Raw genomic sequence first — 144,179 nt, 5'->3', positions numbered from 1 at the left:
AGAAGCACAATTGTAACCAATTTTATTCCTTTTTGCTTTGTAATAGATTATCTCTTAATATTTCTCTCGGTAGTGTATTGTAAAGACTGTTCACCTTCAGTGATAGCTGAGTCCACCTCTAACAGTAGTTACTTCCATCATTTATTTGTTATAGTTCTTCGGAGTATTTGCATTAGTCGTTGCATGCGTTGTATATATCTTTTTAAAGCGCCTACTTTGATGTGTAGCTGTAGTAATTTAGACAGGAGAATTTACGTGTTGCTCTGCAAAATGTGGCTAAACGCGTAAGTTGAGGCATCAGCCATTGATGTTATTTATCACAACCACTTACAAAGAACTAACTTATTCGCCATTGGTTCAAGATAGCGTATTTGAGGGAAGTTGAATCTCACAGTTGTTAAAGTACGCGACCTTTGTTTACATGCCACTTAATGTTATATTCTCATTCATTCATGTTTAGGTGCAAATTTATCTGGGTTTAACTGTTACTGGTAAGCAAAAGTACAGCACACTGAGTCATTATTTAACGAATTAGCTTTAGATTGTTTTACTGATTTCCACTATAGAAGGATTTTATTATCAGGATTTTAACAGGATTCGGAAACCCCTCACATAGAATTGTGCGTTTGAAGTTTGTGGAAGTTAAACGGGTTGGTAGCGTTTACACAATATTAATTTTCTACGTGCAGTTTTTCTTTAAACATTGTCTGATTACAAATTAACGGTCACAGTAAATCTCCAGGAACCGTTTTCTTCACAGCTTGAAGTTCTCTAAATATATAGATACAGCAGTAAGGGAATAGATTAGTCAGAAAGTACAAATACGCAAAGGACTGGGATACGGAAATACTACGGGATGAAAAGATACGCATGAAGTTCTCTAAGGCTACAGATAGAGCAATATGGAATCACTCAGTAGCCAGTACAGTTGAAGAGAAGTGGACATGTCTAAAAAGGCAATCACAGAAATTGGAATGCAAAACATAGGTACAAAGAAGGTAACTGCGGAGAATCCGTAGGTAACAGAAGAAATACTTCAGCTGATCGATGAAACAAGAAAGTATAGAAATGTTCAGGAAGATTCAGGAATACAGAAATGCAAATGGCTGAGGAACAAAATCATAGGAAAAGTCAGGTAAGCTAAGATGAAATGGCTGCTTGAAAAACGTGAAGAAATCGATAAAGAAATGATGGTCAGGAGGACTGACACAGAATACACAAAAGTCAAAAGAACCTTCGGTGAAACCAAAAGCAAGAGGGCAACGGGCATTCTACTGTTAAATGCTGAGGAGAGAGCGGATAGTTGGAAAGAGGATATTAAAGGCCTTTGTGTGTGTGCGTGTGTGTGTGTGTGTGTGTGTGTGTGTGAGAGAGAGAGAGAGAGAGAGAGAGAGAGAGAGAGGGAGGGAGGGAATGTGAGCGAGAAAGAGAGAGAGAGAGAGAGAGAGAGAGAATCAGTGAAAGCGGGATACAATTATGTGTTTAGTTCTACCCTGGAGTTGTCAGAGGAAAGCAGAGCATATGCTTCACGAAACAGGCGCAGCTGAGTGGAGGAAGCTTATCTTCAGAGACGGCACAGCTTTTTTCTCTGTCCTTTGTGGGAAGCTGTGTCTGCCAGAATGAGAACAAAGAGAACATAACGCAGAGACGGCGAATAGCACCACAATGGAAAACTGTTGTAGAGCTGTTGAAACGAAAGCGGAAGTTTTCTGTAAAGACTCTCCAGCTGAAATACATACCTAAAAAGGCGTCTAGCGCCTGAACATTTTCGGTTTTGAAAAATACGGGAAAAGCGGCAGTTACGAACTCTGCTGGTGGAAACTTTAGTTGTAACTGCAGACGACATTGACTTTTTAACCATGGGAATACATTGTATATATTACCTGCAAGAAATACTTAAACTGCACAGCATAATAATGTATGAGGTTCTCCTCGAGTTTGAGTCGTATCCAAAAAACAAGTTGTAGACGAAAATTTTCAGGGGTCCTCCTGGTCGCCATTTTGGGCTGACACCTATATATATCAAAGAGTTAGTTACATGTTCTAACGAAAATGTGACATATTATAAATACACGGTAACAGCTGATTTTTGTCAGTTTCTCACAGTTCATCACTAAGTTCAGGGAAAAACCAAAACATTGTGGCCGTTGCAAACGGTGAGACAGAACGCCGCCCGGTGACGTGGGGGGCACGTGACGCGTTACGGCAAATGTACGAAAGGAGCAGAGACTGTTGGAGAACGAGTGTGTTGTGGATATGGAGAGCAAGTGGAAAACATCACTCACCCAAGCGACGTTCAGTGAGGGGAGATTGTTACGATCATTCGCCTCGGAGCGTACATTCGGAAACGGCGAAGTTAGTCAGCTGTACGCTTGCTCGATCTACGTATACACCTACAGGGTCATTCTTACTAAAATTTGAAAAGCGACATAGATGAAGCCGAGGCAAGTAGTTTAATATTGGGCACATGGGGCACCAAATTTCTGGAAATATTCCAGAAATGGGTGAGAAATGATCAACATTTGACGTCACCAGACCATGTACATCGCGCACGTACAGCGGTTGGGTCTGGGGGTGAAGGGATGTTTGATCGATGTTAATACTTACATTCGAGCAAACGGCACCAATTTCGAACATCTTTTGTAAACATGAACTATAGTAAACATAGAAGTTACGAAATTATTTTCCTAGCTGCAGCCAAGTAAAATCGGCTTAGTAAAGAAAACACAGATCATTTACTGGTAACGACGGAATTCAGAAGCTTATCTACTTGTGACGCAGTACGGCAGGTTTTTGTTGTGCTGTACTTTACAATATTTCAGCGGAGACATCCAGAAAGGTACAAAAATAAAAATTAAATCTTATCTCAACATAAACATATAATTGTCTTGTAGGGTGTAGAAAAATTTCCGCTACCAGTCACAATAAAAGTTCATTTATTTGTCACACGACCGGTTTCAGTCTTTTGCCCATACTCAGGTGTTTATACATTCATGTACATGTTTATGTTGCTGGAGATCACTGTATAAATACAATAAAAAGTTATTAGCTAGTGACTTAACAGATACAAGTGGGGCAAATGTAAGTGACAAGGCACCTTTTGTCGAAAATATATCTGCCCTTACATGAAGACGAAGCATCATTATCATAATTACGCTATGGTGACTGCTTTTCCACTTAGTTGCACACTTGTGACCATTTTGACGTTCATATTTCAGTTTTATAAAGTATAGCTGCATATGTAACTATTACGACATGCACTCGTGAAATACACTGTGTTTACAGACAAATATGTGGGCTATGGTGAAACAACTTCGACGTAGCAGGTGTAAAGATATTGCTCATACGGGAACATGTAGCTTGTGGTCAAAGAACTTAGCCATAGGGTGTGCAAGGATGTTGTGCACTTCCTCGTGCACGTCGTAATAGTGACATATGCACCTACTGTATCGAACACGTTACGGATATAAAGGGACACGGCATGTATCTTGGCACCTGTACCTCCTGGTTACTTGGTCTCGTGGAAGAACTGATGGAGCTGGAGTTCACACGAACGTTGTATTCAGAATCTATGTTCATTCCTGCAGAGAAGATTTTCAATATTCCTAAGTTTCATAATGGGCGAGCATAAAACAAGTACCAAAGTACTGCAACAGAGCGTCTTGGGAGGTGTAGGCCTAGACTTTCATGGTCTTTTCGACGACCTTTGTTGGAAACGGAACAAACTTCACGTTCTTCCAATTAATAGCAAGGCTTCGCTCCTCCAGCGACCTATGGTAAGCTGGTGCTAGAAGACAAGCAAGCTCTTCCGCTTACTCTGTACAGAATCACATGTGTAGCCAAACAGTTATAATGAATGGTTCAAATGGCTCTGAGTACTATGGGACCTAACATCAGAGGTCATCAGTCCCGTAGAACTTAGAACTACGTAAAACGAACTAACCTAAGGACATCACACACACCCATGCCCGAGGCAGGATTCGAACCTGCGACCGTAGCAGTCGCGCGGTTCCGAACGGAAGCGCCTAGAACCGCTCGGCCACCGCGCCTGGCTAGTTACATTGAATGATTTAGGTTTATTTTCCATCTAATGGTCTCTTATTTTGATATCTGATATTTTGATCCTAATGCAACGATTTAAGGGACGAACCACACAGTAATTCTCATATGTTAATTCTTTTCCGGAAGAAAAGGTTTAGTAATGCAATTCTCTCATAATCCCTTTTGATACCCTTACGGTCTCAAAGTGGGTGGACAGATGGTTTCGATTCGTCCACTTATTTAACGCAACACCCAACCTTATTAGCATTATCCGTCAAGTCAGTAGCACGCTTCACGCATTGCACTCCTTGTAGAGTCATAGCTTATACATACTGCCGGATTCCTCTGGGCGCCGCAAGCTGTGTTTTGAACATCGCCGCCAGTGAAGTACCTCCAGTCTGTCAACCAAACAGGACTACCAGAATGGCGTTGTAAGTGGCGGCCATCTGAGCACCAGTATGCTAGTAAAAGATAACTTCTAGTTACTAGATGGTGCCCAATGCTACACCGAGGCGTTGATAGCTATACCGGCAAACGTTCAGTATACTTACAAGGCAATTCTCTGGTCTCTAGCAAGAATTCGTATTTAAACATGTGTACACAGACCCATCCCACATTTCTGACCATACCTACGACGACGTGTGATTGAGTTCCTCTTGGTTTTTGCACAACAATGCTTGCAGTCGTGGAGGGGGGAGGCGGAATTAACACGAGTACACGTGTATCAGTATTCTTATACAGATATAGCAAATATGAACGAAACTATTATTGTTTGGCACATTTTAAATATTGCGTTGAAAGTTATGTGCTGAGATTCGATCAGGATAGAGCCAGTGAAAAATGTCGGTAGTTCCCAACCGCAACGTTGGACGAGTAGTACATCTTCGAGTAGTAAGATCTTTGACAGCTAACAGACCTAGGTGCACGCGGTAAAAGTTTGAGTAGTGGTGAGGAGATGCGCAGAGACAGCAGACGTGTTTCGAGTCGGAGCTAGATGCCTGCAGGAGGCAGCCGGGTCGTGACAGCATCAAAGTAAGAATTGGCGCTACGCACATAATAAGCTATATATTGAGCGAAACTCGGCACATACCTGAGGAAACTAGAAAGAATAATTAATAAAATAGGTTTTCTTTGGTTAAATAATGTCCAAAAGCTAGACAGAAATCCCATTGTTGATGCAATAAGCGTTTTGTGAAACTTTCTCGTAAATCCGTGCTACAGAATTTTTTTTTACTTTACACATGTGCCTTAAAAGTTTGAACAATAAATATTTTTTAGATAAAATTAGAGTTTCATCTCACACCTTATGTCGTTCTCCGCATCCTGTGCTTGCATTGAACCAAAAGTTCCCATGAGTAAAGCTAATAATTTCATTTATCAGAGTAAAATAATCTTTATGTCATTGCACAGTTGACAAATTATTCAGATCTGGTCAGAATTTTTTTAAAGTAACAAACAGGGCCAAAATGAGTAAAGTTATCTAGAATGACAATTTTATGCTATTGCACTACGGCTGAGTTGAATATATTTTTTATTATAGGCCAATCGGGAAGGAGTGCACGAGTTAAGTCCACAGACGCAGTCAGATGCAGGTTGGTGACTTTCATTTATTTTTGCCACTAAACTTTCATACAGTCTGATGTGTATTTTGAGTATTAATTTTCCAACAATATTTTCATGCAGTCAGATAAAGTTCAGTTCAGTTAAATACGCAGTCATATGCAATTTTTATTAAAGACTAAAGCAGTCACATGCAGTTCAGTCTAGCTTAAATAGAGACGTTTTATTAACAACACTTTCAGCGTCATCCAAGATAAGAAGGCGTTATCCAACGGAAAACTGTTTAGGACTGTAGAGTGACATTTTCGTAACGTTTTTCGTGGATCTGATTATTCAGAAACATGAATATTCATTTGACTGCTCAACTGAAGTTACACTTGATAGGATAGTGGATGAAGGAAACGACTTTACAGACAACAACCCGATTAACAGTGTTCGAGATTACAGTGTTAGTGGCAGTGGCGGAAACAATACTCCTCAAAGAGGATCTAACATGTATGGTGACTATGAATCTTCACTAGAAAAGAAATACAGTACCGTTAATATTTGAACAAAAGTTTCGGAAGAACATCTTGATCATATTGTAACACACACCTTCACGTGAAGTCTTCAACGTACACTTCTATATTGAAGAGACACCAATCTATAAAAGGAAATCGTAGTAGTATGTGATTATGTGAAGCAAAAAACGACGTAATGAACATAAGTTTCGAATAAATAAGGCAGTCAAAGAACTCGACATAAAACAATACATTCTACATCTACATCTACACCCATACCCTGCAGGCCGTGGAGGAGGGCGCCTTGAGTACCTCTATCGGTTCTTCCTTCTATTCCAGTCTCGTATTGTTCGTGGAAAGAAAGATTGTCGGTATGCCTCTGTGTGGGCTCTAATCGCTTTGATTTTATCCTCATGGTCTCTTCGCGAGATATACGTAGGAAGGAACAATATACTGCTTGACGCCTCGGTGAAGGTATGTTCTGGAAACTTCAACAAAAGCCCGTACCGACCTACTGTGCGTCTCCCTTGCAGAGTCTTGCACTGGAGTTTATCTATCATGTCCGTGTTCCTACTGTTAATAGCAAGAATGAAGGAAAATGTGTCCATTACTGGTGCCTCAAATTTTCAGAAATACAAAAAACAACAGAAACTGGACACACAGAGTTTAAACGTTCCGCAGTTTTCACAGCACATCTCATGAAAGACTACAGAATGTGACGTAGACACATCACCGCTTTCATGACAGCCAGGGTCGTACGGAAGACCAAGACATTCGCCAATCATGGGCACATTTTGTCGAAGAAGTAAATCAGAAAACAGCACGTTTCCATATACAACCACAATACATGTGTAACTCTGGGCAAAGTGGGTTTAATTACGAACTAGCTTGTGGTGCGACACTATCTGAAAATGGGGGAAAATCAACAGTTACCTTGGTCCAGTCTGCAAACAATAGAACACATAATTATACAATAGATGTTTGACTTTCACTTAATGGAGTCCCAACAAGAAACTATAAGTCTTCAGGAATAAATTTTCGGCCCGGAAGTTAAAAAGGCTGTTAAACCCAACGCTCCACCGAACATAAATTTGTAGGCTAGAAAAAGTTAGAAAATGTCAAAAGATCGCTTAAAATCCTTTTCTTTGAATATTGTTAATGAGAATGTCGAAAATAACCAGAAGTGTATACTACTTTGTAATTCTTGGAATGCTCGTAAGGACGCAATAGTAGTAAATTATTCGTATGAGTGTAAGACACTAAATGCATGATCATTCCGTGAAAAACAACAAAACACGTATAGCCTTCTGATGTATACTTATAACGTACTTATAAAGTAAAGAACATCAAAAAATTTTCTTCAGATTATTCCACTTATGCTCAGCTTTTTCGGTCAGGTAAGTAATTTTTTCGTGTTCACTGCATAGGTAGTCTGAAATCCGATTTCTGTCATTCTTACCAATCAGAAATATCTTCCTAACTTCCTTTCCATTCTTATTTACATCCATATTCAGTGAAGCTATAACAGCCTTATGATCGTTTAAAAGTACAATTATAGAGCATATATAAGGGTAACACTCTGTAATAATAAAAACTTTGTTAAAATTTAGGGCGCAAATGTAAAATGGAAAATATTTTGTAAACTATACGTCATAAAACTTTGTTACGTTTTAGGACACAAATGGAAGACATGCAAAAAGTCAACGCCACAGTCTGACGATGGGCTCAGGCCCGAAACCACTCATGGTACAATAAAATCATTCTAAGAAAACTTATGGCTGGTTGCAGTATTTCTTACTGCGTAATTTACGAAAACAGCTGCGGTGTTCTCCAACCAAAAAAGATAAAATACAGCAATCAAGTTATGATCATTGACTGAACACTGAAAAGGAGAGAGCTATTATTGTGTTTGTGTTCAAAGATAGTTTGTGATTCATTCGAGATAGCTAAGGACGCTGAGCTTTTCCGAGAGCGCGACACAGTAATATACTGGAACTGAGTGTGATCTCTTGTAGCTGTGGCAACGAAGATAAACATCGTTACTACAACAGAGAGAACGGAAGTACTTTATTTGTCTGGCCTCCATACATATAAGGGCCCTCATTTTAACTACTAGTTAACATGAAGCTGATTTCGTTGATAAATATTTTTCGATAATGATAGAAGCTGAAGAAGTGACTTAAAATTTGTGCCACGGCCGGGTCATGAACTCGGCTCTCCTGTCCAGTAGGCTAATGTGCCAGCCGTTACTCAAATTTTAATGCATTTCTTTAGCTTCTGTCTTTATCGAAGATACAACTGAGACTCATATCTCTCAAGGAAAATTTAATTCCTTCAGATCAGATATCTTTTGGGTGTATGTGGCTTGCGATCTTCACAGGAGCATCGAGCAATGTAAGGAGAGGAAGTCACGCTGTATAAATACGTACTGCTTATCTCACGACGCAGCTAACCTAACTAGCGAGGTCGCCCCACAACCGCCAGTGATCGCCATTCAGCTTCAGTTAAGTGTCAACGGGTCAGGACTAGCGATTCAGAAGTTGCTGTAACTTTCGAGCTGACGTCATAAGAACCACAGAATTCGTTTCAGATGCGCCAGGCAGCCCAGGGAAGCAACCTGGCGCCTGTCGACCTTTGCCACCACAATTTCCAGCTGTTTACGGACAAGGGCCAATCAACCTGCATTCAAGCACAATATGTTCAACTCTCCGGCGCATTATTAATCAATGTTCGTCTTTAGTAGAAGGTATAAAACACTAGTCAAAGCAGACGCTGGATTCAACCTAAGCACTACTGCTTCGCTACATCTGGTTTTTACTACACTCTAAATTCAGCTCACACGGTACAGATGCACTAAAATTTACGCTAACACTTAGAATGTTTTAGTATATACTAGTCAACACAGAAAAATACACAGATATAATCAACTTCTATGGAGAACCACACGAGAACAAAAACTAAATTAAATTTTGTGTGCTAGTATAAATTGCTGCTGCTATTGGCGTGTGCGTACCACTCCCCAGCTGCGGCTATTGCGTCCTTCCAACAGATTCCAGGGATTCTCAAGACGGTAGCTAACGAACCGCCGACGAGTTGAGCCATTTCCGAGATGCTCGTTCATATGTACTGAACAATAACATCAGACCTCTGTCACAGTCGCTCATATCAGTGGCTTTCCCCAAACGGGCCGTATTACCGCGGAATGATTCCCCGTATATGTCCCGTCGATGTACTTTCCTTACCGCGTAACATGTCCCACATACTTGCAACGCGATCAGTGGGTGGAACGCAAGCTCATCATGCAAAAGTTCATGTAATAAAATGAGAATTGTTGCTTTTTAAAAACACATACATGGAAACCGGGAGCTGGCAACATCGTCACTTCGCACAGTATATGTACAGAAGAAAGTGTATCACCCCACTCTACCATACTAGTGGCCTCAGCTCACTGAGCATGCTGCTGGGACATCCAACCACATCCACCATGCGGCTATTCTTCAAATCCTCGTCAGGTTCCTTTTTCTAATATTTTAGAGGTCCATTCACTATTCTTGTCGTTTATGTGCAGGACATCATTTGGTCACAAGGCAATAATCTACAACATGACGCTGTGCTCCATTATACTGAAAGCTCGTATCTTCCTATTGCGCCGCGCACAAGCACAAGTGGGCCAATGGAGTTCGTGTAGGACGGCTTCCCGACAAGTACACAAATGATGAATACGTCGGTATGCTTTTGGTGCTGGGTGCAAGTGATAACCACGCTTTTGCTGCTGCTCCGATGTATGATGCCCAAACCCACAAAGGCGCCATCCCGATAAGTATGTTTCTCGTTGCCTGTTGCAACGTCTCCGATAATGGGGAATCTTCGTCCATGAATAATGGCCACAGGTCGTACTCCACAAACAGAGGATACAATACTTGAAACAGCTCACCAGTCACCTAGGTGAAGTACCGACGATATTGCAAGGTAGTTCCACATATCTCAAATACTGGTTGTTGAAGTGTTGCACTATGAAGAACTGCACTAAAATCATTACACATTAACTCAACACCAGCTACCAGAAGACTGCATTCGATGAGTACAGTTTTGTAAAAGGTTTTTGCACCAAGTCGAAGATAACATAGATTTTATAAATAACACGATATTTGGGGAGCAAAATAACTGATGATGGTTGAAGTAGAGAGGATATAAAATATAGACTGGCAATGGCAAGATGGACTGATGAATCTAGCTTCACACATGAAGGTATTTTAAACCTCCACAACAGCCGTAACTGGTCGGAACACAACCCACATGTCAGCCATTAATGAGTCTTTCCTACACGATTTGGCATACACCAATGGGTTGGAACCGTGGGAGGAATGCTTTTTGGCCCTTCCCAGTTGCCATACAAGATGAATGCACCTCTGGATCATACTTTTTTTTTTTGCAGTCTGACGCATAAAAAAATTTTCCACTTGATGTTCGGTGACAGTTACGTTTTCGAAATGATGGTGCACCACCACATTTTTAAATGAATGTGCGCGACTATTTAAATCAAGCGTTTCTAGAGAAATACATTGGTTGCAGGGATCCAAAGTTCTGGCCTCCATGTTCCCGGATCTTCATCCACGTTCTTATTTGTGGAGACACCTAAGTTTGTAGCCCTCCAGCCATGGACGTACACGACTTCATAGCTCGCGTGCAGGCTGCTTCAACAATGGTGGACGTAGTAGCGTTGGATAGATTTCAGGAAACTGTGGTCCAGAAAGTGGCCAAGTGTTTCACTTTGAACACTTTCTCTAAAGTTAACGTTGCTCGTATGTGTATCTGGTGTAGTCTACAACGTTACTGCAACCACTATTATTTCCCATCAGCTTTATTTGTTTCGTATACGAAACCAAGTGGCTTTTTAAGTCAGTAAGAAGTGCAAAATACTGGAAAAATTTGTAGAAGCCGACCTCGGGGAACATCAGTTAGGATATCGGAGAAATGTAGGAACATGCGAAGTAATAGTGACCCTACGATTACTCATAGAAGATACGTTAAGGAAAATCTAGCCTACGTTTATAGCATTAGTACATACAGAGAGACCTTTGGCTATGTTGACTGGATCCTATTCTTTTTCTCCTTTTTTTTTTTTTGTCAATAGTCTTCTGACTGGTTTGATGCGGCCTGCCACGAATTCCTCTCCTGTGCTAAAGTCTTCATCTCAGAGTAGCACTTGTAACCTACTTCCTCAATTTTTTTCTCTGTCTTCCTCTACAGTTTTTGCCCTGTACAGCTCCCTCCAGTACCATGGAAGTCATTCAAAAAGAAATGGTTCAAATGGCTCTGAGCACTATGGGACTTATCATCTGTGGACATCAGTCCTCTAGAACTTAGAACTACTTAAACCTAACTAACCTAAGGACATCACACAGCAGTCGGGCGGTTCCGCACTGAGCGCCTAGAACCGCGGCCGGCGAAGTCATTCCATCATGTATTTACGGATGTCCTTTCATCCTTACCCTTCTCGTTATCAGTGTTCTCTACATGTTCCGCCGGCCGGTGTGGCCGTGAGGTTCTAGGCGCTTTAGTCTGGAACCGCGTGACCGCTACGGTCACAGGTTTGAATCCTGCCTCGAACATGGATGTGTGTGCTGTCCTTAGGTTAGTTACGTTTAATTAGTTCTAAGTTCTAGGCGACTGATGACTTCAGAAGTTAAGTCGCATAGTCCTCAGAGCCATTTCTACATGTTCCTCCGATTCTGCGCAGAACCTCCTCATTCTTTACCTTATCAGTCCATCTATTTTTCAACATTCGTCTGTAGCATCACATCTCAAATGCTTCGATTATCTTCTGTTCCGGTTTTCCCACAGTCCATCTTACACTAACATACAATACTGTATTCCAGACGTACATTCTCAGAAATTTCTTCCTGAAATTAAAGCTGATTTTTGATATTACTTGAATTCTCTTGGCCAGGAATGCCCTTTTTACCATTGCTAGTCTGCTTTTGATGTCCTCCTTGCTCCGTCCATGATTGGTTGTTTTACTGCCTAGGCAGCAGAAATCCTTAACTTCACCTACTTCGTGACCGTCACCCCTGATGTTAAGTTTCTCGCTGTTCGCATTTCTACTACTTCTCATTACCTTCATCTTTCTTCGATTTACTCTCGATCCATTCTCTGTACTCACTAGACTGTTCATTCCATTCAAGTAACTCTTCTTCACTTTCACCGGGGATAGCAATGTCATCAGCGACATATCGAATTATAATTCCACTCCTGAAGCTTTCTCCCGTAACCTTTTCTTCTACTCCTTCCCCTAAGACTGTATTCCAGTCCACCATGGCTATTAGATTTTCATCCCCCTTTACATACTGCATTACCCTTTCAATATCCTCAAACGCTTTGTCTATCATCTTCATATTCAGCTTGCGACGTCGGCATGTATACCATAACTGTCGTTATCGGTGTTGATTTGCTGTCGATTCTGATAAGAACAACCCTGTCACTGAACTGTTCAGAGTAACATACTCTCTGCCCTACCTTCCTATTCATAACGAATCCAACTCCCATTACACCATTTTACGCTGCCGTTGATATTACCCTATGCTCGTCTGTCCAGAAATCCTTGTCTTCTTTGCACTTCACTTCACTGACCCCTACTATATCTAGATTGAGCCTTTGTATTTCGGTTTTGAGATATTCTAGTTTCTCTACCACGTTCAAGCTTCTGAGATTCCACGCCCAGACTCGTAGAAAGTTATCCTTTCGTTGATTATACAATATTTTTCTCATGGTAATCTCCCCCTTGTCAGTCTCCTCCCAGAACTCCGAATGGGGGACTATTCCTGAATCTTTTGACAATGGGGTGATCATCATGACACTTCTTCAATTATAGGTCACATGTCCTGTTTATACACGTTATGTTTCTTCAATGCAGTGGTTTCCATTACCTTCTCAATCCTCATGTTGTTGATCATTGGTGACTCTTAAGCCTTTAGGGGCAGTTTCCCACCCTCAGGACAAGAGAGTACCCTGAAACTCTGTTCGCTCTTCCGTCCTCTTTGACAAGGGCGTTGGCAAATGGGTCAAATGGCTCTGAGCACTATGGGACTTAACTTCTGAGGTCATCAGTCCCCTAGAACTTAGAACTTCCGTGCTCGAGGCAGGATTCGATCCTGCGACCGTAGCGGTGGCGCGGTTCCAGACTGTAGCGCCTAGAACCGCTCGGCCACTCCCGCCGGCAAGGGCGTTGGCAGAATGAGGGTGACGCTACCCTTTTTTTATCTCATTTTGTTCCATACTGTTCGTTGAATTTCTTCTTGGCGGACGTCCGATGAATCCAGTTCAGGTTGTTCGTTGATCCGATCACTCAGTTTTTTGTTACAGAGGGTAGCTAAACCCTCTGACCGAACACGCTGAGCAACTGTGCCAGCTCACTCCTAGACAACGGGTACACGGAGTACTCTCTTATAAATTTTAAAGATGGAAGCAGTAAAATACAGGAAGCGAAAGGCTATTTACAGTTTGTACAGGAACCAGATGGCAGTTATAAGAACCGAGGGGCACGAAGGTCGAGCCTATTTCCGATGTTACTCAATCTGTATATTGAGCAAGCAGTAAAGGAAACATTCTGTTCGGGTTTGCTGCCGGATCCTAAAATCAACTTGACTCGATATTTCGGCGATCCAACTCGTCGCCATCTTCAGGAATATGCTGCTTCTGCTGACGATTCCCGCTGAGAACTGACGCCAGGTTGCAAATCGACGTCCTATATAGGCCACCCTTCAGTGCACGGCGCATGCGCCGCCCATCACGGTTTCTGCCTTCCAAAACACTGTTGGCAACGATTTATCGTAATCAAGGCCGCACCGAAGAACGTTAAGTTTTGATAATATAGGATTCCACGTCTTGATAAGAGGAAACCCATTGTTTCTGTTTATTAAATTATCAGCCAACCTAATTCCAATCGCCTCTTTATAGACACTGCTCCAAAAACCGGAAACGTTGGCAACCACCACAGTTTCTCAAATTTCATATTGTGTCCCTCATTAAGGCAGTGTTCTGCTACCGTCTATTTTTCCGGCTGTTGTAGCCTTGTATGACGGCAATGTTCCACACACCTGCCATGCACTGTGCGAATCGGCCAATGTAAGTTTTCCCATATTGACACGGAATTTTGTACACCCCGGGTTTCCTAAGGCCCAAATCACCCTTCACAGAGCCGAACAGTGCCCTAATCTTAGAAGGTGGACGGAACACACTCTTAATGCTAAAATTCCTTAAAGTTCGTCCAATCTTAAACGATAAGCCTCCAACATAAGGAAGAAAGGCCACAGATCTATGTTCCTCTTCGTACACCTCCGGAGACAGTGTGTTGAAAGGAGGATATAAGATGCACATAAATAAAAGCCAAACGAAGATAATGGAACGTAGCCAAATTAAATCAGGCGATGGTGAGGGAAATAGACTACCAAATGTCACTCTTAAAATAGTAGATGAATTCTGCTATTTGGGAATCAAAATAACTCATGATGCCGGCCGGAGTGGCCGAGCGCTTCTAGGCGCTTCAGTCTGGTACCGTGCGACCGCTACGGTCGCAGGTTCGAATCCTGCTTCAGGCATGGGTGTGTGTGATGTCCTTAGGTTACTTAGGTTTAAGTAGTTCTAAGTTCTAGGTCACTGTTGATGTCAGATGTTGTCCCATAGTGCTCAGAGCCATTAACTCATGAACGTCGAAGTAGGGAGGATATAAAATGTAGACTGGCAATGGAAAAAAAGCGTTTCTGAAGAAGAGAAATTTGTTAACATCGAATATAAATTTAAGTGTGAGGAAGTCTTTTCTGACAGTATTTGTCTGGAGTGTAGACATGTGTCGAAGTGAAACGTGGACGATAAACAGTTTAGACAAAAATGGAATGGAAGCCTTTGAAATGTGGTGTTAGAAAAGAATGTTGAAGGTTAGGTGGTTAGGTTCTGTAACTAATGAGAAGGTACTGAATAGAACTGAGGAGAAGAGAAATTTGTATGACACATTCTGAGGCATCAATGTATTGGGGGTAAAAATCGTAGAGGGAGAACGAGAGATGAAGCACATTCAGAAGAATGTAGTTTGCACTGTATACTCGGAGATTAAAGTGCTTGCACAGGATAAAGTAGCATGGGGAGCTGCATCAATCCAGGCCCCTATAGCTTCGACACTCTATAGTCTTGTCAAAAGACGTTATATATATATATATATATATATATATATATATATATATATATATATGTGTGTGTGTGTGTGTGTGTGTGTGTGTGTGTGTGGAGTTAACACCAACTGGAGCTTTTCTAAAATTAAGTGCGGTTGCTTTACAAAGCCTAATGAACAACAAACTAGGCTACAGATGGCAATAGATAAAAGATTACATTTCGCCTATTTATTCAATGACAAATGGATCCTAATTTAATCTGTATTTTGTAAATAATCCGCTGAAAGATCTTTGGACAAGAAAAGTAACACGAGAAATGTTTTGGTTTACATAAAAACGTGTACTCCAATTCCCATTTACTCCACCCACAGTTTTGTCACAGGGATCGTAAATATAAGGTACTCACGCTGTGATATTCGCATACCCTTTGTGTCAACAGATCTCACTGACCTTGAGATGCGAAAAAACAAAAATTGCATTCGCAAAGTACACATCCAGATGCAGAGGCACTATTTTCTGTAGACCAGAACAGTCTGCACATTCCGACAAGATTCCTGGGCGGTCAGACAATTACGGGGGCAGGATTTCAGAAAAAGAATATTTTACACGCGGATGTACTGCACTATTTCAGTGACTGAACTTCTGTGTGTAGCGCATCAAACAAATAGAAAGAGAGCTATTCAGAAAACTGATATGCAGGAAAATCAACACATCCCACAGTGATGCTTCAAGTAAGAGACTGATTTTTTGTACTACTAACTGTTAACTGCGTGTGACATACTGAAGAACTATTACACATCCATTAGCTTGCAAGGAAGAATTCGCAGTAACAAAGTAAGAAGTTTTGAAAGTTCTCCTTTTTGGAGACTTCTCCTTTTCGGCAACATTGTTGTGTAACTGTGTTTTTTTCAGTTAATAACTTGGTTAAAGTTATAGCGTGTGAATGGTGAGTTGCGTAACTCGTGGAATAAGTCATCTGTAACACATTGGTGAGACACAGGAAATGTCGAACTGTTTCATTAGCTGATAGCGTTGAGGTAACAGCAGAATTTCTCCTGTTAAGTATTTCGTTTTCAGACTATTGCAAAAGACTGTCACAACAGTAGGTGCGTGAAATAATTTCTGCACTTGATGAGAATGTAGAGGGTTTATTTTATTAATTCGCGAAGTTACCAGTACATATACAGTTTGACACAGAGGTCACAATTAACTTTTCTTTTCAGGTTCTGTGGGATCGGGCGAACTATACTTAAAGAGTTATTGCAGAGTTTACTGAATGCTGATTCGAAAACCGATAAGCAAAAGAATAAAAGAAATTATGAAACTCGAACAAATTGTAGGAAAGTACACAGATATATAACAAAGTAAAGAGAAGAGTTCCGGAACACTGCGAAGATCTGCTGGACAGAAGAGGAATGTCCCAGAAGTTAACGTTTCACCTTGTATTTGAATATTCGTGGTTTATCACTCAATTTCTTTCGATTATGCTGGATCACTATCAAAAATGAAACCCGCTGAATAGTGCACACCTTTCTGTACACTGTGTAAGTAAATGTTATCGAAGCGCATATTGTTTTACCGTCTACTGTTCGTCAAATGAACATTGCAGTTCCTACTGAATTAGTCAACATTGTCAAGAACAAACCCCATGATGGAATGTAGGTACAGAGATGTCAGAGCTAGAAGTCCGAGACACCTGGACAACGTCGTTTACAAACTTCGCGAACTGGCGATGCAGATGAGTGTGAGTGCACGCTTATGGGCTGAAAACATTCTCAGTGAGCGCACAGAGTAATCCTGAAACGTAACACCACACAAATCAATGGTGTGAAAGGAAGCATAGTAAACTGGCCTTTGTGCCTCAGTGTCAGAGACAGCTGAGATCATCCCACAACCAACACGACAGCATTTGGTTCCTTCGCTAGGTCTTGAACGTCATACTTCCAAGAAAACTGACTTCACTCGTAAGAATTTAGAATAGTCGACTTCAGTGCCTGAACACCCTGGGACAGAAGAACCACAGTTTTACGAGAGTTCCCTCTGAGAAATAATATAATTACGTTTTGTTGCAGTTAAGAGTTAACCACTTTTCTGAAAGCCACATGTCGATGTTACCGACTACCCTACTAGTTACTTCACTGAATTTTTTCCACACTTTTCATGGCAACACTTGTGTCATCAGCAAAGAGGAAACCTTTTGAGTCATTTGACATGTTTTCTGGAAGACCATTGATATATAAACATGAAGAAAATCAGTCCAATCTGAATAGACCCCTGTGTGCTACCCACAGAGAAACATCGCTGAGCGTCTTCCCTAATTCCGTAGTGTTAAGACTTACGAAAAATTATTGCTTGGTTCACACTATTAAATATAATTAGGGTTACATCAAGTAATACACTGTTGTTCTAGTACTATGGGAGTAAGGAGGACATGTGATTGGGAAACCGGGGGAGCTATAGGCTTCTGAGAGGTGGTTGTAACTTTCGTTAATGCTTCTTGTATTTGAATCAAAACCTATGTTATAATCTCACTGCACAAAAAATTTGGTACGTCAGTGCGCAGTGGCTGATGAATCGTTATGCCTTTACACATGGCGCAGCAATCGAGTTATGTGCTCAACCGCGTGCGCACTGCCTCTACATAGGAATGTCAGTAGCGGTCAGTGAGACATTGGTTTTTCAAGCGCATATTGTACATAAAAATGAGTAAATGGAAGGATGGAAGGACGTGACAGAGTGGCAAAGAGTGGTACTCGTGTTTCGTCCTAATCGTTGCCAGACGATGTGTAATGTTGCTGGGTTTGCAAGTGTTTCCCGGAGGACTGTACAGTATGTCTACAATTGGTGGTGTTGTACATGTGAGGATGATATCAGGAGCTCAGGTGGGCATCTGGGGTATTTTACCTACAAGTAAAATACGAAACGCCAGGATTAGGAAAAATTGGGTTTCATTCCCAAGAACTACTACTAAGCGGTACAATATTTACAAAATCGCAGATGTTACGGAGAGAGCATTTCGCCACAATAAGAAGGATTGGCAGACATGTCCAAAGGGTAAGGAAGTTGGTAGGCAAGAGAGCGACCCGCTGTTGGGGCCGCTACGTCGAAAACCATCTTTCGTATGTGCGACGTTTCCCAATGCCCCCATTGGCGGGTTTGCGGCAAAATGTGGGCGTCAGTGTAATAGCGTGGGAGCCGGCCTGAAGCACTGTGGAGTAGTTTATATAATTGCACACCCCACTGCATGAGGCTAAGTCAAAATAATGGAAGTAGAATACAATAAAAAGGTTCAGAATTTTTACCCGTTACCATGTGCAGCACACATGGCCACGAAATACGACGTCAGAATGGTTCACACATGCACGTAAAGATGACAACAGCGAAGTTAATCCGGCTGTAATAATATGTGACTGGTTTTATGAACACTCCCCCCCCCCCCCCCCTTCATTACATCTTGACTGGCCAGCAAAATCCCTTGACTTGAGACACATAGTGAACCGTGGAATGTGTTGAGACAGCAGGTAAAATGCCAAAATCAACATCCATTCAATTTGGTGGTATAGCCCCATCAAATCCTCATCGAATGGCTAATCCTGGATGCGATCCACTTGAACAATCTTGTCGACTCACTTCCTAACCAAATACGGGTGGTTATCAAGTCTGTGGAGGGAAGCCGAGAATTACGCAGGATGAACGATGCCTGGAATAATTTCTGTAGGGGTGAAGGGGTGACTAAATTCTTGTCCAGTGACCTTAACATCTGCAAGGCCAAAGCAAAATTTATTTACGACAGAAAGGCGCTTTATATGTAGCCAGTTGGCACTCTCTGCTCCAGCTGTATTGGGGTAGTGTAAGCTGTACCAGAAACTCTCTCCACCTGGTAAGAGGCTGTGTGCCAACTGCCCTCCACTGCCGCTGCCTTCAAATTCCCCCGTTCTTCCTCATCTCTGGTTTTAGCGGATACACCACGAGGACTACAGCTTGCTATACTCATACCACAAGTCACATTAATCAGAGTTAAAATGCTTTTCCGACAACGCTGAAAGGTCACCGTCGATCTCCTGGAAGAGGCTAAGTTCAGAAATACAGGAATGACATGAATAGTAAAAGGTTCTTGCCATTTTCCCTACTGACGTATTAGTGAATGACATTGTTAGCTAAGATTCTAGTAGCAAGCTACAACAGTGAAGGAGTTAATCAAATAAAAGTAAACTGACGCAGTTAATTCTGTTGATTGAAATTCTGGTGTGTAGTGTTGCATGTAGATGTAAAGCTCGTCTACTTGCGATGTCTTTGTAGCACTGATGTCCGCGAGATGCTGCCAGGCTGCCCCTACCTACTCTGACATGGCTCCCCTCCAAATTCTGCAGAACAGGTTTTGCTTTATGCGCACAATCACTCATTAACACTGACTTAGAGAGATTGCAAATCACTACTTTAAACATTTTTTACAAATGATATAGTCCCAGAAAACATGGTAGCTTATATAAACGCATTACTGAACCGTTCCTACAGCGTTAAGGTAAGTTAAAAAATGTGCTTCCAGCAAGTCTTTGAAGCCACAGAGGTCGTTAAATAAGAATTCGGTTCCTTCCTTTATGTGGCGCAGCAAATGACAACTATCTTCACTTTCTAAACTAGTATCCGTCTAACTATGGCAACATAACCATGACCAGAGGAGTTATCCAGAAATTCTGTGTGGAATCGCAAAAACTGCTCCTCATATTCATATAGCTACTTCTCTTTTTTACAAAGGCGTCTTTAATTTTTCTGTAGGTCGTATCTATCTTTCCTCTAGTGATGTACACTTATAAATACTCGCATTGTTCTCTATCCATTCCTGCTTAACCATTTTGCGCTTCTTGTCAGTCCCATTTTTTTAGACGTTTGTGTTCTCTTTCGCCTGCTGTATTTACTGCATTTTTATATTTTCTCCTTTAATCAGTTACATTCAATATTTCCTGTGTTAACCAAGGATTTCTTTTTACCTATTACGTTCCCTGCTGCCTTTATTTTTTCAGCCGTCAAAGCTACTCGATTGTCTCCTACTATGTTCCTTTCCCTTGTGAGTCATTGGCTAATAATTTCTCTCAAACAATAAACAACCTTTTCTAAACTATGTGCTGAATTAAGGGCACTGCACCCCACGCGTTCTGCGGAGAACGCCAGTTTTGGCTCTCCTGATGACACACTCCTGAGTCGTCCTCGCCCAGAGATCTGAATGGGGGACTGTTTTACCTCCAGATTATTTTACCCAAGAGGATGCCATCATCATTTAACCAAATGGTAAAATTGCATGCCCCGGGAAAACTGAGGCTGCAGTTTCCTTTTGTTTCCTCCCGTTCTCAGTACCAGCACTCCAAATCCTTTTTGCCTGATATTACAAGGCCAGATTCAATAATCCAGACTGTTGCCTCTGCAACTACTGAAAAGGTTGCTGTCCCTCTCCAGCGACTACACATTTGTCTGTCATCTCAACAGGTACCCCTTATTCGTGGTTCCACCTGGTGTACAGCTATCTGTATCGCCGAGGCACGCAAGCCTCCCCACTTCCTTGGTTCATGCTAGGGGGCAATCACATTTAATTGGTAATTATTCTACTGTAAAAAAGCGGCCTCCATAAAGGAAGAATCTACCACTTGTACTGCCCCACATGCACCCATTAAAGGCCACCAATGCCTGATGTGCAAAACATAACATGAATGTACGGAGACACGTTGAGTCGATCTCTTTCCTCGCCCGTCACTGGATATGCTAGTTGTGGTCGGCAGAGGCTGCCAGTGTCCCGCTCAAGAGCAAGAACACTTAGCCCTCACGCCGTTTCATGTGTCAGTCACACTGCTTCCAGCCGGAAGTACTCGCTCTGCCTACCATACAGTCACTTCTGGAACATAGGCGACTCATGTAAACAAGTGCCCAGTGCCGCAGTCGAGAACGTCAACCATACCGTTCGACTGTCCAGAAGTAATCCATTTCCTACTCTCTATTCATTCACGTACACTCCTATCACATGACCCACCTCACAGCTCTACTTCAGCAGTGCTATTCAGTGATGGTGCTAACACGTGGCACAGTGGAGGTGGCTAAAAATATACAAGTCTTTAGAAAAATGAGAAAATAAAAATCTAATAGTATGTTATTATGATTTATAGCAAACGATTGTATTTGATCAGAATATGGCTAAACTTTAATTGGATTTTGTCTACTCAAAGTATTAGGGGAATCATCAATATGCTTTTATCACCAGCCAGGTTAGCTGAGAGCACTAATGTGTTGCTTCCTGGACTCGGGTAGGTGCGCTGGCACCGTATCGAATCCACCCAAAGGATTAACGACGAGGGCTGGTGTGCCAGCCAGCCTGGATGTGGTTTTTAGGTGGTCTTCCACATTCCACTAATTGAATACTGGGCTGGTCCAGATGTCCCGCCTCAGTTACCTGCAGACATTTGAGAACGTTCGCACTATTTCATGGCTTCCACAAGATGCAGGTAGCTGAGGTACATGAATTCTATCCTGAGGGCTAGGGGGCAGGGTTATGGGGTGGCAACAGGAGGGGCATCCGGCCACCCCCTGACACTAACATCGCCAAATCAATAGTAACAAGGCCGACAACGTGTTGAAGTGGGACAAAGACCCAAGAAAATGATGATGATCAATATGCCTTTATCAAGGGTTTGGTTGATATATAGTAATTAAAAATTCGTCTGAGAATAGAAACCAGTAATCAGAAGCGAGGTATTTTGATGTCCTACTTTGACTGAAATACATCAATTGCGCGAAAACGCTTTTCTAAAAAAAAAAGTAAGGCAAAATAAAGGTGAGCAGTGTTCTCGTAAAAGGCTCTGCAAGATTACTTGATCCTCCAAAGCCCTTTTATGTCAATCTCAATAAGAGATTGTTAATAAAAATGGAGATTATTTCCAGAAGAGAATCCAAATACTAAAATTTGAACCACACAAAGGCAAATTAGATACCAGTAGAAGATCGATATGTAAAGGAAAGAACAGTTACAAGCAGTTTCGCTTAGAGTTCTATAGTTGCTGTTGTGTTATAGTAGAATCAGATTTTACTGCCTGGAATATAAGTTATAACAAACAAAGCAGTCTTCATTCGATGGGAACGATTTATAATTGATCTATTGCTCAAAATCGATCTCTGATTCAAGCACGGAAACTTGAGTTGTGAATTGTCTTATTTCATGTTCCATGGATCCTTTGCACAATCAGTCCTAATGACGTGGAACAGGTATTTTACAGCCTAATTACTGATTCATATTTAACTATAGGTATATGTTGTTAATATACTTTTTTACTGCACTGTATATCTATAATTCCTACCATCATATTTTACACGGTGCAAAAATACACTCCTGGAAATGGAAAAAAGAACACATTGACACCGGTGTGTCAGATCCACCATACTTGCTCCGGACACTGCGAGAGGGCTGTACAAGCAATGATCACACGCACGGCACAGCGGACACACCAGGAACCGCGGTGTTGGATGTCGAATGGCGCTAGCTGCGCAGCGTTTGTGCACCGCCGCTGTCAGTGTCAGCCAGTTTGCCGTGGCATACGGAGCTCCATCGCAGTCTTTAACACTGGTAGCATGCCAGGACAGCGTGGACGTCAACCGTATGTGCAGTTGACGGACTTTGAGCGAGGGCGTATAGTGGGCATGCGGGAGGCCGTGTGGACGTACCGCCGAATTGCTCAACACGTGCGGCGTGAGGTCTCCACAGTACATCGATGTTGTCGCCAGTGGTCGGCGGAAGGTGCACGTGCCCGTCGACCTGGGACCGGACCGCAGCGACGCACGGATGCACGCCAAGACCGTAGGATCCTACGCAGTGCCGTAGGGGACCGCAACGCCACTTCCCAGCAAATTAGGAACACTGTTGCTCCTGGGGTATCGGCGAGGACCATTCGCAACCGTCTCCATGAAGCTAGGCTACGGTCCCGCACACCGTTAGGCCGTCTTCCGCTCACGCCCCAACATCGTGCAGCCCGCCTCCAGTGGTGTCGCGACAGGCGTGAATGGAGGGACGAATGGAGACGTGTCGTCTTCAGCGATGAGAGTCACTTCTCCGCCGTGCAGGTGAGCGCCACAATCAGGACTGCATACGACCAAGGCACACAGAGCCAACACCCGGCATCATGGTGTGGGGAGCGATCTCCTACACTGGCCATACACCTCTGGTGATCGTCGAGGGGACACTGAATAGTGCACGGTACATCCAAACCGTCATCGAACCCATCGTTCTACCATTCCTAGACCGGCAAGGGAACTTGATGTTCCAACAGGACAATGCACGTCCGCATGTATCCCGTGCCACCCAACGTGCTCTAGAAGGTGTAAGTCAACTACCCTGGCCAGCAAGATCTCCGGATCTGTCCCTCATTGAGCATGTTTGGGACTGGATGAAACGTCATCTCACGCGGTCTGCACGTCCAGCACGAACGCTGGTCCAACTGAGGCGCCAGGTGGAAATGGCATGGCAAGCCGTTCCACAGGACTACATCCAGCATCTCTACGATCGTCTCCATGGGAGAATAGCAGCCTGCATTGCTGCGAAAGGTGGATATACACTGTACTAGTGATGACATTGTGCATGCTCTGTTGCCTGTGTCTATGTGCCTGTGGTTCTGTCAGTGTGATCATGTGATGTATCTGACCCCAGGAATGTGTCAATAAAGTTTCCCCTTGCTGGGACAATGAATTCACGGTGTTCTTATTTCAATTTCCAGGAGTGTAGAAATTATTCTACGGAAGAAAATTAGTTGTTTTCAGATTTTACATTGCTGTCTGTCAGACATTTTATATCGTTGGGTAGGTGATAAAAATGTGTGGTGGCAGTATTGTACAACTTTTCTTGTGCTAAAGACTACCTTAATATGAAGTAAAGAATGTAATGATTTCCTTCTGATATTGTAATTATGTTCAGCATGCAGAATGGATAACTCCTTATACAGAAGGTTGTACCATGATCATTGGTGAGGATAACACGTTATTCTTACACGCAGTTGTTGGGCAATGAACACTATGTTTCCTAAGTTTAGTCACCCCAAATGTTATTTCATATGACACTCGTGAATGAAAACGTTCAAAATCTGTCTCTCCGAAATATTTCCAATTCTTCAGATTGCAAATGTGGCTCAACTAAGTTCTGTCACTAGTTCAAAAGTGCTTTTTCCAGTTTAAATTCTCATACGTATGGACCCTTTTTTTTTTACATTTCCGTTTATCATTAGTGTAGTAAATCTAGATGCGCGTAATTGAATATTTTGGGGTTTTTGAAACTGAGAGTGGGACTACTAGCATAAAACTCCTAAAAACTTTATTTACTATTTCTTCTTTTGCTGTATGTATGTTTGTATTGATTACAATACTAGTGCCATAACTTATTCCTTCTCAGACAAAGGAATGTGCCCTGTTTACGTTGGCTGAACTATTAAGCATAACCTTCTGCGTGCTTTTACTTATATATGACACTGGTTTGCTGTACTATCAACTCCAGCAGAGAATTGTGTTTCACACTGTGAAATGCTCTATACAAGTCGCTGAAAATACCAACTGGTTGTATTTTGTTATTAAGTATTTTTAACACTTGGCGTATGTGTAAATGGCATTCACAGTTGAGTAACTATTCTGAAATTGAAAGTGTGATGTAGAGAGGATATTACTCGTCTCCAGGTAGGATACTATTCTAGAACAGATAATCTTCTCAAGGATTTAGGAAAATGATGTCAGTATTGAAATGGGTTGCTAGTTGCTAACAGTTCTTCTATCGTCTTTCATACAGAGCTGTTTAAGTATGGTATATTTTAGTGCCTCTGGAAAAATGCCCTGATGCAGTGATGCGTTGCATATTTCAGAAAAGATTCTGCTTATTATACGGAAAGAAGTCTTTAGTACTGTTATGTAAAACCCACGGAGTTCAAATGACCTACATCAGAACTGACAGATGGACAAAGAAACAGACGTTGTTGACGGTTCGCTGCTGCCCGCAAGCCCAATACGGCCACGTCAAAACTGCCAGGCAATTCAACACTGAAATTCCTCGTACTTTACTCGTTAACCTGCGGCGCTGAGTTCGCATTCTAGTATCTAAATAGCATGATCGTTTTCTACCTGCTTTCTCGGTTACTTACAGACACTTCTATAAACAGTGAGCACAAATAAAGCATGTGACGAAAACTGTTCACAACAGGTACTTTGTAAGTGGTAATGGATGTCCACAGAGCGATATGTCAAACACGGAGAAAAGAGCTGCCGAGAATTCTTAGGGGTTTTAGGATGAAAGCCTTCATTGTATGACGAAGAAAAGAAGCGACTCGACGAATTTCTGTCTCCGGTTGGCTGTTGCTGTCTTGAAAAATAATTAGCTGTCAATCAGCTACTCTTATCCGGTTACAGCAGCTCGGTCGAAGTGGAACAGAACCCTGGATCTATGCCTACGTGCGCAGTTCCGCTTGTTTTAGACACACAGTTTCAAGCGAGTTACGTTGCGGCTTCACTAGCTCCAGTGACGAGACAGCATAATAGGATTTAAGAGAAGCAGGAAAACTGGGAGTTTCTTTCGTGTAGGGGCGTCGTGAGCCACGCCCCCTCATCTAGAGCCGTAGCTGCAGATTGCGGCACAACTTATGCCGGCCGGCGCCGTCGTAGGGAGCAGTTCGGGGCGGAAGGCGGATTTAATTTGCTTCGGCCTCAGGGAAGGGGCTCTGCTGTGGAGGGTTGATGCGGCCAGCTTGCCTCGACCCCTTTACTTTGTGGAACAGTTGCACAGATCGCTGCGTACGGTTTTCATCCTCCGTTATGTTACCTGATCCACAGACTGTCGACGAAGAGGATAATGATGATAGAAAATATTATGAACTAATAAGGGTCTCATCAGAAGCTACTCAGTGTTGCGTTAATAGTAGGCGAGTATTTTGGAAGTAATTCAAACCTTTAGACTTAACCGTAAGATCGACTGACAAAATTTCATTCTGGTCGCTTTGTAGCGCTGTCGATGGTATACAGCAGGACTGTTGACATTTTTAAACATATCGGGAATCCGATATAGAGATATTTAAAAAATATCATAACCGGCCGTCGATGTTTCGACAAAAATTGTCGATATGTCGACAGAGAAAATGGTGATATAGTCAGTCTCAAATACACTTGACAAAGTTGATGATGAATCATCGCCGCCAATACGTGAAAAATAATTTAGTTTGTTTCCGGCTCTTCTGGTTCAAATAGCTCCGAGCACTATCGGACTTCTGAGGTCATCAGTCCCCTAGAACTTTGAACTACTTAAACCTAACTAACCTAAGGACATCACACACATCCATGCCCGAGGCAGGATACGAATCTGTGCCCGTAGCGGTCGCTTGGTTCCAGATTGTAGCGCCTAGAACCGCTTGGCCACCCCGGCCGGTGGCTGTTCTGAAAAACTGGACCGTGGACGATGAGCTGGAGAAGATGACGAAGTTGACAGGAATCTGTTACAGCTGCTTGTGCGTTGGCTTCAAGTTCTGAAGTAATTTCACAATGACGTTTCGCTAGTAACTGAAGATACTTAACATATTAATCTGTGCACCAAGTTTTTTCATTTGGGCCAAGAGACTGGAGTGAGCATACAATTGGCAACGCGAAGCTGGCATCTCCATCTTTCGTTTAATATTTGCAATAACGCTTTGCCACCAACACCACGAGCCGGACAATTCTGTCCAAGACATTTTTTTTTGCGTCGAGAGTGCGGGAAGCCGTACAACTAAGAGCTCCATATTCGCTGTCACTGTGAGGATCATCGGTATCTTCGTCATTCTGACTGCATGCTGATGTTGTGTGGTATAGCACTTAGCAGCCCTATCAGTCAAACAAATCAGTAACAACTTGCACTGTACGTGCTTGAGCATTGTCCTGCAAAACGATGCTCAGGCCCCGCAGAAAGTGTCATCACTTCTGTCTCTGTGCAGTTCATTTTTGGACCGCAACCTACGACCAGCTTAGAGACAGAAATTATGACACTTTGTGCAGGATCTGATCATCATTTTGCAGGACAATGCTCAAGCACGTACAGTGCAAGCTGTTACTGACAATTGGCACTGCTAAGATTATCCTACGACCCCCACATTGCTGGCAATGGGTTCTACACAATGCTGGTGACTACTTTGAAGGTCATTAAAACTTTGAAACACGAATTGTATTGTACGAGCAGGAAATAAATAGTTGCTACTATTAAAGTTCTAATACTCGTATTTTCCTGCCCAGCTAACAAAACTCACCTGGTACTCTTAGTGCCTCGTTACCTGATGCAATTCCCACAGCATCACCTGCTTTAATTCGACTATATTTTGTTATTCATGTTTCGCTTATTTGAAGTTAATCTTTTCCTCCTTTCAGGAGACTCAACAAATACTCTACGATGCTCTTTTCTGTCTCTGAAGGAGTTACAGTCACCGGAAAACATCAGAGTTTTCGTTTCTCCACTCTGAATTTTAATTCCTGTTCCGAATTTTTCTTTGGTTTTCTTTTCAGATTGTTCAGTGTACAGATACAGTAACATCAGGGAAAGGTTACAACCCTGCCTCACTCCCTTCTCAACGACTGCTTCCCTTTCGTCCCATCTACTGTTATAACTGTGGTCTGGATTCTGTACAAGTTGTAGATAGCTTTTGCTCCCTTTATTGGACCCCTACTACAGTCATAATTTCAAAGTGAGTGTTCCAGTCAATGTTTTCAAGAGTTTTCTCCAAGTCTACAAATGCTGTAAACCTAGATTAGCGTAGATTTTTACTTAAACAAATCTTCTAAGAGAAATCGTATGGTATGTACTGTCTCGCGTGTTCCTACATTTCTCTGGAATCCAAACTGACCTTCCCCGAGGTCGGCTTCTATCACTTTTTGCATTCCTCCCTGAGAGATCTGTGTGTGTATTTTGACACCTTGACTTATTAAACTAATAGTTCGGTAATATCCACACCTGTCATAGAAGGCATGAAAAGGAAAGGTCTACCAAAATTTATGACAGCGCATAGTTTCCATGAACGGATTGTAAGTCGTACAAGAGAATTTCGTTTAAAAATTAGAAAGTTTTATTATTTTACCAGTGAGGTGATAGACACTTGCTGTTGTGATATTCACCGTAGAAAGAGGGACAGCACTAATTTCCTCGGCATCTTGCACGCTTTATAAACGCCTCATTTTCACATTTAAATTGTTCTTTTAATGTTTCTATGGAAATACAAGCTTTGTTTACATTCGTATAACGTTGTCTCTCAGCGCAAAATTTGACAGTAAACAACGCGTAATGCATTTGGTGAACAATTGTTGGCAAGGAAAGCTGGTAACGTACAGTGGTATGTATTTTGTAGCACTGTTCTCGAAATGTGATTTCTTCCTTTTACTGTCGGTGATGTAAGAGCAGTTATGTACATTTTTGATCAAATTCCTCAGCTTGCTTTGAAAACAGACATAGCAGGATAGCATTAGCGAGTGTGTTTGTGGGGGAACTACCTAAATACTGGATGATGACCATCATTCATTTACTTGAAAAATCTCGCCCTACAATTATGGATTTCTTTGACCCCTCCACGGGTTAGGTAACAGACGAAATTTCTTCTCTAATAATTCAGTCTTCATCACACCAGTCAAATGGGATTAGTATTAATTCTTCATGCTTTTCGGCGAGGCGTTGCCGTGTTAATCTGGTTTCTGCCGTTTATTTGCGTCTTTCCTGCACCATATTACAACATTGTGACTCGATTTGTTGTTCAGGTGCTGTCCGATACTAATTGCAATGTGGAACGAGTCCGGTATTTATGCCTTAGGCGTTCCCTCTGCGGTCCGCGCCGCGTCTGGCGCTCTGTCCGTGTTGTGCGCCGACCAAAAGCAACGGCTGTAGCACTTTCTTCTAGCGACTGCTGTTCCGAACTCCAGGGACGTACTTTGTGGCTATTATCTGTTGTCTGTATAGCTGAATTAGGTTCTGAATGGCATCCAAGCTCTGTTAGACATTTTATCTGCCGACTGTCATCATTTGAGTCCTTCAAGTGAATTGAGAAGTTCTGTTACCCTGGTTTGCCATGTTAGGCGTTCCGTCCGAAGTTCTTGTCCCCCAGGATTGACTGCAGTGTCATTTCAGGTGGATTCTGTTCCAGTTGTCGCCTACGTTGCGTCTTCAGAAGATCGAGTGCTGGACTCTAAGCCGAGCTCAGCTGAATGTCGGTGTCCTGGTTAATGAGATTCTCCGCGCTCTTAATCATAATTAGATTCTTTGATGATGCTGTCCCACTATCTCGATGTTTGCGTTAAAATATTTGCATCGTTATACTTCATAGAATGATTGGGTTCTAAATAATGCTCGGCAGCCGCTGGCTTAGTCACCTGTCTCAGTCTGGTGTGCCTTTGGTGCTGTCTGCACCTGATGTCAACTGTCCTGGTCGTCTGGCCGATGTATGCCATCCCACATTCTCATGGTACGTCGAAAACGCCCGGTTTCTGTGGACGCAGGTCATCCTTCACACCCCCTTACAGACCTTTAATCTTGGTGTACGGATGGAACACGCTTTCAATATTATGTTTGAAGAGAATTCTGATGATTTTGGCAGATATCGTCCCAACATATGGCAAATGTGAAACCTTCTGTGTTTCTTCTTCTACCTCTTCAGGAAACTCTGGTGGCGAAAGAGGGCGCAGCGACTTTTGAAAATGTCGAGAGGAGTATTCATTTTTTTAGAACACGTTGAAGGACTCGAATGATGACAATCGTGAGATAAAACGTCTAGTGCAGCTTGGACACCATTCAGAACTTAATTCAGCTATATTGGCAAAGGATGATAGTCACAAGGTACGCGCACAGCGTCCGGAACAGCCGCGGCTAGAAGAAAACGCTATAGCCATTGCTATTGGTCGGCGCACACTAAGGACAGAGCGCAAGACGCGGCGCGGACTGCAGAGGGAACGCCTAACGCATAAATACCGGACTCGTTCCACGCTGGAATCAGAGTAGCACCGACGCACGACACAGTCGCTGAGATGTGCAGCCGAGAGAAGGACGTACCTGCGCTTGCTAGCGACGCGAAGGGTGTGGCAGATCGCCGTTCGGCCGCGCTTGCGCCGTCGGCGGCCCCATCTGGCCCCCCACTTATGATAACCAGTGCTATGGCTATGGATTTGATGGACACAGCTCCAGAAACTTTGAAGACAGCGCTGTCTGCTCCGCTCCCCGATTCTGAAGATGAGAGCTCCACGGCCCCTCACCCACGCGGACGAAGCGGGAAACAGAAGAGGAGGCCAACAGCCGCGACGTCCGATCGAGAAGAGGGCCAAGCAAGATTTCGCCCCTGACGCTGATGGTTTTGTCCCGGCCCGGCGCACTGCAAGACGCATGCAGTCATCGACGACGCTTCCACCTGCCGTTGCTAACTCATTCGACGCGCTCGCTGACGCGTCGGACCAGCTGCCACGCGATCCTGCGCCGAAGAAAAACTCCCATCTTCCGCCGGTGGTCCTCCAGTTTCGGCCGCGCTATGGGAAACTGCAGAAGTTGTTGCGCAGCTGGACAATGGTCGTGTATACCGTGAAGCCTGCCGGACGAGACCTGTACAGGGTCACACTCCGCACTGCTGACGACTATCGCCGGGTCACTCAGGAGGCGTCTGAGCGTGGTATCCCGTTTTATACCCTCGCTTCCGCACCTGTCAAGGTCTTGAAGATTATAATCCGGGACCTCCCATTCCACATGGAAGCCGATCAGGTGCATCTCGAACTCGCTGACCTGGGCTTCTACATACGGGCAGTCGTGAAGATGAAGTCGCCTAAATCACGCGATGATATGCCGCTCTTCCTGGTCGTCTGCTCCGACACCGTGGTGAACCGCAAACTCTACCAATTGACGCGGGTCGCCGACGTCCCGGTTCAGACCGAAGATCTTCGCTCCAGGAGAGGCCCTGTGAGTGTTTTCGCTGCCAGGGGATCAATCACGTGGCGCGCCACTGCTCTATGCCGGACAGATGTGTTAAATGCTCCGGCGTCCACGCAGGAAGTGCGTGCCCCCGTCCGCCCACCGAGAAGCCGACATGTGCACTCTGTGGCGGTGCTCACGTGGGCAGCTATCGTGGGTGTGAGGTGTGGAAGCGTGCCATCGCTCGCCAACGTGGCGAAACACCAGCGCCGCGTCCGAAGAAGCCAGCGACGAGACGGCCCGGCGTCTCCTTCGCGGCGGCAACGTCAGGGGCGCCCTCCGCCGTCCCGGCTGCGTCGGCTGCTCCTGCTCCTGCCGCGTCCGAGGCCGTGCCGACACCTGAGGCTCCTGCGCCTCCACCACAGCTGCCGGTGGCGGACCCGGGTACTGCCTCTCCCGGGACGTCGGCCGAACCGCGCCCCGCCAATCGGCGGAGCGGGGGTCAACGCCTCGTGGGTACCCAGCGCTCAGCACCCTCAGTCGGGCAGCCCCATGTGCACTCTCACAGTGACTCAGCCACGCCTCCCCCTTCCAGCGACGGGGCCGTGCCGGCTGCCTCCACTGCTGACCTGGCCAACCTCGTCGCGCAGCTCACTGCCTTGGTGACCTGTGCTACGAAGTTGATTGAAGTCCTGTCGCAGCAACTCACCGCTGCAGTGCTGATGGCCTCTCCGGCGCCGACCGCTGTCAGCACTCACCAGCTGCACCATGGGCAGCGTTAGAGGGCTCACGGTCGTCGCGTGGAATGCCAACGGCGTCCGCACTCAAGCTGGCGAACTTCGCCAATTTCTTCGAGATGAAGCTGTCGATGTCTGCCTTATCAACGAAACCCACCTGAAGCCTGGGGTCGACGTCAGTTCGGCCAACTACACCAGCTATCGCACCGATCGACTGACGGCGGCTGGTGGGACAGCCGTTTAGGTCCGCAATGGCATTCGTCATCACGTGATACAACTTCCATCACTGGCAATCCTGGAGGGCACTGGTGTCGTCGTTCCCACCTCGGCGGGCGCCATCATGTTCGTCGCTGCCTATCGACCGCCGTCTCGTCCACTGAACCCTGCTGACATCTATGGTCTGCTCTCCTTGAGGGGGCAGGTATTCGTCGCCGGGGACTTCAATAGTAAACATGTCTCCTGGAACACCAATGCCGCAGGCCGCTGCCTGCTCCGGTTAGCGGAACGCCACCATGCGCTTGTGGTGAGGCCGTACGACCCGACAATCTTCCCTGCCCGTGGCCTCCCGGATATAATCGACATCGCGGTCGTCAAGGGCATCCCTCATCAGATCACCGCCACGACGAGGACGGCACTGTCTTCTGATCATGTCCCAGTAGTTTTTGATGTCGACTTAGACGCCCTCCAACAGCCCAGGCGAGGCATCTCACTCGCTGGCATCGACTGGGGCAGGTTTCAAGCAGCTGTGACGGACTCACTCGCCGCCGCGCCGCCCCCTGCGGAAGCTGGAGCGGACGCAGCACTTCTGTACTTTGCGGCAACCACGATCGCGGTGCCACTATAGCAACGCCGCCCCGACCTCGCGCTCCGCCTTACTACTCCCGCCAGCTGCCGCCGGACATCCTTGCGGTCATCACTGAGAAGAACCGGGTCTACCGGGAGTGGCAGCGGACAAGAAATGCCGACACCAAGCGCCTCCTCAACATGATGCGTGGGGACATCCGCGTCGCTATTGACAACCATCGCAATCGCGACTGGTATAACAAGGTCGCCACCCTCTGTGTTGACGATGGCACGGCCTAGCAGAAGACGAAGCGTTTCCTACGCCGCACGCAACGTATCCCTCCGCTACTGGTCAATGGTCAGGCTGTCTGCGAACCAGCTGCAAAGGCTGATGCCCTCGCAGACGTCTTTGAGGCCGCGTTTACGCCGATCGAAGACCCGACCGACGCTGTCCACGACGACCTGGTTGCTGACCGGTTCCCACGCTACTTGGAGGCACGCGACGACGATGACGTCATTGAAGAGACGACGGCGGAGGAGTTATCGTCCATCCTGCGTGCCCTGAACCCCAGGAAAGCTGCGGGCCCAGACGAGGTTTCCAATGCCCTACTCCAGAAGTTGCCGCCGGTGGCTGTCACTCATCTCGCGGCTGTCTCTAATGTAATCCTACGGTCCTGCAGTTTTCCTCAGTCCTGGAAGCAGGCATAAATCGTGGCGATTCCGAAGATGGGGAAGGATCTGCGTCAGCCCGCGAACTACAGACCTATTAGTTTACTGCCAGCCGTCTCCAAGGTCTTTGAAAGGGTGTACATCAGGCGGCTGCAGCGCCACGTTGACGAGGAAGGCGTCCTGCCCGAAGAGCAGTTCGGCTTTCTCAGGGGCCACTCGGCAGTTCACCAACTCCTACAGCTAGTGGAAGATGCGTTCGTCGCCCTCGAGCAGCGCGAGTTCTTCGGTGCGGTGTTACTGGACGTGTCGCGTGCTTTCGACAGTGTGTGGCACCGCGGCCTCTTGTTCAAACTTTTGGAACTTGGGGTCCCGACGTCGTACGTACGTCTCATCCATTCCTATCTTGCCGATAGGATCTTCCATGTGGGGGCCACGCATGGCTTGTCCTCCGTCCGCCGCATCAACGCCAGTGTGCCACAGGGCTCGGTCTTGGGACCACTCCTGTACTCGCTGTACACTTCTGATGCGCCGAAGATCGATCGTGTGCGGCTCGCCCTGTACGCGGATGACACGGTTCTATACACGAGGAGCCTCAATGCCGCCGTCATGCGCCACCGTCTGCTGCTCGCCGTTGACACCCTGGCAGCCTTGGCCGTCAAGTGGCGTCTACAATTCAATGGGACCAAGACGCAGTTCCTGATCGTCACCAGGCGACTCGTTCCTGCAGATCTGCAACCGCTCACTGTCGGTGGCAGCCCTGTCCCGTGGCGTCCCACGGCGCATTACCTCGGCGTCACCCTCGACCGCCGACTCACGTGGGTTCCGCACATCCGCGAAGTGAAGGCCAAAGTGCGGAACCGGCTCCGCATCCTGTACCCGGTGATGAACGCCCGCTCCCGACTACCACCGCGGCTGGGCATCACTCTCTACAAGGCGCTGTTCCGCCCTGTACTTCAATACGTCATCGTCGTCTGGGGTAACGCCGCCGACACGAACCTGAAAAAGCTGGAGACACTGCAGAATCGCATCCTTCGGCTGGCCTTGTACCTGCCTTACGATTTCCCCACCGCTCATTTTTTACGAATTTGCTGGCCGGTGACACAACGCCCAGATCTGGACGCTGGGCCGCAAACTGCCGCGCAGCATCACCACCCGCTGGCCACACCTGCTCGCTGCATAGCTAGCACTGCAGAACTGTGCTGAGGAGACACCCGAGAAGACATTCTACATGTGTTCTACATATGAAGACGCATTAAATCGGCATGCATGGGAGGCAAAGCACTAAGTGCTGCGAACTCCATCACACATCGGAGCACAAGTTATCTCAGTGCAGATCCACGCGAGATCGAGGACCAGTCTCAGGTCGCTGAAATTAGTATCGGACAGCCCCAGAAGAAGAGTGCGTGTCACGCAGTTGAAATATGGTGTAGGAAAGACGCAAATAACCGGCAGAAACCCGATTAATCAACAGATTTGTATTAGTTTGTTGTAAGTTTGCCAAATTCTGATGAAGGAACGACAACATCACTGGGTTAGCTATGTGCTCATCCACCAAATTTTCGTTTGCCTTTCATGTTCTCACATTATTTGAAAAGATTAATAAATACAGAATAGTGGCTATTGTTTAAGTTTATTGGTAGTGTACGTAACGTAAATATTAAAAAGAGACATTTTGGGCGTAAGGCTCTAAAACACCCACGACCTTCGCATTACGTTTCCACATCCTTTCCGCTGCGCCAACCGCTGCCTATAAACTACGCTACCAGAAAAGGCTCATGCCTCGCCCCAGATGAGCGAGAAATTATATTTTTTCTAAATTCTTTTCCATCTGCAGCTCCGTCATTTCCAACACGAAATAACAGCGCATGTGTTAGTATGAAGTATGATGAAATGTTTCTTCGTACATGCATGTATCATACTTCTGACTAACACATGCGCTTTTATTTCGCACCTATATGCCAGTAGCAGGTCCTTGATTCTCAACAAAAACGTCCTTCCTTCACGGGGATATACGCAACGTAGGAGTGCAGGTTGTGACACGTGATTCACGACATACGGAAGTCTGCGTCTGGCTGTCGTTCATACTCGGATAGTCGAAGCGGTCGCGATGACTATAGCTGCAATTACTAGGAGAGTGGGTGTTTATTTTCTTCCTATCGGAGGGCGGAGCTCCCTTTCTTCATGCCATAATGTGACGTCGTATGTATAGAGGCAAAAATAAAATAAATAAATAAAAATATAAAATAAAATCCTGCTTCAGGACAGCCGAACCCTCGCCCCTCTCCTTTTTCACGTAGCTGCGATGGGGAAACCGCGGCCAAGCCTCGATAGACGACCCCTGTTCAGTGTGCCCCGCGACCCAATGCCTTAAAAATTGTTCGTAATTTTTGGGTCACTGGATAGAGTCCCACTCCTCTTTTGCAAAGGAAAAGAGATAAGAGGAAACTGTTACGGCGACCGCCCGCGTAAAGCGGGGATATCCCGATTACAGTCCTGGTCCGGCAGAAATCAGCATTGTCGTCATTCCAATAAACAGCCGGAGATGGTTCATATTCATAGCTGCGAATACATTTCATTTTCTGTCTCTTCCATTTGTGGCCGACCCTGGATGAAATCGGTGGTGACGAGTAGGCAAAGTCCCTTTGTGAGTACACCGCTGTGACTGTTCCACCAGGTCTTCCATATACGACAGAACAATATTCCGTTTTTCCACTGTCTGAAGACAGAATGAAGTCACATTAATAATGAGGCATGCAGTGTCTTCTCTTATTTAGTCAGCAGAGTATCACATCGTGAAGTTCTCCCTTCAAGTCTCTTGAAAATGCGAGTTTTGAGCACTCTTAAATGTTTTCATCTTACTTCCAATGTCGTGGTTGCTGACACATGTCAGGGTCGCCTAGCATTCGGTGGACGGCGTTTCTAATTCTTGCGCTTCAGAAATTTGCTATTGCCGGTGTTTGGCGGGTGAAGTCAGGATCTGCCCATGTAGTATAGTCCACTCCACTGTGGCTCTAAGAGTGACTGCGTTCTCTTAATCACATGGTGGGGGGGGAGGGGGAGAGAGGAGGGGCGTACACTTCTGTGATCCGTTCTCTACCTCTACGTATCCTTAGAAACATCGAGAACCGCAGTACAGTGCACGGAACAGGGTACTATGGTCCTATCATACACTCCTGGAAATGGAAAAAAGAACACATTGACACCGGTGTGTCAGACACACCATACTTGCTCCGGACACTGCGAGAGGGCTGTACAAGCAATGATCACACGCACGGCACAGCGGACACACCAGGAACCGCGGTGTTGGCCGTCGAATGGCGCTAGCTGCGCAGCATTTGTGCACCGCCGCCGTCAGTGTCAGCCAGTTTGCCGTGGCATACGGAGCTCCATCGCAGTCTTTAACACTGGTAGCATGCCGCGACAGCGTGGACGTGAACCGTATGTGCAGTTGACGGACTTTGAGCGAGGGCGTATAGTGGGCATGCGGGAGGCCGGGTGGACGTACCGCCGAATTGCTCAACACGTGGGGCGTGAGGTCTCCACAGTACATCGATGTTGTCACCAGTGGTCGGCGGAAGGTGCACGTGCCCGTCGACCTGGGACCGGACCGCAGCGACGCACGGATGCACGCCAAGACCGTAGGATCCTACGCAGTGCCGTAGGGGACCGCACCGCCACTTCCCAGCAAATTAGGGACACTGTTGCTCCTGGGGTATCGGCGAGGACCATTCGCAACCGTCTCGATGAAGCTGGGCTACGGTCCCGCACACCGTTAGGCCGTCTTCCGATCACGCCCCAACATCGTGCAGCCCGCCTCCAGTGGTGTCGCGACAGGCGTGAATGGAGGGACGAATGGAGACGTGTCGTCTTCAGCGATGAGAGTCGCTTCTGCCTTGGTGCCAATGATGGTCGTATGCGTGTTTGGCGCCGTCCAGGTGAGCGCCACAATCAGGACTGCATACGACCGAGGCACACAGGGCCAACACCCGGCATCATGGTGTGGGGAGCGATCTCCTACACTGGCCGTACACCTCTGGTGATCGTCGAGGGGACACTGAATAGTGCACGGTACATCCAAACCGTCATCGAACCCATCGTTCTACCATTCCTAGACCGGCAAGGGAACTTGCTGTTCCAACAGGACAATGCACGTCCGCATGTATCCCGTGCCACCCAACGTGCTCTAGAAGGTGTAAGTCAACTACCCTGGCCAGCAAGATCTCCGGATCTGTCCCCCATTGAGCATGTTTGGGATTGGATGAAGCGTCGTCTCACGCGGTCTCCACGTCCAGCTCGAACGCTGGTCCAACTGAGGCACCAGGTGGAAATGGCATGGCAAGCCGTTCCACAGGACTACATCCAGCATCTCTACGATCGTCTCCATGGGAGAATAGCAGCCTACATTGCTGCGAAAGGTGGATATACACTGTACTAGTGCCGACATTGTGCATGCTCTGTTGCCTGTGTCTATGTGCCTGTGGTTCTATCAGTGTGATCATGTGATGTATCTGACCCCAGGAATGTGTCAATAAAGTTTCCCCTTCCTGGGACAATAAATTCACGGTGTTCTTATTTCAATTTCCAGGAGTGTATGTTAGAATTTCTTCCAGTCACAATCTAGTATTGAACTTGTGAAGAAAGGCATCTTAAATGTACGCGCTGTCTTTTGTCTAATGTTGCCTTCACGACCATCACGGGAACGAAATGTAGGGGAATGAAGAACATTTCTAGTTTCGTCAAGTATTTCTGGATCTTCAAACTTTGTAAGTAGACCTTAGTAGGACAACTGGTGGCTATCTTCAAGTGGCTATCTTCAAGAGTCTGCCGATCCTTGAGTCAAGCAAATCTGACGGTTCATGCCATCACTCTTTGTCGACTTCCATTATATCCCCCGTTATGCCCATTTGCCTCGGGTCCCACACACTTAGCAATTTTATGGTGGTACGTACAAGAGCTTTGCAGTCAGTATGCGAAAGACAGATTCTCCCAGTATCCTTATAGAGAACGGAGGTCTGCCGCCCGCTTTACCTACAGTTCAGCCCCTGTGATCGTTCCGCTTAATATCCCTGCAAATGTCTACACGCAGTACACTAAGTGACAGCTCTGTGTTGGACTTCCTCAAGTTATTGCCAGCCTGGTCCACAATACCACCAATGTAACACCAAACTCCACTAGCACCAACCACAATTTTCCAACTTCTCACGCTGCATCTGATGCAAACCATGTCAGAGAGCAATGTGCGCGTTCCAAGTAATCGGGGTCAGGGATTTAAACTGCCTAGTGATGACTAGGTGTTATGTGTTCATCATTATTTCATGATCATTGACTCGCAAGTCGCCGAAGTGGCTTCAATTAAAAGGACTTGCAATACAGAGGCCGAACTTCCCCGCGATGGCCTCCCGGCAATCAATGCCATACGATCATTTCATTTCATTACCACAATGGGTAGCCTCTACAAAAATAGGTCAGTTAGTCAATGCAGAATATACACTGGAAGACGTGCTCCTGATTTATCTGTTTACATACATAGTCATTTCGAAGAACTGTAAATTATAGTTAATTTTCTAAACCTGTATAGTCTTGCATGACTTGGTCACTGTGGTATTGAGACAAGGGAATATAGTACCTCATTTATGATTTATTAGTTCACTTTTCTTGTCACAGTAATTACATTTCATTGTTTAACATTTTTCTTGGAAAAATGACATGTAATTCGTAATCTCGTTTACACACGTCTGAAAACTAAACACTAAAACCTTCTGCGTCCCATTCAGGATCTGGTCACGGCGTACAAGGTATCAAAGGAAAAAACCGCCGCATTCAGGACGCTGCGTGCAAGTTATGAATGGAGGAACGTCGCATCTGCATTTGACGCAGCCATCAGTGCCAACTAGTAGCTCGTCGCCGATGTTCAGTTTGTGCTCTCCGAAAGAGCACTGGCCACCTGCAATGGAACGGAGAGGAGAGGGTATTATTGTTTACCATTCATACGTGCATAGTTGTTCCAATCACACACACACGCTTACGCATGCACGCACGCATGCACAAATAAAGACAGCACTTCAGACATCATCAAGAAAACAAAATACTTAATACTAACGCATAATGGGGGATGAACGTGTCTACACTGGTGATGGAGGTGCGACTGATATTCAGTTGTTTTTGCAAATTAGTGACTTTCTTCTGTGTTGGTCGCAACGGTATGAAAGAAATCGCTTCTGTCTAGTGCGTCTGCTCCTGCAAAACCTGCAAAACTCAAACTGATTTTCGTCACTGAATGCAATAAAATTTAAACGTAAGATTTCTTACCAAGAGGTAAGAATCAGTGAAATCGTCTGGGACAGTTTCTGCGACAGCTTTCCACATACTAATAGACGTAAAAAGTGCCCAAGGGACGTTCAGTATCTAAAGAAACATGTAAAAGGTACCACTGCACTGCCTCTAATTATTATCCATTTGTTATAAATCCATGTAATGTGAATAACATTCCTAATGCAGCTTGTATGCAATACTTACAAGGGACGCCTTTATCATAGTACGATCGGAATCCCACAAAACCGTGCTTATGCTAACTCTCAATCATAAAAACAACAGGAGTGTGCGGGTTACTGTGCAAATTGTGTCCAGGGGTATCATGAAGAGAATTAATCCTATGAATGCGGTCCAAATATTAGAGAAAAACTTTGGCCGTGGTGAATGTGAAATTGAAATCGAGATCGTGTATAACTTAATAAAGCAGGTATTATAATGGGAACGCCACAGAAATAAATCACGTTACACTGAATAGATATACGGATTTCGAAGAACAGGAAGAACCTGAACCTGAAGCGAGCTGTTCAAACAGTACACGACGTACATCTCCAGAGTGGAAGGAACAGTCCAGTCGAATTGAGTACGAGCTGTCTCCACCCAAATAGTTGAGGCCTAGTCTATTACGAGATATAGATGATAGAGTACTAGAGAACATTTATGAAGACTATTAGAATCGTGCCTTCAATTCCAACAGCAAACAAAGCAGGCGCTATGAGTACATTAAAAGTAAATCAAATAGTGGATCAATTCTAAATTACATGCCTAGCAAAATGCGAGCAGCAGCTAGTTTCGAAGGAAACAGACTGCCACTATTATAAACTATAAAACAGAATGAAACATCGCAGTTTGATAGTGCGAGGTCGTATCGATCTGCAGTTCACTATAGGCATCTGCAAATGTGGGCACTACGACTGTCTAAAATTGATGATTCAGATATTTTCAAACCTCCGATTTCTTTTATCGACTGTCTTAAGGCTGTATATGACATTTCATCCAGACACATAGCTGCATTTGTCAGGCCTAAGAGCATAGAAGACGACAATAGTGTACGTTAGAAGGCACAACAGTTTGTGGACGCAGAATAGGGTGTTGAGAAAGGAAATGTTGGGAAAAATGACCAGAGTCAATTCTAGATGAAATGTCTTCATGACCAACATCGTCTCACAGAGGACGGAAAAATACTGGTAGTGTGTTGCAGTCTGTACGTAGCTCTACCCACAGCTACACAATTAACATGGCTTTAACACTGACAGGCAGACTAGCAAACAAGCTCTAAATTGGTTTTCAAGAGGTACAATAGGCGTCGGGCCCATATATTTCAAACAAACTCGAAACAACCTGCCCACGAAACATTCATGGGGAGGCAAGCAAAAGTGTAAAAATGAATAATGAACACATGAAACGTTTTCTAACTTCAATCCTTGCGGAACATGTAACAAGTTAAAAGAATTTATTGGTGTGTGATTTCGACCACGCCATTCAGATCACACATTTCTAGATGCAAGGTTTCCAAACACAAATGTTATGCTGAATATATTTTGCCACCGAAAACAACAAAATATTGCCAACCCTTGATGTATACTTCTTTCGGCAATAAATGATCTGTATAAACTGAGTGCTGATTTTGCAACACTACAATGTAGCTAATCACAAGTGGAAACACTTGATTGTTATTTCATCAACTCCACTCTGTGATTTACGATCAATGTTGTGCGCCAAAATATACGCCTATGTTTCACTATGCTTGGCGAAAGGCAGGTTATGACACTGACATTCCCATACCATTGTTTGAAAATATAATTAGTGTGGCTTTTGATATTGGATTCGAAAGCAGCTCTGAATTTCAAATCGTGGCTTTAGTGAAGTGTGCACGATGTTCTCTTCCACTTGGTTTTATCCACTTCGCCAAAATTCCACAACACCGCTATGGTGACCAATATAACCACTACCAGGCATGTGGGATATGTCTCGTTTGCTCCTATTATATATAATTGCCTTAAACAGAGAATTTTTGACGCGGTGTATTGAAAATGTAATCATACACTGACGTCACTGAATCACGTATAATTTCCGTCTACGATATTGTTGTCGTGTTACTTTGTGTCTCTCTATTAATTTGTCACTCGTGCTCGAATGCAACTTTTGCATGGACATGACGTAGATCATTGTATTCTTATGATCGAGTGTTATTCATGGCATGGTTTCGTGCGGTTCAGAGCGTTCGAGCTCAAAGGTATCCTTTGTTAGCACAAAGAACTTCCGTGGTGAACGAAAGTCTTTTCCGAAGAGGGAGGCTCTCTGAGTTTTCTAAATCTACACATGTTCTCACAAGCTTGCACCAAGCAAATAGGACCAACATTTTACTGTGACCACAAATATCAGCCCTCCACTGCCTACTTCACTAATTGTTTTACGTTACGTGCTGTTTTAGTCAGGGCTACACAACATGAAACATTCGTTGAGAATAAATTATAGGAGCGAATGAAGGGGCAAAATTTTATCTTCTTCATTGATTAGGAGGTCATTAGCGACGGAGCATATGCTCGTATTGTGGAAGGACGAAGAAGAAAATGGGCCACGCCCTTTCAATGGAACCATCCCTGCATTTGTCTAAAGGGATACAGAGCAATCGCGGCTCACCTTCATCTTGATGGCTAGGCGGGTATTTGTGCCTCAGTCCAAAACGGTACGAGTTCCCTGTCTTACGAATGTGCCAACTTCTTCCATAAACTGCAAGGTATCAATATGGTACCAGAACATTCAGATAGGGTAATGAGTGGTGTAATTAGGTAATTTTGGAGAAGCTATAATGGAGAGTGGTTAGTCTGGTCAGAGGATAACCCCAATTTTGTTTGCGGGGGTAAATAACCACTATACGTAAGTACTCAGAACCTGACGCACATCTATTATGACGCCATCACGAGAGGTAACTGCGTAATATTCAAATGTGATTACATGCCGTCACTACACACAAAGCTGCTTCATGTGCATCTTCATATTTTCTAGGCGCAATGGTTCTTCCACAAAATTTCGGGCGAGCAGCCGCATAAATTTCACCTCTTCTCGTAATATTCCGGCTGTATACCATTCAACCATCTTCAGAGTGAGCCGAGCCCTGGTACACAGAGCACACTTCATTGCTGACGAGAGCAACCTGGAGGACGAGCTTCTACACTTGAGAAGGGTTTTTCAAGCCAATAGATATCCTCCACAGGAGATACGTAAGACACTACAAAAGAAACAAACAGCGGACGTAAGGACTGCAGAAGTCACGGGAAGTTCTACATCCATGGCTTTTGTGCCATACATCGGAAGTCTATCGTCAAAAATAGGCCGGATCCTCAGCAAACCCAAGTGAAAGTAACTTTCACCCTCCACCGAAGACAAAAGGGCTCCTGGGTTCCAATAAGCATGTTTTACAAGATCCTCTGTGAGTGTGGCGGTTCATACATCAGACACACGACGCATACAGTTCATGACAGCTGCACAGAGCACTGCAGGTACACCCGTCCCTTGCTACCTAATAAATTGGCGGTGGTAGAGCATTGTATTGACACTGGGCACTCTACGGTGTACAACAGCGTAGAAATTTTAGCCTCGACTTCAGCATTCTGCGACTCAGTAGTGAAAGAAGCAATTGTAATTCCGTTGGCGTCGAATTTAATTAATTGAGACAGCGGCTTCAGCTTGAAAATAATCATGAAATCCGGCACTTACTGTAATAAATTCACAAAGATGACGCAACAGCGCAGCTCGCAGTGAAACATCGATGTAACCGTGTGGATTGACCATACAGCTATAGATACATACATAGATAGATTTCATACATCTGTTGTACCTCTTTCCCGTCAATCAACGTCTCTGGCGCCCTGCAACTGCTGTGTTCGGATGCAGGCTGAGTTGGCATCCCTTCGCTCCCAGCTTCAGGCAGTGTTGGCTTTGGGGCCCCTTAGGGATATGGCAGCAAGAGAGGGGAATAAAACCAATGTGCACTCCGTGTACATTCCGGGTGGAGACATTCCTGATGTGGAAAGGGTCCTTCCAGATGCCATGAAGGGTACAGGGTGCACCCATCTGCAGGTGGTCGCTCATGTCGGCACCAATGATGTGTGTCGCTACGGATCGGAGGAAATCCTCTCTGGCTTCCGGCGGCTATCTGATTTGGTGAACACTGCCAGTCTCGCTAGAGGGATGAAAGCAGAGCTCACCATCTGCAGCATCGTCGACAGGACTGACTGCGGACCTTTCGTACAGAGTCGAGTGGAGGGTCTAAATCAGAGGGTGAGACGGTTCTGCGACTGTGTGGGCTGCAGATTCCTCGACTTGCACCATAGGGTGGTGCAGACCACTACACGCAGCAAGCGGCTACACGGGTAGCAGGGGTTGTGTGGCGTGGACTGGCCGGTTTTTTAAGTTAGATGGACTCGGGCAAGTACAGAAAAGGCAGCAGCCTCAAAGCGTGCGGGGCAAATTCAGGACATGTGGGGAGCAAGCAGCAATCGGTATTGTAATTGTAAACTGTCGAAGCTGCATTGGTAAGGTACCGGAACTTGAAGCGCTGGTAGAAAGTACCGAAGCTGAAATCGTTATAGGTACAGAAAGCTGGCTGAAGCCAGAGATAAATTCTGCCGAAATTTTTACATAGGGACAGACGGTGTATAGAAAGGACAGATTGCATGCAACCGGTGGGGACGTGTTTGTCGCTGTTAGTAGTAGTTTATCCTGTAGTGAAGTAGAAGTGGATAGTTCCTGTGAATTGTTATGGTTGGAGGTTACACCCAACAACCGAGCTAGGTTAATAGTTGGCTCCTTTTACCGACCTCCCGACTCAGCAGCATTAGTGGCAGAACAACTAAGAGAAAATTTGGAACACACAAATTTTCTTAGCATGTTATAGTCTCAGGTGGAGATTTCAATTTACCAGATATGGACTGGGATACTCAGATGTTTAGGACGGGTGGTAGGGACAGAGCATCGAGTGACATTATACTGAGTACTCTATCCTAAAATTATCTCGAGCAATTAAATAGAGAACCGTCTCGTGGAGATAACATCTTGGAACTATTGATGATAAATAGACCCGAACTTTTCGACTCTGTCATTGCAGAACAGGGAATCAGTGATTATAAGGCCGTTGCAGCATCCCTGAATATGGAAGTTAATAGATTATAAAAAAAATGGAGGAAGGTTTATCTGTTTAGCAAGATTAATAGAAGGCAAATTTCGAACTACCTAACAGATCAAAACGAAACTTTCTGTTCCGACACTGACAATGTTGAGTGTTTATGGAAAAAGTTCAAGGCAATTGTAAAATGCGTTTTAGACAGGTACGTGCCGAGTAAAACTGTGAGGGACGGAAAAAACCCACCGTAGTTCAACAAGAAAGTTAGGAAACTACTGCGAAAGCAAAGAGAGCTTCACTCCTAGTATAAACGCAGCCAAAACCTCTCAGACAAACAGAGGCTAAACGATGTCAAAGTTAGCGTAAGGAGGGGTATGCGTGAAGCGTTCATTGAATTCGAAAGTAAAATTCTATGTACCGACTTGACAGAAAATCCTAGGAAGTTCTGGTCTTAAGTTAAATCAGTAAGTGGCTCGAAACAGCATATCCAGACACTCCGGGATGATGATGGCATTGAAACAGAGGATGACACGCGTGAAGCTGAAATACTAAACAGCTTTTTCCAAAGCTGTTTCACAGAGGAAGACCGCACTGCAGTTCCTTCTCTAAATCCTCGCACAAACGAAAAAATTGCTGACATGGAAATAAATGTCCAAGGAATAGAAAAGCAACTCGAATCACTCAACAGAGGAAAGTCCACTGGACCTGATGGGATACCAATTCGATTCTACACACAGTACGCGAAAGAACTTGCCCCCCTTCTAACAGCCGTGTACCGCAAGTCTCTAGAGGAACGGAAGGTTCTAAATGATTGGAAAAGAGCACAGGTAGTCCCAGTCTTCAAGAAGAGTCGTCGAGCAGATGCACAAAACTATAGACCTGTATCTCTGACGTCGATCAGTTGTAGAATTTTACATGTTTTTTGCTCGCGTATCATGTCGTGTTTCGAAACCCAGAATCTAGTCTGTAGGAATCAACAAGTATTCAGGAAACAGCGATCGTGTTCGACTCAACTCGCTTTATTTGTTCAAGAGACCCAGAAAATATTAGATACGTGCTCGCAGGTAGATGCCATTTTCCTTGACTTCCGGAAGGCGTCAAAGTAAGAGCCTACGGAATATCAGACCAGCTGTGTGGCTGGATTTAAGAGTTTTTAGCAAACAGAACACAGCATGTTGTTATCAATGGAGAGACGTCTACAGACGTTAAAGTAACCTCTGGCGTGCCACAGGGGAGTGTTATGGGACCATTGCTTTTCACAATATATATAAATGACCTAGTAGATAGTGTCGGAAGTTCCATGCGGCTTTTCGCGGATGATGCTGTAGTATACAGAGAAGTTGCAGCATTAGAAAATTGTAGTGAAATGCAGGAAGAACTGCAGCGGATAGGCCTTAACATAGAGAAATGTAATGTATTGCGAATACATAGAAAGAAGGATCCTTTACTGTATGATTATATGATAGCGGAACAAACACTTGTAGCAGTTACTTCTGTAAAATATCTGGGATTATGCGTGCGGAACGATTTGAAGTGGAATGATCACATAAAATTAATTGTTGGTAAGGCGGGTACCAGGTTGAGATTCATCGGGAGAGTCCTTAGAAAATATAGTCCATCAACAAAGGAGGTGGCTTACAAAACACTCGTTCGACCTATACTTGAGTATTGCTCATCAGTGCGGGATCCGTACCAGATCGGGTTGACGGAGGAGACAGAGAAGATCCAAAGAAGAGCGGCGCGTTTCGTCACAGGGTTATTTGGTAACCGTGATAGCGTTACGGAGACGTTTAGCAAACTCAAGGGGCAGACTCTGCACGAGAGGCGCTCCGCATCGCGGTGTAACTTGCTCGCCAGGTTTCGAGAGGGTGCGTTTCTGGATGAGGTATCGAATATATTGCTTCCCCCTACTTATACCTCCCGAGGAGATCACGAATGTAAATTAGAGAGATTCGAGCGCGCACGGAGGCTTTCAGACAGTCGTTCTTCCCGCGAACCATACGCGACTGGAACAGAAAAGGTAGGTAATGACAGTGGCACGTAAAGTGCCCTCCGCCACACACCGTTGGGTGGCTTGCGGAATATAAAGGTAGATGTAGATGTAGATGTATCTGTGGCAGCATACGCAGTGGCCCGGTTCTCGGGTTTAAAAGGATGGAGCTAGTGCTCCAGCGTTAGTCACATCGGTTCACTGTGAAGATGGCTGGACAGTATAAGGCCAAAATATTAGAAGAAGAAGTGAAATTTATGCTACTGCACGTCAGAAATTTTATGAAACACTCAGTTGCCTATCAGTAAGGCGTCTGAATGAATTACGTGTGTCGACTGTATAATAACGGAGGTTAAGATGCTGCATTTGCTTTCTGGAGGACGCCATTTAAAATCCCCCGTCCAGACATTCAGATACAGGTTTCGCGCGAACGTCCTCTAAGCCGCTTAAGGCTAACGATGTTCGGTTGGTTACATAGGAGGCCGCTTTTCCCATTCTTCCGCGATCCCATCTTGTACTGCGTCTCTTTGATGGCGTCGTCATCGTCTCTCATTCACGTCATGTACTCCTCAACAGATGGTAGCGTCTATTACCCAGTTATCTTGCGTACATGTTTAAACAGTGTATGTCACTAAAAAGGGAATGCTCAGAAATCTTTCTGCGCCTCAGGTTCTAGAACAATACTGTACCCCCTTTTGTACGGTCCATGGAGGAACTATTTATCATTTAATATTCTTACGAAGACTCAGTATGTCCTTAGAGACATGAAGAGCGTCAAAATAAAAACCGAAAATTTCAGCAGGAGGACGGATTATTAGTGCAACCTAATTAACCGCTAAACCCTCAATTGGTTTACAGAATCGTACCTCTGTTCAAACCTCTGATTATTTTACAAACGACTCAGTATATTAAATATTTGATGTTAATTATGTAAGCGAGAAAAAGTTTAGAAACAGTTTAGGAAAGTTGTAAATTATGCTTAAAGTTTTTGGAAGTCGCTAAGTGCTCTGATTATGAACCACTGAATGAATACAGTGAGGGAAATTTACGGTAGATATTAAGCAAAAGTCAGTTTTTTTCACCCATCTTAATGTTTCTGGTGTCCTATATCCTGAACTATGTGTCATATAATGATATAATTTTGCAGATAAATTCAATGGAATATGTGGATACTGTCTGCGAAATACGTTACGAATGGACATGGTTGTAAGGAAGCAATCAGTTAAAACGTCATGCCTGACAATGAAAATTTACTGCGCGAACAACGAAAGTGTGGTAGGCCATAAGTTTTTTTTTTCCTTTCTATCTTTTTATGGAGGGTTTCAGTGAGGAACAGTTTCTTAAATGTTTCAAATTATGTGAAGAGTTTACTGAATGTCGCTAAGTACTCCCATTGTCAAGAAACTAGATGAGTAAAGGCGCGGTAATTGCGCGCTGTTATTTACGCTTCCTCAAAACAAACGCACCGTTTCTAACTGCAATACTTGACTTACTGTGTTAAACTTCCGACGTGAGATTACACCTCTTAATGACTAGATCATGTCTGTATTATAAACTTCTAATTTTGGTTAATAATTATGTGTAATATAAAAACCAAATTTTTGTTTCCCATGGAAGCAGTTACAAAGGCAACCTCTGAAAGGTACCAGAATCTTTGTTCCGGTATAGTCACTTACTAATGTAGATGACTAAGCAGTTGCATGACGTTTCAATTGATATCAGGACAAAGAGACAGTTTTAAATCTACAACGTTGGCTACTGAATTTGGCAGTTAGTGACTGTTGGCGAAGGCCAGATGTACTACAGTAAGAAAGCAACGTGAAGTAATATGAAAGCACAACTCGAAGCGCTACAGCAAATTTTAAAAAGAGATTGACTGACCTTTATTCTCTGTTGCAGATTTTGAGCTCCTCACCACATTATCGTCTGCTGAAGCTGTAAAGATGAAGATCCAATGATAAATTTATTCCATTGTTACACGTAAAAAAGCTTTTCTAGAGATCTCTGCATTTTAATTGATTCATCTGCTGATTACTGGTGAAATATTCTACATTTTACATCCTAAATGAAAACGAATATTAAAGAGGAAAACACTTCCTAATGTTCAACAAAATTTTGTTTGTTTTCTCACCAACCGGTTTTCTGTTTGTCAGTCCACCTTCAGGTGACAACTGAATGTCACAAACACAGACATAGTGTGCGCGACTTACACAGATTTAATCTCCAGAAGGACGATTGAAACTTTGCTGATAATTTTCTAGCAGAGAACCATCTACATGATGTACAATGTGAACTTAGACATTCTGTCAAAAAAAAAAAAAAAAAAAAAAAAAAAAAAAACAGGGAGGTGACTCAACTGGAAATAATGGAAATGAACAAACACATGGCACAGAATGCTACTAAACGGTCACACTTAGTTTCCATGTCTTTCCATGTTAAATAAAGTTTTCGTTCCAAATTCTAAATACAAATTGTAATTTCATTTAATTTCTCATCATTTGTTACATGTATCTCCATGTGAAATTTTTTTGTTAACTCCCCTTTTAGTTGATGTAATTATTTTAATATTTTTCTTACGTATCCTACGTAGACATTTTGTCGCTTTTGTATTGTCTCTACAATAAATATCTGTGTAGGTCATGCACATCATGTCTGTGTTTGCGACATTCAGTTATCACCTGAAGATGGCCTGAGATGCTGAAAGCTGGTTCGTGAGAAATAAACACAATTTTACAGAACATTAGAGTGCGTTTTCCTCTATAATGTTATGATTATGTTCTGTCAAGCAACAACGGAAAATCAGTAAATGTTAAATAAAAAATTTTCACTTTATTTTTTACAAAATTGTATCATCCTACAACACAGGTTCCAGATCGTAAGTTTATTTGCTGGTCTGCATCTTATGGAAAAGGTTGGATAGATGTTTGTTACAATCATTTTACATAAGCAACACTACACTGAAGAGCAGCTGAGAGTAAGTTACAGGCGGGACAGATACCGCATATTTTTTTTCAAATTTATTTTTATCAGTATGTAAACACTTAAATTGCAATAAACTTTGGCAAGATTGATGGTCTGAACATCGTATATTGTCACAGAAATTATTGTTTTACAAAAGCCTTTATAACAAAGGAACATTGTCGTGATACAAAATAGCTTGTAAATTTCAAGAAAATGTTAAATGGCGGGCAAGATACCACAGAAGGGAGGGACAGATGACCGAATGCAAAGGACATAAAGACATCTGTAGCATCCTACACGTTGAATCCCATAAGAGGTAGACGACGTTTCCTGATAAAATTCAAAGCAGACTAATCATTCTTTTTTTTCAAAATTTAATTCATCGGAGGAACAATTACGTAGGGAAATATCATCATCCTCTTCTTCCTCTGGTTTTGGAGAATTTTCTTCTTTAAGCTGTTAAATTTTTTTATGTGCACTAGCTTTCTCTGTCTTCTTTGCTTCAGCGATTTTCTTTCTTTCCGTTGCTATAAACTCGTCGCATATTATGTTTATTGATGACTGTTTTATATTGGCTAAAAATGGATCAAATGGCTCTGAGCACAATGCGACTTAACTTCTGAGGTCATCAGTAGCCTAGAACTTAGAACTAATTAAAACTAACTAACCTAAGGGCATCACACACATCCATGCCCGGGGCAGGATTCGAACCTGCGACCGTAGCGGTCACTCGGTTCGAGACTGTAGCGCCTAGAAACGCACGGCCACTCCGGCCGGCCTTTTCTATTGGATTTACTTCTCTGAGGTAGTGCAGAAACAGGTGAAATCTGTTCCATCAATTTTGATGGAGTTTCTACATAAGGAGTGTTTGTCATTTTACTGCAATTGCCATATGCAGTTGGTCGAACAGTAGTCAAATTTGTGCAATGTTTGCAAGTAAAAGATTGTGCTGCTAACAAGTTTGTTTCTGACGTTGAGGCTGATGGCTGATCTGGAGTCAAATCATTAGAAACATATTCAATAGTTGGGAATTCAGTTTCAGTGTTATTAATGTCTGAAACAAAGGCACGGTTACGAATTACTGCTCTGTCAAGCGGAATAATTCCAGTAGCTTTGAATCCGGATACACCAATCTGGACAGTTGCAGCACGAATGCAATGCTTTGAAGTGCTACTCTCAATACTGCTGCCTTGTAATTCTTCCGCTTTTGCTTGCATTAACTACAATCCGCAAATGACAAGCCTGATTGAAGTAAGATTTTAGCGACTTGAAAAATGATCGTTTAGTGGCTGTAAAAACTGTGTCGTATGGCTAGGCAAACAAACTATCGACACTTCGTTTCCAAAAGCTAGATCAAAATGGATGGACAGAATTCATATGAGAGACATGACCACGTGGCGGAAACAGAGCAGGGCCAGATGCCTCTCTAGGAAGAAGACGGTTTTTGAACCAATCCATGAGAATATTAGTACTGACGAAAGCTTATCTTCTTCGCATTAGCGACAACTGACCCTGGAGGCATGTTGTCTTCAGCGTCTTGCTTCTTATTTAGCCCTATGTAAATGCAGAAAGGTGGTAAGAAATTTCCCTTACCATTAGAGCAGTCAATAAGTGTTATTGTCTCTCTTTTTTCAGGAGAAGTAATAACATAGGCATCTCTAATTCCTTTTGTCGCCACACCGCTTTCATGCGCATTTTTTAACTGTAGACCAGTTTCGTCTACGTGGTAGATGCTACCTGGTTTATCCTTAGGTTGGTTAGATTTAAGTAGTTCTAAGTTCTAGGGGACTGATGACTTCAGATGTTCAGTCCCATAGTGCTCAGAGCTATTTGAACCATTTGAATAACGAAGAAAATGAGGTTTTAAGAAATGTGGTGACTGTGTTGGGGCGCTAAGCGGGCAAACCGTGGTCAAAGTTCCCTAGCACCAATACTTTTTTTTCGCTACATTCAAATTTGTCTCTGTATCTTTGTGTAACATCGGATTGCTACAGCGGAGTGTAAGGAAGGGACCTGTAATGACAGTTGATTCTGCACAACTACTCTATTAGCAACCGAAAGGAAGTGGCTTTCGAATGAGAACCACAAATGTCTGGTGACAAGGCGACAAGTCAACCGAATTATCCATCGGAAAACACGTCTGGTGTGTCATAAACGGCACTAGCGACAGTACATGCGTCATCTGATGGTAATCTCTTACTGACGCACCTAATTTGTGCGCCTGGTAAGTAAGTGAAATATGCCTCCTTGCCCGGTTTAGGTGTAGGAATGTGAATGTGATCGCTCCCAAGAAAATGATCTAAACATGATAGTTCGTTACACAACCTGCAGCAAATGAACGCAGCAGTTTCACAGCCACACAGTTTTTCTGTGCTCAGTCAAAACATGTTTTTAACGTTTTTCGGAAGTTTTCATTCTTGAATTTCTTTGTTGTAACATAGTGCACACCCGTTTATTTGTTGTTTTCATTTATGTGAGATGCTATGTGCTACCGCATCTGCTCTCACATTTACTTGCGTCGTTAACGTATTGTTACCACTAGACTTGCGGTACATTCTACAACTGCCAACAGTACAGAAAAAGAACGCACATTTCAGTAACCGGAAGGATAGTTCATAATGTTGCGAAATGAATAATCAGCACACGGGTGTTCCGAACACGGCTCGTCAGTTTTGCAGTCCAGTACCGTGATCACTGAACCACGACGACTTCGCTCCTACACTTTGCTCGACACTGACTTTTTAAAATTGAACGGTTTACTTTTTGTATTTTGCTTTTTTTCACGCGTCAGTACACCTTCTCCCTGTTTTCATGCTTGATCTGTGTCCAGTATTTGATGGACTGTCCGCTCGGCAATCCACCCACTTAAACTGGGCAGGGAGGGGGCGGGGGGTATGTGCTGTCGGATGTTTCCCTTAGAACTGATGTCGAGTGTCGAGCGTCCGTTGCCGGTTGGGAAACCGAAGTAATTTGGTCTAGCGAAAGCGTCTGAATCGCAATCGCAGTTAAAGCAACGGGAATATCCCATGAGTGTGAGCAGCATTTTGCAGTTGCTAGGCATTCCAAGACTGCAGTACAACTTCTTCCAAACGTCTTGCGTCCTCACAGCCAACACGGCAGTTTAGTAACGTATCTCGAAAGCTTCAGCTTGGGTACAGTAAAATTCTCGTATCAAAGCAATCACGAAACATTTTCAGCAGTCACTCTGTCAGTCACTGAATCGTATTAAAGTGCACTTCATTTACATACGTGTATAAAGTGGCTTTTGAAACTTAATCGTTAATTTTTAACTAGAGCAAATTACGGCAAAGTAAGTTGTAATACTTACGTTTTAGTAGAAGAAATTACGGCAAAGTAAGTTGTAATACTTACGTTTTAGTAGAGGAAATTACGGCAAAGTAAGTTGTAATACTTACGTTTTAGTAGAGGAAATTACGGCAAAGTAAGTTGTAATACTTACGTTTTAGTAGAGGAAATTACGGCAAAGTAAGTTGTAATACTTACGGCAGTGAAATCTGTAAGCACAACAGTTGTCGTCCTCACGGAATATCGGAGCACATTTTGCAATTTCAGACGGTCTGTGAAAGAGGGAGTACTCACAGACCTCCTTCTTACACCAGGGTCCATCCAAGGTTCCTGCAAAAGAACGTTAGCTTGTTAGGAATTTAATGACGCTAGAAAACTCGTCGGAAACTGAAAGATATTTACTGGCAATACCAGCACCTTCATGTCTGTGCTTTAACTTTGGGGACATATTCTGTTTTGAGTACTCTGTCCTGAAATCTTACTTAAGTAAAACCATTCAGGCGGAAGGCCTAGTACCGCTGAGTCTTCAGCATTGAAAAATATGTTTATTCGTAGAATCCGAGATGCAGAAATCACTTTTCCTTTCCCGAGGAAACCTATAAACAGTCTAGTTTCCAGAAATCTGCTACGCTCTATACAACCGATAATTACTAGCGGCTTACTGAACTTCGAAATAATGGATTAGAACTGCCTAGTTAATGGCAGAGGTTATTGAGGACAACGAGGTGTCGTGCCGAATTAAGTGAAGAATAAATGGTCAAAACCCGACGAGATACTTCTAAGTTGAGGAAACCATACCGCTATTTGACAGAAGTGATTTACAGTGACATTGCAGCGTACAACAAACCGTCGTGGCCCCGAACTGAAACACGCTGCAACGGGCTTATTTGGTTTACGTCGTTCTGATGTATATTTGATACTTCTATTACTTCTACGGACTGTTTGAGCTATTCAAAACTTTTGTGTTTTTCCTTTTATCTGTTAACGTTGCTTATTTTAAATTGTAATGGTTTGGATTTCTGTGCCAGTATGGGCTTAGTAATCACAAACTCCTTTTTAAACGTAAGAACATTCATCGGTGTACTTGGGAAGGCAGGGGAACCAGATCTGTCATTGACTATATAATAACAGATCAGGAATTCAGGAAGGCTGTGAGGGACACACCTGTATTCAGGGGATTCTTTGATGACACTGATCATTATTTAATCTGCAGTGAAATTGCGATTGTGAGACCGAAAGTGCAGGAGGTCAGGTCCATATGTAGGAGGATAAGAGTGGAGAAACATTAGGATAAGGAAATTAGGCACAAGTACGTGACAGCGATTTCAGAAAGGTACCAGTTAGTTGAATGTAGTCAATTACAGTCATTGGAAAAGGAATGGACAAGGTACAGGGACACAGTACTAGAAGTGGCTAAAGAATGTCTTGGAACAATAGTGTGTAAAAGTAGGATGAAGCAAACAGCTTGGTGGAATGCCACAGTCAAGGAAGCCTGTAAAAGGAAAAAGATGGCGTATCAAAAATGGCTACATACTAGAGCTCAGGTAGACAGAGAAAGTTATGTTTAAGAAAGGAACAAAGCCAAACAGATAATTGCAGCATCCAAGAAGAAATCTTGGGAAGACTTTGGAAAGAGGTTGGAGACTATGGGTCAAGCTGCTGGAAAACCATTCTGGAGTGTAATTAGCAGTCTTCGAAAGGGAGGTAAGGAGGAAACGACAAGTATTTTGGACAGGTCAGAAAAACTGCTGGTGAATCCTGTGGATGTCTTGGGCAGATGGAGGGAATATTTTGAAGAGTTGCTCAATGTAGGTGAAAATACGATCAGTAATGTTTCAGATTTCGAGGTAGAATGGGATAGGAATGATGATGGAAATAAAATCACATTTGAGGAAGTGGAGAAAATGGTCAATAGATTGCAGTGCAATAAAGCAGCTGGGGTGGATGAAATTAAGTCAGAACTCATCAAATACAGTGGAATGGCAGGTCTTAAATGGCTACACAGGATAATTGAAATGGCCTGGGAGTCCGGACAGGATAAATCAGACTGGACAAAAGCAGTAATCACCCCAATCTTTAAACATGGAAACAGAAAAGATTGTAACAACTACAGAGGTATCTCTTTAATCAGCGTGGTGGGAAAATCTACTCAGGTATTGTTGAAAGGAAAGTGCGAGTATTAGTTGAGGACCAATTGGATGAAAATCAGTGTGGGTTTAGGCCTCTTAGAGGTCGTCAGGACCAGATCTTTAGCTTACGGCAAATAATTGGAGAAGTGTTATGAGTGGAACAGGGAACTGTGTCTATGCTTTATAGGTCTAGAAAAGGCATATGACCGGGTTTTTAGAAGGAAGTTATTGTCTGTTCTACGAGATTATGGAATAGGAGGCAAACTTTTGCAAGCAATTAAAGGTTTTTACATGGATAGTCAGGCAGCAGTTACAGTTGACGGTAAATTGAGTTCATGGTTCAGAGTAGTTTCAGGGGTAAGACAAGGCTGCAACCTGTCTCCACTATTGTTGATATTATTTATGAATCATATGTTGAAAACAGTAGACTGACTGGGTGAGATTAAGATATGTGAACACAAAATAAGCAGTCTTGCATATGCAGATGACTTAGTTGTGATGGCAGATTCGATTGAAACTTCGCAAAGTAATATTTCAAAGCTAGATCAGAAATGTAAGGACTATGGTATGAAGATTAGCATGTCCAAAACGAAAGTAATGTCAGTGGGAAAGAAATATAAGCGGATTGAGTGCCAAATAGGAGGAACAAAGTTAGAACAGGTGGACGGTTTCAAGTACTTAGGATACATATTCTCACAGGATGGCAACATAGTGAAAGAACTGGAAGCAAGGTGCAGCAAAGCTAATGCAGTGAGCGCTCAGCTACGATCTATTCTCTTCTGCAAGAAGGAAGTCAGTACCAAGACAAAGTTATCTGTGCACCGTTCACTCTTTCGACCAACTTTGCTGTATGGGAGCGAAAGCTGGGTGGATTCAGGTTACCTTATCAACAAGGTTGAGGTTATGGATATGAAAGTAGCTAGGATGATTGCAGGTACTAGTAGATAGGAACAATGGCAGGAGGGTGTCCACAATGAGGAAATCAAAGAAAAACTGGGAATGAACTCTATAGATGTAGCAGTCAGGGTGAACAGGCTTAGATGGTGGGGTCATGTTACACGCATGGGAGAAGCAAGGTTACCCAAGAGACTCATGGGTTCAGCAGTAGAGGGTAGGAGTAGTTGGGGCAGACCAAGGAGAAGGTACCTGGATTCGGTTAAGAATGATTTTGAAGTATTAGGTTTAACATCAGAAGAGGCACCAATGTTAGCACTGAATAGGGGAACATGGAGGAATTTTATAAGGGGTCTATGCTCCAGACTGAAGGCATATTCAGTCTTAAACGATGATGATGATGATGATGATGATGATGATGATGATTTTGTGTATGCAGATCCAGTGCGTTTTATTACGCATAATCAATATTGTTACTTATTATCTAATCTTAATTCCAAGTGTTTATGTAATTTTTCTGTAATTTTAGGAGCCTCGACCCTTTACGAAAATTAATATTTGTGAATAATGCTGGGAAGGAACAGTTGAGGAGCAATGGTGAGCTATGTTATGTTGCAACGACGAGCTCAACTGAATATTACGAGGGAAACGGACTGTCTTCGTTTGGAGCATGAGCTGTCTATAGTCTGGCTTGGTTCGCTCAATACCGTATTGGAATCTGTGGAAGGGTTTTTGGTAAAGTGAAAAATAAACAGACGGGCTGAAAGTCGGTGTTGGTGTTTGGCAGCTGTCCAGAAAATGGTTCAAATGGCTCTGAGCACTATGGGACTTAATATCTATGGTCATCAGTCCCCTAGAACTTAGAACTACTTAAACCTAACTAACCTAAGATCATCACAGAACACCCAGCCATCACGAGGCAGGGAAAATCCGTGACCCCGCTGGGAATCGAACCCGGAACCCGGGCGTGGGAAGCGAGAACGCTACCGCACGACCACGAGATGCGGGCGGCAGCTGTCCACTGTTGTTTTCGAAACCTTTGTTCTCGCTATTAAATTAATTCGAATAACCTTGTCCCGTATTCTGTCAGGACTAGTGAGTTTTTATTTACTGCATATTCTGACGGACAGGCGATCGGCGAGACAACAGAGCGTCGGCGCCAGAGGTCTTGCTGCAGTCGCCTCAGGTAGGAAGCTGCCGGACGAACATCTCTGCAATCACACTGTGAACTGTCAACCGACATTATTGAAGAGCATCGATACAATTAATCTACTGTAGACAAATATTAGTGAAGTGTTTTACATAGGTTCAGGTCAGTTTCCAGTTTACCTTTTAACAGTTCTCCTTCAGATACACCTCAAATTAAATTTACACTTGGGGTTTTGAGGACAGCCGCGCGGGATTAGCCGAGCGGTCTCAGGCGCCGCAGTCATGGACTGTGCGGCTGATCCCGGTGGAGGCTCGAGTCCTCCCTTCGGCATGTGTGTGTGTATTTGTCCTTAGGATAATTTAGGATAAGTAGTGTGTAAGCTTATTGACTGATGATCTTAGCAGTTAGGTCCCATAAGACCATAAGATTTCACACACATTTGAACATCTGAACTTTTCTTTTCTTTTCTTTTTTTTTTTGAGAAAAATTTCATCGCCACAACTTTACGTAGTCGCCCCGTGACAAACTCTGTTGATCTATAAGTTATAATTTTACTACCTATATTTAAAGACACAAGGGGTAAGGATTGAAGACTTTCGTTCTTCTAATTCTGTGAACTCATATTACTGAAGATTGTGTCGTAAAACAGTAGAGGCATGTACAATCAGTTAAATGCGACTTCAAGTCGAAATTATTTACAGCTGCGTCATTTCAGGCTGCGTAATTGCGCAGTCGTCAGTGCTGATGTTAACCGTGATACAGACAGAGATGATTACCTTGATTGTTGATTGCACTGTTTTATAATGAAAGCTACCCAACAAGGAAATCCTGAATTCTAAAATTATAAATTGCTATCAACAATAAATCCACATGCATCCAATTTGCTAGTTTGTTGGAAGACTTTTATGTATAACGAGGTTGCACTACCTACCTACATGCCCTTCTTCAGTAGCAAACAGCAACTAGGAGGTACAGCAGCTCTTGATAAATAATATTTGTAGACATTTTATCTTTCTTATGTCTCACTAATATGTATTTTGAGTGAGACCGAATTGTGCTTGTGTTCACTGCCTGCGATCTCAGTGAATCTTTCTTATAGATAGACGCTATCTAGCAGATAATATAAAAGACATATTAATTGAAGACACAATAGGCTGCATGTGGGCTGGATTAAACGGACAGGTGTGTGATGATTTAATCCCAAGAGTTTACGAGGTGTTTTGGTGGAAGTTTTGCAACAGAACTTCTACTGTCGGGCAGTAAGGCAATCTAAAATTTTACAAACTAATTAACAAGATAGCGAAAGGTATCAGGTGCGTAGGACACTACCTAAATAATCGTAGAATATGACAGTCGCTGTAACTTATGCATAAACAGTCTTAACCGAACAGCAGAAGTAAACCAGAAGCTCAAAGTAAATAAGACGAAGTTAGAGCCTTTTTAAGACTTCCCCTAATTTGATCAATACAGTGTCTAAACTACTCTAAATCTTCATTAAAAGTATAGCTAAATTCTCAGGAGTCCATGTAAGAGAGATCTTGATAAGATTAATAAATCCAGAGAGCCTGTGTTTTGGAACCAAACCAGTACGTGTTCTATTGTCCTCATCGGTGCGGACAGGGCGAGATGGCTATAGGAGCGGTGAGGCGCTGGACATGCATTTGGCAAGACGCGGTTCAAGTCCCCATCTGACCAGCCAGGAATTTCCTTGAATTACATATACAACTTATTGAAAATGCCAGAACAGTTTGTTTGAAGAGGAAAGGACAGGCTTCATTCACCGTCCTTTACCCAAGCGAGGTTAGAGTTCGTCTCTAACTTCCTTTTCAGCGATACTGAAATTTTAATCCACACTGTCGGAAAAGATCACTGCTGCAAGAAGGAACTGCGCGACGTAAACGAAAGTTGGTAGGCGTGTTTCTGCACCTGAAAGATGTTATCCATTCAAATGTCTGGCCATTTGCATAACAAGGCCGCTAGCAGCGCCACTATGAGAATGCAAGTCAGATTGGCTTCAAATGCAAACTATAACGGTCTTGAGCGTTAATTATCTTGGAGATTGGGTATGGTGAGTTGATGTTACTCCAGAATGGCTTTAAGATGACAAAGACACCACTCTGAAAATCTCACTGAGTTTGAACGCAGTCGTGTACTGGAGGTACGAAAAACTGGATGTTCCTTCTGCGATACTGCACAGAGACTTGGTGGGAATGTTGCCACTGTACATGACAGCTGTCAGCGGTGATCACGAGAATTACGGTCGCAAGACCGTGCTGTCCGGATTGTGGCTCTGGCGCATCCTGTTACACCCGCAGCAGCAGTTAGAACCACAATGACAGAAAGAACGATTACAAATTGGATATTCGAAGTACATGGCCGAACAAGACATCCTGTATCGTACATTTAATTGACCCCAGACCAGTGTCATTTGCGACTTCATTGGTGTCAAGCGGGGGCTCATTGGAGAGCAGAGTGGAGGTTCGTTGTGTTTTTCGGTGGAAGCTGAATCTGCCTAGGTGCCAGTGATGGCCGTGTTTTGGTTACAAGGAGGCCTGCTGAGAGCCTGCAACCAACCTGCCCGTGTGCTAGACACACTGAATCTACGCCTTGAGTGAGATTTTGTATGACGGGCACTGACTGCAAATTTGTGAATCAGTCTCGTGATTCGAATGTAGTGCTGCCATTTATTAACAGCATTGCCAGGGGTATTTTCCAATAGGATAACGATCGCCCACACTCCACTGTTTTAAGCCAACACGTTGCCTTGGACTGCTCGATCACCAGACATCTCCTCAATCGAGCACATATCGGACATTATCGGACTGCAGCTTCATCCGCAAAAAGCATTTGCAGCTCATGTATTGGCTGATGAAGTGCAACAAGCTTGGAATCCATCCCACAAAGTGACATCAGTCAGTACATGTAAAGCATCGTTCATGGACGTTCGCATGCTTGCTTTAAATATTCTGGCAGCTGCGCCGGTTATTATCCTCTTTAGATTTCTTCTGTTATCCTTCTCAGACAAAACATCCGTTATGTTTACCGTAAGTGATTTAGGAATTCTATAGAAGTGACTGATTGGCCATATGGGGATCAGAACCTTTTTCTTTGAAAATGCAAGTCGAATTTGCTATCGCATCTATAGCCATCTCAAGAGGTCCACGCTGATGACGTCGGCAGAACACGTATTAATTCTGTTCTGTGTAGACTGAATGCATTCACCAAGAGAGCATACACATTGTACGTTTTGTGTGTAAAGAGATAGCGTTTATTACATCACGATAGGAAATAAAATGTTCTGTCTGATAACTCAATATAATAAACGACGCTAGATTAAAAAGAAAAACGGAAATAATGATAGATATCTCGCAATTTCAGAATTGGTGCTCCTCATTAGTTAAAAACACAGATGCATTTCGTTTCTCTACTTTATTAGACACTCAAAATTAAATAGATAACCATTATAGCTAGAATTCGGTTAAATTTTAGGAATTCTTTCCCAATTAAATAAAACTCGCTATATTTTTAGAGCGTGACTGTATTCAAGTTATCACAGTTCTTGCACTGAAGTAGACGTTTGAGTACGTTGGTTTCAAAGAGTTGCACGGTGTGGAGCACTTTAAATATTTCATGAGGTCACATTCCGAAGCCATATTGGTCAATAAAATGTATGTATAAAATAACCATTATTTTTCAGCATTTCCATGTAGAATTACATTCAAGATATTCGTTGGAGTAAAGAATTCTCATTAATTATCGAATAAAGAAATGACGTTCTTTATGTAAACGTGGAGTACCGATTCAGGTTGTTCAGTTGCTCTGGTTTCTCAGCCATTGGGCTGAAAGACAGTTACTCTCTGCGTGTATTTGAATTGATATTCATAACATTCTCGGTTTGATCTAGTCTAAAGTGTTCACATTCAAAACGGAAAGCATACAATTAATATTTACTATAACTCATCTTTCTTCAGAGATGTAGGATGTGCGCTAGCCATTGAAAATGACAAAATCCAAATTTCAACCCCTCTTTGCTGTTGATACACAGGGTGTCCCAGCTATCTTGTCCACCCAAAATATCTCTGGGACAATAACAGCTATTGGAAAACGACTTTCACCCGTATCAATGTGGGGCTGTTGCCCATGAATGTACGTATTTGGAAACATTCTAAAACGAAAGCGTATGGTTTTTGTAACACAAACTTATGTTTTTTGTAAATGGACCACCTATATTTTTTTCTTCAGCAATTCATAGCATGACAAAGCTCATGCACAATGGCGTTGATTGCATCGCAATATTCCCATTACATCCCGAGATATTGAGACGCGAAGTTGACGCTTGAAACACCCGACAAGCGCTGCTAGCGCACGTCCTGAGGCTCAGGCGTGAACCCCATGCTGTCCGTAATCGAGATATGATTGACATGTGTAGTCACACCTCCATACTTATCAAGAGGTCCGAAACGAATAATATGCTCTGCTGCCATCAACTCTCATAAGCACATAATGGTTCCCCTCTTGCACGTTTTACGTATCTACGTACACAATATGAACCAGTACCGATCGGTGTACACCCGTCAGGTTGTCTTATTTATCCTGCACTCCCAAAATAAGGTTTATCTAATGCGTTATATGACCCATTGTGCCTGTCAAGCAGGGCCTGGCTCTACCTAGTCAAGTGTCCAACGTAGTTCCCACTACTGCCACAGTTACCACTTCGCATTATTTATGATTTGCGACCCATGCAAACTCATGTACTCCACCACCCTCCGAGCATCCCATTTGTTGTTAAGAAACATTTGTTTGCAAGAATTTGTCATTTAACGCATTAGATAAACATAACATTGATAATTATGTGATAATAAAACTAATTGGTTAAACATGTTCACATTCATCTTCTATGTCCTACCTGAACTTCCCAAATCAAAACATTTTTACCTAAACAACGGTAAAACTTTTAGTTCACTTGCTCGTTTCACTAAAACCATCAACATGAATTTTACTATTACGAGTGAATGATTAACTGTCACTTGCGGTAGATGTACAGTAAAGTAAAGTTTTAACGTTGAACGGGATTACCTTTTTAGTAACGGATTAACGATAAGCGAACTTAACTTTGTGACTAACGTTGCGGTACACAGATATGTTACAGAACCGCATCACCCCTAGCCTATGGGATAAATACCTGGTGAAATGTACGACATTAATGCAGGATGGCAGCAGACCGTATTATTCGTTTCGGACCTCTTGATAAGTATGGAAGTGTCATTACGCATGTCAATCACACCGCGATTACGGGCAGCATGGGGTTCACGTCTGAGCCTGAGGACGTGCGCTAGCAGCGCATGTCGGGTGTTTCAAGCGCCAACTTCGCGTCTTAATATCTCGGAATCTAATGGCAATATTGCGATTCAAGCAACGCCATTGTGTATGTGCTTTGTCATGCTATGGATTGCTGAAGAAAAAATATAGGAGGTACATTTTGAAAAAATAAGTTTGTGTTAAAAAACACTTATGCTTTCGTTTTAGAATGTTTCCAAATATGTACATTCATGGGCCCCAGCCCCACATTAATACCTGTGAAAGTCGTTTTCCAATAGCTGTTATTGTTCCAGAGATATTTTGGGTGGACAAGATAGCTGGTTCAAGAAGCTGCAAGACTGTGACAAAGGACAAGATTTCTGTAAACTGTGCCTAACATGAGTCACGTCCAACAGCAAAGAAATGTTGAAAACTGAATGCTGTCGTTTTGAATGTATAATGCCCTTTAAAAACCTCCTTTATCTCTGAAGAATGATGACTAACAGCAAATATTAACTGTTTGCTTTTCGGTTTTGGATGTGAACTTTTCAAGCTAGGCTACTTGCTCACAAGTACACGATGTTACTTGGTTAGATTAATGTTTTGAGAAATGAAAAAAATGGCTCTGAGCACTATGGGACTTAACATCTATGGTCATCAGTTCCCTAGAACTTAGAACTACTTAAACCTAACTAACCAAAGGACAACACACAACACCCACCCATCACGAGGCAGAGAAAATCCTTGACCGCGCCGGGAATCGAACCCGGGATTTAAGAAATGATATAAGCAGAGATGACGCACAAATACTTGTCACATGTGGGACTAAATTGAACCATTAACATGCATTGAGGTAACACTCATTCAAAACACACCTTTTTACGGGGAAATTGCGACTGCCAGTGAAGAAGAAAACTACGTAGGCAGTATTACTCGAAACAAAGTTAATGTGTCACATCGACGGCACACAACATTGTTGAATTCATTTGTTGGCTGTGTATGTTTAATCAATATTAGATAGTTCGGTATGAATGCAGATGGAAGTCTGCAAGATGACAGGCGGTCACTTACCGTCAAATCCTTCTTGGCAGACGCATTTCTTGCACTCAGAGTAAGTTCCATCTATTCTCTGATCTTCCCGGTATGTCTTCCCCTTGTGAGAACACTCGGCCGGGGGAATGTCGGTATCATTCACTGTAAAAGTATTATTATTTTACCAAACAGATACAGGAATATTCCTCAGTACAGTATAAGGCTATTCTGAATTATCACATTTCCTGGTTACATACATACACTGTTGCGAGACGCCTGAATGCTTTCTTTTTACACAGCGACACTAGAGAGGCAAGCGAACGTAAAATTACTCTGTTGAGTGCGTTATTAGGTGAACGTGAGTCTCTTCGGTGTAACCCAATCTGTTGCAAGCTCTGTCTTCGGCATTGTGGTTTGCGTGCTGCAAGTCGGTCATAGTATAGTATAGAGGGTTACAAAAAGGTACGGCCAAACTTTCAGAAAACATTCCTCACACACAAATAAAGAAAATATGTTATGTGGACATGTGTCCGGAAACGCTTAATTTCCATGTTAGAGCTCATTTTAGTTTCGTCAGTATGTACTGTACTTGATCGGCGTCTTAGGGAGCACAGAACATTCCAGCCTATGACTCGCGACTGGGGAAGACCTAGAACGACGAGGACACCTACAATGGACGAGGCAATTATTCGTGCAGTTGACGATAACCCTAATGTCAGCGTCAGAGAAGCTGCTGCTGTACAAGGTAACGTTGACCACGTCACTGTATGGAGAGTGCTACGAGAGAACCAGTTGTTTCCGTACCATGTACAGCGTGTGCAGGCTCTATCAGCAGCTGATTGGCCTCCACGGGTACACTTCTGCGAATGGTTCATCTAACAATGTGTCAATCCTCATTTAACAGCAAATGACTCTTTACAGATGAGGCTTCATTCCACCGTGATCAAATTGTAAATTTTCACAATCAACATGTGTGGGCTGACGAGAATCCGCGCGCAATTGTGCAATCACGTCATCAACACAGATTTTCTGTGAACGTTTGGGCAGGCATTGTTGGTGATGTCTTGACTGGGCCCCATGTTCTTCCACCTACGCTCAATGGAGCACGTTATCATGATTTCATACGGGATGCTCTACCTGTGCTGCTAGAACATGTGCCTTCACAAGTACGACACAACATGTGGTTCATGCACGATGGAGCTCCTGCACATTTCAGTCAAAGTGCTCGTACGCTTCTCAACAACAGATTCGGTGACCGATGGATTGGTAGAGGCGGACCAATTCCATGGCCTCCACGCTCTCCTGACCTCAACCCTCTTGACTTTCATTTATGGGGGCATTTGAAAACTCTTGTCTACCCAATCCCGGTACCAAATGTAGAGACTCTTCGTGCTCGTATTATGGACGGCTGTGATACAATACGCCATTCTCCAGGGCTGCATCAGCACATCAGGGATTCCATGGAGGACATTTTGAATGTTTGCTGTAACAAAGTGTCTGAAGTCACGCTGGCACGTTCTGTTGCTGTGTGTTTCCATTCCATGATTAATGTGATTTGAATTGAAGTTATAAAATGAGCTCTAACATGGAAAGTAAGCGTTTCCGGACACATGTCCACATAACATATTTTCTTTCTTTGTGTGTGAGGAATGTTTCCTGAAAGTTTGGCCGTATCTTTTTGTAACACCCTGAATATAAAATCGTAAAATGGTTTAAAAAACGGGAAGTGTTTATCGCAGTATATTGTACCAACAACGTAAATGGCACATTTGTCACACTTCTGGTCTGCCTGCTAAAGACCCTGAGAGGTCTCCTGATTTGTTCAGTGTAGTGGTACACAGCAGATACCTGACTAATCTGATGAACGGTATTAATAGCGTGCTTCATAACTCGTGAAGCAAAAGTTTTTCTCATTTCCTTCATTCGAACCAAGTAATTCAACGGCAAGTTTATGTCAATTATCAACAACAATTTTCCCTTATGCCGACAGCTATTTACCCTACCTTCAAGTTTAAGGAGACAGCATAAAAATATAGATTAAAATTTTGCTCTTTTATTACGACAATATTTATCATTGTATATGGAACATTTTTCGTACCTACAGCAGTATTTTTGCTGTTATCGGTATATATCCCGTTGCAATTCCAGTTTTTAACACGGACGGCATTATATTTCTTATCTTTATCTTTCTCAAGCTATGCCCAGTTCACGGAAAATTTCTTTCGTGGGATTCAGATTTCTGCACAAACAGTTTTTTTCTAAGTTTTACAGTTTAGCCTGTGTAATAATAGGTACATTACTGATAATACAGATTGAATAACATCTGACACCTCTCTCAGCTACTGCTTCCCTTTCATGACAGTCATATTATTCTTAACTCTGTACAGGCTGTAGATATCATTCCGCTTCGTGTATTTTTTCCTCTCAGCTTCAGACTTTCAAAGAACGTATTCGAGTCAACATTGTCAAAATATCTCCATCAAACTTAGGTTAGCCTTACTTTAACTTATCCTCTTGGATAGCTAATTTGCGGTTCCTGTATTTCTGCAGAACTCAGACTGATCATCTGACAGTTTTGCTATTCGTGTCAGTATTTTGCAACCAAGACCTACTAAACCGGTAGTCCGGTAATAGCCATACCGGTCAGCGCCTGCTTCCATTGGTATCGGAAATATTACGTTCTTCTTGAAGCCTCGTGGTATTTCACAACTCTCATATTTCTTACACTCCAGACAGAATACTTATGCCATGGCTGACTCTCCCAAGGAGCTGAATAGTTCTGAGGAAATGTCTAGTCCAGGGGCCTTGTTTCAAATCGGATCTTTCAGTTGTTCATCAAGTTCTTCTTACATTCATCTAATTAATCTTCTCGTATTGTAAAACTATCTTGAAGTTAATTTTTCTTTTATAGCCCTTGTATGTATTTCTTATATCTTCGAAGTTTCACTTCTTTCTTTAGTTCAGGCTTGCCATACGAGCAGCAGCTTCTTTTACATCCAAAGCACTCTTTAATTTTCGTATAGGAGTTGTCTTTCTTGCTCTTAGGTATACATGCTTCTATACCGTTCCTTTTGTCCATAAGTCATTGCTGCTTAGCGATTTTGCACTTCCTCAAACTCATTTTTATGACACCTGTACTCCCTTTTGTCAGCTTCTTATTGTCTCCTTTTGTCACTTAAATTGATTATTCCATGATTTATTCCAAGACTTCTACTGGGCCATGTCCTCCACCTCAATTCACCTTCTGATACCTTCACTCTTTCTCAAAGCTACTCATTATGGCCTAATGCTCCCTGTGAAACTCTCAAAAAGATCTCGACATATTAAATGATCCTGCTCTCATCTCCATAATTTCTAGCCGTTCTCAAATTTGTTTATTCTTCATTCCTTAACCAATAAATTACATTCAGAGTACACATCTCCCAACGGCCGTCTTACCATTATGTAATCAACATACCATAAATAACGAAAAGTGTGAGTTCATCCACAAGAGTGCTACAAGGAATTCGTTAGACTTCGGTTACACGATACATCACTCTAATCTAAAAGCCGTAAATTCAGATAAATACCTAGGTAGTTTAATTACGAACAACTTAAATTGGGAAGAACACATAGAAAATGTTGTGGGGAAGCCTAACAAAAGACAGCGTTTTATTGGCAGGACACTTAGAAAATGTAACAGATCTGCTAAGGAGACTTCCTACACTACGCTTATGGGTACTGCTTTAGAAGACTGCTGCGCTGTGTGGGATCCGTACCAGATATACTGACGGAGTACATCGAAAAAGTTCAAAGAAGGGCAGCACGTTCTGTGTTATCGCGAAATATGGGAGAGAGTGTCAAAGAAATGATACGGGATTTGGGCTGGACATCATTAAAAGAAAGGCGTTTTTCGTTGCGACGGAATCTTCTCACGAAATTCCAATCAAGAAATTTCTTCTTCGTATGCGAGAATATTTTGTTCCCACCGACCTACATAGGGAGAAATGATCACCACGATAAAATAAGGGAAATCAGAGCTCGCACGGAAAGATATAGGTGTTGGTTCTTTCTTCACGCTATACGAGATTTGAATAATGGAGAATTGTGAAGGTGGTTCGATGATCCTTCTGCCAGGCACTTAAATGTGATTTGCAGAGTATCCATGTAGATGTAGATGTAGATGAACATGAAAGTTTTCACTGTCTGCAGGTTTATACAAGTACATTTAAGAATTCGGAAATAGTTATTTTTTACACAGCAAAGGTGGCATTAGAAAACCAGTTGAGAAAAACGTTAGTAATGTACGTTTTCCCGTCAAACCCTGTGCCTAGACATTGTACCACAAGTAGATAGCAAAGGAGTTTCCTAAAACATTTCCCAGAAGGCAAATGTGAAGTAGAGACTGACAGCGCCTGTAACTAGTGTAGAAATTGCTAGAATTATTCTTTTATGGCCCCTACATACTGGTTCTACGGAATACTTAATACAGACAGCAATAAATGTTAACTAGCAGAAGTAATGAATGAATCCACATTGATGTAATGAACATAATGAATTTATTTAATTTTAGTCACTCACCACATCGTACTCCTGTGGGGCAACACGCATCTAGTCCATCTGTCATGTAGCACTCTGCTTCCCGGCCCGAAGGAACGCCAACTATTCCACAGTCAGTTCCTGGACAAAGGAATGTTGCTTCTTCCCTGTAACAAAAGTTAACTCTCGTTTTTGACATTTGCCAGATTCCTTAGACTGTAGCGTGCTACTGGCTAAAATGAAAGAAAAGTGGATTTTGTATTTATTGATATCCATCAACTTTATAGATACAGTCTGTTGTTAAAAATTAGGAAAAGTACTCAAAAACCAGCACTAAGCAAGGTTTAAGTCAACCGCTGATATGATTGTGTAATGAACGAATGTGATATAGGGAATGTGAATATTTCGACATTTCTTAGGAATAGGCTCAAATGCTTGTTAGTGGGTATGAATAGATACATAACAGCAGGTTTATTATTGAGCTGTGCGTGTGCTTAAATCGACACTGGCAGCTCGTTCAACTTCTCTGCTATTCTTTTCTTAGTGACGGCTTCCCTTGAGGCCTTTTGCTCTTGCTGGCTGTTCCGGATGCTAACAGGGGTCGCTCGCTGAAGGCAGAGGTCTGGTTGGCATATTGCAGTTGGCAGTCTTTTACCACGAAGAGCGTGCCTGCGCCTTTTTGAAGAACCACTGCTTTCATCTGCCTTCATGATCGCGGGTTGGCCGCTTTGGTATGGTATGGTTTCCATTTCAGCCGCCTTGGTTGGAGAATGTGGTCTTGCCCGTTTTTTTTATTTCATCAAGGAATGGTATACAAATAAGTGGTGCGATTAAATGTTAGACACCACTCGAAAAAACTGCTGTTCCTTTGCTAAGCTAATGTCACTGAAATTTGTTTTGGCTTCTTGCCTACAGCTTTGTTTAAGTATCGCCAGCGGCCTTTCTTTTGGCATTTGTTTTTAAAGTGTATTAGTTTGCCTGTTAATCGCAACACGCCGGAGTTGATGTTAAGACAGCTGTAAAAGGGCCAATATTTTACCCAGCTATAGTTCCGTTATTACCTGATTAAGTGTAAATACTGATTCTCTAAAATTGTACGTGTGTTCCATACAGTATCCCCATGTGTTGAAACTGTTACAAAACGTTTGTATCTGCAGTTGCCTGTTAGCTTTAAACCATTCGTTCGTCAAATACACAGTTTTCCGTGCTTCAACTATGGCAAGGTCAAAGAGCCGAGTTCAGTTTCTAAATTATTCTTGTTGCGTGGTTTTCATGTATTCGCTGTGTTTGATTCAGAATCTGAGCCGAATCAAGCAACTGTGTGATGCGCGGGCAAAGCTCTGTCCGGTAATCTTGTGTTGGGTGATGCGTTCTATTTTAGCTAACTTAGATCACTCTTAAAGCTGCGAATCAATCGCGTTCTTTTTGCTATTTTGTGTGCTATTGTTCTAATTCTTGTGAGCCTTTCTAAGACTCATTTTCTTACTCAATAAGGCTAGTTGAAGTAAAAATTTTCGCATTCATACTTTTTCTTTAAATATTTAAAGTGTCATTCAAATGGTAGTTCTTATAACGTCTGTTTGCAAGCAAGAAAATTAAATGTTAATAGCTCTCTGAGACCCTCTGGGACAAATTTGTAAATTTTTATCACAGTTAAGAATGTACAGAATACTGAATGGTGAATAAATAGCTCCACGTCAAATTAATGACTGTAATTTTCTACAGCTTAAATGTTTACTACTGTTTATATCATTCAGTGCCTCTGAGACAAAATAAAGAGGTTAAAAGTTCGTGTTTTGTTAATGTTTTGTATACTCAGCACCTTTCCACTGTCAGACCTTAGTTCCCTTCTGCTGCAATGACAATCGTTCTTTTATAATCCCATAACTTCATTTTCGATTCATACAGTAATTGGTAAGATTGTTTTCTGCTTTGTGAGTTCTGCGTTGTTTACTGTAGAAAGTCATTCTTTGCTTCTGGCAAAGGTAGCAACGAAGATGACACGCAGGTAAAACCACCATTCCTAGATTTGCCACTACATAGACTCTGACCACAATTTATTGGCTATACACTGTAGATTAAAACTGAATAAATTGAAAAAAAGGTAGAAGTTTAAGGAGATAGGACCTGGATGGGTTGAAAGAATCAGAGGTTCTTGAAAGTTTTAGAGGGAGCATTAGTTAAATAAAATACAATAGGGGAAATAAATACAGCAGAAGGCGAATGGGTAGCTTTGAGAGAAGAAATTGTGAAGGCAGCAGAGAATTAAATAGGTAATAAGACAAGGCCTAGTATAGATCCTTGGATAACACATGAGACATTGAATTTAATTAATGAAAGGATAAAATATAAAAACGCACTAAATGGATCAGGTCAAAAAGAATACAAACTTTTAAAAAGTAAGAATAATAGGAAGTGCAAAATGGCTAAGCAGTAATGGCTATGGAACAAATGTAAGGATTTAGGAGCATATTACACTAGGGGAGAGAGAGACACCGCCTACAGGAAAATTGAAAAGGCCTTTGGGGGAAACAGAAGCAGCTGGGTGAATATAAGAGCTCAGATGGGAAAGAAGCCCTAAGCAAAGAAGGGAAAGTTGAAAGATGGAACGTCTATATAGAAGGTCTATACAAGGAAGATAAACATGAAGGTTATGTCATAGGAAGGAAAGTAGACGTGATTAAGATGAGTAGGGAGATACAATAAGGCGAGGAGAATTTGATAGATCTCTGAAACGTGGCTGTGGGAGTAGACGATATTCGGTCAGAACTACTGACAGCCTTTCGAGGACCAGCCATTACAAAACTCCACCATCTGGTGTGGAAGAACTATGGGGCAGGTGAAATACTCTCATACTTCAAGAAGAATGTAACAATTCCAGTTAGAAAGAAGGCAGTTGCAGAAAGGTGTGAAACTTACCGAACTAACAGTTTAACAATTCGTTGTTGCAAAATACTATTACGAATTCCCTACAAAGGAATGAAAAAACTGGTAGTAGCCGATCTCAGGGAAGATCAGTTTGGATTCCGGAGAAATGGAGGAATAGGCGAGGCAATACAGACCTAACGACTTATCTTAGAAGGTAGTTTAAGGAAAGGAAAGGAAAACATACATTTATAGCAATTGTAGACTTAGAGACACCTTTTTCCAATGTTGACTGGAATACACTCTTTGAAATTGTGAGAGTAGCAGGGGTGAAATACGGGGAGTGGAAGACTATTTACAACTTGTACAGATTCCAGATGGCAGTATGAGAGTCGAGGGACGTGAAAGGGAAGCAATGGTTCAGAAGGAAGTGGGACAAGGTTGTAGCCTATCGCTGATGTTATTCTATATATACATTGAAAATGTAATAAAGGTAAACAAAGGAAAATTTGGAAGATGAATTAAATTTCATGTAAAAGAAATAAAAAGGTTTGCATATGACATTGTACTTCCCCCATGAACCATGGACCTTGCCGTTGGTGGGGAGGCTTGCGTGCCTCAGCGATACAGATGGCCGTACCGTAGGTGCAACCACAACGGAGGGGTATCTGTTGAGAGGCCAGACAAACGTGTGGTTCCTGAAGAGGGGCAGCAGCCTTTTCAGTAGTTGCAGGGGCAACAGTCTGGATGATTGACTGATCTGGCCTTGCAACATTAACCAAAACGGCCTTGCTGTGCTGGTACTGCGAACGGCTGAAAGCAAGGGGAAACTACAGCCGTAATTTTTCCCGAGGACATGCAGCTTTACTGTATGATTAATTGATGATGGCATCCTCTTGAGTAAAATATTCCGGAGGTAAAATAGTCCCCCATTCGGATCTCCGGGCGGGGACTGCTCAGGAGGATGTCGTTATCAGGAGAAAGAAAACTGCCGTTCTACGGATCGGAGCGTGGAATGTCAGATCCCTTAATCGGGCAGGTAGGTTAGAAAATTTAAAAAGGGAAATGGATAGGTTAAAGTTAGATATAGTGGGAATTAGTGAAGTTCGGTGGCAGGAGGAACAAGACTTCTGGTCAGGTGACTACAGGGTTATAAACACAAAATCAAATAGGGGTAATGCAGGAGTAGGTTTAATAATGAATAGGAAAATAGGAATGCGGGTAAGCTACTACGAACACCATAGTGAACGCATTATTGTGGCCAAGATAGATACGAAGCCCACACCTACTACAGTAGTACAAGTTTATATGATAACTAGCTCTGCAGATGATGAAGAAATTGAAGAAATGTACGATGAAATAAAAGAAATCCTTCAGATAGTGAAGGGAGACGAAAATTTAATAGTAATGGGTGACTGGAATTCGAGTGTAGGAAAAGGGAGAGAAGGAAACATAGTAGGTGAATATGGATTGGGGCTAAGAAATGAAAGAGGAAGCCGCCTAGTAGAATTTTGCACAGAGCACAACTTAATCATACCTAACACTTGGTTTAAGAATCATGAAAGAAGGTTGTATACGTGGAAGAATCCTGGAGATACTAAAAGGTATCAGATAGATTATATAATGGTAAGACAGAGATTTAGGAACCAGGTTTTAAGTTGTAAGACATTTCCAGGGGCAGATGTGGACTCTGACCACAATCTATTGGTTATGACCTGTAGAGTAAAACTGAAGAAACTGCAAAAATGTGGGAAATTAAGGAGATGGGACCTGGATAAACTGAAAGAACCAGAGGTTGTACAGAGTTTCAGAAAGAGCATAAGGGAACAATTGACAGTAATAGGGGAAAGAAATACAGTAGAAGAAGAATGGGTAGCTCTGAGGGATGTAGTAGTGAAGGCAGCAGAGGATAAAGTAGGTACAAAGACGAGGGCTGCTAGAAATCCTTGGGTAACAGAAGAAATATTGAATTTAATTGATGAAAGGAGAAAATATAAAAATGCAGTAAATGAAGCAGGCAAAAAGGAATACAAACGTCTCAAAAATTAGATCGACAGGAAGTGCAAAATGGCTAAACAGGGATGGCTAGAGGACAAATGTAAGGATGTAGAGGCTTATCTCACTAGGGGTAAGATAGATACTGCCAACAGGAAAATTAAAGAGACCTTTGGAGAGAAGAGAACCACGTGTATGAATATCAAGAGCTCAGATGGCAGCCCAGTTCTAAGCAAAGAAGGGAAGGCAGAAAGGTGGAAGGAGTATATAGAAGGTTTATACAAGAGCGATGTACTTGAGGACAATATTATGGAAATAGAAGAGGATGTAGATGAAGACGAAATGGGAGATACGATACTGCGTGAAGAGTTTGACAGAGCACTGAAAGACCTGAGTCGAAACAAGGCCCCCGGAGTAGACAACATTCCATTAGAACTACTTACGGCCTTGGGAGAGCCAGTCATGACAAAACTCTACCAGCTGGTGAGCAAGATGTATGAGACAGGCGAAATACCCTCAGACTTCAAGAAGAATATAATAATTCCAATCCCAAAGAAAGCAGGTGCTGACAGATGTGAAAATTACCGAACTATCAGTTTAATAAGCCACGGCTGCAAAATACTAACGCGAATTCTTTACAGACGAATGGAAAAACTGGTAGATGCAGACCTCGGGGAGGATCAGTTTGGATTCCGTCGAAATGTTGGAACACGTGAGGCAATACTGACCTTACGACTTATCTTAGAAGAAAGATTAAGAAAAGGCAAACCTACGTTTCTAGCATTTGTAGACTTAGAGAAAGCTTTTGACAATGTTGACTGGAATACTCTTTTTCAAATTCTAAAGGTGGCAGGGGTAAAATACAGGGAGCGAAAGGCTATTTATAATTTGTACAGAAACCAGATGGCAGTAATAAGAGTCGAGGGGCATGAAAGGGAAGCAGTGGTTGGGAAAGGAGTGAGACAGGGTTGTAGCCTCTCCCCGATGTTATTCAATCTGTATATTGAGCAAGCAGTAAAGGAAACAAAAGAAAAATTTGGAGTAGGTATTAAAATTCATGGAGACGAAGTAAAAACTTTGAGGTTCGCCGATGACATTGTAATTCTGTCAGAGACGGCAAAGCACTTGGAAGAGCAGTTGAACGGAATGGACAGTGTCTTGAAAGGAGGATATAAGATGAACATTAACAAAAGCAAAACGAAGATAATGGAATGTAGTCAAATTAAATCGGGTGATGCTGAGGGAATTAGATTAGGAAATGAGACACTTAAAGTAGTAAAGGAGTTTTGCTATTTAGGAAGTAAAATAACTGATGATGGTCAAAGTAGAGAGGATATAAAATGTAGACTGGCAATGGCAAGGAAAGCGTTTCTGAAGAAGAGAAATTTGTTAACATCGAATATAGATTTATGTATCAGGAAGTCGTTTCTGAAAGTATTTGTTTGGAGTGTAGCCATGTATGGAAGTGAAACATGGACGATAACTAGTTTGGACAAGAAGAGAATATAAGCTTCCGAAATGTGGTGCTACAGAAGAATACTGAAGATAAGGTGGATAGATCACGTAACTAATGAGGAGGTATTGAATAGGATTGGGGAGAAGAGAAGTTTGTGGCACAACTTGACTAGAAGAAGGGATCGGTTGGTAGGACATGTTTTGAGGCAACAAGGGATCACAAATTTAGCATTGGAGGGCAGCGTGGAGGGTAAAAATCGTAGAGGGAGACCGAGAGATGAATACACTAAGCAGATTCAGAAGGATGTAGGTTGCAGTAGGTACTGGGAGATGAAGCAGCTTGCACAGGATAGAGTAGCATGGAGAGCTGCATCAAACCAGTCTCAGGACTGAAGACAATAACAACAACATGACATTGTAATTCTGTCAGAGAAAGCAAAGGATGTGGAAGAGCAGTTGGACAGAATGGATAGGTCTTGAAAGGAGAATGTAAAATCAACATCAACACAAGCAAAACAAGGATAATGTAACGTAGTCGAATGATATCACGTGATGCTGAGTGAATTAGATTAAGAAACGAGACATTTAAAGAAGTAAAAGAGATTTGCTAGTTGGGCAGCAAAATAACTGATCATGCCCGAAGTGGAGAGGATAAAAATGCAGATTTTCAATGACAAGAAAAGCGTTTCTGAAGAAGAAAGTTTTTTTAGCATCGAATATAGATTTAAGTGCTAGGAAGTCGTTTCTGAAAGTATTTGTCTGGAGTATAGTCATATATGGAAGTGAAACGTGGACGCTAAATAGTTTAGACCAAAAAGAGAATAAAGATTTCGAAATGTGGTGCTGCAGAAGACTATTGAAGATAATAAGAGAATATCATGTAACTAATGTGAGGTATTGAATAAAATTGGGAAGGCAAGAAATTTGTGCCACAACCTGATCAAAAGAAGGGATCTGTTGATAGGACACATTCTGAGACATCAAGGCATCACCAGCTTAGTACTGGAGGTAAGCTGACTCAGAAGGACGTAGGTTCCAGAAGTTATTTGGAGATGGAGAGGCTCGCACACGATAGAGCAGCATCGAGAGCTGCACCAAACCAGTCTTCGGACTGAAGACCACAACGACATTAATATGGAAGCCACTGTAAGTATATTCGTAATCGAATGCAAGGAGTGTCGATTGAAACTGTTAATGTGCCTACTTACCATAGACATACACTTACCATAGAACAGAAGTACTGTCTTAAAATGTACAAAGTCGATATCGTTTATAAATGCGAGAGCCAATTTTACGTATAACAATCTTTATAAAGAATGGATTTTCAATTTTCCAGTTAATTGTTCATGCTGTTATGAAGGTCGGTTAATGTCGTTAACATAGCTGCTTTGCTTCTGTTAGAGCAAATACTATTACATTGTGACAAATTTATATTCATTAAGTATAGGCAAAATCAGTAAGATAAATAGCCTATTGCGTCTGCGTGAAGTAAAGCTTTACTTAATGATGTCAAGTTGACAAGCAGTATGTATTTCATTTGATAAAATTTCACTCCTAACACATTTCGGACTTCGAAATTATTTTTCCGATAAGCAAAACCGAAGTTGAGAGACGAGAATTTCTTTAAAGCATCTCTTTTAAACTATTCTGTTCCTCAGCCGTCTCATGCCTAACTAGGATGGCCTCCTCTCAACCACTCCAAATTTCATCTTTACAAAGCAGCAGTAGCTTCCTGTGCTGGTGTAAAGTGTCGTCAGCATACCGGTAGTAAAGATGAAGAGATAAGTTCGATTAGTAGGTGCTGGACCAAGCGCGCCTATCACGAGAGAGGCCAGAGACACACCCACAAGCAATACACCGCCAACGCCCTCTCGACAGCATGTATTTAGGCCGCCGCCGCTGTACAGTGGCCCTCACTCAAACATCCAGTTTGGTGTCTGTCAGTTTACTTGCAGAGCACGTTTAGCTCTTCACAGGCTACGACAGTACATAGCGACGAGATTAGTGACCATAGTGAGACTATTTTACCTGAACCAGAACTGTACATTACTATTTGCAAGAGGGCTATCGCTGATGAGCTCGTACCACAAAACATGGACTCTACTCAGGTTAAGTAAATCTTCTAGTTCACGTAAATAATGAACTGTAATAAATTAAGTGTGCATTCTTGTTGTAGAAAGAGGATATTGGCCACTCATAAGAACATCCTTCCCCTTGCTTCCTCGCAGTATAAGACTCCACACTTCCTACCTGTACCACTTTGCCCAACCGTAATGTCTCAGCTCTTTTACCCATTTTCTTCTATCTCCATCCCATTAAACCTTCAATGTCCCAATAGTTCTCCTTCCTCATCACAGAGCTCATAATTATTACTTGAAACGCTCCCACATTTACCAATGCATCGCTTCATAAGTTTTCAGACTATCACTTAACATCATAGTAAGGCGTCAACACCCCAGATCTCAAGTCGGCAGCCATTAATCGCCTCAGCACTCAATGCTATCTGCCCCTGGTTCCCTCCTCTCATTTCCTTATTTCAGCAACTTATAATCTTTCACAAAAGTGTTACTTTTCCAGCGCATAACGGTGTCTCCTACTCTGATCAGTGTTATATTCAACCTGTAGGTTGTCTGTCTGATGCCTTACAACCATTGCAGGAAGCTATGTTTCTAATCGTCAAACCATTAACTTGTCATCACCTTATCCTCCATAGATTTAAACAGGGTGCCTCCCACGCATATGGATAAGCACTAATTGCATTTCATCCAGCCCATATAAAGAGGGGTTATTGATTTAATCAAATAACTTAAACTGTAATCGTAGGTTCAGGTAGTTGAATTACGAGTCCGTTGGCTACAATCGTCGATAGGCTGCTTGCATTTTGAGTTAACGTGTTGTAAATGTTAGTGCGGCTGCCACGCCCTGCTCCACACTTTTCAACGTCAGTGGTGTGTCTGTAAACGTTCGCTACAGCAGTCCACTCCAGTCTGATGACCTATTCTCACGAGCCACTTCTACCTACCGTCACCAAGGCCACCTGTGACGTCCAGGTGTTAAGCTGTTGGAGACTTTGCTTGAGCATAGTGACACACTTATCTTTGAATACGGAAAACTCAGCGGTTATTCTGATGGTGTACGCCTTCTCTACATGAATATTTTCAGGGTGCGTTAGGTCATCACCTTACTTTCATGGATGAAAATACAAGACTACATCAAATTGCGAGGATGGAGGAGACTTGTAACGAGGTGATATTCGGCGAAGGTGATGTTCAGCAACTGTATTGGGCCACCCAATCCGCAAATGAAATCCCATAGACCACATGTGTGATGCATTGGGCAGACGTAACACAGCATGCTGTCATGCACCAACGACCATCTGGCAGTCATCAACAGCGATGGTGAAGTAATGCAATGCCTAAGACAAGAACTCGTTACCAACATTGTGGCTCGCATTTGAGCACATTAGAGAGCATGCACTGTCACGTGTGGTGATCACACACCTTATTGGGAACCATGTCAAGCCTTGTGTGATCGTGATCGTAAAGAATCACAGTGGTTGCACTGAAGTGTCGTCTTTGAATTAAACTCATTTCTGTTCGTGTCACTATGCACTACTTTCAATTACGTTCTGTAGTATACTGTGGCAGTTGTTGCTACATCCGCTACCAGCAAAAATATCCAGAGTTTCCCAGGTATTTATTTACAGCTATGCGTCTACGCCAGTACCACACCGCGTCTGGCCATGTGCTTAATGTTTATGAAGCCATATCTCTTGAAGTGTGTGTCTTACGATGATATAACTTCGTAGATCCATTCAGTGGTATATTTGGATACCGTCTACTATACGTGTTGCGAATGGACTTAATGAGAACGAAGTAATAAAATTAAAATCCATGCATGATGTGAAAGTGATTCGCCCATCTTAAGGCCTATGAAGTCACACCTGCCGAATTTTGTGTGGAATCATGATATAATTTTGTATGTCCACTTAGCGGATATGTGCATATTGTCTTCGAAATGTATTGCAAATAGTTAGTGGCACAAAAGTAATAAATTTAAACGCCATGCAAGATGCGGAAAAGTTTCATGCATCTCATTGGTTTTGACGTCATATCTCCTGAAGTATGATACATAGGTGGTTCTGGCCCCCCACAGCGATTGTGGCCTGACAGTGACGTATATGTGTATGACGTTTGGTTGAAATCGGTACAGTACTTTCGCGGGAGATGTGGAATACCCACACCCACCCACAAACACACACACACACACACATGTATACATACATACATATATACATACATACATATATACACACATACATATATACATACATACATATATGTGGATGTTACTTGGCAATTATATAACAAGCGGATGTTACTTCTTTCCTGATGTTTTGCAAACTATTGTATTATTGAAACTCTTTGTTCTTCAATTAAGTTGTTGTTCATACATTGTGAAGTTTACACAAAGATTTCAATAGCACTCATCAGAATTCAAGGAGCTTGCGCGACTGGAATTAATTTTGATTAACGAGTCAATTCCGCCCCTCCAAATTAGATACTCGCGCATACCATGCCAATCACGTAATTTACTATCAAGTAATATCAGCAGAAGATCAAAACCAATTCATTATATAACTGCATGGCGCAAAAAGGGGCAAATGTCTGTAACTAAAGAAAATCGGAGACCATCCACATAGCATTAAAAGAGATCCGTTAAATTTTTGTTACACGTAAAAGCATGCAAATCTGAAGGCTGTCAGTTCAACCCCATACCTAAGAATTATGATTATAATCAACTTAAATCGCAATGATAGCAGAGATAATGTCGCGGGGAAGGAAAACAAAAGATTGTGTTTTGTTGGCAGAACACTTAGAAGACGCTTATCCGTTTCCTGCTAGAGTACTGCTGTCCTGTATGGGATCCTTACCAGACAGGATTGACGGAGGACGTCGAAAAAGCCCAAAAAGAGAGCAGCTCGTTTTGTCCTATCGTGAAGTAGGGCCAAGCATGTCACGCATATAGTGAGAGAGTTGGCGACGCGGTCGTTTAAACAAAGGCGGTTTTCGGCATGGTAAGATCTTTTCACGAAATTTCAAACATCAACTTTGTCCTCTGAATGTGAACATATTTTACTACCGCCAACCTACACAGAAATGCGAAACGCAATAAAACAAGGAAATCAGAGGTCGAACGGGAAGGTTTAAGTTCAAATGGCTCTGAGCACGATGGGACTTAACTTCTGAGATCATCAGTCCCCTAGAACTTAGAACTACTTAAACCTAACTAACCTAAGGAGATCACACACATCCATGCCCAAGGCAGGATTCGAACCTGCTACCGTATCGGTCGTGAAGGTTAAAGTGTTCACATTTCCCACATGTGTTGTTACAGTGGAACGGTAGGTAAACAGTGTGAAGGTGTTTGGAAGAAGCCTCTACCGAGCACTTAAGTGTGAATTTCAGAGCAGTATCAAAAGTCAGTGAAGGCGCGGTTGGACGATGGAATCCGGGCCCGCTGGCAGAGTGTGGTAACGATCGACAGCCAGCAGGTCAGGCAATGTAAGCATGGCACTCACGGGCGCACAACTGCGACTGCGGTATTGCACGCACGATTTGTTTTGAGTGGTGAAACAACGAGGCAGGATACCACAGCGTTGCTTGGAGTTATTGCGATGTATGAGGCGGGGCACTAGGCCAGAGCCAGGAGGGCCATTTGTAAGTGGCTGAAGTGTGGGACTTTATCCCCGTCATAGTTTCTGTCCCTCTCTCTGACACTGCGCTAGAAGCGAGGAGAATACCGGTATAAATAGACAGGCAATTTTAGCTTGGGACAAAGAGTGTACCAGGTCAGTCAAGCATCGGGACGGACTTATAGGGGCCAGTCTGTCAGCAATGTTATGAACATTCTACCTAAACTGGTACTTTGTTCCTATTTACTTGTTTTGGCTATATTCCGCCTCCGGGGACACAACACCGGGGCGGCAGCCTGGAACTCAAAGATCATACGGTCTGCGTGAAAGAGGGCAGTGACAGCGGTCTGCAGCAGGTCCAGGAGGGGCGTGGTTCCATTCCAGTCTATAGGCCATGTTCGCTTCCCACCTCGCGCACCGGGGCCCGGGCGAGGCGTACGCTGTATCACTCTAAACTGCCCTTTGACGCTCTTGAACCTGCTCGGCCTCCTGACGAAATACGGCGCAGTGGGTCCCGGCTTCAGCTCGGCTATCTGGACTCCCAAGTTCCACCACCAAACCCGCAACAGTTGGGTCAGTAGTGGTGCTAGTTACAACGCTGGTACCAGATTTCCACTCCCACAACTTATGTCGAACAAGTAGCGATGAGGTGTGCCGGTGTAGAGGGTTAGTTGAGGTGATTGTTGGCGTTCGTGATGGGTGGTCGTGCACTTCTTATGTCTTGTCGTTCGGGAGGTGTTCGCCCATACCAGTATAGGGAGGAAAGCAGGACTGTTCACCTGCACACGAGCACGATGTGGATGGGTGAGTGACTTTTGATTCATGGTTTATGTGTCATTCTTTCGTTAACTAAGATAGTCTTTTTAAAGGTATCTTTTGTAAGGCCGAAGGAGCCTGTAGATTTATCTGGATTCAGGAGAAATGGGGAAAATGATAACATAGCGCCTAAGAGATGTAATTTTTGTAACTTGTCAAGCCACGGATTACCATGTACAAAATGGGTGCTAAAGAATTGTTTTATTTGTAAGAGATTTGGTCATTTGGTGCGCAATTGTTCAGAATGTAGATGGACGATGATTCGCCTCAAGAACGAAGTTTAAGGAGTAGCAGAGTGAAAATAATGGCTACAGTGGAATTATAAGCAAGAAAAGTGAAAACACGGCAGCAGCTGAGGCTGCGTCAGTGACTACAGCGGAAGCTGTAGCCGCTCTAACAGAGCAAATTTGGGTATTGTCGGAGGCAAGGATAAGTGATAAAGAAAAATATGAAGAATTAGCAAGGATATTTGAGGCACTGCGAGTAGGAGAAGGGATGTCAGTTGAAAGTAAGTCAGAGGTCGTGGAGTGTCATAGACGGTTTGATCCGGCAATCATGGCAATGATTAACCCCTTTTCCGGTAAAGCAATGGAGGATTTGTCGGTATTCCTTAATTACATTATCACAATGGCTGAGGTCAGTGGGTTGTCGGACGTTGTAATGTTGAGAGTGGCGATGTTACAATTGTTAGGGGATATCAAGTCTTACATATTGTAACATGAAACTTTGAACAATGTGGTGATGTTTCCAGAGCTTGAGGGTGGGTTACGCCAGAGGTTCCAAAAACTCGTGACAAATTGTGTGCATTAGTTACTAGGAGAAATGAGACTGTGGAGGTTTTCTCAGATAGGATTCGAAAAGTGACTGCACAGTCGTTCGAACTCACAGAATAGGGGAGATTATTATTATTATTACTATTTTTGGTTTTTGTTTCTGTTCACAGAATTCGATAGAGGCAGAGTGAATTGTTTGGAATTTTTGAGGATGTCGTACGATGTTGTAGTAACTTTTAGTGGAAGAGAGGTGGTATAGGCATGTTTTGCTCCTTTTCTCCCAGGGACGAGTGATGATTTGCCCTAATCGACCAGTTTGGTAGTAGTACAACCGAAGTCGGATTGTTCCTGGGGATCACGAATGGCTCAGATTGTGAGAAAGAGGTGCCATTGACACATTCCTACTTCCAGAGGTGGGGAGGCATTAGTTATATTCGGTATTTACGCCGATATGGGTGTTGGTCACTTGTTATACCAATCAGAGAGGGGATAAAATAAGGAGGTTGCGACTGCAGGAGGGTGGAATAATTGCTTATTAATGGTACGGTTTGTGAGATTGTGGGGGATGAGTTCAGTCTTCCAGTATCACGTACGGGTGAAACAGCTTTAACTTTGTCACAGGGATCGTTGTTTTATCCGGAAGGGGTTTTAGAGATATAACCAGCGCAGAATCTGACATATTTCAACTCCACGTTAAACCTAGAGATTTGAAAACTTTTCATTCATTTATTAATGCACAGGAAGGATCTATCACGGTTAATAAAGTACTGGAACACCTTGGAACGTTACAAGAGCATCGGAGCTACAGGATAATGACAGTGAGCATTTCAGCCACAGGGTGTGCCGTTTTTCTATTTTTCTTGAATATAGCTTTGTGGAGAATGTGGAAACGTGCACCAGTGGAGGAGGTGCCAACACATGAGTTGCCGGCGGCATGGGTAACCAGTGTAAACAGTGTACAAGTGTAGAGTTACTGTTTCAATACTCTCGTTAGTTTTAGTCTGTAGAATGTAAGTTTTGTGAACAGGGTATGTTTACTCAACCACAGTCATGTGTGTTTTATCTCCATTCGGGACGAATCTTGTTGAAAGGAGGGAGGTGTGCTCTGCTAGTGTCAGTCCCAGTCGAGAGAAAGAGAAGTTTTATCAAAAGTTAATGAAGGCGCGGTTGGACGGTGGAATCTGGGACCGCTGGCAGAGTGTGCTAACAGTCGGCAGCCAGTAGGTAAGGCAATGTAAATGTGGCACTCGCGGGCGCAGAGCTGCAATGGTGGTATTGCACGCACGATTTGTTTTCAGTGGTGCAACAACGAGGCAGCAAACCACAGCGTTGCTTGACGCTATTGCAATGTATGAGGCGGGGCACTAGGCCAGAGTCGGGAAGGCCATTTGTAAGTGGCTGACGTGTGGGAATCTATCTCTGCCATAGTTTCTATCTCTCTCTCTGACACTAAATCAGTAGCGAGAGGAAAACCAGTATAAATAGACAGGCAATTTTAGCTTGAGACAGACAGTGTGCAAGGTCAGTCGAGCATCGGGAAGGACCTGTGCTGGTATACACTAATAGGGACCAGTCTGTCAGCAATGTTATGAGCATTCTACAAAAACTTGTACTTTGTTTCTATGTACCTGATCGGGCTATATTCTGCCTCTGGGGACACAACACCGGGGCGGAACAGAATGGCAGCCTGGAACTTGGAGATCACACAGTCTGCCTGAAAGAGGGCAGTGACAGTGGTCTGCAGTGGGTCCAGGAGGGGCTCGGTTCCACTTCAGTCTACAGGCCACGTTCGCTTGCCACATGGCGTACTGGAGCTTGGGTGAGACGTACGCTGCGGGAGGAGCAACAGCGCTGCCAGAGCGCCAGGGATGACAGCAGGTGTTGCCATCCGGCAAGCACTGCACCCAGGAGGGCGTGGATTCGAGTGCGGTCCTATCCTGGGAGCAGCGGCGGCCCAAGGGCCACAGGTGACCAGTACATCCGCCTTCGTCTCATGACCAGACAGAACAGGCCAAACGGGCAGAGGGTGGCGAGGTTCAGGGACTGTAGCAGTCTCCGGAATTGTGGGTAGCTATGCGGCGCAAGACGCGACGCATCGGCAGCAGCGACTGGGCACTGCGAGGCTGACTTCCAGCTGAGCAGCCTTGATGACAACAACCGCAACGTCTGCATACCAGGACTTTCTGAGTCGGCTAGACTCGCAGAACAGTTCTGTGGGTGGCACGCCAACACTATGCTGCACCCATCGAATACTGTAAATTAGCTGAATAAAGCAATGCTACCAAATACCGCTGTATCACTCTAAACTGCCCCTTGAAGCTCTTGAACTTGCTCAACCTACTAACGAAACTGGCGTGGTGGGTCCCGGCTTCAGTTCGGCCATCTGGATTCCTGGGTTTGGACACCAAATCCGCAACAGTGGTCATGTAGATGTAGATCACTTTGCTGCATGCCACATGGGACTTAAGACACGCACCCACCAGAACAGTCTTGTGTCTGCCATCAGTAGGTCATAATAACGCCTTAGTCACAGGCAGTTATCAGCGACAATCTATCACATCACTCAGACAGTACATGAGATTATCTGACTTACCGACATTTGTATGAGTGATGTTTCTGTGAAGTTTTGTTCATTTAACCCTCCTCTGTCTAAGTGAGCAGATATTGTCAGCATCAAAATGAAATAAGCCAACATAAAGTTTATAAGCAGCCAAGATTGACCACCATCTGATATAGGTTCTACCTTAGCTAAACTCCAAGGTATTCTCTTCTGCACGATGGTCTTCTAATCCTACTAATAATATTTTGGACATCCGTGACACTAAGAGAAGTCCCTTTAGTAATGAATCTCCCATTAAAATTCAAGTGTCTTACGTCAGTTCCTCTACTATAAACTTTTACGTCCGGCGCAGCTTTCTGAAACCTACTATGATGACTTGCTGTACCCAGGTGCTCTGTTACCTTACCTGAGGACTACCGTTGTCTCTGATATCCGCGTGCTGGCACGGATTCTGATTTCAGAACTTGATTAAAATCGAAACATCTTGTGAACCATAACTCACATCACCACTTGGTTCTCACCAGACGCTCTTAAATAAATGGCCACAGACATACTACTTCGTTTCCAACATCTTTCTACTGTTGCTCATTTGTCATAATTCCAGCAGCAAGTACAGTGAAAATGAGTGAGATCAATGACAGAACCTACCACTTTCACGTGTAAGTGTGAGAATTATTTGTTGTTTTTAAATCTCAGTTTTTTAAATTCTTCTTTCAAGTTCATCCCAAACGTATTTGTACTGAACCGATGACAAACCGTGACGTATAGGGTATTTCACTAGTTACAAAGGGTGAATGAAATAATAGGGCAATAAAAATAAAGTATTCGTTTGGATGGGATACAAACACGCACTGCATCAGATCCAATGAATTCTTTAAAAACGGCGCTTGAGAAACACTCAGTGTACGCACGTTTATTAAAGAGCATATTCAATGATATACTTTCCATTAGGCTTTTGTCAAGATAATAAGTATATGACGACTGGTGGGGACTCAGTATCAGGAAAATTTCCGAAGTAATTAAGCTTCGTGTTCATGGAAGGTAACTATATCAACTTCACTTGATGACCTGATTTTACCATTTAACTCTGGTTTCGACTGAACAAGTGAACAAGTGTGAAAGAATTCATGACGCAGTTGTCTGAAACCATAATATCGCAGAAAAAATAGTAGAAAGTAACAATGAAGTAATAAAACAGGTGGACGACGGCGTAAAACCGAAAATGCAGACAAGATATTTTCTGTACCATCCAAAATGTTCTCCGTTTAATAATCGTTGATAACTTAAACTGTACTTTTGATTCTGAAAATAACTATCAGCTATCGCACATGAGTTTTCAATTAATTAAGCTGGGAAAGCGAAATAGGATTCGTGTTAATGGAAAGTATACGAACTTCACTTGACTAACTCATTTTACTGTTTTCTTCCATTTTCCATCACATTCAACTGACCTAGTGTGAAAGTACCCCGGACTAAATTATGTGTAACCAACATAGTACAAAGTAACAACGAAGTAATGAAACAACTGGATCAGATGTTTGACTGTCTGGACAACAAATGAAATAACATGAGAGTAAACAAGGCCTGCTGCTTTTTGGTAAAAGGGTGCGTAATGTAACATTCAAAGCAGTATTAATATATAAATTAATATATCAATAATCAATACATACTGATTCGAATTATACCTTTCGCACCAGAGAGAGACAGAGAGAGAGAGAGAGAGAGAGAGAGAGAGAGAGAGAGAGAGAGAAAGAAAGAGAGTTCAGTTTCCGAGAATTGTAAATGAGTGTGCAGGTGTGACTTTTGCAAAGGTGGTTCCCATATGCTCGAGCTGCTAAGGGGGAAAACGTAGAAACATTGAAAGAAGTTGCAATGCGGACCGCAGATCTGCAGCTTTAACGATGTGTGACACCTAGCATTTTCATTCAATCAATTAATATTTTTCCACGTGTTTCTATAAGATTCCTTTTAAGATTTAAATCGACCAGATTCAAATCATAATTGATGACTGCGTCAACACTGAGACATGTAACTGAATATTTGGAGGTGCATTGCTACATGTTTTGAAGATAACTTGAGAAAGCGTCGCTTATTGCTTTCAGTGATTTGAATCGAACTGATATGATTTAAGGTTTTAGAAACCAAAATTGAAACTTTTTCATAAACATGATGCCTTTACATACCTATTAGTTAACATGTTTTGGGACGCTAAAATTACCGTGAAATGCTCGATTACAGTTTGTCAGAGCAAATAAGAGCGTCACTTACCCGTTACTTTCATCTGGGACGATTCTGCACGTACAACTCGGTATGCACTTCTCTCTCCGGTCATCCCCAATTTCTGTGCCAGGTTCGTAGGTTTTCCCTCTGTAGTAGCACTTCGTCTTGTCCGGCGACAGAAGAGAACCTGGAAAAACAACAAATTTCTGCCACTGTTACGTACGGCGTAGCACTAGGTGATAGTTGTGGAGCACAATTACGTTTTTCAAATTGCAGCTTCTTCTGTCTTCGAGAGGTCGATGCTACTGTGGCTGATTTGTATACTACTTGGTGCACATATTGACTCAACAATCTAACAGTGTAACGTGTTCGCTTAACGCTTTCACGGAGATGCGTATTTTTTTGAGTGGAAGAATCCATGGCGTAGTTGAGCGCTCTAACTGAACAAAATTTTCAGCCTTCCATATCGCAATCGATAAAAACGGCACGGTATAAGATCATTTTTCTCTCCGTCTGCATGTTTGTTGCTCAGACTGTTCAGATCCCTTTTTCTCAACTACGGCTAGAGCTATCTACACTCCTGGAAATTGAAATAAGAACACCGTGAATTCATTGTCCCAGGAAGAGGAAACTTTATTGACACATTCCTGGGGTCAGATACATCACATGATCACACTGACAGAACCACAGGCACATACACACAGGCAACAGAGCATGCACAATGTCGGCACTTGTACAGTGTATATCCACCTTTCGCAGCAATGCAGGCTGCTATTCTTCCATGGAGACGATCGTAGAGATGCTGGATGTAGTCCTGTGGAACGGCTTGCTATGCCATTTCCACCTGGCGCCTCAGTTGGACCAGCGTTCGTGCTGGACGTGCAGACCGTGTGAGACGACGCTTCATCCAGTCCCAAATGTGCTCAATGGGGGACAGATCCGGAGATCTTGCTGGCCAGGGTAGCTGACTTACACCTTCTAGAGCACGTTGGGTGGCACGGGATACATGCGGACGTGCATTGTCCTGTTGGAACAGCAAGTTCCCTTGCCGGTCTAGGAATGGTAGAACGATGGGTTCGATGAGGGTTTAGATGTACCGTGCACTATTCAGTCTCCCCTCGACGATCACCAGAGGTGTACGGCCAGTGTAGGAGATCGCTCCCCACACCATGATGCCGGGTGTTGGCCCTGTGTGCCTCGGTCGTATGCAGTCCTGATTGTGGCGCTCACCTGCACGGCGCCAAACACGCATACGACCATCATTGGCACCAAGGCAGAAGCGACTCTCATCGCTGAAGACGACATGTCTCCATTCGTCCCTCCATTCACGCCTGTCGCGACACCACTGGAGGCGGGCTGCACGATGTTGGGGCGTGAGCAGAAGACGGCCTAACGGTGTGCGGGACCGTACCCCAGCTTCATGGAGACGGTTGCGAATGGTCCTCGCCGATACCCCAGGAGCAACAGCGTCCCTAATTTTCTGGGAAGTTGCGGTGCGGTCCCCTACGGCACTGCGTAGGATCCTACGGTCTTGGCGTGCATCCGTGCGTCGCTCCGTTCCGGTCCCAGGTCGACGGGCACGTGCACCTTCCGCCGACCACTGGTGACAACATCGATGTACTGTGGAGACCTCACGCCCCACGTGTTGAGCAATTCGGCGGTACGTCCACCCGGCCTCCCGCGTGCCCACTATACGCCCTCGCTCAAAGTCCGTCAACTGCACATACGGTTCACGTCCACGCTGTCGCGGCATGCTACCAGTGTTAAAGACTGCGATGGAGCTCCGTATGCCACGGCAAATTGGCTGACACTGACGGCGGCGGTGCACAAATGCTGCGCAGATAGCGCCATTCGACGGCCAACACCGCGGTTCCTAGTGTGTCCGCTGTGCCGTGCGTGTGATCATTGCTTGTACAGCCCTCTCGCAGTGTCCGGAGCAAGTATGGTGTGTCTGACACTCAGGTGTCAATGTGTTCTTTTTTCCATTTCCAGGAGTGTAGAATTAAAAGTAATTTGATATTTGTAATTTACGCAAAGCATGACAGCTCAGCCATATATTATTTAGAGTGCTGCGCATTCCAAAGTTAAGCTTCATCGTTACAACCTTTTTAAATGAAGTTAACATGTTTTCAAGGACAGTTGAAGGAATTTTTACTCATGGTTTCTCGGCGTCAGAATCAGCTAGCTGCTCATCAGAAAACTTATTTTATTGACTTAGAATTAAGTTATGGCTTACACCTTGACAAACGGGAATCAGAACAAGACCAGGAAAATCAGAAAGGCAGTTTTTAGCTATGTGTGTGGCTGATTAACTGAACATTGAATTTGTGTTATACCACTACGTTGGAACCAGGCTTGTATCTTCGCACAATGAAGGCACCCTAATGAAGGTTAGAAAACAGTTTGTTCTTCTTCTTAAGCATATCGCACACAACCCTAGCTTATGCTTTGGGTACCCGAATTAAGAGTCGAAGCCTTCACTTTCAAATGCGATACTCACTGCAGTCGAAGCGAGTAGCACAGCATTCGCTGGAGCCATCACTGCGTACGCAGCCCAGCTCCTCGTAGTACCGTATGGTCCGGAAGTTGGGACAGTCCTCCACTCTACATCTCCTAGCACTGGTATCTGTAACAGTAAACATAATGTACATTAATTCGCATGAATGGCTACTTTCCTCAGTAAACGCTCACGAGGAGTCGAAATGAAGGCTCCGTAATAGTATGTGATATAGAAAAGGATAACGTAGATTAGAATGTATTGACGGCGTGTTGCTCTTGAAACTCTTCCGAAGCTCTCTACAGTGCGACCATTTACCTTTAAATATGCTTCAAAGTTTCAGGTTTCGTAAAACTGCGAAATTTGAAATGTCTGCTCCTACATTTTTTGAGTTGAGAATTCAAAACACTCGCTGAGTAGGTGTTTTAAGAACTGTTTGGGGAAGTTTGCTGCTACGATCAGCATGGATTCAGAAAATATCGTTCTTGCGCAACACAACAGGCTATTTGTTCTCATGGTGTCATGAACGTTGTCGGCAGAGCTCTCAGACTGGTTCTATATTATATTTTCTGGCAGATCAAAAGTAAGTGTTGTACCGAGGCTCGAATTCGGGAACTTTCCCTTTCGCCCAAGTGCTCTACCAACTTACTACCCAACCACGACTCCGGACTCGTCCTCACAGCTCTGCTTCAGCCAGTACCTTTTCTCCTACCCTCCAGAATTCACAGAAGTTCTGCTCAGGAACTTGCGGAAATATTAAACCTGAAAGAAAGGATACTGCGAAGACATTGCTTAGCCACAGTCTGGGGGATGTATCCAGAATGAAATTTTCACTCTGCACCGGTGTGCTGATATGAACCTCCCTTGCAGATTAAACATCTCCTGCAAGTTTCGCAGGAGAACTCCTGTGAAGTTTGGATAGTAGGAGACAAGGTGCAGTGGAAAGTAAAGGTATGAGGAGGGGGTGAGTACGTCGTGCTTGGGTAGCTCAGCTGATAGAGGACTTGCCCTTGAAAAGTAAAGATCCCGAGTTCAAGTCTCGGTCCAACACACGATTTTAATCTGGCAGAAAGTTTCATATCAAAGCACGCTCCACTGCAGAGTGAAAATTCCATTCTGATACAAAATTTCTCAATTTAGAAAAGGCTGTTAACACCGTTGATGCAAGCATCTTCTAATCAGATTTCGTGGGTGTGGAATATCTTCTCAGTTGTGCGACTTGATTCGCGATTTCCCTTTGGAAACGTCATAGTAGTAACTGACGGAGAGAAGAACAAGGGATATCTTGCGTTCCACAAAGATGTGTTAGTAGCTATCTGCTGTTCGTAATCTACATTTGGGAGAAAATCTGAGCACATATCTTGGATTACTTGCATATGACTCTGTGATTTGCCGTCTCGTAACGTCGTAAGAAGATCAATACCAATTGCAATATAATTCAAACAAAATATCTGCATGGCACGGAAAGTGGTAATTGACTTTAATTAATGGAAAGTATGAGGCCATCCACATGAGTACTAAAAGTAATCCGTTAAATGCCGGTTACACGAGAAATCACGAAAAACTAAAAGCTGCCAGTTCATCTAAATACCTGGGAAGGAAAATTACAAACAACTGAAATTGAAAGTACTACACAGATAATGTCATGGGGAAGACGAACCAAAGACTGCGTTTTAATGGTAGTACGCTTCGAATATGGAATATATCCACAAAAGAACTGCCTACAGTACACTAGTCCACCACTGCTGGGGTACTTCTGTGCGGTATGGGATCTTAACCAGATATATTGAAGGAAGATATCGGAAAAGTCTATAGAAGAGGAACGCGTTTCGTGTTAACGCCAGACAGGGGAGAGAGAGAGACAGAGACAGATAGAGGGAGAGGGAGAGAGAGAGAGAGAGAGAGAGAAAGAGAGAGAGAGAGAGAGAAGAGTCACTGATGTAACACGCGAATTGGGGTGGCAATTATTAAAACAAAGGCGTTCTTCCATGCAGCTAGAACTTTACCTGAAATTTCAATCTCCAACTTTTTCCCACAGGTGCGAAAATATTTTGTTGGTTCACTTACATAAGGTGTACTGATCGTCATAGTGAAATAAGAGAAATCAGAGCTCCCTCGGAAAAGTTTAAGCATTTCTTTTTATCGCACGCTGTTCGAGAGTACAACGCTAGAGAAATACTGTAAAAATGTTTCGACAGAACCTTTGCCAGGTACTAAAGTGTAAACTGCAGACGAGTCATGTAGATGTAGATGCAGATGACTGAGTGTCAGTATAGGATCTCGTAGGTTCCATAAGGAAATTCTCAGCGATCGGAAAAGTTGCTAAAGCAAGCCACCAATGCTGTAACAAGCAAATATTTGTTACTCGCGTGGGTGTGTGTAATAGATTTACGTCGTCAACAACACCAATCGTAACAGAAAGGAACTAGTACGAAACGCCGACTGTTCTTTGCGTGGTTTTATCTGTAGTACTGTGCGGAATCACGGTTCAGTTACGACTTCTTCACTACTTCGTCGTGTCAAGCACTATTCGACGCGAGAAGGTTCCCATCAGAGCGGAAGTGGCCGTGCGGCGCTCACGTTAATGTTTCCGGTACGGAGTGGTATCCAGCGTACTGTACAGGACTACCGATGACGTCGTATCACCATCAACGTAAGTCGTAGCCCAACATCGCGGTAACCCATGAAAGTGCTAGGATCATCTTGTCTCAGTTCGTGAGAACCGCAAGGCGCTCACACTCTCCACGTACTGTGTTTAGACTCACCTTTCCTCCCACATCAATGAGGCTTGTACGCTAAATAATGCAGATGAAAGGAAAGTGTGGGTACACGACATAAGTTAAGGAAAGCGTGTCCGTTCACCAGTCCAGCTATTGAGGTTGTCAAACCACGTGTACATTTCACTCTTATTTATAGTTTCCGATATCATTGCTTTTCTAACAACAAATCTTCTTCAGCTGGGCTATCGTGAGGGTATGTTGCCATAAGGAACACAAGCAACAGGAGGAAACCATTTACTGATGTATCGTTTTCTTCAAACGTCAAAAAAATTCTGTCCTAACAGGAAACAATAAGGTGCACGTCCATCACATCTCTGAGGATGTGATCTAAATAGCTGCTTAGATTCTCAAGGCATTTGTGGAAACAAAGTGCTTATTTGTAACACACTCCAGCCTCTGTTTAGACACATGACCAACTGTTCTAATGGTTCGATCTGTATTCGAAAAGGGTGAAGATCGAATCCCGCTTACGTCGAACGTTATGTCAGACGAACGCTGTATTGTTCCTGCAACATGAATGCAGTTGTTTCCTTCCCTCTTTCATGTCCGCTGATTTCGTCTCTGAAGGTGACGATATTGATGAGGCGTGTGCCTCTAAGATTACTGGGTACGCTCGCTGCTTTACGGAATTACTTTTAAAGTGCGGCACTCGTTTTTCAACGTCTTGTTTGTTTCAGCTGTTTGTCACTGAGAAATATACAGGCACTTCAGAGAGACTATTGCGATATTGATTCCACTACATTTTGAGCTTACTTGCTGCCGCAAATGCTATTTATCGATAATAGTTATTGAAGTTTTTCTTAGTTGGTTTCTAGCATAAATCTCGCCATAGTTACATAACACGCGGATAGTAATCGCCCGCTGCAGTATCTAACATTTCAAGGTTTACGTCTTTTTTTTTTTTTTTTTTTTTTTCAAGCGTGTTTCACCCTGTAGGAAGATCAGCGAGACTATCTGCCATTTTCCCGTCCAATTACATGACGTCCATGTGACGGTTATATGACCTTCTCATTTATCGCCACAAGCGATGTGTAGACTTGGTGTAGATCGTGTATACCTTTCACTGCTAGTTTTTCTGTCTTAACTAATGTGTTCTTTACTCTAGCTGTACATGAATCTTGTTGAAATATGTGGTGAAATAGGCGCTGGAAACATCCAAACCAAACCAAGGGTGGTGGGTGACCCAAAGCTAAACTGAGTGCAGCGAAAAAAATGTGGAAAAAGGACGATAAAGTGTAAAAGTTGTTTCCTTCCAGTACCTATACGAACCTGAGGATGATTTGTCAACCGAAATTGGTTGTGTAGATAAAGAATTTTACTATCAGCTCAAGACGATAATATGACATTTTTGGAATTATTCTTGTCTCCTCTATGCCGTCTACACGATTGATATATCCCTGCCACAAGCGCCAATCCAATTGCTGCAGTATGGGGCGGATACTTCTTCCCTCATCCAAACAACTACAGCCATATCCTTTCCTTACTTCAGTACCTTAATATTTCTCTGAACCTCCTGACCACCTAACTACAACAACCAAACGTTCTCTCCTCCCTTTCTCCAGCATACACCTATCGAGCAGACATTTTCTAGCCCTGAATCATCTCTGTGTTACAATTGAGCTTTTGAGTTTTCACCCGAGTTGTTGATTCAGTTTTTCTCATGACATTTGAACGAACGTCTTCAGATGCTGCGAGCTGTGCTGTTATAATGCCCTGAACAACCTGTCTCACTGTCCGAAATGACAGCTTTAATTAAGCACGTGGAGGAAACCTCAGTCGCTTTACCTCCCCCTTCCTACTTCCCTCATGTTCCCAAATATAGCCGCACTGCTTTTCATCCTCTCTCTTCTACCCCTCCGGTACGTGGTGTCAGAAGGTTGTGTGTTCCGTAACTTCATATGTGGCACAGTACTCACCCGCAGTAGCCGTTACGACCGCCAGCAGCAGCAGCAGCAGCAGGGAGGCGGCAGACACACAGCGGGCGCCGTCCATGTTGGTGTGGAGTCGCTACTGGAGTGGACGCTAGGTGCTGCCCGCGCTGTATATATACAGCCAGGTAGGCCAGGCGTGAAATGCTTAAAGCCTACACTACCAGCAGCAGGCGTCACTGTGCGACTGTTGGCGGGGATGGAAGGGGGGGGGGAGAGGCGTGAGTGAGGGGGGAGGGGGAGGGGGACGAGTCGAGGTCACTTGTTCCGCGACCTCGCCTCCTCCTCTAATTGTACGCCGACAGTCGCAAATCTTGTTATTTTTCCCGATGTTGAGCGCAGTCCTCATGTCTACACAAGACGTATCGGAATTTGACACTGTGTGTTTCGGATGCAGTGGCCACAAAGTAATATAATACACATTTCTACCATTATCACTTCGAGGCAGCGGTAGATATCGGTGATGTTCGCAGAGCATCGATGTCGATTTCATTCTTATTGTCGACATCTAAGGATATCTCGCTCATAATAACCTGTTCCAAAACATCCTTCTTTATAACATCAGTCTTATGTGACGAATGTTTAGAACCGCATACACAGCAACATACAAATACTTCTCATTTTTTATTTATTGATCAGTAAATGCAGCAATATTAACTTTACATAAGCCACAACTATTAACTGGCCGACAGCAAAAATAACGTTTTTGGGATATGTTTCCCCTTCTATGCAGTGTTTTAATTATATAAATCATGTATTCCTTATTCAAAACGTCTTTCAAAATCTGGGGATGCGGCTATATAGCTATATTCTTCAGCGTAATTTTTGTAGCTTTGCGTAGTTTGTACAGTTGATGTTATTCCATACTCCCAGTAGATATTTTTTATGATCTAGAAAGCGATATTTTATGCCGTAATAACTGATCTGTGATGGTAAGTCCGTTCCGGTTGGAGTTTGCACTTTACTCATTTGTTCTGATATTCTCCATCAAAATTCATCTCTCTGTTTTACAGCAATGTTTTGGTATCACCCCCCCCCCCCACCTCCCCCCGTGACAGTTGTTTCAACACATGCTAGTTAGCAAGTCCTTCATGGTTTTCCTCATCTTCAAATATGCGTAAAGTATCTAACAAATTCTTGAATAAATAATGAAACAACTTTGATGTGGTTAATACGTTTATAGATTCAATGTTAGTGAGCACCTTTTTAAATTTCTGTTGTGACGTCATCCTACATATACTCTCCAATAGTCTGTATAGATTGCATGGAATTTCTTTACATATTCAACAACCTAGTAAATGTAGTTACTTCGTTGCTTGTAAAGTACATTTTACGCAACTTTCATGAGTTGCACTTCTACAGCGAACAGAATGTCACAACGACCTGCCAGACCGACAATACAGGGGATTGTGAGAAAATATGGAAACGCCAAAAGAAATGTATGCTTCATAGCAGATGAAGACACTAGCCAAGACTGTTGTATTTGACCGCGGACGGTACCTCTGCAGTGCCCTGAACACTTTGAAAGAGTCAGTTGTGGTCAGAGCAGCGTTCTGAGCAGTTGCCAGTGCATATTGTCCGAGTTACATGAATTAGAACATATGAAATGGTTGTTGACCATATGGTGGGTGCATATGTAACAGACGGGGCCAAAGTGTCAGGTGTTACAAGAGGCATTGTATCAAAAATTTATATCACAGATAGGTAAAGCGGAAAAATATCTTCAATTAACTCACAATGCGGACAAAAGTATGGGTTTAGTCATCGGACAGCTGTTCATCGAAGAGTCCCTGCAGAACTGAATGTCGAACTCGCGAACTCTGTAAGTAGCCTGTTCAGGTTTTCTTATTGGTAACGCCACATAGCGCTCTGTATGAAAATCACTGGCTGTGCTGTGTGCAGTCTGTGGCTAGTTTGCTTTGTTGTCTGCCATTGTAGTGTTGGGTAGCTGGATGATAACAGCGCGTAGCGTTGTGCGGTTGTAGGTGAGCCACCAGGTGTGGTGGATGTGGGGAGAGAGATGGCGGATTTTTGAGAGCGGATGATCTGGACAGAGTAAATTTGTAAGACTGGATGTCATGAATTGCTATATATATTATGACCTTTGAACACTATTAAACTGGCAGTAGTGGCACTCGCTGTATTGCAGTAGTTCGAGTAATGAAGATTTTTGTGAGGTAAGTAATTTGTGAAACATATAGGTTAATGTTAGTCAGGGCCATTCTTTTGTACAGGTTTTTGAAAGTCAGATTGCGTTGTACTAAAAAAAATTGTGTGTCAGTTTAAGCACAGTCATGTATAATTGTTCAAAGTGGACGTTTCACATGGCGACCCAGCCAGGATACCTCACTGGAATCTTCTGATTTTTTTCTTGTAGTATGTGTAATTAGTGTAGATTTTGTTTATTGCTATTGTAGAGAAAATCTCCTTTGTAGTTACAATCTTTCATTGTTGTACAGTAAAACAGTTGTGGCATGCATGTAGATTTGCACCAAGTATTTCACAGCTGTGCTTACGATTAACTAGATATTATTTTCAGTGCTATGTTAATGTGTTTCCTTATTTTTGCTCTTCAAATTGTGCTTTTCTGTGTTATTGTGTGAAATATTGTGACAATTATGGCGTGTGAAAAACGTAATACTATGCTCCAAAGTAAACTGAGAAATAATAGTGAAGACGAGCATAGCTTATCTGCACCACTGTGTAATGAATTAACAGACATTCAAAATGGTAATATGGTAATTGTGCATAGGGAAATGGAACGGGCAGGAAATAGTGGTGTAGACAGTGAAACAATTAGTGAACAGGGAAGCATTATCAAGCGATCGGTTGGCAACACCTCGCCTTAGGAATCCGAAATGACTGGACACAATCTCACAAATACTGCAGATTCAGCTTTTGGGTCCGCACCGTTTTCTCAAATAAGTCAAGACACATTTTCTGCTTGTCAAAATGTTTATGTTGCCGGTGCAACTTCACTGCCGAAAAGCAATGAGGAACATATTTCAGACACCAGTGCATTGTTATTACAGTTAATGCAACAAATGGGACAAAGGCTATAAAAGTTAGACACAATGGAACAAAATCTTCAAAAGTTAGATACAATGGAACAACACCAGAGACACACACAGCAACAGTTAGATGCAATGGAACAAAAGCTTGTAAAGTTAGACTCAGTGGAACATACGCTTGAACAAACACGTGAAGATTTAAGTACTGAGTTACATAAAATCAAATCGAAATGTCAAAAATTTCTTCGCGGCATGAAAATACATTACAGAATCACGAAGCAGCCATAAAGGAACTGCAAAGTATTGTTCATGAAAATCATAAGACCTTGCAAGCTAAAATTGACTCAGTTGCATCTACCAATTCGGCTACGCTACTTGCAAAAACTCAGGAAAACTTAAGGGACACAGTAGATACGATTTCAACACCAATGGACACTCTGAAACTTGGTTCAGAAAAACACACTGAGTAAATAAGTACACTATCGGATGAAGTAGACGAACTTTCGGATCAGTTCACTAACTTATCTACATAGGTAGATGATGATCTGAATGACACAAGACCTGTAGCCATCACTGACACAGAAGATTATGAACAAATTAAGAAATTCAAACAAAATCAGAATCAAATTAATACGCAACACAAAAGAGAAATCCGGGAAGTACAAGATCAGTTGGCACAAGTAATAAAAAAATTTACATATTTCAGTGGATACTCGCGCTCCAACACGGGAAGAGGGACTTAAAAATACGGAAAAGCCACAAAATAATAACACAGGGCATTTCGGAAATTATGAAGAAATTGGCAAGGTTCACCAAATTTTGAGATGGAAGCGCCGACACCACGTAACAATGACCGATATGCTACTCGCCGACGTGATGATTTTGACTATAAGCTGTTCATTACTACACGTAAATTCAAAACATTTAAGAATTCTGGCAACGACATTCATCCACAAGCGTGGCTCCATCATTTCTCTCATTGTTTTCCTCCCAACTGGTCATTAGAGCACAGATTAGGATTTATGTGTAGTTACTTAGAGAATGAACCAGCTGAAAGAATGCGATCGGTCACTCACGATTGTCATAGTGAAGGAGAATTTTATCATGCCTTCCTCTCCGCATATTGGTCTCAAGTTACACAAGACCGAATAAAACATAGCATCATAATGATGAAACATTTCAAACAATCTGAATTTTCCAGTCTTGTGAAATATTTTGAAGACATGTTGCACAAGAATCAGTACCTGTCAAACCCATACAGCCCCTCAGAACTCATCGGCATTTGCTTAATCAAATTGCCTGAACATTTACGACATATTATTGTGGCAGGACGTTGCAAAGAGGACATTGAAGCTTTTCAGGGACTCTTACAAGAATCAGAAATTGACACTGACAATCGCGGAACGCGAAAACAGGAACACATATCCGTCGCAGTTCCGCGATGAAAGAAATAATAACTGGACACGACAAGGCTCTTCTCACAACACAAATCGTGACCAAAGCAGACACCACCCGTATGACAACCACTGGCAGAGTAGTAATAATTACAGGGGAAGATCACCTCTCCGCAGTAATAAATATGACAGAGATAATCATAGAAACAGACAATGTGGGAAACAAAACAATCATTATCAAGGGAGACAGAATAACTTCAGATGCAAGAGTTCAGCGCGCAGTTATGATTCAGGAAGAAATTCTCCACCACATGACCGAAAAGAAAGAAATTATGGAATCTACCGACATGACGACAGACGTTATGATCGTAACGACAGACCTGAATTGCAGCAGAGCTGGCGGGATTCAAACAGGGCAGGGCCCTCTCGTCAAGGTGAATTTGTAGAAGTTAGGTCTCCAAATCCCAATAACGACGCGCGCCAACAAAGAGACAATAGGCAATGACTCATGCCGCAGGCAGCCACAAAACGTACTTATGAAAAGGACGACGCAGCTGCCGTAGCTAGTAATTACGTAAAAATGGAAGACATTAGGGGCATCTTACTTCAGGAACACGACGTAAAACATAACAACATTGCATATCCTGTGATTCACATTACAGTAAATGACGTAAAATTTACGGCAGTACTTGACTCTGGCAGTCCCATTTCAGTAATTAGTGAAACAACCTTGAGCAAATGCAACAAATCGAACGATTGCCCCACACTTCTGTAAGATTAAATTAGAAGGTGCAATCTTTGGAAAAAGTGTAGATGTACGCCAACAAACCAACTTAGAATTCTGTTGTCAAAGCCACATCTTCTCTATGAACATTCTTATTGTTCCACTATTGTCGACGGAAATTATATTGGGAGTAGACTTTTTGAATGAACACAAAGCAATCTTAAACTTTCATGATGCTGAAATAAGTTTAGAGAAAGACGGTAAGTCAATAGCTTTGAAATTTGAAGATTGGCTCTGAAGTCATGACGAAGAAATTAATCGGCTTTACCTCCTGTTAGACAACAGTTCGGAATGTTCGACGGAACTTGACTCTAAAAATCACTCTGCAAGTACTGACATCTATTATATCGACGGCGCATTTGATACTAATGAGTTAATTCAGAATAAAATTAAACAATTGAGAATTGTAATGACACTGATAGGCAAGACCTTTTTGGAATACGAAACGTCCCCTTACAACAATTATACAAGACTGCTTAAACTGACACACAATATTTTTTAGCGCAACACAATCTGACTTCCAATAATCACTACAAGAGAATGGCCCTGACTAAATTAACCTATACCTTTCACAAATCACATACCTCACAAAAATCTTCGTTACTCGAAATACTGCAATACAGCGAGCGCCACTTCTGCCAGCTAAATAAAAGATTCAAACTACTGATGGCACTAACTACTGATAGGCATAGTTAGCAAATGAAAGATTTTGATAGAGAACAAACAACGTATTTACCTTAATAGTGTTGAAAAGTCATAATATCTATATCAGTCCAAGATATACAATATTACAAATATGCTGTGTCTGTGCAGATCATCTGCTCTCAAAGCTCCGCCATCTCACTCCCCAATGTCGAACTCGTGAACTCCGCGAACTCAATCTGCAGCAAAACAACAAAACGGGAGATCTATAAGCAGGAAACTGCAGGGCGAGCTGGAATTCCTAACCATTCATCAGTGGTGGAAACGCCTGTATCAGAAAAACATGGTGCAGAATCCATAAAACATGGATTATAGAGCAATGGACGAAACGCCTTTGGTGGAATGAGTCTTACTTCACACTGTTTCCAACCTCTGGCCTACTATAAGTCCTAAGAGTGAAACGTGGCGGATATTGGGTGATAATTTGGACAGCGGTATCCTAGTATTTCATGGGCTTCATTGTTCGCTGCAGAGTTGCATTGCTCCCAAAGATTATATGCCATTTTGGCTGATCCGGTCCATACTATGGTAGAATGTGTTCCCCGCCCCCCAGGTGACGTTGTGTGTCAAAACGACAGGGCGTCTGTTCACACAGCCCGCACCGTCCAGGACTGGTTTTATGAGCATCTCCCCTGGTCACCACAGTCACCATATCTCGGTATTATAGAGCCTTTATGCTGAGCTTCGTAGAAAAGGACGCGTGCCCACCGCGCCAGCAGTGCCCCAAGCGGCCAGTAACTTAAACTGTGAGTTCGGCGCGATCGTGAAAGCGAATAGAGGTTGTTTATTTTTATTTCTACAATGGTTTTTACAAGCGGGAGCGTTTGTAGCGCATTAAATTGCAGCAACAACAGGAAGAAGACACCACAGCTGTCTTTTTTTTTTTAGGTTTCCTAAGGACCCTGAGAGGTATATACCATCATGTCACTAAACTGTATCATCAGGATTCACTTGCAAACTACATGTGTATTAATGAGTAATGTTTCATTTTAGAAGCAGAAAATGGCTAGTTAATAGCAGACGAGAAGACCTTATGAAAAAGACCCAGTTTATCGGTATAATAATATTAGGCTATGTTCGCTACGTTTCGAACAAAATCAGTTCATGAACTCAGGAAATAATAAGCTGTGGAATGCAAGTACCCACACTGTTTGACATCCCAAATAAGCCATCTCAACTGACGATGAAGAGAAAACTGCCACAAAGATTCCACTATCCATCTAAAGCTGTAAAACAGTCCTGTGACACAGAAGCAGCCAGTTCAACTCTCCATGTATCAGTGCCAGATTCGTGTGAATCGTCAACACAGACCTGCGATGACGATGAAGTGGTTAGAATAAGTGCAGTTATTCGTGTCTTACAAAAGCGCAATGTTTTGTACGTATTTCATTCACTTCTGTTGTTAGTCACTAAATTTTCCTTCCTTCCTTTGTGTGATGACATTATTTTGTTAACACCTTGTTCAGTGACAGATTATTTCAAAATTATTCAAATATTTGGTTTTACGTGAAATGTAATGTAGCCAGATCATTATGTTTTCAACATATTCCTCCCACTGTTTGGCAGTTGTCTGTCCCACTTAGAATAATATAAAGATGAAGGTCGTACTTGTGGCAACAGGCGACGACAATGAGAAACACAGTAGCCCTACAGAACGATAGACCGGCTGCGGTGGCCGAACGGTTCTAGGCGCTTCAGTACGGAACCGCGCGACTGCTACGGTCGCAGGTTCAAATCCTGTCTCTGGCGTAGATGTGTGTTATGTCCTTAGGTTAGTTAGGTTTTGTAGTTCTAAGTTCTAGGGGCTGTTGACCTCAGATGGTAAGTCCCATAGTGCTCAGAGCCATTTGAACCATTTTTGAACAGAACGATAAATGAGCTGTCGATTGCTTTTGCATGTAGAGGTACATGTCTGTGCTTCTTACGTGTGAATCAGTGTGTTTACATTCTTTTGATATCAACGTGGTAAGCTGCAGTTCTATCGAACGTTACAAGCGTTTCTTCACGAATGTGTTGGAGCTTGCCACTCGATTCACGGTTTTTGTCCATACTTGCGATTATTTTAGAAGCATTTTAGACACGTATATGCCTTCTGATGCTACACAAACTCTTGGACGCAAGAACATAATTCAAATATTTCGTAAACGGATGCACAACAAACATTATGATTTCGACACGTCTGACGTTCACCTTACTTGCCGCTTGGAGCTCTAGTGTCGGTCCATCTGTCAAACGGAAACAACTTCTACAGCAGCGAGTGTCGCGACTGTTATGTTAGACTGTGTTAGCACTGAAACAGCAAGAATCGAATAAAGTATGCGAAGCAGAGCATCCAACAAATACAATCCAGTTCTTTTGTGATCTCCCATGATTTCCAAGTTTTCTCATGATTTGTTGAAAAGGCGCTTCGTGGTGGATTTTTTAAAAGCCATCAAGAACCTAGATTCGTGTAGAAAGTATAGTTTCCCTTAAGGAAGAAAATATGAGCCAAGGTTCATACATAATCATCGTCGTCTATTAGCAGGATTGCCTGTTATGTTACGTACGCTTCTGTGATTTCACAAACATTTCAACGTATAGACTAGTAAGTCTCCTAAATACTACCTTCCTTCGGGTTTAGGTTAGACGAATGTTTTGTTGATCCCGATTTTCACTTTATCTGCCTTCCTGTTAAGTTTATGGTGTGATGCGTACTGCTGGCTATTAAAACTGCGACACCAGAAAGAATAGGAAATAAGTGTACTTTACATATTGTCGTATGTAACATAGTGGAGAAATAAAAACCTTATTAAATCCCGTAAGTGGTTTGGAGGTACACTGGTTGAGAGATTCAGTGGCTCTAACGCAGCTGTGCATCGAATGGAACTGAGCTGGAATGACAGGTAACTGGCACTTCATTCTGTTTCGACTTTCGGATGGAATCCATTAATCGTCATGACTGCCAAGTGGTGACGCCAGTATCTTGGCGACACGTGACCAGTTGTACTCAGTGAGTGGATGATCCGTAGAACTTGTTCGTCAAGGGAATGACTGAATACCCTCTGTATGGAGGTAGGCCAGGACACTACGGGAAACATGCAGTCGGGTGTTACGTTTTTGAAAGGTTTCACGGGCACCTGAAATATAGACCACAGATACCGACCCCTATCTAGTATGAATTATAGTGTTTGCCCCCATATTACCGGCTAAGAAAACCAGAGGTGAGAATGTTATGTATCCACTAGCATCTTATAGAACCGCACTTGGTGCACAGCTCGTATCACTATGACGGATGTAATCTGACAACGTTGGTTTTCCTCGGAGCCTCCACACGTGGATACGACCCTATTGATACTGAAGCGGGATTCGTGTGAAATTGTCATTAGGTACATCACTGTCGGCGTGCCTTCCATCCACTTTGCCTTGCGGGCAGTCCGTGTTGCTCCAGGAGACGTCGCACTGTCGGTATGGATACATGCCTTGCTACAAATAACCTTTTTTGTCGATATGCCAAAACACTGCACACTTCCGCTATATGGTGTCATTTTGCTTTAGAGTTATCATATGTGTCAGATCCCCATTCTTTACGACGGCAAACTTTTAGATCGCTTTCTGCTATATTTCGCCATTTTGTTCTGTTGTTGTGATCTTCAGTCCGAAGACTGGTTTGAAGCAGTCCGCCACGCTACTCTATCCTGTACGACCTTCTTCACCTTCAAATAACTACTGCAACCTATATCCTTCTGCGTCTAATAACTTCATTAATGCCCTAGTCTCCCTCTACGCCCCCCCCCCCCCCCGCTGCCCTCCCCCTCCCAACACACATCCCTTCAATACTAAACCTAAACAGGTGACTCCTTGACGTCTAAGAAAGAATCCTATTAACTGATCCCTTCCTTTAGTCGAGTTGTGCCATTTATTTTCTCCACAATTCTATTCAGTACCTCTTCATACTCCATATTCAATTCCATACATGGCTAAGCTTAAAATACCTTCAGAAAAAAATTCCTAATACTTCAATCTATATTCGATGTTAACAGATTTCTCTTGTTCAGAAACATTTGTCTTGCCATCGCCACTCTACATTTTATGTTATTTCTATTCCGTCCATTATCGGTTACTTTACTGCCCAAATGTCATAGACAAATCTCCATGAACTTCAATTCCTACTCCAAATTCATTTCGGTGTGCGCTACTGCTTGCTCAATGTACAGATTGCGTAACATCGGGAGTAGGATACAACCCCGTCTAACACCCTTCATGCCTCACGACTCTTGTAACTGCCATGTGGTTTCTACAAAAATTGGAAAACGCCTTTCTCTCCCAGTATTTTATCCTTGCTAACTTCAGAATTTCGAAGGGAGTACTCCAGTCAATCTTTGTTACAAGCCTTCTCTAACTCTGTGAATGTAGGATTACCTTCCCTTAACCTATTTTCTAAGAGAAGTCTGAGGGGCAGTATTGCCTGAAGTGTTACTGAATGTCTCCGGCATCCAAACTCATCTTCCCAGAGCCCACCTTATAGCAGTTTTTCCATTCTTCTGTAAGGAATTTCTTCCCATAAAACTGCCTTCAAGATCATGTTGTTTGTGTAGTTCCTCTATATACTCCTTCCACCTTTCAGCTTTCCGTTCTTTGCTTAGTACTAGTTTTCCATCTGAGCTCTTGATATTCATACAGCTGCTTTTCTTTTCTCCAAAGGCCTCTAATTTTGCTGTAGGTAGTGCTTCTAAATCCTTAGAATTGTCCTCCAACTATTCCTGGTCAGACATTTTGCAGTTTCTGTGTCTCATTTCTTTATACCTCTATATGCCATGTTACTGCTTCATTTGCTGTGTTTCTATTTTTTCTCCTTTCATCAATTCAATATCTCCTGTCTATCCATGGGTTTCTATTAGTCTATGTCTTTCTGCCTATATGATCCTCTGGAGCCTTCACTATGTCATCTTACACAGCTATCATTCGTCTTGTGCTGTATTTCTTTGTTCTACATTTTGACAATTTTCGAATGAAAACATGTGATTATTCCCCAGTCCATTTCATTTAATACTTGTCCTAACATTTCTCATAAGTACTTTGCAATGCTGTGTCGTCTGTCAGTCATTTAGTATCTAGATGTTTCCTCTGAAGTTTTCCCCATACGGCAGTGGCTGAATTTTGGCAGGTTTCTATCCTGAGAACAATGATTCTATCACGTCATTGTTGAAAACGGAATAGAGATTGAAATAGTTTAGTAATACGGTTGGTCAATAATGAGGAAAAGACGTAAATGTGGTTGACAATTCCTCAGTCAAGCACAAATGCGGATGACAATTCCTCAATCAAGCACAAGTTTTGCAGTTCATCTACAGCTCTATCGAAACCCTGCTGATGCGTATTTTAAAATGGCGTTCTCTTTGGCCTAACGCGTGCAGCGCTGGATGCAACCGATCCGCTGAAAGAATCCACACAATCAGTGCCGCTGAGAGCCACGACTACGCCTGGAGCAGGATGTGTGATTGCGTCCCATCCTTTAGAAATACGATTTTATTATTATTTTGAAGGAGTTTTGATATGATTTAAATATGACAACATTAGAGGAATACTCGAAATACACAAAAATAGCCGTTGGTATGACATATGTAATAAATATAACTTTTATGAAACTCTAAATGTACGTTCGCAAAAGTAGCGTATACAGTGGCACAATGCACAAGGTGACAAAAGCCATAGGGTACATCAAAATGTGGTGTCGGAACTCATTGTTCACAATGTAGTACAGCACCTCGCTATGGCATGGACTCACAAAGTCATTGAAAGTCCTCTCGAGAAATAGTGAGCCATGCTGCCTCTATAGCTGTCCGTACTGTGTTGCCGGTGCTGGATTTGGTCCACGAACAGACCTCTAGATTACGTCTAATAAATGTTAGATGGCATTCACGTCAGGTGAACTGGGTGGCCAAATCATTAGCTCGAATTCCCCAGAATGTTCTTCAAACCAATGACGAACAATTGTGGTCCAGTGACACGGCACATTGTCAATCATAATAAATCCACCGTAATTTTGGCACATCAACTTCATGAATGGCTGCAAATTATCTCCAAGCAGCCGAACTTAACCATTTCCTGTCAATCAAGGCTTCAGCTGGGCCAGTGGACCAAGTCTATACCCTGTAAACACAGCCCTCTCTGCTTCCACAGTGCCTCGTTGACAATTTGGGTCCATGGCTTCGTGGGGTCTCCACCACGCTCAAGCCCTACCACCAGCTCTTAGTGAGTGCAATAATGACTCATGTGACCAGCCCACTGTTTTTCAGTCGTCTAGCGTCCAATCGATATGGTCACTAGCCCAGGAGAAAAGCTGCAGGCGATGTCGTGCTGTTAGCAAAAGCACTCATGTCCGTCGTCTGCTGCCGTACCCCATTAACGCCATATTTCGCCGCACTGTCCTAACGGATATGTTCCTCGTACGTCCCACACTGATGTCTGCGGCTATTTTACCCGATGTTGCTTGTCTGTTATCGCTGACAACTTTAAGTAAACACCGCTGCTCTCGGCCATTAAGTGAAGGCCGTCGGCCACATCATTTCCCATTGAAAGACCTAATGCTTGCAATTTGGTATTCTCTGCACATTCTGGACACCATGGATCGCTGAGTATTGAATTCCCTAACGATTTCCGAAATGGAATGACCTTTGCGTTTAGCTCGAAGTACGATTCTACGTTTAAGGTCCGTTAATTACCTTCTGCGGCCAAAATCAAGAAGGACACGTTTGACATCAATCACCTGAGCACAAATAACAGCTCCGCCAATTCACTGCCCTTTTGTACTTCGTGTAAGCGATATCACTGCCGTCTTTGAAAGCGCATATCGCTATCCCATGACTCTGTCACCTTATGTTCGTTTCACGAGTCACTGCTGGCGGAATTCGAGTAAATTTAGTATTTTGACGCCGTGACTTATTAAACTGATCGTTCGGTAATTTCCACACCTGTCAACACCTACTTTCTTTGGGTTTGGAATCATTACATTCTTCTTGAAGTCTGAGGGTATTTCACCTGTCTCATACATCATGCTCAACAGATGGTTGACTTTTGTCGTGGCTCGCTCTCCCAAGGCTACCAGTAGTTCTGATGGAACGTTGTCTACTCCAGGGGCCTTATTTCGACTCAGGTCTTTCAGAGCTCTGTCGTAGCCTTCACGCAGTATCATAGCTCCCATTTCATGTTCATCTTCGTCCTCTTCCATTTCCATGATACTCCCGTCAAGTACATCGCCCTTGTGTAAACCCTCTATGTATTCCTTCCACCTTTCTGCTTTCCCTTCTTTGCTTAGAACTGGTTTTCCATTTGAGTTCTTGATATTCATACAAGTGGTTTTCTTTTCTCCAAACGTCTCTTTAATTTCCCTGTAGGCGGTACCTATCTTACATTTGTCCTCTATCCATCCCTGTTTAGCCATTTTGCACTTCCTGTCGATCTCATTTTTGAGACGTTTGTTTCCCTTTTTGCTTGTTTTATTTACTACATTATTATATTTTCTCCTTTCACCAAGTAAACTGAATATCTTTTCTGTTACTCGAGGCTTTCTACTAGCCCTCGTCTTTTTACCTATTTGATTCTCTGCTGCCTTGATTATTTCATCTCTGAAAGCTACCCATTCTTCTTCTACTGTATTTCTTCCTCTGGTCTTGTCATTCATTCGCTAATGCTCTCTCTGAAACTCTCTACAACCTCTGGTTCTTTCAGTTTATCCAGGTCCCATTTCCTCAAATTCCGACCTTTTTGCAGTTTCTTCAGTTTTAGTCTACAGTTCATAAACAATAGATTGTGGTCAGAGTCCACGACCGCCCCTGGAAATGTCTTACTATTTAAAACCTGGTTCCTAAATCTCTGTTTTACCATTATATAATCTATCTGAAACCTTCCAGTGTCTCCAGGCTTCTTGCACGTATACAACCTTCTTTCATGATTGTTAAACCATGTATTAGCTATTCTCTGTGCAAAAGTCTACCAGGGGCCTTCCCCTTTCATTTCTTACCCCCCATTCCATATTCACTTATTACTTTTCCTTCTCTTACTTTTCCTACTGTCGAATTCCATCCCCCATGACTGTTAAATCGTCGGCTCCCTTAGCTACCTGAATAATTTTCTTATCGCATCATACTTTTCTTCAGTCTCTACATCATCTGCGGAGATAGTTGTCATATAGACTTGTACTACTGTGGTAGGCGTGGGCTTAGTGTCTATGCGTTCACTATGTTGTTTGTAGTAGCTTACTCGCAGTGCTATTTTTTTCTTCATTATTAAACCTACTTATGCGTTACCCCTATTTGATTTTGTATTTATAACCCTGTATTCACCTGACCAGAAGTCTTATTCCTCCTGCGACGCCGGCCGCTGTGGCCGAGTGGTTCTAGGCACTTTAGTCCGGAACCGCGCTGCTTCTACGGTTGCAGGTTCAAATCCTGCCCCAGGTATGGATTTGTGTGATGTCCTTACGTTAGTTAGGTTTAGGTAGTTCTAAGTCAAGGGGACTGATAACCTCAGATGTTAAGTCTATTGTGCTCAGAGCCATTTGAACCATTTGAACCTCCTGCAACAGAACTTCACTAAATCCCACTATATATAACGTTAACCTATCCATTTCTCTTTTTAAATTTTCTAATCTACCTAGTCGATTAACGGATCTGACAATCCACCCTCCGATCCGTAGAAGATCGGTTTTTTTTCTTCTAATAACGACGTCCTCCTGAGTAGCCACCGCCCGGAGATCCGAATGGGTGACTATTTTACCCAAGAGGACGCCATCACCATCCAACCATAGAGTAAAGCTGCATACCATCAGGAAAAATTACGGCGGTGGTTTCCCCTCGCTTTCAGCTGTTCGCAGTACCAGCACAGTATGGCCGATTTGGTGAATGTCAAGAGGGCAGATCAGTCAATTATCCAGATTGTTGCCCTCTAGCTACTGAAAATGCTGCTGCCCCTATTTAGGAGCACTCGTTTGTCTGACTTCTCAACAGACTGAAAGTCGCTTGCCCGGTTTCGGCGGATAAGTACAATAGTACAGTGCCTGTGTTGTTCAGAAGTACGATGCATTGTTCCTTCTGACTTGCATGCATGTCAGAAAGAACATGTCATCGTTCTTCTAAACACCACAGGCACTGTAGTATTGTACAGTCATAATAATTAAAACACTAACCATACCGATAGCGGTCAAGCGACTTTAAATTAAAATGTCCCATCTGCACGGGAATAAAGATAACGAATGCACGAGTACAGCATCTAGACACATGGTTATTGACATGTATTAGTTTGTATCTGGCCGTGAGTCGTGCTTGGATAGCCTTCTGGTAAGGCGACCGTTCGCGGTAAGCGGGAAACCAGGGTTCGAATCCCGCTCTAGCACAAATTTTCATTGTTGTCATTCCATTATACTGTTGGTGGTTGTCCGAACCACATTTAATGTATTTCATAACGTCTGTATTCGCCACAGTGCCTTTTTTCTTTCTTTTTTTTCACATATATTCATATCCAAACGAACATTTCATGGTAATTCGTTTAAATATCTCAGGCACTGCAATATTATATCAAATTTGTTACATGATTCGTGCTATTTGTTCTCTCATTACTAGCTTCCAAAAAAATGATTTGGAGAAACAGACTGAGGCTTCACTGTACAAAGTCTAAATACTTCCTGTGTGGACTTTGAGTGTTACTACGCAATGGATCAAGTGGTACCTGTACGCAACCTCTGGTCAACACAGTTTTTAGAGGCTTTTGATGAAATTCACGACAGTTAAGATCCGATGTTGGGCGCCTCAGTTTCGTTGAAAGACAAAACCCTCTCGACGGTGTTCAGTAAATGTTTGAATCAATACATTAGAATCTAGTGGTCTTGCCAAATTATATACGGTTTCCAAGGACGCGAATCTGAGAGTCGTTGTTGACTCGTAGTTGATGGGGGGCAGTTTTTAACGCCACTCAGAGTGCTCACTGACCTTTTTGATTCAGGTAGAGTCAAGCATGAGATGCGCATATCTGCTTATACGTCAGTAATGACTTATCTTGAACAAATCATTTGAATTTACATTTACCACTTCGTACCTGATTGCATCACGTAAAGAGTTCCTCTTCTTAGTGCACGCCTCTAGAAATTCATAATCGGCGTTAATCGCACTGGCGACAACTTCTGAAGCAGGGAGAATGGTGTCCCAACATTCGTGACGGTATTAAAAAATAGTTCAAATGGCTGTGAGCACTATGGGACTTAACTTCTGAGGTCACTAGTCCCCTAGAACTTAGAACTACTTAAATCTAACTAACTTAAGGACATCACACACATCCATGCCTGAGGCAGGATTCGAACCTGCGACCGTAGCGGTTGCTCGGTTCCAGACTGTAGCGCCTAGAACCGCTCGGCCACTCCGGGTGGAACGGTATTTCAAGTTATGTAATAAACTCAACATGTCTTACCTGAATGTCAGTGGTAGTATTTCGAGCTTGAGGTAAGTTGATTCTGTAGCCAACTGATACCAACAACTTTAGACAGATTGATTTCATGATTAAGCACTTGAAATATATCCCTCAATCCAAAACAAACCCGTACCACGTTTTTCAGATAGCAAACGTAATTTCCTGTGGGTTTCAAAGGCAATGGCAGTCTTATTCGAGTGAGCTGTAATTCGTCTTACAGCGTGAACCTGAGCACTCCAGCTGGTATCAAACATGGAGTATAGAGAACTTCCAACACACCGTTTCAGAATCCCATCGTAGTGGACTGCAAGTGAACAGATTGTAAAAATGAAACTTCCTAGCAGGTTAAAACTATGTGGTGGACCGAGACTCCAACTCGGGATTTTTGCCTTTTGCGGGCAGCTTGAAACGCCGGAAATGCATATCCTCCTATTTCCTTCTATTGTACTATACATTTTTTTTCTTATTTTGTTACCTAAAGATATGACGTTTCTGTGTCTTTATATATTGTCATTGTTTTACTATTTGTATATGTACATTTACACATTTATGTCGATGTATAATTGGTTTGTTTTGTAAATATTATTTGTATTTTTACGCTGGGTCTGGCCTAGGGAAAACTATGCTACCGAATGATTACATCGATAGGTCGTATGGAGAACCAAAGTGTTTAGGATCTTTGGTAGTGTTAACTCGGCCGTATGGAGCGTGGGCAGAGTGAGTCTGGCTGGAGTAGGGTGGTGGAGCAGGTGTGTTGTGTGACGCTCCCGCGAGTTGCCGCGCTTTCGGGGTTTGGCAGCGTGTAATTGCGTTCGACGTGCTATGATAGAATTTGACACGGTGTCGCGGACGGGAAGAATTAGCAGGTGCACATCAAGAGCCCGTTTCGCCTGGTGACGGTGTCGAGAAGAAGGCGCGCCAACATCTATCTTCTGCAACAGCGACGGCCGACAATGAGTGACTGTCACCACCTCCTCGATCGACGACTTCAAACCTTCAATCAACCAACAAGGAAGACTGGAAGCACGTAAAGTTTTAGAACTGTATGGCAGACCTCAGCTATTCAAATTGTTCAATGTAACTCAAAAATTACATCAATGTAGCATGAACCTTTGTTGCTCATTGTCCCAATTGCATTACAGTTAAAATATTCATAGCTGGCTACAATATTTAAATTACACAAGCACAAATTAAGAGTGCGAGTTTTGTTACCATATTTTAGCTTACCTGTGACTGCAGCTCAGCTTGGTACGTACTACCTTTTACATTTATTAATCAGAATCATTTAATTCAAGTTCAAAGTTAAATGTCTTATTTCTAAATTGCGTAGATTCAAGTAGCTTTGGAAATGACTGTTGAGGTACCCCAAGGCCAATCTTATTTTATTGAATTTTGTAGTGCTTTAGAAAGAAAGTTCACTATTAATTTCAGTCAATAAATTAACTTTCAATTTTCTGGTTTTATTAATTCTTTTGCTAAATTAAGTCTGAGTGTAGCGAAATTTATTACTTATGACAAAACATTTTTCACACTACGCGTGTCAATATTCAGTTGCCACGCTTTTAGTGCTAATTATATGTGCACTAATCTTTCATTTCCAGGTATTAAAGTAGTTGTCCACAGGACTGGCGACCGTAATTTTCCCCAAATCTCAAGTATCTAATTAACGCCAATTAATTGTTAACGTGACGACCGCACGTTTACTTTCTTTATTAACTTTAGCCCTTTTCAAAATTAATTTCCACCAATTTCATTTGCATTTTTCCTTTCATTTAGATGTAACCCTTTCTTCCCTCTTTACCGACAAATGAACCTCGGTGACGACTGCTTTTCCCAAATTTCCACTAGGTACACGCGGTTTAATTTTTCGTTGTAATTAAGGTCGATAAGTGAGGGGGAGGTTACAAGCTGCTCTACCGATTGAGCTATCAAGGTTCGGAGGAAAACTTCTGTGAAGTTAGGAAAGTAGCGGACGTGGTGCAGAAGTTAAGCTGTGAGGACCGGTGGTGAGGCGTGTTTGGATAAAGCAATCGAAAAAAAAAAGAAAGAACGATAGAGCAGTTGCTGGTGAAAGGCAAAGGTCCAGAGTTCGATTCTCGGTCCGGCCACATTCTCAATCTGCCGGGACTTTCATATTAGCTGACTTACTCTGCTGCAGAGAGAAAATTTCATTCAGACTGTAAAAATTTTGGATCACTCCGAAAAAAGTATCAGCTTCATGTTAACTCTCAGCTGCCATAAGGCTGGGACAAGCAATAGGAGAAAATTTTGTAAGGCGATTCAGCCGAAGAAAATGTGTCCGAACTCGTTTGTAACACATTATTTTATTCGTGGAATTAAATGTGCAATAGTGATTCCCGTTAAACTGTTAAACTACGAATTCCAATTCCATTCATTTATTCCTTTTTAACAAGTTTATTATTCAAGTAAAGAATCTCTCCTGTTCAGCATGATTAGAATGACTAGTTGTATAAACAGTAATTGTGTATTACTTCTCGTTTTTACTGTGCCTCGAAATTGCACCGCTGACGTGATGGACACAAGTAGCAATAAATTATTTCTGAGTATCCCTTGACAGGTGCTGCACTTGCAAACGTCTTCCATCTTGTTGTTAGTCTCTGACATAGACAATGTGTTTTTCAAGAACTGCATCGTAATGACTCAGAGGCTCTAATATTCTGCGGAAATTTTCATTACTTGCATCTTCAGTTTACTAAGACGAACCTCTGAAGGCCAAGTTTCTTTGACCAACAATAAGGCCCCGGGAGTAGACAATATTCCATTAGAACTACTGACAGCCTTGGCAGAGGCAGGCCTAACAAAACTCTACCATCTGGTGAGAATGATGTATGAAACAGGCGAAATACCCTCAGACTTCAAGAAGAATATAATAATTCCAATCCCGAAGAAAGGAGGTGTTGACAGATGTGAAAATTAGCGAACTATCAGTTTAATAAGCCACGGCAGCAAAATACTAACACGAATTCTTTACAGACGAATGGAAAAACTGGTAGAAGCCGATCTCGGGGAAGATCAGTTTGGATTCTGTAGAAATGTTGGAACACGTGAGGCAATGCTGACCTTACGACTTATCTTAGAAAATAGATTAAGGAAAGGCAAACCTACGTATCTCGCATTTGTAGACTTACAGAAAGCCTTTGACATTGTTGACTGGAATAGTCTCTTTCAAATTCTGAAGGTGGCAGGGGTAAAATACAGAAAGCAGTTGGCAGTTACAAGAGTCGAGGACCATGACAGGGAAGCACTGTTTGGGAAGGGAGTGAGAGAGGGTTGTAGCCTCTCCCCGATGTTATTTAATCTGTATATTGAGCAAGCAGTAAAGGAAACAAAAGAAAAATTCGGAATAGGAATTAAAATCCATGGAGAAGAAATAAAAACTTGGTTCGCCGACGACATTGTAATTCTGTCAGAGAAAGCAAAGGACCTGGAAGAACAGCTGAACGGAATGGACAGTGTCTTGAAAGGAGGATATAAGATGAACACCAACAAAAGCAAAACGAGAATAATGGAATGTAGTCGAATTAAGTCGGGTGATGCTGAGGGAAATTAGGTTACGAAATGAGACGCTTAAAGAAGTAAAGAAGTTTTGCTATTTGGGGAGCAAAATAACTGATGATGGTCGAAGTAGAGAGCATATGAAATGTAGACTGGCAATAGCAAGGAAAGCGTTTCTGAAGAAGAGAACTTTGTTAACATCGAGTATAGATTTGAGGGTCAGGAAGCCGTTTCTGAAAGTATTTGTAGATAGTGTAGCAATGTATGGAAGGGAAACGTGAACGATAAATAGTTTGGATAAGAAGAGAATAGAGGCTTTCGAAATGTGGTGCTACACAAGAATGCTGAAGATTAGATGGGTAGATCACATAACTAATGAGGAGGTAGTGAATAGAATTGAACAGAAGAGAAATTTGTGGCGCATCTTGACTAGAAGAAGGGATCTGTTGGTTGGGCATATTCTGAGGCGTCATGGGATCACCAATTTAGTATTGCAGGGCAGCGTGGAGGATAAAAATCGGAGAAGCAGACCAAGAGATGAATACACTAAACAGATTCAGAAGGATGTAGGCTGCAGTAAGTACTGGGTTATGAAGAAGCTTGCACAGGATAGAGTAGCATGGAGAGCTACATCAAACCAGTCTCTGGACTGAAGACCACAATAACAACAAGTAACATGAGGGTGAGGAACTGAACTGGAAATCAAAATCTAGATTTGACTACGCTTTATTGCGTGATACAAAATTTATTTTACGATATCAGTATAACATTTGCCGCCTGCGCCACATGAGGTATACGAATCCTTGAGATCCTTGAGCCTCCTTCGAGGCTTGGGCCACGGAAATTTTGTACCCTCCCCCACTCTGCACCATCCAACCGTCGCCTCTCGTCGAGCCTGCATGTAATACATGGAAGCATTTGGCCTTCAACTGAAAGTAGTATTGTGGAATTGTCGCGTAGGCAATGAAAATATCTGTTTAGTATTTAAAGGTAGATGGTTCAGCATATTGTTGGAAACAAAATTAAGAGTGAATTATCGAAGGTTGTTATCATTTTCTCCTAGACTCTGTGGTCATATTACACGGCGTGAGTATAGCTCACGTCGTGCCAAAGCGTCCTTCATGCTCATCGGCTTGTAGAAGACCGCTTTACAGTTTCCGACGTCCACTTCATGTAGTTGACGTCGTACTATGCTTCTACTGATTTCTGTAAATGTCAGATAACTGCTGGCGTTCATTTTCCTCACCTTCGGTTCTGAGTTGCTGATAAATGTACGATTCCAGAGGAAGTTGTTTCTAATGCTTCAGAAAAAGCCCCTTTCAGAATTACGTAGCGACATCACAGACGAGAAATTGTGAGCATAAAATTGCAAGTACTTGTTAAAGGTTTTGAAATCAGTTGTCATCAACGATATGATGATTTCACAAGGAAGAAAGTAAAAATTCACTTGTGTTTCGTGAAGGTACTTGGACACTGGGCAAAATATTTTCACCCAGTAAAATCAGAAGTTTGTTATAGGGACCAAAACAGGTTCTATGTGTCAAAGAAGATCTTATTTTGCATCTCAGTTTCTTTGCGCACGGTTAACTGTGATATCTCATGGAAGGAAGCTGAACATTGTTCTGGAAAAAATTGAGTATCCTGTACCTGGAGTGTTAGTCTTTCGTTCTTGGATAAATCTCAGTTTCAGTTGCCACCAGGTATTTTGAAGGGTTTTCTAGTTTGGTTAGCTAATTGAAATGCCTTCTACAAGTGATGCACTTGTATATGTAGTTTTATGAGTGAAAACGACAGAGTCCACCTGTTAGTTGAAGTTCCTTTAAACCTTTTATGAATACAAAATGAAAATGAACGTTATATAGATCTTGTTAACTCGTTAAAACTTTTCTCAGAGCCAACACAGAAAACTGCAAGCTCAACAGGCTATATATCGCGCTTGTTTTACTTGTTTGGATTCCACTAATTTATGATGTTTTCACTTGTTTTAATCAGCAGTGTCTTTTTCAAACGTCGTTAAGTTACACGATCTACACTAATTACGTGCAGTTCCCGAGGCTGACGCTGTTCCTTAGTGACGTCACTGAACGCTTAACGCCCAAACTTAATTTCCTACGGACGTTGGTCTGCTCTACTATCAGACGCGAATCTTTGTCTTGTCCATGTCTACGTACTTCGCTCGCTCCTCTTCCTTCCTTCGTGGAAGAGTTGTCCTTTCATGTGCGTCATTCAAGTCTGCAACGAGTTCTGCATTGCCCTCAGAGTCTTCCTGCAACATTTGACCTTTAGAATGAATTTAAAACTAATAGTTATTTTCAGAGGTACAAGTTTAAGGGCACGGCGCAGGGGTGAGGCATTGTCTGTCGGGACAGTCAGTGATGTTACTTGTTACAGACATTAAGAGATGGACATACACACTCACAGCTACTTGACATCTTCAGCTGGGAGACATTCGTAAGAACACGTTTAAAATAACTGCAGTCTATGAGTTCAGACTAATGTTTACTGGATGTTACTTCTGGCCATAGGAAACGAGCTGGAACTGGCAATTTCCTTCCGATTGTTCTCAACTGATAAACCCTTTGACCTGCTCCTAGCTCGTCAGTATTTGAATGAAACAAACCCGTCCTCAAAAAAAGACCGCCCACCTTTTTCTTGCACGCAATGAAATAGCTTTGTCTGTACAAAGACAAGTTCCTTCCAGTAGATGATGTCCGAGTTATTGACGTTGACACACAAACATCTAAATGCGTTTAGTCTTGACTTACAGTGATACAGTGGGGTTCGAGTGAAAAAAAAAGAAAGAGAGGAATTATCTGAATTGCTACAAAACGGTAGATGTGACATACATGAACAGAAAAATAAGTGACTACAACTTTAGAAAAACTGCATGATTTATTCAAGATTAAAAGCTTCACAACAAGTGAACAAATGAATAGCGCGTTGGACCACCTCTAACCCTTATGATTGCAGTTATTCGGCTTAGCATCGACTGATACAGTTGTTACGTGTCTTCCTGAGATATATCATATCATGCCAAATTATGTCCAACTGGCACGTTAGATCGTCAAAATCCCTACCTGATTGGAAGGACCTGCCAATAATGCTCCAAATGTTCTAATTCTAGGAGAGATTTGGCAAACTTTCTTACCAAGGTATGGTTCTGCAAGGTTGAAGACAAGCTGCAGAAACTCTCACGTGTGTGGACAGGGATTTTCTTCCTGAAATGTAAGCCCAGGATGGCTTTCCATGAAGGGTAACAAAACAGGACATAGAGTATCGTCGACGTATCTTCGTGCTACAAGGGCGCCACGCACGAGGCGTCCTGCAAAGAAAAGAAATGAGACCCCTGACCTTCTGGTCTCATTTTGAAGCGGTATTCATCAGTAAATACAATTGTACTCCGTCAATGATATCCCAGTTGGACAGAATTGGGCACGATTCCCTCAGGAGAACATCCAACAACTCTATAAGTCGATGAAAATCCGAGTAACTCCTTGCGTAAGGGGCAAAGGTGAACCAACGAATTATTGTCTTGTTCAATTTGTGAACCTCTTTCTCTTCAATAAATCATCCGGTTCTTCTGAAATTGTAATAATTAGTTTGTCTGTGCATGTACATCAGATCTAGCGATTTCTGTCCCATCCGGATACTTCCCACGTAATGCGTCTTTACTTCATCTTTTTTTTCGTTAGGTCTGCTGTCACCAAAGTCAATTCTCTGGGATCTGGCTCAAAAGACATGGGGTTTTCAAAGGTTTAATATTTCCTATAGCCCTCCCTCACCGTTTTGTTAGGGGATTAAAAAAATAACATGTGTCTCAAACAGGGCGATCCAGAAATGCACCAGTTCGCAAATTATGCCTTCAAACAATAGTTCTGTTATTATTCATTTAAGACAGCAGATAAAGTGACATCAATAGGGGAGCTTAAGGCTCATCTTCATCCCTATCAGTACAATGCACGCCAACTAACAGTGTGTGTCGGAGAGTGTGACCACAGTCACTTCTATCTTCCCTTCCAGTTGCGAAAGTTATCTAACTGTTCTTGCACCAAACGCTCTCGGAATTTTAAACGTAAATCATGCTATGATTCACAACGCTTCTTATGTAGAACAGGCCACTGCAGTACAGTATCACTCTCGAAATTAAAGAAACCCTCATGAACCACAATGCTCTGCTGTGTAACCACTGGATTCCTCTATGTTACCTACGTGATAAGAATCCCAAATTGAGAAGCAGTCATGAGATATCTGTCTGACGAAGGTTCTGTTAGCTGCCTCTTTCGCGAACGGACAACACTTCCTGAAGATTGATCCAGTGGATTTGAATTTGTCATCTATCTCTCATTCATGATTAGTTTTATCTTCTCGTTCCTCTTTAAGTCATTCCATACTCATATTCGCTAGTATCTGACTTGCATGTTGTCAACAAATCAATGTGTCGTCAGGTACATGTGAAACGTAGGGAAATACGATCCAGACACAAATTTTTCAGCGTTGTGTGGGGCCTTTACAACTGGTACCAGTAATAAACGTAAATGCTCGTAATCTCATAGCCTGAAGAAGATTCTCTGGAGCTTTTCCTTGGTCGTCCGGCGAATGACCGGATTGGAAAGAGCCTCCAAGCATTTTCCAGTGGGTTTCCTTGCTCTTCATTCCCAGCCTGATGGAATATTTGGCCGAAAACAGGAAGTTTCACTGCAGCCGGTGCTCCAAACACGCGTTGGAATTGAAAGATGAAAATAACGAAATTAGAGAAGTTTAAATACAAAAAATGTAGTTGATGAGACCGTCCTGCAAACACGAGTTGGGCTGGAAGACTATAAAAGGCAATATTTGAGAAGCGTAAATAAAAAAAAATTAACTTGAAGAGAAAGAAAAACATCTTCGGCAATAACATCTGTTCTGAACGCTGTAGCATCGATCCATCTTATACAGAGAATCACATTTTGTCAGTCAATCAGTAATATCTGGTCCATAGTTTCACAATTAAGTGTCTTCCTTTATACTGATCGTGCTTAAGTCCCATGAGTTAACACTCATCAATAGGACCGTGACTTACTTATTTTGTTGATTTTTACAATAATGACGGCAGAATCACTTTCGTCAGATAATATTTCGAGGTACACACACATAGAAATCAGACACAAGTTGGCATTTCATCTCAAATTTCGAAATATCAACAACAGTGACAGTTATGGTGTGCCTGATGTTAGTTCAGGGACATTTGGTTTTCAGCAGCTCTAAAGAACATGGAAAATACCGAACACAACGATGCGCCGCCTTAGAAAGACAAACACAGAAAGCCCGTCTGACAGCATCGGGGACGTACTGGTGGTACCTACAGGGAGTAAATTTTAATGTGACTAACCAGAATAACTCGAAAAATAAGCTTCACACGAAAAAATGTGTAGAATCCAAAGCTGATTATTTTCGAGGAGGACATGTGATGGTGATAAAGTAGCCCGCCACCCCCGCCCCATGGGGGTGGGGCGGGAGGCAACTTTAAAATTTCAAATAGGAACCCTCATTCTTTATTGCAGAATCAGATTCTACATAAAAACTACGTATATTTTGCCTTCAACATTTGTTTTGATTCTTGGTAGTTGGCGCTGTAATTCAAGAAAATCCATGTTCTCAAATTCAAATGGCTCCAAGCACTATGGGACTTAAACATCTGAGGTCATCAGCCTCCTAGGCTTAGAACCACTTAAACATAACTAACCTAAGGACATCATACACATCCATGCCCGAGGCAGGTTTCGAACCTTCGACGGTAGCAGCAGCGCGGTTCCGGACTGAAGCGCCTAGAACCGCTCAGCCACAGCGGCCGGTTCCATGCTCTCATTTCAGCGTAGAAAATGACTACGGAAAGTAGAAAATAATTACTTACTTCGTAAATTATGATTCGCTACAACTAAAACTCTCCCCCTCGCCCCATACGGTTGGGCTTGAGAGAGACCCAAATATTAATCTTTCCGCAGATTCGGATTGGGTCAACATTTGTAAAATTCTAATTCCTCTCTCTCAAATCCCACCCTGTGGGGAGAGAGGGTGAGTTTTAGTTTTAGCGAATCAAAATTTACCAAGTAAATAAGTATTTTTTATTTATCCGTAACTATTTTCCATGCAAAAAATGAGAACATGGGTTTTCTTGAATTACATCGCCAACTACCAAGTACAAAAACAAATGTTTAAGACAAAATGTACGTAGTTTTTCTATGTAGAATCTGATTCTGCAATAATAAATGGGGGTTCCCATTTGAAATTTTAAAGTGGCCTCCCACTCCAATCCCAGGGGCTGGGGTGGCGGGTTAATAAATGCATCAGCACATGTCCCACTCTAAAATAATCAACTCTGTATCCCACAATTTTTTCGTGTGAAGCCTTTTTTTCGAGTTATCTGGTTCGTCAACTTAAAATTTACACCCTGTATAATGATCCAGTCTTCGATAAGCAAGTCAAAACTAGTTTTTTCTTCGGTTTTTTATATCTTTCGTATTCAGACTTGAATAGAAGGGAGAACTATTTGCGATCAAGCCATTGTATAGGCCCATTCTTGTCATCCAAATCATAGCTTGCTGGGAGAGGAAAAGGGAGTGCCCGAAATCGGAAAGTGTGGCTCGTAAATCGCCTGAAAACATTAAATTAGGATCGGGTGATGGATTTGTTTTCATTTCCAGAATAACTTGAAGGCCTAGTGCATATTCGTGTATCTAATTAAATGCACGTCTGTTTGAAGACGTATGTGGCGATGTACTCTTAGCTGACCGCTGCTTTAGAGCCTTTTCCAAGAGTAGCTGAAAGTTAAGTGAATCGAGACTGATGCGCATGCCACAACGGTGCCCACGCAAAATAACAAGTAAAGAGTTTACTCATATATTAGCAAAGCAACTAACTGAGCATGAAGAAATTTATCGTCATTTGGTAACTGGCTATGAGTTCACAACCTAAATGTTTCCGCAATTTATCAATGATATCTGGAACTAGTTGTGATTTGTGTCCACCTTTTAAATTTCATGAACATCACATTTTTCTGCATAATCCATTGCTTAACATGAACACGAAGCATTTCGCCAGAATAATGCCGTCGTAAGGTGCGTATCTACTGGTTATGCACAAAAGCAAGACAGCAAGATTGAGGATAAATATAGTTATAAATAATTAAATTAAATAAGACAAACACACTCTAAATTAGGGCGTAATATATTTTATTGCGAGCGATTTTTAAGAAAATAAACCAAATGCAAAATATTTACGCTACAGCAAGGGTCGTATTTAGGAGGGGAAACTCAATATCAACCAAAATCAAGTTTTATAGTTTATCACAATTTTATGTAAACATATGACAACTAGAACTTGAGATGAAACAGATTGAAAAAGGGGAAACTGCGAACTGCATGGGTGATATTTTTGAACTTTGATGCAAGTTATACAATACTCCATAACAAACTAAATAACAATATAAAAACGTGCACTGGTACCTTTCATTATGAATTATAGAATACAGGATAATAAACTTAAGTGGAAAATACATTTGAACGAGTGGTAAGAAGAGGACTCCAGAGACCCAGAAGAAAGATAGCGTGGGAGCGCAATTTCCCTTCAAGAAGACGACATATCCCTAAGCCTAAGCCTTAAAGATAGCGGTGATAACGGCATACTATCGGAGAAATTGCAATGTGGAACAGAAACAAAAGTAGATATTCTAGGATAACAATAACAAAGCTACATAACAAGAACATGCAACGTACCTGTTCTTATTTTCCTAATAGTGCATCTGTTTGGGCTTATCAGAAAACGTGGTTTTTAGATGTAAATAAAAAGAAAGCAGGAGGAACTTGTTGCATGATATACATCGTGGAAAAGCGAGGACACGTTCACAATACAGTAAAATGCTTTGAACTGATCCAAAGTACATTGACTTTGACGAAACTCCAAAATTCAGAGTCGTGAACAGCCTCGCACCTACACACCCATGTAAAGCCGTTCTTTCGTATTGTGAGCATTCTCCTTACATTCCTGCCAAGTATCTTTCATACCTGATTCGTTTTGCTAATCTAAAAGTTGTTTCCACAGTAATCTTTGTCGGAACCTCCAAGAAGTGCTACCTGAGTGACGCTGGCAGTGACATTGACATTCAGCAGAGCGAAGAAGCTGGAAGGAAGGCCGGTGTACCACCTGGTGGGAAAGGTCGCGGCAATAGCAGCTGCTGTTACGTCACAACACGGCAGAGCGCTGCCGCGAGACGGGGGAACCCCCGTTCTGTGACGCACGGCTCACGTTGGTTAACCAGTCGCAGCACTGCACGCACAGCTCCGCTATTTATATCTCGTCTCTGACGGCCAACGGCCTTCCGATGACGCAAACCTAACATTGGCACAGGTGTCGCGCGCACTGACCTTGTCTGACTACTGCAAGCTGACCCTGAGTTCTCATCAGTAGACCAAGGTTCGATTACATGCTGGTTCGGAGATATTCTCGGATCTGAGACTGGGTGTTGCGTTGTACTCATCATCATTTCATTATCATCGACAAACAGGTCGTCCAATGAAGCGTCATCTGAAAAGACTTATAACTCGATGGACGAACTACCCCAGGTGGAAGCCTCCTGACCATCAATACTCTATGATCTTCTCATCACACTGCTGTATGCGTTTGTGGTGGAGGGGTTGTAATAGCTGCTGAGTGGTGGAGGAGGTCTTAGTGTTTAGATATTTGACGGCAATCAGGGCACCCTCGGTTCGTCTGATGGCAGTGAGACAGAATTGGAAATTAGGAGATTTCTGGTAAGTTCCCCTGGGGCCAAACTGCTGAGGTCAACGGTCCCTAGGTTTACACACTACTTAATTTAACTTAATCTAACTTACGCTAAGGACAACACACACACCCATTCCCCAGGGAGGACTCGAACCCCGGACGGGGGGAGCCACACGAATCGTGGCAAGGCGCATCAGACAGCCTGACTACCAATCGTGGCTGAGACGGAATGTAACACTGTATGAAGACGAGGCGTACAGGCTGCAGGCAGAAATGGATGTAAACAATACTTTATTTATCACTTAGACACGAACAGCAGTATGTGCGTGCCTTGGTTGAGGACACAGCCGACCTGACATCGTCCTATCTTGTTGCTGCTTCAGAGCAGCAGATGTACCCAGCGGCCTGTGATGTATGCATACAGCTTGAAGGTGAGCCACCTACTCGGTGAACGCTGACACGGAAGGTGTTGCTTCTTCGTCAGTGGCTGGTGCGTTTCGGACAGTCCACTGCTGTCGTGACATATCTTCAAGTGATGCAGCACTTGACGATGTGTCAAATCGCCAACCATTGGCTTGGGAGCTTTAGCAGATGGCTGGCAGGCTACAGTTTCAAGGAGCCGAGGGGGGGGGGGGGGGGGGATGGTGAGATGGTGGAGGCTCTTTGGAAATTTGGGCATTTGTGGTAAGATCTTATGGGGCCAAACTGCTAAGGACAACGCTCCTAAGCTTACACACCACATAGTCTAACTGAGGACAACACCCACACACCCATGTCTGAGGGAGGATTCAAACCTCCGATAGGGGGAGCCGCGCGAAACATGACATGACGGGGGAGAGCATGAGGCGTAGGCAGGATACTTAATTAATGGTCTTGCAGAGGAGGGGGGTAGATCATTGGCTACATCTTAAGTCCAGTGCTTCCAGGACAACATATCCAAGCTGTACCAGTTATGACTGACCTCAGTAGAACGTTATCCGTGTCGCGGCCGCAAGTGACACATGGTAGGCATCGTTACGTATCTTTGCCACGCCGATAACATGGTCTGCGGGCCTGGGGTTTAAATACAACTGTCTGCATATATGATGTATACCACTGTCACTTTCCCTCTGGCCAGGGTGGCAGATTTCCAAAAGGTGGCCAGTGACTTTGGATGTTGCCTTGAAGAGGAGAATGGTGTGCAAGTGGCTTCTTCTGCTGGGGTGCTGATTTGGCAGGTCGTTGCTGTGACAGAGTCAGTGCATGTGCACAGCCTGGACACTGGCTGTGATCTATGTCATTACATTTACGTCTACCTAGGAAAAATCAGACCTACCAGATTCCTGCTTGCCATCTCGCTAAAATATAAGCGCTAATACGTGGAAAACTGCTTTTAAACTTTACATTCTGCATCTTGAATCCATGGTAAACACTCTTGAATAGTCTTCACGTCACATTGTCGCTTTCTCCTGTACAATGGCATAGATTCTCCAGGTCCTGATCTGCACTAGTTTCCTTCAACACTCGCTGTTTGACCCGCTAAGCAGCTGTGAACAGTCCAGTGATAAGGTTGTTCTTATCAGAGTCCGCAGCAAACTAAAGCCGACAACAACAGTTTAGGTATACACGCCGACGTCGCAAGCAAAATAGACAGAGAAAGTATACGAGAATACTGAGAGGATAAAACAGTACATAGAGTGAGATGAGAATCTAAATGTCATATGGGACTAGAACACAGTTGTAGAGGAAGGAGCGGAAGAAATGGTTACACGAGAATATGGGCTTGGCACAAGCAATAAGAGAGGAGGAACACTAATTGAGTTCTGTGATATACAGTATGTCAGCCAGTATTAGCGAATAATCTGTTCAAGAACCACAAGAGTAGGAGGTATACTTCGAAAAAGCCAAGTGATACGGGAATATTTCAATAAGATTAGATCATTGTCAGACAGAGATTTGGAAATCATACACTGGATTGTATGAGGTACCCAGGAGCAGATATAGACACAGATCACAATGCAGTAGTCATGAAGAATAGGCTGAAGCTTAACACATTAGTCAGGAAAAATAATACACAAAGAAGTGGGATGCAAAATTACTAGGAATGGAGGGGGGACGATTTGTCTGATGTGATAGAAGAAGAAGCAAGAGTCGATTTAGAAGAGAAGGCGGATTCAGTATTAGAATCAGAATTTAGGCTTGGAGGGCTTAAAATCAAATAAGACAGAAGGAGTAGAAAATATGCCATCGTAATTAGTAAAATCATTGGGGGAAGTAGCTATTCACGTTGGTGTGAATAATGTATGAGTCCGGCGTAATACCATCTGACTTTTGGAAAAATATAATATACACAATTACAAGAGGGACAATTATCGCACGAACAGCTTAACATCTCATGCATCCAAGTTGCTGACAAGAATAACATACGGAAGAATGGAAAAGAAAACTGAGACTGTGTTAGATGATGATCCGTTTGCCTTTAGGTAAGGTAAAGGCATCAGAGACGCAATTCTGAGGTTGCGGTTGATGATGGAAGAAAGACTAAAGGAAAATCAGGACACATCCATAGGATTTGTCGACTTGGAAAATGTGTCCGGCATTGTGAAATGGCGCAAGATGCTCGAAATTTTGAGGAAAAATGGCGGTAAGCTATAGGGAGAGGAGGATAATATACAATATGCACAAGAGCCAAGAGCTAATAATAAGAATGGACGTCCAAGAAAGAAGTGCTCGGACTAAAAAGTATGTAAGACAGTCATGTAGTCTTTCTCCACTACTATTCAATCTGTACATCGAAGAAGCAATGAGGGAAATAAAAGAAAGGTTTACTAGTGGCATTTAAATACAAGATGAAAAGATACCAATGATACGATCCGCTGATGTCACTGCTATCCTCGGTGAAAGTGAAGAAGTATTACATGATCTGCTGAATGAAATGAACACTCTAATGACTACAGAATATGAATTGAGAGTAAATTGCAGAAATACAAAAGTAATGAGAAGCAGCAGAAATGAGAACAGTGAGGAACTTCAAGTAAAGATTGATGGTCATGATGTAGATGAAGTTAAGGAATTGTTTTACCTAGGCAGCAAAATAACTAATGACGGACGGAACTTGGAGGACATCAAAAGCAGACTAATCGCTCGCAAAAAGGGTATTCCTGATCAAGCGAAGTCTACTAATAACAAACATAGGCTGTAATTTGAGGGACAGATTTCTGTACGTCCGAAGCACACCATTGTATTGTAGCGGAACATGGACTGTGGGAAAACCGGAACAGAGGAGAATCGAAACATTAGATATGTGCTGCTACAGATGAGTGGTGAGAACTAGGTGGACTGATAAGGTTAGGTTTGAGGATGTTCTGCATAGAAACGGAGGGGAAAGGAATATGTGGAAAACATTGGCAAGAAGAAGGGGCAGGATGATAGGACATCATTTAAGACATCAGGGAATGACTTCCTTGGTATTAATGGGAGCTGTGGAGAGCAAACACCGCAGAGAAAGACAGAGATCGGAATACATCCAGAAATAGCTGAGCATGTCGCAACAAACCGCTCAGAAGACTGATGACTCCAAAAAAACTGTGTCATTCACTCTCATAATTAGGTAATGCAGACCAAGAAAGCATGTCTATCAGGATGGCCTAGTTAGACTTTCCCACCCAGCATTTCCAAATGAACACTAGTGATTTTTCTCCTAGAGTTCATTGGAGCTATCGACTCGAAGACTCTCCATAAATGCTACACATACTAAAACTTGGATATGTCCCATATTCTCAGTGTGTGTAAGTCACAAACCTCTAATAAGTAAAAGCGAAGTATGTCGTTATGTAGCAGCTCGGTGTTGATTCACACGGACAATGCCGTATGCTATTCAGCATTCAGAATGAGATACCGGGTGGTTCTTTAACCTTACAAACTCATTTACCTTTGTGAACACTACCCTGTTGCCTTATCACTACGACATAATAAATAAGGAAAACTGTCCACAAAAGAAAGGAGTAAATGGTATTCGTGCTATGGTCACGTACTCATACGTACGGACGAGGAAATTAACCATTCTTCTGGGACTCAATGAACACAATCAATTACGTCTTCAAAGAATCACTGACACCATCTCTAGCGTCATGATCAGCAACACACATAATACTAGTTCTGTAATTAAAAGAGCCTTTTCTTGCGGCAAATTAATTTATTTTTCCCAGATGCGTGTTGCCTTTTCTTGCTCTAAGGCATCTTCAGTAGGATCATAACGTCAGAGTTCTGTTATTTTTAGGTTATAAAACAGTTCACGTCGCGTTTTCTTAGGTAAATAAGTAATTACTTACAGTTTGCTGTAATCTGAGTTTCCTCTCACCTGGTCTGGAGGAGGCACTACTCCTTTATTTCCGAAACACAATCACAATTTTATATTCTGAACTTTTTCACTGCCTCTTAACCAAGTTGTTCCTTTCGTTTTGGTGCTATACTATTATTCTTTTGCCGCTAAATATAGCTGTTCGCTCCAACACTGTGTTGTTACCAACGTTTACCAACATGTTGCCAACCTCACGAAGTATAGATCAAAAACCAACTTCTGTTCATGATGTTTGTATCTGCACGCTTGTGTGTGAGTGTATGTGATTGTGTGTGAGTGTATGTGTTTGTGTGGCTGTGTGTGGGGGGGGGGGGGTGGGGGGGGGGGGGGGGGGGGAGAGAGAGAAAGAGAGAGAGAGAGAGAGAGAGAGAGAGGGGAGTGAAATGAAGATTGAATATACGTTTCTTTTTAAGTTTTAAAAGAATTGTATGTTGGGTGGGGGAGAAGGGATTGTGATTTTTTTGTTCTTTTTTTGTAGTGTGTGTTTTTGGGGGGGATTGTGGTTTGGGTTCTAAAGCGTTGAATATGTATGTAATAGCTGTTAGTTGATGGTTGAAAGCTTTGGTTACAGCTGATTTGACTTTTGGTTTCAATGTTCCGTGGAGGAGTTTGTTGATAAGTGAGTGAAAAGTTGTTGGGTGCTATTATTACCATATTAATCCTCTTTGGGAGCGTTATTCCATTATTTTATCTTTTAGTGTAAACAATGAATTGTTTGGCAAGTGTACTTGGTCATTCAACAGGGTTTTCCAGAGGATTAATGTAATACTACCACCCAATATAATAATAATAACACCCAACGCCATTTCACTCACTTATACATTAACCTCTCCACATAACATTGAAACCAAAAGTCACATCAGGTGTCATCAAAGTTTTCAGCAATTCTATAACAGCTATTACATTTGTATTCAATACTCTCAAACTCAAATCACCAACCTCCCCCCCCCCCCCAGACATACACTACAAAAAAGCTACAACCCCCTCTCCCCACACACGTACGCACACACACACACACACAGACAATCTATTTAATATATATATATATATATATATATATATATATATATATGCTCTACAGGTCATTCTCTCTCTCTCTCTCTCATACACACACACACACACACACACACACACACACACACACACACACACACACACACACAGATACAAGCATCATGCATAGAAGCTTGTTTTGGACATATAGTTCGTTAGGTTGGTAACACATTGTTAAGAGTGTGCCGAGAATACCGAATATCAGGCATTACCTCGTAGCACGGACAACGCAGTGGCCGAAGGCATTCACATTTCGGCCGAGAGGAGCGGCGTTTGTGTAGATACATAACTGCTTCTATTTTATTTCTTGATTTAGTACGATTTTAATAACTTTCTTATTGTGTAAACGTCTGATGGAGCATCGTATCCTCCACAATAGCAAAGCAACTGAATGCAGGAAGAATACCTCATACCTTGTCACACTTGTTTGGTAATTTCAGTTTTGCCAATAACTTTATTTAAATGTAATTACAGCCGGTATCGACAAACTAACATAATTTGGAAGTGCTCAATACATGCATTTTCTGACACCACTATTGAAAACAATGCCAAACTCCCTTCTCTCAAACTCATATAAATAACTGTTTAAACATTAAATAAAATGGTTTAAACAATAGTTAACTAGAATCTTTTGCCATGCACTTGTACAAGAATAGTACCTTATGAGTATTTCTGTATGAACAAATTAGTATTTGACATGAGCTTTTTCCAGTGCTCAAATACTTTACAGTAATGCAGCTGGGTGATATCGTCGGCAAGCGCCTACATTTCGACAGGAGCCACACACTGTCGCTTTCGAGGCAAAACTGCAGCAAGTAAGCGCTGTCCAAGCGAATTTAAAACTTCGGTTTTCAGAGAAACTCTGGAATTGTGACATTAAACACACTGTAAACATTAGCGCCATCGCAGTGTCCTCAGCCCCAGCACGGACGGGCCCGCTCCATGCCAGTGGTTCCTGCCAACACCAAGGAATGTGGATCTGATGATAATCTCTGTAGTAGGTCGAAATTGGTCGTCCACAAATAAAAAGTAAAATAAGCGACAGTGTAGAAAGTTTGTTACTGTGAACACTTCAGTTATAAAATTGTTCTTATCGGAATCGGCGCTAACCAACACCGACAACGATAGTTCAGGTGTAAATGCCGACGTCGCAAGCTGAAGATGAAGAGATAAAGAAATTATATGAAGATACTGAAAAGGTAATACTGCACCTAAAAGTAGATGAAACTCTAACAGTCGTGGGGACTGGAATGTAGTTATAGGGGAAGTAGTAGATGAAAAGGTTGTGAGAAAATATGGGCCAGGGACAAGGCATGAGAGAGAGGAGAAAGACTAATTGAGTCCTGTAATATATTGCAACCAGTAATAGCGAATAGTATGTCCAAGAATCACAAGAGGAGGAAGTATATTTTGATATGGGACGATTTCAGTTATATTACATCACAGTCAGACCGAGATTCCGTAATCAGATACTGGATTGTAAGACGTACCCAGTAGCGGATATAGACTCAGATCACAATGTAGCAGTGATGAAGAGTAGGCTGAACAGATTAGTCAGTAAGAAGTGGAATGCAGAAGTACTAAAGAATGACGATATACACTTGAAGTTCTCTAAGGCTATCAATACAGCAATAAGGAATACTTCAGTAGGCAGTGTAGTTGAAGCGGAATGGACATATCTAAAAAGGACAGTCACAGAATATGGAAAGAAAAACTTAGGTACAAAGAAGGTAACTGTGGGTAACAGTAGAAATACTTCAGTTGATGTATGGAAGAAGGAAGTACAAAAATGTTCAGGGTAATTCAAGAATACAGAAGTAAAATAGGAAGTGCAGGAAAGCTAAGGTGAAATGGTGCTTGAAAAATGTGAAGAAATCGAGAAAGATGACTCAGCATGTAGAAAAGTCAGAACAGCCATTAGTGGAATTAAACGTAAGAGTGGTCATATTAAGAGTGCAAAGATAATTCCACTGTTAAATGCAGAGGAGACAGCGGATACATGGAAAGAGTACACTGAAGGCCTCTATGGAGGGGGAAGACCTTTCTGATGTGAAAGAAGAAGAAACAGGAGTTGATTTAGAAGAAGTAGCGGATCCAGTAATAGAATCAGAATTTAAGAGAGCTATGGAAGACGTAATATCAAATATATCAGAAGGGGTAGATAACATTCCATCAGAATTTCTAAAATCATTGCAGAAAGTAGCAACAAAACGACTATTCACATTGGTGTGCAAATCTATGAGTATTTGGACGTATCATCTGACTTTAGGAGAAATATCATCCGAACATGAAAAAATGCTTCAACACTAAGATGTGTGTGTCCTCGTCCCTGACATTGCGTGGCATCGTCCCATGTTATCCTTGCATCGGAACAGCAGGAGTAGCGAACGGCCAGTACCATACGAACAGATCTGGAAGGTGGTCTTCTTACTCAGAGAATGCTGGCACGGTTGGTGGCGATGTGATGGTGGTGGTGGTCGCCAACAAAACTGACGACAGGGCCACCAGCATAAAATGCTGGACCACAGGCTGAAAACTATCGTCAAACAGTTGCCAGACGTGATCACTATGGTGCCAGGTGGTTGTCCATTTGTGCCTCTGATCGTAAGGTAGCAGCAGGTAGCTTGTGGGATTGTCTCGTAGAGATGGTGGAGTGGTATAGCGTGTGAGTGGTATAGCGTGTACCGGATGCACCGTTTACTGATACATCAGAAGAATGTTGCAGATTTAGTGGTACAAACACACAACAGGTGTCTAACATAGCTCTGCTATGCTGATGATCTACTCGGCTGCCCTGCAGATTTAAACGCAGCTCTTTGGAGCTGACGGCGAAGAAGATACTCCTCTACTCCTGCCTTATTCTGTGTCGACGAATCCTCTGGCTAGCACATAAGCTGCTCGTAAGGTGATCATTCTCCTAAGAGCGGGCATTCTACAACTATATCTACATCTACATGATTACTCTGCAAATCACATTGAAGTGCTTGGCAGAGGATTCATCGAACCACAATCATACTATCTCTCTACCATTCCACTCCCGAACAGCACGCGGGAAAAACGAACACCTAAACCTTTCTGTTCGAGCTCTGATTTCTCTTATTTTTATGATGATCATTCCTACCGATGTAGGTTGCGCTCAACAAAATATTTTCGCATTCGGAAGAGAAAGTTGGTGACTGAAATTTCGTAAATAGATCTCGCTGTGACGAAATACGTCTTTGCTTTAATGACTTCCATCCCAACTCGCGTATCATATCTGCCACACTCTCTCCCCTATTACGTGATAAAACAAAACGAGCTGCCCTTTTTTGCATCCTTTCGATGTCCTCCGTCAATCCCACCTGTTAAGGATCCCACACCGCGCAGCAATATTCTAACAGAGGACGAACGAGTGTAGGGTAAGCTGTCTCTTTCGTGGACTTGTTGCATCTTCTAAGTGTCCTGCCAATGAAACGCAACCTTTAGCTCGCCTTCCCCACAGTATTATCTATGTGGTCTTTCCAACTGAAGTTGTTCGTAATTTTAACACCTAGGTAGTTAGTTGAATTGACAGCCTTGAGAGTTGTACTATTTATCGAGTAATCGAATTCCAATGGATTTCTTTTGGAACTCATGTGGATCACCTCACACTTTTCGTTATTTAGCGTCAACTGCCACCTGCCACACCATACAGTAATCTTTTCTAAATCGCTTTGCAACTGATACTGGTCTGCGGATGACCTTACTAGACGGTAAATTACAGCATCATCTGCGAACAACCTAAGATAACTGCTCAGATTGTCACTCAGGTCATTTATATAGATCAGGAACAGCAGAGGTCCCAGGACGCTTCCCTGGAGAACACCTGATATCACTTCAGTTTTACTCGATGATTTTCCGTCTATTACTACGAACTGCGACCTTCCTGACAGGAAATCACGAATCCAGTCACACAACTGAGACGATACCCCATAGGCCCGCAGCTTGATTAGAAGTCGCTTGTGACATTAAAAGCAACGATGGTAACATTAAGAGTACAACGGGAATTCCACTGTTAAATGCAGAGGAGAGAGCAGATATGTGGAAAGAATACATTGAATGCCTCTATGAGGGTGAATATTTGTCTGATGTGATAGAAGAAGAAACAGGAGTCGATTTAGAAGAGATAGGGGATCCAGTATTAGAATCGGAATTTAAAAGAGCTTTGGAGGACTTACGGTAGGAGGGATGGATAACATTCCAACAGAATTTCTAAAATCATTAGGGGAAGTGGCAACAAAACGACTATTCACGTTGGTGTGTAAAATATATGAGTCTGGCGACATACCATCTCACTTTCGGAAAAGCATCATCCACACAATTCCAAAGACGGCAAGAGCTGACAAATGCGAGAATTATCGCACAATCAGCTTAACAGCTCATGCATCGAAGCTGCTTACAAGAATAATATACAGAAGAATGGAAAAGAAAATTGAGAATGCGCTAGGTGACGATCAGTTTGACTTTAGGAAAAGTAAAGGCACGAGAGAGGCAATTCTGACGTTACGGCTAATAATGGAAGCGAGGCTAAAGAAAAATCAAGACACGTTCATAGGATTTGTCGACCTGGGAAAAGCGTTCGACAATATAAAATGGTGCAAGCTGTTCAAGAGTCTGAAAAAAGCAGAGGTAAGCTGTAGGGAGAGACGTGTCTTATACAATACGTACCACAACCAAGAGGGAATGATAAGAGAGGACGATCAAGAACGAAGTGCTCGTATTAAGAAGGGAGTAAGACAAGGCTGTAGCCTTTCGCCACTACTATGTACATCGAGGAAACAATGATAGAAATAAAAGAAAGGTTCACGGAGTGGAATTAAAATACAAGGTGAAAGGATATCAATCATACGATTCGCTGATGACATTGATATCCTGAGTGAAAGTGAAGAAGAATTAAATGATCTGCTGAACGGAATGAACAGTACACAGTATGGTTTGAGAGTAAATCGGAGAAAGACGAAGGTAATGAGAAGTAGTAGAAATGAGAACAGCGAGAAACTTAACATCAGGATTGATGGTCACGAAATCAATACAGTTAAGGAATTCTGTTACCTAGGCTGTAAAATAACCAATGACGGACGGAGCAAGGAGGACATCAAAAGCAGACTCGCTATGGCAAAAAAAGGCATTTCTGGCCAAGAGAAGTCTACTAATATCAAATACCGGCCTTAATTTGAGGAAGAAATTTCTGAGGATGTACGTCTGGAGTACAGCATTCTATGGTAGTGAAACATGGACTGTGGGAAAACCGGAACAGAAGAGAATCGAAGCATTTGAGATGTGGTGCTATAGACGAATGTTGAAAATTAGATGGACTGGTAAGGTAAGGAATGAGGAGGTTCTACGCGGAATCGGAGAGGATGGGACAGGATGATAGGACATCTGCTAAGACATGAGGGAATGACTTCCATGGTACTAGAGGGAGCAGTAGAGGGCAAAAACTGTAGGGGAAGACAGAGATTGGAATACGTCAAGCAAATAATTGAGTACGTAGGTTGCAAGTTCTACTCTGAGATGAAGAGGTTAGCACAGGAAAGGAATTCGTGGCGGGCCGCATCAAACCAGTCAGTAGACTGATGACAAAAAAAAGTGGGGAACGGTGTCAAAAGATTCCCGAAAATCTAGAAATACGGAATCAACTTGAGATCCCCTGACAATAGCGGCCATTACTTCGTGCGAATAAAGAGCTAGCTGCTTTGCACAAGAGCGATGTTTTCTGAAACCATGCTGATTACGTATCAATAGACCGTTCCCTTCGAGGTGATTCATAATATTTGAATACAGTATATGCTCCAAAATCCTACTGCAAGCCGATGTCAATAATATAGGTCTGTAGTTCGATGGATTGCTCCTACTGCCCTTCTTCAACACAGGTGCGACCTGCGCAATTTTCCAATCTGTAGGTACAGATCTATCGGTGAGCAAGCGGTTGTATATGATTGTTAGTAGGGAGCTATTATATCAGCGTAATCTCAAAGGAAGACTTGCCCATATCAAGCGAATTGAGTTGTTCCGCAACCCCTAAGGTATCTACTTCTAAGAAACTCATGCTAGCAGCTGTTCCTGTTTCACATTCTGGAATATTCTATTCGTCTTCCCTGATGAAGGAATTTCGGAAAGCTGCGTTCAATAACTCCGCTTTAGCAGCACAGTCGTCGGTAACAGTACCATCGACACTGCGCAGCGAAGGTATTGACTGCGTCTTGCCGCTTGTGTACTTTACATACGACCAGAATTTCTTCGGATTTTCTACCAAATTTCGAGACAATGTTTCATTGTGGAACCTATTAAAGGCATCTCGCATTGAAGTCCTTGCCAAATTTCGCGAGTTTATAAATTTTAGCCAATCTTCGGGATTTCGCGTTCTTCTGAACTTCGCATGCTTTTTCCGTTGCCTCTGCAACATCGTTCGGACCTTTTTTTGTGTACCATGGGGGATCAATTCCATCACTTACCAATTTATGAGGTATGAACCTCTCAATTGCTGTTGTTACTATATCTTTTAATTTGAGCCACATCTCGTCTACATTTGCATAGTGAGTTCGGAAGGAATGGAGGTTGTCTCTTAGGAAGGCTTCTAGTGACACTTTATCCCCTTTTTTAAATAAAATTATTTTGTGTTTGTTTCTGGTGGATTTGGAAGAAACGGTATTGAGTCTAGCTACAACGACCTTGTGATCACTAACCCCTGTATCAGTATGGTGCTCTCTATTAGCTCTAGATTGTTTGTGGCTAAGAGGTCAAGTGTGTTTTCGCAACAATTTACAATTCACGTGGGTTCGTGGACAAACTGCGCGAAATAATTTTCGGAGAAACCATTTAAGACAATCTCGGAAGATGTTTTCTGCCTACTACCGGTTTTGAACAAGTATTTTTGCCAACATATCGAGGGAAGGTTGAAGTTCCCTCCAACTATAACCGTATGAGTGGGGTATTTATTAGTTAAGAGACTCAAATTTTCTCTGAACTGTTCAGCAACTATATGATCGGAGTCTGGGGGTCGGTAGCAGGAGCCAATTATTAACTTAGTTCGGCTGTTAAGTATAACCTCCACCCATACCAATTCGCACGGAGTATCTACTTCGACTTCACTACAAGATAAACCACTACTGACAGACACAAACACTCCACCACCAATTCTGCCTAATCTATCTTTCCTGAACACCGTCTGAGACTTCTTAAAAATTTCTGCAGAACTTATTTCAGGCTTAATCAGGTTTCTGTACCTATAACGATTTTAGCTTCTGTGCTTTCTATTAGTGCTTGAAGCTCAGGGACTTTCCCAGCACAACTACAACAATGTACAACCACAATTCCGAATGTTCCTTGATCCAAGCACGTCCTGTATTTCCCATGCACCCTTTGAGATTGCAGCCCACCCCGTACTTTCCCGAGGCCTTCCAACCTAAAAAACCGCCCAGTCCACGCCACACAGCCTCCGCTACCCGTGTAACTGCCAGCTGAGTGTAGTGAACTCCTGATCTATTGAGCGGAACCCGAAACCCCACCACCCTACAGCGCAAGTCAAGGAATCTGCAGCCAACACTGTCGCAAAACCGTCTGAGCCTCTGATTCAGACTCTCCACCCGGCTCTGCACAAAAGATCCGCAGTCGGTTCTGTCAACGATGCTGCAGATGGTGAGCTCTGCCTTCATCCCGTATGCAAGACCGGCAGCCTTCACCAAATCAGATAGCCGCTGGAATCCAGAGAGAATTTCCTCAGATCCTAGACGACACACGTCATTAGTGCCGGAAGGAGCCTTTCCATATCAGGAATGACTCCACCCGGAATGCACACGGAGTGCACACTGGATTTCTTCCCCTCCTTAGCCGCCATATCCCTAAGGGGCTCCATTACGCGCCTTACATTGGAGCTCCCAAGTACCAATAAGCCCACCCTCTGCGACTTCCTGGACCCTGAAGGCTGAGAATCATCCTCTGAAACAGCGCAGGCAGCTGCATCTGGCTCAGCCAGAGACAGTGCCTGAAACCTGTTTGTCATGGGAGGTTTTCTGATCAGCGTCCGGGAACGTATTTCGCTTCCTGCCACGCCTTGGAACGACCTCCCAATCAACCACAGGTGAGGGCTCAGCCCCACTGCGGGCAGTAACCGGGGCAAACACAGCGGCAGACCGATCTGGGGACAGACGGGACGAGGTTGACATCCCCGTGATACCCAAGTCCGGCTCCCCACAATGGTGCCCATTGGCAACAGCCTCAAGCTGCGCGACCGAAGTCAGCGCCGTTTGCAGCTGTGAGCGAAGGGTTGCCAACTCAACCTTCATCCGAACACAGCAATCACAGTCCCTGTTCATTCTAATAGAAGTTGAACAACAGTTACTGAAACACGAGTGCCTGGATAACGCACGGGAAACACGCAAAGGATGTATGAACTAACCTGTACAAATGCCTAACGACTGCGCTACAATGTGCCTGAATTTACGATTACAGTGACTAAAACTCGAGATTACACCTCCTATACGAAACTCACACGCAGTTTAAGTAAGAATCGACGAAGTAAACACTAAAGCGCGATGATACAACTCTCAAATACTATAATAAGCCCGAAATTTATGAATTAAACAATGCAAGTACGCAAAAACACGCAAAGAAATTAAGAATTAAGCTATGTAACAAATAAGTAAGCTAGGGTTATACGACCTGCTGCTGCAGCTGCTTATCCAACGGCGGCAGGGAGCACACTGACTGCGACCAACCGTGTGGAAGGTGCTGGAGCAAAAGTGCCTGATTCTGTTGGGTTGCTGTGTTGGCAGCTTACTGAAGGCGTCAGTCACTTCCTGGGCACGACCTGGGCAGTGGGTTTCGTTTATACAGTTAAATTCCATATTGACGTCGGTCACCTAGAATTACATTCAAAACCAGTGGTATACAAACCTTGAGGCCCTTGAACTACTTCCACCTTAGAAATACTGTAATTCGTTGGGAAAGTAAATGAAATGTAGGTAGATTTTCTGTTGGAGAAGATCAGCCACAGCAAAGCATATCCAAAGCTATCACATAGATAAACGAACTGAGTACACAAAAGATAAAAAATAGAAATATAAAATAAAACAACGTCATCTACAAAGCAGCCACAGGAGTGAACTACTATGAAGGACGTAAATGAAAGTAATGGAACGCTAAAATAAAATTTATGCCATTTGAGTGAAATGCTTTAGTCTAGAAAACGCGTGGACTTCCATCATCGCTTCCATCATGCTGATTACATACTGCGATCAGTTGTAAGAAACGCCTTCTCTGACGTACGTAGCAAGTGTAGTGTGCGTGACCGATTTCATGTTTCGTGTGTATCTTCACGTGCTTTAGCATGTGACCCATGTGCCTATCATATGAAAGTAATTGACTTCACTTGTTGCTACACGTTTCGTGTATTAATTTTAAATCAATGTGATTTCTATAGGCTCTCGAAATGAATTTTTATACATCATGCTGCGTTTGCATTAAGTTTGTTTTCTTCGACCTCTCTTGGTATTTTCGTTTTGCAAATGTCCTTACCTAGTGGACAAATACATTTTCACAAGTATTAAATGTCACATAGTGTTTTGAAAAAGTTCGTGACAAATTTAAAGGAGGTAAAGAGAGTGGAAGATTCAACATAAGGCACTAAAAATTATCATAATTATATCACAGTTCCAAAACTCCTTAGCGCCTACATGTAAAATGATAGTTTTCAACATTAGCAGAAAATATGAGATGCATCATATCGAATGAGAAAATGACAATCATGCTCTGATAAAAGAACTGATGGAAAACATTACACAACATAATTTCACTTGTCTGAGACGATGAGACAGCGTCTAGTACGGTCAGCTTCAGAACAATGCTCGGATGCACACCCTAAAGTAGGTTATCTGGTGCTTAAGTAGCCATTTCCGTGGATAAATACTGACAGAACGTTACATGGCTGTTTTATAGTAAATTGTGCCAAGGATTATTGTGAATGTCGACATAGCTAAAGTAACCAACGTCTGGAGTACCATAGGAAGTCAAATATATATCGGTTCTTCCTTTAGGTGACTCTTAAAGCTATAATTACAGTGGATTACCAGTGAAATTATAATTGTTATTCTATGGATATGAAGGCGATACAAGGGGCCACACATTGTTGAACGTAAGACAGACGCAGGATTGAAAAACCAGTCGATTAACATGCGGCACTAAGGAAGGTACAAAATTTATTATTCCGTTTTAAAAGGGATGAAAGCCTGAAACGTGTACGAACAAAACTATGCAAAAAATATCGGCTGCAAGTTCTGTTTCTGCAATTAAAGAAAGACCAGGGTCTACAATCACGTCGATGACATGTATGAAAAAAGATACCTGTTATGTATTTTTCAAATAACCATCCTGGAACTCGCGTTTTTTGAAACAAAGGAAAATCTGGATGGAAAGTTGTGGATTAGAATAGATGTCCTTCCACTTCAAAGTCCACTGATTTTAAAATGATTATTTTCGAATTTCCGTATTTGGGTAAAGGTTCACCCATTATGTGCAAAATGAGGCAAGCGTTACCTAACTTGGTTTACAAAATGTATCAGTTAATAAGAAGGATTGCTGTGGTGCAGCACTACAGGCATTATTTAATATACTGTAGCGGTCTTTGTTTGAAATGATCTGCTACACGTCGTGTTGCGGAAGTAATATATTTTAGCCACTCACTGCCTGTCGATGCCACGTGAAAGCGCCGCTACATCTTTAAGGTGATTTTAATTACACGACGCGTGCACCTGAGCGGTGGGGTGAGTCCTTCGTGAGCGGCCTGCAAGAACTCCCACCTGCTGCAGGAGCACTTAGTAGATTAGTTTCGCTTTCCAGGTGTCCTCACTTGCGTCACGAGAATTAGCAGCTTTAGATCTCTCGGAAGTATAAGAAATACGTACAGTTCTGTTCTATTCACCGTATTAGAAGTTAATTAAATTCACAGTTTGATTTAAAATGTGAATGTTGGATAGGGAGTAATGAGGAAAATGGATGTAGCTTATTCGACATCGGGCTGATCAAAAGGATTAACTTTCAAAACGGAGGATGTTGGAAATCAAGACCCCTTTGTTACTTATTAGTTAAAAGGTATGTAGACACGATCAGTGTTACGTTAATGAACGCATTAATATTTTAGTCCTACTCATGGAGATACTTCTTCTTGTTTCCGAGGTCCTACGGTTACCGCCGCATCCCGCATCTCTGCCGCCAAATACCTCGGTCTCGCCATCCTTCCCCATCGTCTTCCATTTCTCTTCACTCCATCGCTTATTGGCTACCACCCTGCCACACTTTCAATGGTCCTCCACTTCTTATACTTGCAGGAGATTGCCATGAAAGTATTTTCTTTGTCCTTCTGCTTCTTCCAACCTTTTGACATGTCCCAACCATCCTAACTGTTTTTCTTCTATTTATCCGTAATACTAGAACAAATCTGTGTCCTTTCTCTTGTATCCTCATTCTTATGTGGTCTTAAGTCGGGTAATTCTACAGGCTTTTCTGAAGCTGAAAGTCTCTTTTTTGTTCCTTTCTCTGAGTTCCCAGCATACACTCCCATAGCTTGTTGTTGTTGGTTAGACGATGGATTTGTGTACCGGAATTTTAGTCTTTAAACTCATTTTTGAGGACCTAAGTACAGACTAGGTCATTCAGTATATTTGAATGGGATCAGCCTTCAGTGAACACAATTTTGTCTTTTCTTTTACTTCTGATACATGTTTCGCTCAAGCTACAGCGTCATCAGTGACCTTTTATTTTCTTACTATTAAAGAAGAAAAATGCTCTTTACTATTTATATACAAATATATTTCAATTTTAAAACAGTATTTAAAAATTTCAAAAACAGAAAAAGGTTTATGTGTTTATCTTGTTACCACAGCTGTGGTTGTCCTGCGATTTTTATTTTTTATGTAGCTTGTTTTCTTTCATAGTTTGTCATTTGCAGCCGTATATGTAGAACTAAATTTACAAAAATTATTTTCTTCGAAATGCTACGAATGGGTTTGTTCTGGTTAGGGTTGACATTAACGTAACTAACTCAGTGTTGAAATTTATGTGTGTGAATGTGTGTGTGTGCTTGTGTGTGTGTGTATGTGTGTGCGCGTGCGTGTGTGTGTGTGTGTGTATTTGGTGAAGTTGGTTTGGGGTGTTTATGGATTGGTGTTATCTGATAGTACTTTGAGGTCTTATTATTGCTTTTTCTTCAATTATGGCTTTTTGTATTTGGCAATGTTTGTCAATTATTAGTTTTTTGTGGGGGAGGGGGGGCTGTTGTTGCATTTAAGAATTTAAAGTCAGTGTTGATGTCTGTTGGGCTGTGTTTCGTGTCCATAAGGAGTTCAGCAAACGCAGAATGACAGCTGTTGCATCTTAATGGTCTTGTGTGTTTTGTGTATCTAGTAGTAACGTCTCTACTTGTCTGTCCTATGTAAATTAATTTGCAATCCAATCATGTCAACTGGTAAATACCAGATAAGTTGTTTTCTGCTGTGCTTGTACTGGTTGCCCTTAGTTTCCTATGCATTTAGTTGTCTGTCCTGAAGGTTATTTTTATCCCTTGTTTTCTTAGTGTTTTGTCTGTTTTGCTCAAGGTGGATCGCGTCCAAAAACAAATCTATTGACACATTAAACACAGACAGAAGAGCTTCAACATCAAGACCATTATGTTATTCAAAGAAAAATTTAAAGATAAGAACAAGTTATGTTACTGTCTACAGTGGTGCAGAATGCGGCTCAGGCCACTTCCTGATGGGTGCAAAGTTGAGTATCTTCCAAGGGCCAAAGACACATTACTGAGGCAAATATTCCCAAGAGAACAGTGAATACTACGAAATACAACTTAGATAGCTTGAAACAAGAATCGGCACAATTTCTCTGTAAATTACTGTTGTCCGACAAACTCAAGCACTTAGAAGAAGGAACAGCGAAGCATACAAATCCAAAAACACAAACTTCATTTTTTTTATACTGGCTACCGATTTTAAGTAAAAATTTGTCAATGGAATAGAAGGATTTGTCCAGGAGAGGTGATTTTAAATTAGATTAGAAAATCGCTTTGTTACTTGTCAGAAATTTATGTTATTTGTCAAATGATCAAATTCTTTTGTTATTGCCTATTGGAATTCTGTCTGAACTTCTGAATGCTGTAACAATGGGTTATGAAGATTATTTTTCCCTCTTGTATTGTATTTTTATTATTTATTTACACGTCGAGTTCCGTCGGACCAAATTAAGGAGCAAATCTCCAAGGCCATGGAATGTGTAAGTATATTAAATTACAACATAAAGGTAATAACAGATAAAAATAAAATGTTTATGAAACCGAAAAAAGTCAGTCCATAAGTTTGAGTAAACGCAATCAAGAATAAAACAAGAAACAGCTTACGTTTTCAAGGAACTCTTCAACATACTAGGAGTGACCCATGAGGAAACTCTTCAGTTTCGATTTGAAAGCGAGTGGATTACTACTAATATGTTGATATCCTGTGGCAGCTTATTAAAAATGGACACAGTAGCATACTACACACCTTTCTGCACATGAGTTGAGGAAGTCCGATCCAAAATCAAGTTTCACTTCTGCCGAATATTAACTGAGTGAAAGCTGATTATTCTTGGAAATAAGCTGATATTGTTAACAAGAAACAATCGTAAAGAACATATACATATTGAGAGGCCAATGTCAAAATATCCTGACTAGTGAACAGGGGTCGACAAGAGGTCCACGAACTTATAACACTTATTGCCCCAACCACCCCTTTCTAAGTCAAAAATATCCATTTATAATGAGAAGAGTTTCCCCAACTTATACCATACGACATAAGCCAATGAAAGTAAGTAAAGTAGAGTAATTTACATGTCGAACGATCACTTACTTCAGATACTGTTCGAATAGTAAAAATGGCACCATTCAGTCTTTGAGCAAGATTCTGAATGTGGACTTTTCACAACAGTTTGCTATCTATCTAAACACCTAGAAATTTGAACTGTTTACTTTGTACAAGACATGAACTTATGTCATGAACTGCATTATTTGAAACAGAGCCAATATTGCACTCAGTATCCTTTACTACCAAGCTAGTGTAATCAGAAAACAGAAACATTTTAGAGTTACCTGTAATACTAGGGGGCATATCATTTATATGAACAAGGAACAAGAATGGCACCAACACTGATCCCTGGGGCACCGCCCACTTGACTGTGCCCCATTCAGACCCCACACCACAGCCATTCTCAAAATAATGAATGGACACTTTGCTGTCTGTTATTAAAGTAACATATGAACCATTTGTGACTACTCCCTGTATTCTGTAATGGTCGAACTTCTGGGGCAATATTTTGTGATCAATACAATCAAAAGTCTCAGTTAAATCAAAACATATGCATAGTGTTCGAAAACTTTTGTTTAACCCATCCAGTACCCCAGAGAGAAAGGGAATATAGCATTTGCAGTTGTTAAACAACTTATAAATCCGAATTGTACAACTGAGAGGAAATTATAAGATATAAAATGGTCAATTGTTCTTACATACACAGCTTTTCAATAATTGTAGCAAAAACACCATGGCATAGAAATCGGTCTAATATTGTCTATATTATCCCTTTCTCCCCTTTTACAGAGCGTCTTTACTGCTGAGTACTTAAATAATTCATGAAACGCACCATTCCTAAAGGAAAATCTACAAATATGGAAAAGTGCAGGGCTAACATGTGGAGCACAGTACTTTAATATTCTATAGGCGCTCCATCATATCCATGAAAGTCATTTGTCTACAGTAGGTATAGACATCACTGTTTTTTCTCAAATTGTGATGGGCTATAAGTGAAGAAATTTATTAATGAATATATATACCATGACAGTGCAGGTAAAAGTGCCAACCTCTACGAAGAGGTGCCTACATGATGTCAGTGGATGAACACCACATCTTAATCTCACTGTTCGCTTTTGTGCAATCAGTACTTTCTTTCTGAGTGTTGAGTTAACCCAAAAAGATTATTCTGTAAGACATTATCAAAAGAGTCCGTGTTATTGGGCAATTATTGTTTCTAGTTCTTGTTTTGACGTTCAGTCGTCCGAAGGTCGTTCTTGTCTGATTCACTACCTCAACCTACATCCATCATAACTTTCTTTGTTTATTCATACCCTGGATTCCCTCCACAAATTTTACCCTCTGGTACCAAAGAAACGATTACTGATGCTTCCTGATGTATTCTATCAACCGGTCCCTTTTATTAGTGGAGTTGTGCCACAAATTTATTTTCTGCTCACACCGATTCAAAACCTCCTGTTATGTATCTGCTCATATAACTTTCACTGTTCATCTCTAGCACAACATTGCTGAAGCTTCTATTCTCTTGTTGTCTGCATTACCTCTCGTCCAATTTGAACTTGCGAACACTCAAGACAAATAAATTCAGAAAATGCTTCATAACACATAATTTCATAATACACTCCTGGAAATTGAAATAAGAACACCGTGAATTCATTGTCCCAGGAAGGGGAAACTTTATTGACACATTCCTGGGGTCAGATACATCACATGATCACACTGACAGAACCACAGGCAATTACACACAGGCAACAGAGCATGCACAATGTCGGCACTAGTACAGTGTATATCCACCTTTCGCAGCAATGCACGCTGCTATTCTCCCATGGAGACGATCGTAGAGATGCTGGATGTAGTCCTGTGGAACGGCTTGCCATGCCATTTCCACCTGGCGCCTCAGTTGGACCAGCGTTCGTGCTGGACGTGCAGACCGCGTGAGACGACGCTTCATCCAGTCCCAAACATGCTCAATGGGGGACAGATCCGGAGATCTTGCTGGCCAGGGTAGTTGACTTACACCTTCTAGAGCACGTTGGGTGGCACGGGATACATGCGGACGTGCATTATCCTCTTGAAACAGCAAGTTCCCTTGCCGGTCTAGGTATGGTAGATCGATGGGTTCGATGACGGTTTGGATGTACCGTGCACTATTCAGTGTCCCCTCGACGATCACCAGAGGTGTACGGCTAGTGTAGGAGATCGCTCCCCACACCATGATGCCGGGTGTTGGCCCTGTGTGCCTCGGTCGTATGCAGTCCTGATTGTGGCGCTCACCTGCACTGCGCCAAACACGCATACGACGATCACTGCCACCAAGGCAGAAGCGACTCTCATCGCTGAAGACGACACGTCTCCATTCGTCCCTCCATTCACGCCTGTCGCGACACCACTGGAGGCGGGCTGCACGATGTTGGGGCGTGAGCGGAAGACGGCCTAACGGTGTGCGGGACCGTAGCCCAGCTTCATGGAGACGGTTGCGAATGGTCCTCGCCGATACCCCAGGAGCAACAGTGTCCCTAATTTGCTGGGAAGTGGCGGTGCGGTCCCCTACGGCACTGCGTAGGATCCTACGGTCTTGGCGTGCATCCGTGCGTCGCTGCGGTCCGGTCCCAGGTCGACGGGCACGTGCACTTCCGCCGACCACTGGCGACAACATCGATGTACTGTGGAGACCTCACGCCCCACGTGTTGAGCAAT

General features: G+C 42.6%; 1 protein-coding gene across 1 annotated transcript; it reads right to left on the bottom strand.

Annotated features, from left to right (window-relative positions):
- Positions 1 to 38,967: 38,967 nt before the first annotated feature.
- LOC126336483 (uncharacterized) lies at positions 38,968 to 93,735 on the bottom strand. The gene is made up of 8 exons (XM_050000224.1): positions 93,634 to 93,735; positions 88,941 to 89,066; positions 86,489 to 86,627; positions 68,104 to 68,228; positions 63,583 to 63,705; positions 53,239 to 53,370; positions 48,655 to 48,708; positions 38,968 to 39,293 (listed from the first exon to the last, which is right to left on the bottom strand). Exons 1-8 carry the CDS (start codon positions 93,707 to 93,709, stop codon positions 39,148 to 39,150), a joined length of 921 nt encoding a protein of 306 aa, XP_049856181.1. The 5' UTR covers positions 93,710 to 93,735; the 3' UTR covers positions 38,968 to 39,147.
- Positions 93,736 to 144,179: the final 50,444 nt, after the last annotated feature.

The sequence above is a fragment of the Schistocerca gregaria genome, chromosome 2 (assembly GCF_023897955.1).
Source record: "Schistocerca gregaria isolate iqSchGreg1 chromosome 2, iqSchGreg1.2, whole genome shotgun sequence".
Lineage (NCBI taxonomy): Eukaryota > Metazoa > Arthropoda > Insecta > Orthoptera > Acrididae > Schistocerca > Schistocerca gregaria.
This window is presented reverse-complemented; position numbering and strand designations above follow the sequence as displayed.

What these genes read in the sequence shown, in the direction of transcription:
- LOC126336483 (XM_050000224.1), bottom strand. Translation starts at nt 93,709, where the DNA reads ATGGACGGCGCCCGCTGTGTGTCTGCCGCCTCCCTGCTGCTGCTGCTG. An exon ending in GTCCCAGATGAAAGTAACGG is followed by an intron (nt 68,229 to 86,488) that starts GTAAGTGACGCT and finishes CTTTTGTTACAG; the next exon opens with GGAAGAAGCAACATTCCTTT. An exon ending in TGCTTACAGATTTCACTGCC is followed by an intron (nt 48,709 to 53,238) that starts GTAAGTATTACA and finishes TCATCTTTACAG; the next exon opens with CTTCAGCAGACGATAATGTG.